This window comes from Accipiter gentilis, unplaced genomic scaffold (genome assembly GCF_929443795.1).
Source record: "Accipiter gentilis unplaced genomic scaffold, bAccGen1.1, whole genome shotgun sequence".
In the NCBI taxonomy this organism is placed as follows: Eukaryota; Metazoa; Chordata; class Aves; order Accipitriformes; family Accipitridae; genus Astur; species Astur gentilis.
This window is the reverse complement of record NW_026060975.1, coordinates 322,834-465,139: the sequence shown is the minus strand read 5'-3', so window position 1 is coordinate 465,139 and position 142,306 is coordinate 322,834. Positions and strand designations below refer to the sequence as shown.

Sequence of the window (142,306 nt, the reverse complement as noted above, 5' to 3'; positions counted from 1 at the left end):
TCTGCTCTTCCCTTAGCTCCATTTCCCCAGGGCTTCTGGCTTGGGCAAAACAGCCTGTGCTTGGAAGGGCTCCAGGCTTGCTGCCCCATCACGAGCTGCCACTTTTTGCCTCTCCCTGCATGCAAATCAAGCACACGGCCGGCACGAGAGCGCCTTTCGTGCATTGTTGGCCAAGAAGCACAGTGGCGCAGCAAGTTGACGAACGCAAAAATACGCTTTGCACCTCTACCTCTCATACTTTGGAAAATACCCCACGGTACCACACACCTCCTCCTCCTCCTCCTTCTTCTTTTGTGCGTGGTCGGTCCTGATCCTCATTCTGCACGTTCTCACTCTTCAGGAAACAGGGACTGCTTGGCCTGTATTCCTCCTGCTACTTTCTGTAGCTCTGTGACTTGCCTTTGCCGGGCTGCAAAGGATGTTTTCTCAAGCTCAACTGAAGAATGCATCAGCCTGCTCCTGGCTACACAGGCACATTGTGTTAAGGCTTGTGAGCATCGGCTCTGAAACAGACTCAGAAAAATAAAAATAATAGCCTGTTTCCACTTGCAACCTTTGTGTTATGTGTCTTTCAAAGTGGTTTTGGAGCTGAAACCCTCCTGGTGTTTCAGGCAAATAACTGGTCTCATTGGTATTTGACTCATGGTGAGCACAGGGAACAGAGCAGAGTAGAACAGAACAGAACAGAACAGAATAGACTGGAATAGTTCAGCTGGAAGGAACCTACAACCATCATCTAGTCCAACTACCCGACCATTTCAGGCCTGACCAAAAGTTCAAGCATGGTATTAAGGGCATTGTCCAAATGTCTCTTCAACACTGACAGGCATGGGGCATCCACCGCCGCTCCAGGAAGCCTGTTTCAGGGTGTGAACACCCTCTTGGGAAAGAAATGTCTCCTCACGTCAAGTCCGAACCTCCCCTGACAGTGTGGTAGCAAACGTCCCTTGGTGCCTTGGTAAGGAACGGTGAGGAAACCGTGCATGCTCTCTACACCTCTGCAGAGTTCCTGCAGAGGGAACCAAACCCCTGTCTTTCACCTCTGGCATCACCACAACCAAAGGAATGTCTGTGCCCTAGATGCCCTTACTTACATAGTCTGAAGGTACAGATCCATTTTGGCACCAACGCACAAAATGGCAAGGAGACTACCTCTCTTCATCTTTCGGTACTCAAAATAATAAATCCTAAGGGAAAAAGGAGACTTGCCAGGGTTTCCGATAACATCTGAACATCTTCCCACAAACTGAGGTAGGCAAAGAACTCTCAGAAAGGTTCAAGTCACAGGTCAGCTGTGGAAGTTTCACCCATGGCTGAAGCGCCTTTGGTATCCCCTAGAAACACGGCCAACAGGTGTGTTTAATAGAAAGGCTGCGCAGCTGGGTTTCAGTGGGACAAGGGGGTGTGATGGCAATAGCAGCAATGGGCTATTTTGACAGTTTGGAAGAGCTGCCTGGCCTTTGCCTGGCTGGGCTTTGGTCACGGATCCAAATGGTCCACGTCTGAATATGACCAACCTTTCCTTCCACCACACCGGGGTCACCTCCGCGCACTTGTTTCTCAAAGCCTGGCTTACTTCCGTGGCGGGCTGTTGGCACCCACCATCCGAACCTATGGCTCTGGTTACACTTTGGCTTGCCTCCAGGCTGCGGCTGCCGAAATCACCCCCTTTACGCCCCATGAAAAGGGGTTGTGTCCAGCCACATCAAGTCCCTGCTCCTCCAGGCTGCGGGGCCGCATAGGCTTTAGCTCTGGCGCAGAGAGGGGACGGCTAATAGGGGCGGTCTCTGCGCTGCACGCTTGGTTCCTGCCATGGCCCGAGAGAAGAGGAACAGCACCAGGCTTCTCCTTGCGAGCCGAGTGGCAGAGGAGGCGCCAGGGACACCCAGCACCTGGGCCCAGGGCATGGCCGCCAAGGGCAGGGAGAAACCCCCGGGCCTCCTGGCCACAGCAACAGCCTGTGGAATGACTGCTGGAGGTGACTTGTCGGTATGACGCATGCCCCCCGCCACCCCTCAAGGGAAGGTGAACCTCCAGGGAGGAACGCAGCGCACACCTAAAGGATCAGTTCCATGGGAGCTCCCTAAGCAACGTGACCTGCAACTTTAGACGTCAGCAACGCCAGAGGAGCTTGGTACGCCGACTCTGAAAAGCAACACGGAGGGCGGAGCGGAGCTGAGACCCCGCGGCCAGGCTCTGTGATCGCAGGGATAGGGAACCGGGACGATAGGAACGAGAGCGGTTGGTCCCTGCATTGAACCCACTGAAGCAAGGAGGTAACACAATGGGGGTTCTGTCGAGCTAACGCCCTACTTCTGGCTTATATATCACACGTGCCCAGTTCTGGGGTACTCACACAAACAGCAGGTCCTTTGGGTGGACTCTGCTCATTATAATGCCAAAACACACCTCCACCCCCAAAGTAACCCACCTCCAAGGTGCGACCACCCCCCCACTGAGCACACGCTCTGAATTTTCTCTAGCGTATACCTTTAAAAGCAAACCGAGAGAACTTTATACCAATCAAAGGAAAGGTATGTATGACTAGAGTCACTCAAGCTCCACCGAAAAACTCAGAAAATATGAAAGGGCTTAAGAGAGGAGAAATGTCAGGGAAGACACCATCACAGACAAGTCAGGAGGACATCGCTGACTTCTGGGATCAGTCGATGAGCTGAGCCTCTCTCCCCCCCCGCCATACGGATGCCTATTGCGTGAGATTCGAACACTCGGCTGTACTGAGTCCTTCCCCGGGAAACTTAGAATTCTTCAGAGCTCTTTTCTTTCATCATTTCATGCGCTTGTAAGCGACTGTATTGCCACCTGCACGTGCTTTGCAGACAGTCTATTTCTCATGGGCAATCCAAAAGCACCTGTACCGTTGCTATAATAAACTGCGCTGCTCATTCATCTAGTTGTGATAGTTTGTTTGCGTGTGACAGAAATGTCAGAGTCAGCAGGTGGCAAGGGACACCCTGGAGTAGCAGGCGACTCTTTGGCAAAATGCTGCCTTAGCCCTACAGAGAAGATCCCTTTGGCTGGTTTGCATTAGCCCTTTCTTCCAAAGGCCTCACTTTGGAACACAGGATTCACATTGGTGTGTGACACTTGGTTTGTTTCTGGCAGCTCAACAAACACAGGGATACCGTGTCTTGGGTAGGAGGGTAGCTCCTACACCACGCTGAGCCTCGACATATTTAACATCGTTGGGATGCAGCCCCAGGAGACGCGGAAGAATGCGGGGATGGACCTGCCACCATCCCCGTCTGCCACGGCAGAGCAGCCGAGGAAGAGGCAGGCGCAGAGCTCCTTGCCAATGCCACCCAGCAAGCGCAGGGCTCTGGCAGACGAAATGGGGGTGTGAGGGGGGATCAGACAGGGGTGAGATGGAGATGGGGGGAGTGGGGGGTGGGAGGGGAGGGGGGTGGATTGGTTGGGGGGGTTTGAGGGGGTGGGTGGGAGGCGGGTGGGGGGTAGGGTGGGTTTAGAGCAGCTGTGGTGGGACCTTTTCTTTTGTCTTTCCCATTAAAAGCTCTTTCTCCAGAACCGCTCCGTGCCTGTGTGGGATGGGGAGGGAGTGCGGGGGGGCACTGGGAAACAGCCCCCAAGAGGTGCAAAAGACCCGCCGAGCCCCAGATCCGAGCCAGCAAGCCCCGAGGGGAACCCAGCCACCCCCAGGCCTGAGTCACCACCAGCGGGGCAGGCGATGGTGGGGGGGGGACGGGAACGGGAACAACTCCCCTGTCCCCTTCCCCAGGGGAAGCAGCCCTTTGGTGGGGAAGCTGGGACAGACAGGTCCCTGCAGGACTCACGGACACAGCCCCACGCAGAAAGCAGCACAGAGCCCCTGCGACAACGACAGAACTTGGGGGCCAGGGGGGACACGGACACGCATGACAGCAAGGCCTGCAAGGCCTTCGTCTTGAACACCACCAGAGTCCCCTCCAGCGGGGACAGGGCTCAGTGCACAGCCCTTCAAAGCCTCAAGACCATCACGGCCTTCCTCGGGTCCCAGCGCACTCAGACCCGGAGAGCCCAGCTTTGCCTCACTGACACAGCAAAATAACCCCAAATCACCCCAAGAATGGCGAGGGAGGGAGCTGCAGGCCAGGCAGGGACCCTCCTCCACTTCTCTGGCTGCACCTTGGGCAGCTGTAAGACCAGCAAGGAGGGAGAAAAAATCAGAAAGAAAAAAAAACAAACAAATCACTGCACCAGTCAGAAAGTGCCTGGAAACTTTATCAAATGGTACATTTCAGCTTGGGGGCTTGAAGATTTACACCCATGTACCAGTAAAGCTCTCCATGCATGCTACAATTTGGTGGGAGCAAGATTTGTGGGTATGTCTGCACCCAAAACGCAGCAGTAAGTGGCATCCTTTAACTGCTGTTCTTCCCAAGCCCATTTACCTTTGCAGAAAAAGGGATTGTCATCCTGCACATGGCACAAAGCAAGACACATGCAGCCTATGGTGGCTGAGAGAGTTATTAGGGAATAAATGCATTGAGCTGGTAAATTCAGCCACCAGCACTTGAAATCAGACAGTGAGTCCCAACTCAAGAAGCGCTCGCTCTCCTCCCTGCCATCACGCCTCACCATCGAGCTATTAAAGCCGTCCCATTGTACCAGCTGTCCCAAGGCTGGCCCACAGCATCTGCCCAGCTTCAGCAGGCACCAAGGCCAACCCTTACGCTTCCCCTGCCTGACCCTCCGACTCAGCTCCAGCCCTTCTGGGGCAGCCCCTGCAATTTGCCATGAGCTGCTGTTAACACTCACGGGCCCAGTGACAGTACTGGATTTACTCCAGTTTATGTCAGGAACAGTGAGCTCAGCCAGGACATTCGGATTCTTCCCATCCTCCCACCAACCTTATTCATAAACAGGGGTTTGTTTGGGGTTTTTTTAAACGCCGTATTTTAGGTAGATGTAATTACTGTGAAATGCAGCAAGAGGTCAGCAGACTACATCATCACACAGACGGTCCAGGAGATGAGACGCCGTGAGCCGGGACGACAGTCAGCCCCTTCCACTGTTCAGCCCCTGGAAACATTTTGAGAAAACCAGAGGGTCGGGCTGCTCCAATACAGCTCTCACACTCCTGGCTCTGGAGCCTTCATCTCACATTCCCCACATCCCTTCGGCCTTTCTAATCACAGGCTTTAAGGTCACGACATACATCGGTGAGCAAATATTGATTTGCCTGCACTGCCTACAGATCATAATCTAACTCCACGCACCTTAAAGAAGCTCAGCACACACTCCACGTTCTTACAGCTGCTTTGACTGCAATTCAGTCTCTAGTGCATTACCCTTATTTATAATGCCAGGGCTTCAGCGTGGTGCCTCAGGCACTCTAAAATTATTACAGGGCCCTTTTGACTTTCAATTCCCTTCTATTCAATTCCATTTTTATTTGTCAGCAGAGACTCCCATTGACCAGCGGTGGAAGCCAACCGTGCGCAGGCAGACGGCACTACTGCATGTTAAGCCAATCCTATAGAAATTACTTGCACGTGGCTCAACATGACGCGTCATCTCAGTTTGAATGAGAAACGCCGCGTCTGGAAGAGCAGGTGGCAGAGCGCTCCTGGGTGCAGCTGCCTTGGAGAGATGAGTCATCCAGGCTTGGAGCAGCACCGGGGGTGCTCAGCTGCAGCCCCTCGACAGTGCCATCTGTCCGGCTGATGCAGCCATCATTTTAAAAAACGGCGAAGGAAAGCGACTTTAAGAATCAGAGCTCCGGTGAAATCAAACTTCAATTATTTACCAAATCTCCCTTTTACAGTCACCTAGCAGCAAACCAGTTTCCACAGCTGGTACAAAATATTAAAACCATCAAAATATTTAGACATACCATACAGAATGTATGGAAATATGCTATCAATTCCCCCCTTCCTGTTTGAGGCTACTAATTCTTTTAGTAGTCTCACCTGAACGTAGCTTGTGTCACAGTTGCGCACAGCATTCTTTATCTCCTTCCGTTCATTTATGCTAACATTAACAGGCTGTATTTAAGAGAAATGCTACTAACTTAGACAAATCTTTAAGTTGACAGCTTGCTTAGCTGTATTTAGGAATACATGAACTAATCTACAACCATGCTCTTTTAGAAGAAGGTACCTTTCATATGCCTGGGTAAAAAAAAACATCACATATGAAGACATTCTATGTACATTTTATGTGATGGATATATCCTTTCAGCAGTTTTTTTTTTTAATATAATTACACCATTTCTTCAGCTAGAGAAAACAGTGAATTGCAGAACTACAAGAAATGGATTCCTGAGGATGACAGGGAGGTAAGTATTTTGTTAGCGAGTTATTGATGGTTTTATTTGCTTCTTTCTTATTTAATCTAGTGATGACTTTCCCCTTTGCCTGTTCTCCGCCAGGATTCACTCTAACAGCTGGTGACCAGGCAATCACACTCAGTAAGTTATCAAATACCAGAGGCCTTCGTTTGCATAGCCATGTTAATCTGGTGTTCACAGCACATCCTTCGGTTCGCTTTTAATAAATAAATCCCATTTATTTAATAAAGAAAGAAAGAAAGAAAATAGCAGAGGGGAAGGAAGGTTGCTGTGCTGCTTTACAAAGCAAGCAGTAGCTCAAGCAGCCTCAGAAGGGACGGTTCTGCCCCCTCTACTGAACAGAACAGCATCCTCCTCCGTGAGCACTACTGCTGCTTTCACGAATAGGCCCTCTGAAATCAGGTGCTCAGTGTAAGGGTGAAGAAATCGAGCCCCACATCAGTTTACTGCTGGGCCAGTTCCTGGCTTTGCATTTCCCACGACAGTCAAAAGGAAAATGCATTCCTGCACTCCAGAGACAACATTTTTGATTTTCAGGCAAACTTTTTTCTCCTGTACCGCCAGACCCTGGAGCCTGATGCATGGTTAGACTTTTTCTAACCTTGACACATCACTGCTATTGCAAAAGTTCCAACAAATTCCTTTTGCTCTCTGTTCAAGGAAAGTTTCACCAATCTCCAGGAGAAAACAGCAGCCCCAGTTTAAATCCAGCCTGCGCTTTCTCTGCGCAGACAGTATGAAAGAAAAAACAAGAGGTGAAATGTAAGCTAAAGTACTGCCGGTTTCCTAACCGACTAAAGGCATGAAGACCCCATCCTTGAAACAACACCGTAAATGACCCTGTGACAACAAGCACAATCCCACAGAGGTCACCAGATGCAGAAACACATCCTTCTTTCTCCAGCACCTTTTCCCTTGGCCCCCTCCAAATGCTGCCCGTGCGGGCTCCAGCTGCCTCCTACCTCTGAAGCACCTCCTGCCACAGCAGCAATGTTCTTCTGCAGAGTTCGACACCTCTGTCACCCCAACCTTAATCACAGGATAAATAAAGGGCCTGACAAAGTCTACAATGGGTCCATCTTTCTCAGCCTTGTCCTCTTTTTTAAGCTGCGGGGCTCTTTTCTGAACAACATTTTTCTAAGTACAGCTGAGAGATGAGCGTTGGAAATCGGTGCCAGGAGCTGGGGCTGGAAGAGAAGACAGGAGTTTTGAGCTGGAAGGCGCGGGAGCCTGGGAGGGGGCAGAAGAGGGGCTCTGCAGCAGGGCGAGGGGCTCTGCAGTGAGGGGCTGCCAAACAGGGCAAGTCTGTATTAGCGACTATAGCCTCCGTTATCACTCCCCTTCCACCTTCTGGAAGGAGCGGGGCGGCAAGATTCTCCCTGTGGGAAGCAGTCTGGGACAGGACGTGGGGGACACGTGGGGTTTGCAGAAGGGCTCTGAGCGAGCAGCAGAGGCTGCCGGGGCAGTGGTGCATCAGGAGCTCGGGGCAACCAGGGCAAGGCCTTTCCCTCTGTGCTGTGCCCCGACACTTACATCTGGACACCTGTGGCCTGGGCTACACTTGGGGCTGGAGTACGCAGGCAGGAGCCCTGCTGCCAGCTCACCCCCTGCTTACACACCTACCCCACGCACAGCACTGCTGCCTCCTTCTCTTACCAAGGAAGCAACAGCCATAAGCTACCTCTCCAGCACGTGCAAGCAGGGCAGTACACTTTGAAACGCGTTTCCTCTAAAAACATCCCAGACAAAACAGATGCCAAGAGCGACAGTGTAGTTCTCTGCCTCCAAAGAAGCGGGGTACTGCTGAGACTGTCCACTGCACACACAGAGAGCGCTTTCCACCAGCCGTACCAACACACGCTCACCCAGGTATTACCTGTTCATTAATTACTTGCACTAGCAGATCTTCCCCACCTCGACTTTCGGAATGTTGGGCCATTATGGGACTTGGATTCCTCCCAGTACGAGGCAACAGCATCTTTTTAAAGAAATAAAAATAGCACTGCTACATGGGTACAACTACCTCTTATATTACTAGAGTTAACACAGAACACATCGTTGGTAGAATTCCACTCAGTCTGGTTGACTTACCCTCTCGATAATTTTTTCAGCCCTTACATCTTACCAGTTTACTGAAAAGGCACTTTTTTTTTTGGACAAAAGCCCAAATAAAATACTTCGCAGTCCATGTAATTCTCGGCCTTCCTATGTTCCTGTATGTCTCCTTCTCTAAAGCGGATAAATAAATCATGCATTTGGTTTTCAAGTAATGCAATCAAATGCCAGACAGACATCATCTAACCCAAGAACCCATTAACTGACCCAAGCTTTGCTCCCCACGAGACCAAATGTTCTAACAGACTCAAGATTTAAATGCATTTTATCAAAACTCTAACATACATACCTATGTATATATCTCATCCCTTCTGCTCTGAACAGGACCAGGGAAAAACTGAAAAAACTTAATTCCAATAATTTACTCCAGAGCTGTCTTGTAGCTCAACAGGCTGATTCACAGGTCAAAGAAACTCGCAACAAAATAGCACCAGAGCTATTTTCATTCTCCGTTTCCCAAGACAGAGTATTGCAGTTATGTTTGCCAATATTCACCGTTTACACCAATTAACCAAACTTCCCTATTATTTATAACTTCTTGGGGTACAATTTCATCGCTTTTACACATATGCCCCTCTGCCTCGCACTAGAACCATGGATCCTACTTGAGGTTGCTCACCGAGTACAGTACGATTTCGCCTTGGTACACTTAGAAATATCTTTGTGAATGGTATTTCACAGCATGCTCTTGCACGTCCCCTTCAGTTAGCAAAACATCATGGATATGCTCTACGTATCTGTACTCCTAAAGTTGTCCTCTTCATGTAAAACTGATTTTAAGTCAAGCTGTTATGCAGCTGTTCCATAATCAAATTGCATACCATAAAAGCTGATGTAGAAAGTATTACCACGTTGCAGAAGGTAAATAGTCATAGATTAAGCTTGTTCTCCTTAGCTTGAAAAACTAGGCAAGTTAGAGATCAGGACTTCTAAAATTAATCAAAACCTTGGCAGATGTATTAACAAAAACAAAGCTCAGTGTTTTAAAGAAAATAAAAGGAGTCTGCTTTCGTTCAAGCTCTGCTAAAATTACCTGATGGATAGGTGCCTAACGTGCATCCTGTGCCAGACGCTTTGTATGCAGAGACCTTTCTTATACACTTTCTTAATTACCTGCACTGCTTATCAGTATTCATTCCTTCATATAGGCATACTCATTTCAAGCAACTTATCTTAGTAGGGCTATTTTCATCACAGCTTGCTTTGAATACCATCTCATTGGCAACATCAGCTGGTCAACCCTTAGGTATACATAGGATTCCCACAGGTACCCGCACCTACAGAATCTGGCATTTGTGAGACAATGCCTGTGCAAAGGCTAACGAGGTGGCTAAAACAGTCTCATTTGGTGCATCCAGGGTGGGTGCTGCATCCTCTATCCACAGCGCAGACAAACACAGGACTAAGATGCACGTGATACAGTGAATTTACTGGGTGAGAAGGGAGAAAGCGGAAGAGGATTTGCCTTCTGAAATGGGACAGTACTCTTCTCAAGAGCAAGAGCTGCTGCTTTTATTAACTGTTTTTCAAAAATCTGCAGCTAAGAGGACTCCTTTGAGCTGAGTACTTAACAGTCCTTCTCCACTTGTACATACTTGACAAATACAAGGGTATTGCCCCTTGGGGTGTGTTTTGGCTTGATGGGGGTTTTGTTTGGTTCTCCAGAAGAAATTGCCAGGAAGTAGTAAATGTCAGCAGCTCTTCAAATATGCTGGTGTGTTTCTGCATGGTTTGTAGCCCTGCCTCCAAAGGAAAAACACATGCACACAGTTTCGCATTGAAAATACTTCACACTGTACTGATGGCTTTTTTTCTTCTGAATCTCAGTTCGTAATTGTTGGAAGCAAGTTTTCTAGTGTCCTGGTTTCAGCTGGGATAGAGCTAACTGTCTTCCTAGTAGCTGGTACAGTGCTATGTTTTGAGTTCAGCATGCGAAGAATGTTGATAACACTGATGTTTTCAGTTGTTGCTCAGCATTGTTTAGACTATAGTCAAGGATTTTTCAGCTTCTCATGGCCAGCCAGGGCACAAGAAGTTGGCACAGGACACAACCAAGGCACCTGACTCAAACTGGCCAATGGTGTATTCCATACCATGTGACGCACCATTTAATTTAGGAACTGGGAAGTAGGGGGAGGCAGGGAATCGCTGCTCGGGGACTGGCGGGGTGTCGGTCGGCAGGTGGTGAGCTATTGCCCTGTGCATCATTTGTACATTCCAATCCTTTTATTACTACTGTTGTCATTTTATTAGTGTTATCATTATAATTATAGTTTTTTGTTTTCTGCTCTATTAAACCGTTCTTATCTCAACCCAGAAGTTTTAACCTTTTTCCCGATTTCCTCCCCCATCCCACTGGATGGGGGAAGTGAGTGAGCGGCTGCGTGGTGCTTAGTTGCTGGCTGGAGTTAAACCACGACATCTAGTCATAAAGTTAACTGAGCTATTGGAAAAACCTGCTGTATATTATCTTTACACTGCTATCCACCAGCATGGAACTTCCTGTCCTGTAAATACATACCTCAGATTATAAAATACATATGCATGTGTTCATTTCAAATGATCAGTTATTCATTTCATAGCTGAAGAAACATATCTCAATGTGAGAAAACAAGTATACACCTACTCACTCAACTGCAAGGTGTAAGCTTCACTGCAACACACCTTATAGTTTTAGTTTCTTTCCAGAGGTGAAGATGACAACAGAAAGGCTAGAGTCCAAGGCTGTTTTCACCTACCCTGAAAGTTATTTCAAGTTATTGCTCTGTGATTAATACAAAGATTACACAGTGATATGGCTTGAAAGGCTGACCATCTTTCACACACTCTGCAGTGTGAGGTTTTGTACATGGATCATAGAGAAATGGGAATCAGCACAGGTAGATCAGTGATTTGTCTGTCACACGTACAACAAAGTGTTAAGAGGTTAACTTGCAATTTGTTTCATTTTTATCCTTACATCTCCACCACTGGTAAGCCAGTTGGGTGAGACCCTTCATTTCTGTAATTCCAACTGGTTTACACTGTACTCAATATTTCTTTCCATCTCTAAACATGGGCCCACTCAAAACAAATAATTGATTTCAGGTTTTAAAAACACTTTTTGAGTTTTAAAACATCTCTAAGTTTTACAGCAGTCCAGTTGTATGTGCAACTCCAAAACATCCCTCGCCTGTAAATCCACCAGTCAGATGCTCATTTACATCATAGGTCTTTCACCGAGCGCAATGTTCCTGAGGTGGGCACAATGCGATATGTGCCAGTGTAGACTCTTTTCCATTACCAGGGAAGGTAAAAGGATGCTTTAATATCACTGAAAATTCAGGCTGGATGGAAAAACACACAAGTAGAAAATGCTGATTTCAAAAATGCCAAGGCATATCCTTTCATTGCCCACACGGAAAAAAACCATAGACCAGGTATGGCTATGGAGATCTCTTCCTCCACCCCACTACTGCCTTAAAGGACAACGGGCAGATTTTTCACACTGCTTGGGACCCACAAAGATCTATAATTTGCTATTATGTTTCTGCATGCAGCCCTCTGCATCATGCGGGAGCAAAGACACGCTCCTGCTGCCTTGCAGCCCTGCCACTCCACAACTCCCAGGACACCTCAGAGCTCTGCACATCCACATCGGTTCTCCTTGGGTGGACATTCCCAGAGGAATTATGCTGCTGTGAGCACGCAAAGCCGCGTAATCCAAGCCACCTGAACGAGACACAAAACAATTGTACATTTTCTCCTTAATAAACAGTCCCTCTGGACACAGAAGTCACAGACTGTCTCTGCTCGGCAGCACGTGGGATAACGGCGCATCAGTCACATCCTACATGTTCTCCGTGTTGTTTCTTTCTTTTGCAGCACTTGCAGGTATCCACTGGGGAATATGGTAATCCCAAAACACTGCTGCCTCCATGCTACACGGTTTCACCATTCATCAACATTAGCTGTGTTCATGCATGATAAAGTACTGGCTTATTTGTACCGGAAGGAAAGACAAATTCGGAAGTTTGTGTACTAACATTTTATCTGCCCTGGCTTTGACACACCACACCCTGCCCTCTTCTAGAACCACGGTACCGGAAAAAAAGCTATGCAAAAATGACACATACTCTCTGCTTCTAGTCTGCTTTCTTTTCCCCACCATCAAATCCCTTCTCAGAGACATGAGAAGACAAGCAATGTCGAGAGCACCTGGAAGGCTACCTTACTGCTTTTCCAGCAAATTATATGGCTGCCCGCCTCTGGAAAACGTTTGGGGAGCTGCATCAACATGCAAGGAACCTCAAAAGGAGGAGGGAATTTTTGACTGCTCTAATTGTCACTCTGTCCTGAAAGTGAGACCTCCAGCACAGCAAAGACCTCTGACACCAAACAGAATCAGCAATGAACAACAACCAAGATGGTTTCCCACACAAACCTCAGTTCTGCCCTTGGCAAACTGCAGGCAATTTGCTTAGAGAAGAAATTTTCTTAAGCTGTCAACTGGGCAACAAAATTGCCATCAAGGAAAAAACAAATGCAACAGTATCTCCATGCAGATGCCAAAAAGAGAGCACTAGGTTCTTCTTCCAGGAGAAGAACCAAGAGAGACGCTATAGACTAGGTTCATTCAGTAAAACCAGGTAACAGCATCTGACTTCTCCTTTATCACTCTGATACGCACCTACTTACTCCTAACTTACAGTGGACAGAGTAAATATGGTTTAAGAATTACTTGTTCTCAAATTTCACTTATATTCTTAAAAGTACAGGACTTCGGGCATAGATCTGCCACACAGGACACGCCTGTTTCCCCTCTGTATTCAATCTAAAAGCAGCCTTTCTTGAAATGATCATAAATTACACATTGACATCTGGCAGCCTTTGTTAAAAACAGAAACCTACCACAGCCTCATCACAGCTCTCTATTGCCATCTCCCCATTTCTGTAGCTAAACACACCCAGTGTGACAAAGCAGCTGCATCATTTACTGTTCATTAAGAGGTAGACATGATGCAGCAGGTGCATGTCAGGCTTTGCCCATTACTTCACAATTACTTGTTCTGAATATTTAATCCACATTTTGGGAGGTGGAATGAGAACCATTTATCTAAATCAGAATGATTCAACTGAGGAATATTTTCCCCTCCTGCACCTCTTTTATACCCCCCTTCCCCCCAACCTCATAAACTATTACATTCTCCTGGATCACCTTATTAGTACTCAGCTATTAATAGCAGACTCCACAAACTCCTCACTCCTCAATTAATGTTGCTCAGCCAAACAGCCCATGCTTGAAAGGGCTCAGGATGACTACAGAAACCTCTCTGTTGCAGGAACTAACAACCTTGAAAGATACCTTAACAAGGCCAAGAAGATCTCCTGAAGCTTATTAAAAAGAAAAACAAAAGTGCTAACTCATCCCAATGCTTGCATGAATTTGGACCAGTTTCTGTCAAACTTCCCCTTGTTCTTGTTTGCCTAGGAGTCACTCTTAGATTTTAACCCAGCCACCTTTGCACACAGGATTTGTCCAGAATTGTAAGCTTCCATTAAAATGCAGAAAAACCTTGAAAGCTAACGTTATTTCCATTTTCTATACAGACTGGTACGCTTGTAGAAAAAGCTCCACTGTCCAGAAGGCTGTTGACCACAGCCTTCGTTTGCAGCTTGAACTACAGCCAATCCAGATCACTGAAGGTGAGGACAAACACTCTGAATTTGACTCACAACATCATAAGAAGTCAGGGTAGCAAGTCAAGCACATGACAAACAATTTACTTATTACATATATGACTTCATTCTCCACAAGGATGAAGCAGCTCAGCAGCAATCTCATACTAGTGGCAAAATACAAGACTAACACATAGCAGTAGGTATCTTGCAAGTGCCACCAAAATGTGAAACACAAATATAGGCAACTTGCTGTATACAACTGATCACAAACTCGGGCATCTGAATAACAGGAAGGTGAGCTGGAAGATCTATGTGTTACACCACCCACACAATTCTCCCACCAACAGGGCTCCTCTCTTGCCTGAGAACAGTAAATGCACACTGGGCTACTGCAAAACTATCGCCAACAATTGAAATGAGAAAAGGTTGAGGTATTTAATTAGGAATTTTTAAAAATGCCATCCGTTAAATATAAACTGTCAGGACTTCATTCTTTCTGCCTCAGTGTTGTTCATTGAGCCCTTCTTTGCTTTCTTGAATAATAGCCATGAATTTTGGGAAGGGTGCAGAGAGGATTACTTGAAGTATAGCGAGGGCTGTGTCCCGTGCCGGAAGCTTTAAAAAGAAAAAGAAAAAGAAAAAGAAAAAAAGAAAAGAGAACTGTGGCAAATGGAAAGAATGACAACTTCAAATCTGCAAGCGCACAAGTGATCAACAAATGCTGGTTGATAGCCTAACGTGGTGAGTAAAGCAATCACAGTACGCCTGCTTCTGCCCTGACAAGGGCCAAATGAGAGAACAACCATCAGCCAGGGGTCATGGGCAAGCCATCACTTCTGCACAAAATTAAAGTACAATGGAAACAGGCTGAAGAAAGAGAAATACACAGAATGACAGTGTGGAAAGATGCCCCTCTGCCTTACTTCAGATGTTCATCTAGAGGAAGCGAAGGAAGAAAACAACAGCTATTCTATTCATCATTTCCTGCTGCTGCAGGAGTGCCTGAACTGGCATGATAACATCTTCTTCCACCCAGGTGTGCGAGAAAGGGAATGCTGCACACATCAGTTACTGAATTCAATGAAATAGATGCAAGTAATAAGTTCATAAACTGATCTCTAAATCACTGCTATTTTGTGGATAGACAAGGTCAGAGTCTCCATCCCTGTATTTCGTTTCATCTACAGGCTTGCAGTCCATTTGACTCTCACTTAAAAGCTATTCCTGATTTCACTCTTGAACTGAACAGCAGGGAAATAAAAACGGACTTCTTGCATCCCTAGCCCCATGGTTACTTGCAACGAATCCTAAAAGGATGGTCACAGTGCACGTTTTTAGGGTTTTATCTGCCATTGGACAACACTTCCAGCTACCCACTGGTCAGATAAACACTAACATTAGACACTGCGTAGAGGTCTGGCTTATCAGAGCTATCGCTCCTCTGTCATTGGGTCTTCTTGTCCACAGCTTTTGTAGAGCCCCAGCAAAACAGCCCTCTTCTCTCCCGTTGCATATACATAATGGGCAGCTACACTCATCAGCTAGTCACAGACCTGTGGCACATGAAAGAGGAGCTGGGCATGACCTTCAGCATCAAAATCACCCGCCTCCACGCTCAGAGCAGTGTGGCAGCCTGTGTGCCCTCAGTGAGGAGCGAGGCTCTGCAAGCCAACACAGAGAGAGGGGAATGCGCTGCCTCCTATCATGGACGCTACCCTCACACCCTCATCAGTGTTAATTGTGATTCTCCTGTAGCAGCATGAACTACTCCTATCAAAGAGGTAATGACAACAACAAAACATTTGAAACCAACTTCCTGTATTCTACATGAGAGTGAAAAATACGTGCTTTCCTCCAAACGATGCTGCTTGGTCTTTTCTTCCTCCTCCTTTTTTCCCCCTTTCTGCTTAGTATTCAGCTGTGGGTTTTGCATCTCCTCAGAGATGAGCACAACATGGCCGGTTCCTCACTGGACCTGTTCATGACAAACTTCACTGCCAGTTTCTAATGCTTCTTCTAGCAGCTAAGTTTTGTCCCTCAGTATGGTTTCAGGCTTCCCTCCTGGCTGAGTTGTTGCAGTGTGTTCATAGGTCTCAACCTACGATATTGCCCTGGAAGGAGCAAAATTCCCACTTGCTGACACTAGAGAGGAAACTTGCAGTCTGTGACAGGCCACAAATCCTCCTCTCCTATCAGGGTAAAAAAAAAAGCAGGTACTTGGTACCACACGCCCTGCTTTTCCAACATATGCCACCTTTTTCAGGCTTCTCACAGACAGAGCACTTGAAGAACAAAGACAATCCGGGGCTGAGTTATCCTGCAGGACCACCAGCATCTCTCAGCAGGATCCTGGACTGACATTCAGGAAATGGTCCAGGGCTCGGCTCTCCCTACCTACCACATGCACACACACAGAAAACCATCCATCTCCTCTCATTCCTCATTTTCCTTTCCATGGCATTCCCATTTTTGCTGTCACAAACTAGGTATCCCAAGGAGAGTGTTGCAAGGAAGGTCCTTGGCAAAGCTGGTTCCTTACACGACTGTTTGGTAAGGACTAGGACAAACCACTAAACAAGCATGTAAAAACCACAAAGCACATGATTCTGAACATCATGCATTGCCATTTTTCTATGCATTTTTTTCATGCTGCTTTGCAGTGTACATTTTCATATTGTGTTTTAACAGTGAGATTGATTTAATTGGCAATTGTTTATCTAATATTGCTAGTCTCCTACGTTATTACTATTTTTACAGGCATCAAAAAATTCTGATGAAAATGTTTTAAAGTTGAAAGAACACCCACAAGAGAAGAAAGTTCCAAAATCACCTGAGAAATTTCCAAGGTTTACTTTCTTCCTCAGAAATACAACAAAATAATAATGATTTTCATTGCAATTTCATTTAACTGAAGTCTGTCTTCTACCTTGTGAAATGGGAAATAAGTACCATTATTCTCTGTGTTAACATACTACTTCCAATTAGCTGTACCTTTACATTAAGTTTAGCTACGAGACATTTACTTGCATGCTTCTAAATATACTGTTGGGTTATTTCATTTTATAATCCATGCTGCCTGGAAACTACAGAGCCAGAAGTTTGTTTTTTTCCCTGTAAAGAAGAGTTTCATTTTAAGAATATATGACCAAGAAGAATAAAGCTGAGAAGAAGAAATTTCAGGAAACAGGTATAAAATGAACTCAGCGATCCTCTCTCAACTCTCCATTGCTTCTATTGAGACGATCTTCTCAAAGCCGCTTTGCAGGCTAAGTTGGCCATATGTCCACACTGCCTAGGCTGCAGCAAGGCACCAGCCTCTGTTCAACAAGCAGTAACGCTTTGAAAAACGCTTCCAGTAACGCTGGAAGGCTTTTGATGCACTTTCCAGTTGGCACTCTCATGTAGTTTGGATGCATCTTCTGGACGCAAGCCACCTGAAGCACCACTAGTCAATGTACACCTGGAGAAGAGGCATAGCCCAAAACACTGTAGTCAACATGGCCAGGTCAGCACGATGCTATAGCCAGTGTGACCCAGAAAACTAGATGCCACGATGCCTCACCGTAACCAGTCATGACGTCATCTCAACACGGGCACCAAGCAAGGAGGTTGCTGGTCAGGTAACTGCCACTGGGCTTCACAAGACTAAACTAACACCTGGGTCTTGACTGCTTACAAGTTCGGGACAGACAAAAGCCCTAAAACACGCAGACTTGATCAGTGACACTAGCATAAATGGAATGCTTATGGCAGTCATCCCAGGAAAATGCTAAGTGCCACACAAATGGACACTATCCTCCAGTAGATGCTACACAACAGGGAACCCGTGGACAAGCCCAGCCCAGCCAAGGATGGCCTTCTGTCAGAAAGCGACTGTTAGTTTCATCGCTGAGTCGAGGACAAGCCAGATGGCTGTAGTTTCACACACCTGCACGCTCCAATGCTGACATTGAACAGGCGCGTGCCGAGCAAGGAAGGCCACAGGGTAATGTGAGTTTGGTGCAGACAGAGGATGATGACCACAACCCTCTCCTCCTGGACTGGGCAGTTCATCCCAGACCTGGCACTACTCCAGACTTTCTGCCAGCTCATTTAGCCCACAGCCCAGTCCTGCAAATCCAGTCCTGCCAAGGGATGCTGGTGTCACTCTGCCAGAAACAGCCTGAGGTGACAGGCCTTGGTTCAGTAAGAATCACAAAAAAACAAAACCCAAAAACAATTTTTAAAAATATCACACAAAATCTCACAATGCAACAACATAAAACTGGCACAGAAGCTAGACCCCTGCATGTGAACCAGCTGGTTATCCAGGAGCACGAGGAGGTCACCGCAGGTCACCTCAGCTCTCTACCTGCAGCTCTGGCTGTCCCTCACAAAACAGCTGAACCCCTCCTGCCTTTCCTGTCCTGCTAGTAACATCCCACTGAAAAATAATCCCTCCGTGGTCACCAGAGAACAGCCAAGGAGGACACGGGGCAGAGCCACTTACAAAGGTAACAGTGAGGTGGCCCTGGGGTCCGCATGGTTACAGAGAAGTCAAGTATGGCACAAATGCTCTCCAAGACTAGGCAGACCGTAGTCAGGTGCTGTGGAATAGCAAGGATCCCTCGCAGCACTCAGCCTTTCTGTACTGGGGATGTCGAACAGCATGAACATGGGTGCAGTTGTCTAGCCAGAGCTACAGCCATGGGGACTGACTTACTCTAAAAATTGCACATACTTGGCCCTCAAAAGCCAGCATTTTGTCTCAGAGTTCAACAAAGCCAGTGTTTAGCTCAATGTGGTCACATAGCAAACCTGTTCCTTTCACCTCCTCTCCAGAAAAGATCTCCTGTTCAGAAACAAAAAAACAAACCACAGATGGTCGCTGTTCATGCTACCCATCTGAAATTTTGAGTCAAGTTAGCTTTTGGTGCTTTGTTTCTATCACCAGAGTCCTTGAAATTCCCACAGAAGTATGAAGGCACTCAGAAGAGAACAGAGAACTGGTTGGTCGATTACCTTGCTCTCCATCTGAATTGCACTCCATTAGCTAATGCCATTCAGCTTGTGACATCTTAGTTGCCTTAGGCATATACTGGTACAGCCCTGCTAAAGGCAGGTACTCTGATAAAACTGCACGGATAAAACTGGCAGAGAATCTGGTCTCACATCTGAGGCCATGCCTGGGCCAACAAAACCAAACCAAACCAGAGAATTTTAGAAGCCACCTACTGAAAGTATTTAACAGCTAGTTCCCAAGAAAGTGTCTGTGGACAGAGGAGTGTCATTAAGATGACTTCACCTTTGACAAGACAAAGGAAAAGTATAATCACATTTTGCACATCAACAGACACAGAAATTCAGCAATTGAAAGATTAATAAGAGAACAGGCTTATTTGCTTTCCTATCGCTTTGTCTTATCTCAGGGCTGGAGGAAATACACTGGAAAATTTCTCATGTAGTATTTTAGGCCAAGTTCTCTGTTGACATCAACATTAGTAGAGAGTACTGGTTAAAAATAGATGCCACCTTAGTCTAGTATCTCTGCAAAGATCAATATTTAAGCAGCATTTTTTAAGACCTAGAGAAAGCTCAGCAGGACCCCCAGAAATGCTTCTGCAGAAGCAACAAGCAGCAACCTCTGCGACCAGGCTTCGATTCAAAACAGATCAAAGCATTTGGCTGACCCTGGAAATGAACTAATGCTTGCTAAGGCTACAGATAATCTCACTAAGACCATTACCCAACTCACAATGAACTGATAAAAAAGTTTTCACTGCTTCTCTATGGAAGTTGTCTCTGTCATTTGCACCTCCCCTCCCTTCTTAGAGGAAACTTGTTCAGACAAAATTAAATTACATTTGCAGACCTGTATTAGTATCTTGTCACATGAGTTTCCTCTTTCCTAGCATCTGAGCTGTGAACTCAGTGCCACTTTTTTTCGAGGACTGGGAGATGAAGCTTGCCTTTTAATAAACTTCTCTATGGAACACTCAACTCACAAAACACTCCGTTTACAGAGGAAAAAAGTTAAAATGTTATCCTGGTTTGTCTCAAACACAGATGGGGAAATGCTCCAGAGAAAAATCCCAGCTGTCAATCTGCACTGCAGACCTCTACTTCATACTGATGTTGGAGGGAGTTCCACCCAGCAGATGCGTGCAGACAACGCAACAAAAATCTGCAATGCAGACAACAGATCCGCAATGCAGATCAGATGCTAGGATTTTACTCACAGGGTGATAATTCAGCTTCGCTGTTCCCACTACAGAATCACAGAAATGCTGAGGCTGGAGGGGGCCTCTCGAGATCATCTCGTCCAACCCCCTTGCTCAAAGCAGCGTCAGCTACAGCAGGTTGCCCAGGACTCCGTCTCATCATGTTCTGAATATCTCCAAGGATGGAGATTCCACAACTTCTCTGGACAACCTCTGCCAGTGTCTGGCTACCCCTCACAGTAAAAAAAAAAACCAAAACAACAACAAAAAAATCCAACCCAATAACCACTTAAGAAAAAAAAAAGAGCTGCTTCTTATGTTTGAATGGTATTTCCTGAATTTCCATTTTTGCCCTCTGCCTCTTGTCCTGTCACTGGGCACTATGGCAAAGAGCCTGTCCCCATCTTGTGTGCTCCCTTCCGTCAGGTATTTACATTGATAAGCTTCCCCCAAGCCTTCTTGCCTCCAGGCTGAGCAGTCCCAGCTCTCCTGGCCTCCTGCTGCATGTCAGATGCTCCAGTCTCTTCATGATCCTTTGCTGGACTCTTTCCAGTATGTTCCTGTCTCTCTCGCACTGCGGAATCCAGAACTGGACCCAGCACTCCACACGTGGCCTCACCAGTGCTGAGCAGAGCAGAAGATGGACCTGCTGGTGACGCTCTTCCTAATGCCACCCAGGATGCTGTTGGCCACCGCCTTTGCTGCAAGGTCACATTGCCGGCTCATGGTCTAAGTTGTTGTCCACCAGGACCCCAAGCTTCTTCTCAGCAAAGCTGCTTTCCAGTCAGTCAGCCCCCAGCACATACTGGGGCATGGGGTTTTTCCCTGCCGCGGAGCAGGACTTTGTGCCTCCCCTTGCTGAACTGCATAAGGTTCCTCTCAGCCCAGTTCTCCAGCCTGTGGAGGTCCCTCTGGATGGCAACACACCCACCAGGTCTACCAAACACACCCCCTCTTTTGCGCTATGCCCCATCATCCAGGTCATTAATGTTAAACAGTACAAACCACAGTTGCACAGGCTATAACACAGCCATGCTGGGGCACGGGCGACCAGGGCGGAAACTGATCTGTGTAAAATAGATTGAATCAATTTCTGCTATTATAAAATTTTCACTCATTATTGTACTGCTGCTTCAAAAAGAATGACATCTAGAAGATGACAAATCTGAGTTTAACCTCAATTCAGAAAAAAATGAAATGAGTTTGGAAAAAAGAGAGTAATACGGTTGATATTCTGCTGCAACACAAAACTAAGGAGCCTGTATTCTGTTGATACCAAACAGCAGTTTTTGTAAGAAATTAAGACAGTTTTGCTAGCAGAAGAGCTGATGTATCAGGATAACACAATTATTTATATTATATAACAAATTATAAAGCAGAAAAGCACTAAGCACTTTTGGGTTTTTTCTGAGAACGAATGCAATGAACAAACACGCAAAGCCCAATTAAAGGCCATACTCATTCCAAGTCTGCGAGCTTCCCGGAGTTTTTGTGAAAGCCAGTGGGCATTCCACAGACGGGAATTTGCTGTATCTAGCCCAGGCCACTTTGACTAACACATCATTCAACAGCATCGCTCATGATTCAGCAAAAACACTCTGACAACTTTAGCAGACTTCCAACATTAATCAACAAAGAGGCACGTTTCAGTGCATGAGCACTGCTTTGAAATACCAAGCCACACACTCACCTGCAGTAAATCAGTATAACTCCACAGAAGTCAACTGAGTTTTATGCCAATTTACACCAATTTTGGCCCACCCCATTTACACTACTACACTCTCTCATTCTTTTACTCAAGTACTGCACACACTGCAGGTAATTATATTAGAAGCAACTTTAAAACTCTTTAGGAAGCGAAGAAACTCTCACAAGGAGGTACAGTGCCAGAAGAGGAATCCAACTTTCTCAACATCTTCAGAATGAATCTGAGTATTACTTTATTATGAGTAATACTGCTTGGAATTAGGGCAGACTTAACTGTAACTGCTACAAGCAGCCGGAAGGATAACAAGCATCTTTTTGATTCAGGAGCAGATACTATTGGTGACAATTACATGACAAAAATCAGTCCTGAGGTTCCAAGTACTGGAAAGAGAAATGTTACCTTCTTCTTAGAAACTCCAACTACAGATGCTCACACGGATCTAAATGCTGCTTGTGCACATCATTTAAGAGGAAGCAAAAGAAGCTTCTGAGAGTTTTCCTTTGCACAGGAAATGCTCTTCAGTAGCTCTCATTTAAAAGAAACACAACTTCAGGTCTAGCCCTTTCTCAGCTGAGCTGAGAGAAAATTTGCTCTGACAAGGAACTGCAAGAGCTCACATGAAAGAAGAGACAGATCAAAGCTACATACGTAACAGAAGGAAGCCCTGGGCACAAATGGGGACCCAAAGCCCACATTCCTGGGTCAATTGCCACACCTCAGAATAAAGGCCTTTCCACCAAAAGAAGATACAAGATTGCTCTTTGCCAGAGTACTGGTGCTGCACTGACAGCAAATTTAAACTACAGGTCTGGTTTCAAAACAACCGGAGTCAATTTATAAAGTTTAGATCCATTTTTAAAGTTCACGTGGAAACCAGCTAACACATGATAGCTTTAGCAGTCTCGCTGTGAACACTTCAGTAGATTCAGATCCAAAAATCATTACAACTACAAAGAATTGTCCCAATCTGCAAACTACAGGCCCAGCGGCTCTGACATCAGCATGTGCTGAGTACTCAGATGGATAGTGTGATAATTTCCAAATTAGACCCTTCTATTACATAAAAGAGTTTCTAGAAATTGCCAGTTGGCAGCCTAGCAGGCAAAAACCAGATAAAGAACAGCCACTAGCAAGTTAGGTGGGTAAGGGGTGTTGACAGTTCACGGCAGCTTACCTACACCTTGCTATCTATCTGCAAAGGCACTGATAGGCTGGGCTTTAGAATTGCTGGCAAAAGAATCTCCAGCAAAATACAGCAGTTACAAAAAATCATTCTGCATGGGGAGGCAAACCAGACAAAACCTTCACCAGAAAGCACAGGGTCAAAAGAGAGATACACAGAGCAGGGAGTGCAAACAGGGGACTCCAAGCAACCCATAGCTGGTAGTCATAGCATTCCCGGGGGAATCAACAATTCAATCCATTGGATGCATGACACCTGCAACAGGTATGGGGATTTCCAATGTGTCCCAGGTAAATGTTTAGAACAGATTCTCTCTTGGGTTTCATCAAAAAAACAAATCTCAATTTGATCTTTCAATGCATAAATGGCTAGTGTTTTCCCAAGATGGAACACAGGTTTCTCTCCAGATCTGATTGTCATACTCAATTAACTGGAGCTAAGTATCCCTTTTTCCTCCTCCTTCAAAGCTCTTCACACAAAGAAGAAACGCAGGACCTTAGCAAAGATTAAGCTCTTATCCATCAGCCTTAAGATTATTTTGGGTCATTGCATGATTGCTACTGTTGTTGTTCCCTTCAAATTATTCCTGAACTCTTACTTGCAGGTTTTGTGGTCTCAAAGCCAAACCAAATCTGTCCTTGATTGGATTGGATCTGGAGAATGTTTTACCACATCCTTTAGGAAAGCATCACAGTACAACGTACCACGTAACTTCATTGCCATCAGCCAGCCATTTAAAAGCAGATGAAACTGTATAGGAATTTCCTTTGGAGTGCCTTCTTAACGCTTCTTGCTTATGCAAATTAAAGAACTCAAAGCTTCAGCAATTCATCAAAGACACTTAGCTCAGCTCATCACACTCTCTCTGACTGCCAAGACTAAGAAAGCCACTATCCCCTTTTCTCATTGGGAATCAAATATACACCATGACAGCCTTAATTCAATAACAGGATGAGCCACAGGACATGCACAGACTGCCAGAACAAGAGCCCGCATTCCCCTCCTCCCAAGTGCCCTTCAAGGGCAAGCAGGCTGGAGGAATAGGCCAGGTGGCCACCAGCCCCTTTCCAGTGCCATTCTGCCTGAAAACCCAGCTGCTCCTCCCCGTTAGGTGACACGCCAGGACAATCAGTTCACATCAGGAAACCCTCGACCTCTGCATGTGCACAGAAAGACCACGCTGGGTGTCACCACATGCCAAGAGGCCAGGGCGTCATGGCATAGAATTCACTTCATCTACCCAAATAAGATATGTGGTCCACTCCACCAGGGTGATTAGACACGATTTATAGCATAACAGTAGTGACAAGAGTACCTTTCATTAGCAGCACTTCGAGTACTCAAAGCTGCAGCACAAGCTGTGACACTTGTGCTTCTTAGGCACTTGTGCTTTACAGCTTTCCTACCTTCCCCACAGCAACACATTCTCTGATCTGCTGTGTCTCCTGCTGCTCTGCTCTCCTTGGGCTTTTCCTCCAAATAGCGCCCTGCCTGCTTGTGTGGTCACATATGGCTCCTCGTTCACAGCTACAGATGTGCTGATTACATAGAGACAATGTTAGCACTGCTCAACCAGACAGCAACTCTGGGAAGGCAGCTTCTCTCTCTCCTATCCATTCCTTCACTGGGACCCTTTCTTATCCTACCAGCAGTTTTCACAAAGCAGAGAGGAACCAAATACCTGTCCTGGTTTCAGCTGGGATAGAGTTAACTGTCTTCCTAGTAGCTGGTACAGTGCTATGTTGCGAGTTCAATATGCAAAGAACCTTGATAACACTGATGTTTGCAGTTGTTGCTAAGTAGTGTTTACACTAAAGTCAAGGATTTTTCAGCTTCTCATGCCCAGCCAGTGAGAAAGCTGGAGGGGCACAAGAACTTGGCACAGGACACAGCCAGGGCACCTGACCCAAACCGGCCAACAGGGTATTCCATACCATGTGACGTCCCATCTAGTATAGGAACTGGGGAGTTGGAGGCGGGGGAACCGCTGCTCGGGGACTAGCTGGCTGTCGATCAGCGAGTGGTGAGCAATTGCACTGCACATCATTTGTACATTCCAATCCTTTTATTATTGCTGTTGTCATTTTATTAGTGTTATCCTTATCATTATTAGTCTCTTCCTTTCTGTTCTATTAAACCGTTCTTATCTCAACCCACGAGTTTCACTACTTTTCCCAGTTTTCTCCCCCATCCCACTGGGTGGAGGGGGAGTGAGTGAGCAGCTGTGTGGTGCTTAGTTGCTGCCTGGGGTTAAACCACAACAATACCTTTGAGATGCCTACCATTTTGTTAAGCTACTGATCAAGTTCAGCTATGCTTAAGAACTTAACGGGAAGGCTGACTGAGAGATATACAGCAATTTCCTTTGGAAAAGGATAGCCAGTTTTCCTTAGGAAACCAGGCTAAAAATTATGTCAACAGGAATTGCAAGGCATCCCAGTTTGATATTAGTATCTAGAGGCTTTTAATCGCTCATGGTGGAGACAACTAAATAGTGCATTATTAAACACTTCCTCATCACAATAAAGGCTATCCTTAAGTTGGTGTCTTTTCCTATATACAACTCCCTGCCCGTATACAGTTTCTTCTGAAAACCTGCAAGGAAGACTGGGCTAGCAACTTCGGTATAAGCCAAGCGACTAAGCACAGACCCGGGAACAGACTTGTATGCCCACAGGAGCGCCGCAAGGACGTTTGAGACTCACGTGGTTGGAGAGGTATACCACCATCTGGATTTAAAAATATGATTGTCCTCTGTGCGTGGTGGAGGTACCGTAGTCCATGTCAAGGACTGGGAGTGATCTGCATGCTTACAAAGACAGACCTGGAAGCCTTGCACAGCTGCAAAACAAACGCTCAGAGTTTATTATGGTACCAGATTCACGTGACGTACGTCAGGCAGAGAAGGGTGGTCAACGACAGGCATTGGGCAGTCCTCAAAGCAGGACTTCTTTACTACCAGGACTTTCTTTAGCCATGGAGCTTCAGCTCAAACTCTCATCCCCATCTTGGAAGTGGATTTCTTCCCTGCCTTTCAAAGGCACAGCTCTGTTAGGACACCCACAGTCCATCTGAATTTCTCAACTTGGGTCTTTTCATGTGTCCGATATTTACAGGGACAGAATCTCTGGCTTTGCTTGTCATCAGTAATACATCTATCCTCTGAAGAACAAGAAGACTGGGACACCAAAAAAAACCCCAACCCAAAAGGCAGAGAAGTCCATTTCTCTTTCAACTGCCTGAAAAAACACCTTCCTCCTGGACCCCTGTGGATATACGCAAAGAGAGAGAGAATGCAGCCTTTGAACAGTAACTGGGATAAATCTCTTTCTCCTCTGATCATTCCCCCTCTGACTCATAAATCTCAATCTACCAGGAAAATAGTGCACAGCTCTCACAAAGCATTACTTGCACCTAGAAGGGAGGCACAATTAAAACAAGAGACAAGAGAGACAAATGATATGGGAGCCATTTCCTTAATGAACAGAACACTTTTCCCTTCTTATTCGTCATAATGACTACCAATAAAGAACAGGAAGAAGCAACAGGTTTGAATACAACACCGATGAATTTAAGTTTAATCCAAGTAAAGTGCCTTATAACAAGTCTGGATTGAAAAAAGATGCTGAGAAGGGCGGTTTTCAGAGAGACTGCTTACATTTTAATGTTTAGCGAGACCTGAATCTGCAGTAGATGGGTACAAAAAACAAGGAGAAAATGTCTTTTTTTTTAATTTTAACAAGTTAGGGCAAGTGAGATTCATCTCTCATTTTTGTGTGTTCTTTAAAAAAATAAGAAGAAAATCCAAATAAAAAAGGCAGTAAACAAATACTGAGACCCGGGAGGGAAGGCGGGCTTTATTCTACCCCACGACTAGCCCTCAACTCCTGTTCTTCTGCGGTCATGGTCACAGCTCTCCCGCATAGCATCACCTCCCTCTCTGATTTTCAGACCTCACATACTAGCTTAGGTAGCTACAGCCAAGCTTCGGTGCTGCCCAGAGAGTGTCAAAACGTGAGAGGTGCTAAAGGAGTCCTGTAGGTCCCTCTCCACCAGGTCACTAGAGATGGGCTCTTGCTAGGACTCAGGCAAAGTAGGGGGAAGGCTGGCTCATACCCCTTATTCCCACTGATGCCACCTTGACCCACATGACTGAGCCTCGTGGGCTGACTCCCAGCACGCGGTGCTGTGACTGAAGTTTTCGCACTTGGAGCACTGCAGCATCCTCTCTATCCTGTCGATCAAATGGCCAGTAGCTGGCATGAGCAACAGTTTACATCACTCACAACTGAACCTGAAAGACAGGAAGATTAGCTGCCAGGGCTATTTAAGACTCCCAAAGCAGAACAGAAGCAGATAAGGAAAGCAAAGCAAACCATCCTTGGAAAGATAAAGAACTTTGCAGCTGACACAGGAAAAGCAGCTATTAAGGTAAGCAGGGGTGTTACCAGTCTCAAGCTAAAAGTATTTTGAAAGGTGACAGCAATTAAGAACCCATGCAAGCCTTGAGCTTAAAAACACTCTGACCTTGAAGGAACTCAATCTGCCTTTCTGGTTCCCAGGACATATGGCCTCAGTGACAGATGATCTATATCACTTCCTAGTTCAGTATAGCTACACAGGTATCCCATAAGGCTTGTCTGGTTCAGGACAGAGGGTCTTTGCCTCACCTGCTGACTGTTCAGCTGCCTGCTACCCTGACTCGTCACTTTGGAATCACTGCTGCCCCAAGCCCCCACGTGCTAGATGGAGCCAGCTGGACTACTCCACGATTCCGGACCAACTTCAGCTGTCACACAGGCCCTGGACCAGGATGGCAGGTTGCACTGAACATTTTGTCTCAGACAAGCATCTCCACTCCTCCCTGGATGTCACTGTCACCTTGTACCATGGGATCTCTCCTGCCACAAGAGCCAGCACAGCCATTACATCCCATAAGCACCACCACAGTCATACACCCCAATCCAGTGCCCCAGGTCTTCGGACTCAAAAGAACAACCCGTCTCTCCCGTACATCAAAACCAAACAAGTCTAGCAGAAATGATGACATCTTGGACACGTCGAGTTTTCCGCTGAAACAGTGCCACCCTGGTGACTTGGTTCACTCCAGGCAGCAGTCTGGGGACAAACGCAGCAGTTTCTCTCCTATCCTCCAATAGAAAGCACTTCCACAAACTTCTAGGTGGTACTGGGAGAACAGCACCCAAACTGTCTCCCGTTTCTCTGCTCCCCCTGCTGGGTGCCAGCCCAGCATTATCAAAATGCCTGCTTGGGTAGCGCTGCCAGGCAGCAGCACACGGAAGCTAAAGCAGCCTGTAAAGTTACTACACAGTCTCCCAAAGAGCTCAGTAATTACCACTGTTAATTCTTACCAAGACCAATAGCACCACTACTCTTTAGAGGGACCAAGCAGATCAAAAAGCAGATCCGGGAAGAGAGTTTCCGAGTTACAGGCTTCAGTGTCAGCAACCGCTGACATCTCCAGCCAACAGCCAGATCACGCAGCCCTCCCAAGGCTGTACGCCCACCACCTAATATTCCACACTGGCATCAGCCCACAGCCACTGCCAACGACTGTACGTACACGGATGCTGATCCACGCACAGCTATTCAAAAACAAAGGAATCACAGCCCCTGTAATTGTGAACTTGCATATTGGTGCAAAGAAAGACAGTGGATATATCGGGTTTGTTGCATAAAGTGTGGGCCAAGAAGCTAATCACTTCTATGTGTCTCATGATACTTTTTCTCCCTTGTCAAAAGGGGATAATCCACCATTCTCCATATTCCACTGTATTTTCAAATGCAATTCAAGTTGGGGCCTCCCCTATCTTTATTAGGCAAACAGACTAAATGCCAGGGAGAATGGATTTTAAATCTACATTTTAAGCACTGGAGTAGTAGAACTAGTCAAGACACAAAATTACTTACAACTGCTTGCTCACTGCAATATAGAGAGAGGTATAGAGAGGGGGTTGGTTTCATTTGGGTTTTGCTTTACATCTTAAAGACGGATTATTACCGCAGGAAAAGTACAACCGAAATGATTGAAGTAGTCACATTCCTCCTTCCATGTTTAAATGCGTTTCAAGCTCAGATCTGGAAGCGGAACAAAAGCACACATAGATCTCCTCCGAATTTTCCAAGCTACAGAACAATAAGTCCCACACAGTAGAAAACAAGATCTAATACAAGAGGTGGCAGCTGGGATTTCATGCTGCTTATATGTATTCACATAAAAAGAGATGCAATCACAAGCAAGCGTCACTCCTTTGACACTGGACAGGCATTCTCTCTCTAGCTGTGCATGGAAGGGATAGTTTTGCCATACACTGCTCCAACAGCAGTCAATCAGAACTAGTAAGGGAGTCGCTGCATTTTACAGTTCGTAGCAGTCACGTTCGAAAGCAAGGCCTGGTTTTTCTCTCTGTAAAATCAGTTCATGCAAGCCCAACGTGGCCCCACGCACCCCCTGAGATTCAGCCAACAGATTCCCAATTAAGACATGCTGAACTGGACAACTTGGAAAGCACATTTCAGTACCCAAAAGGCAACAGGGTAGCAAGATCTTCCACTAGCGTCTAGTAAACAAGAAACAAGGAAAGCCCATGCTTGCCAGGCAATCACTTACCCTCAGACACACCAGGCAAACTCTGTCACGGAAGCACTTGCACCACCCACAGAAGACCTTGAGGAATCAAACATGCAGCCCATCATACAAAAGATGCTACTGCCTCCTAAGCCCCAGTTTGCACCATAATACCAACAAGATCCCAAACTCAGTAAAAACACCACGGTGTTTTTATTTTCTCGTGTCTTTAGACAGTGATTGCAACATACCCTCTTCTCTTCCACTCCCCTGCACAGCTCAAGCGCACACGGGGCTTCCTTTCTTTATGAAACTAGACAATTAAAATCTACTTTGTAACAACAATTTGTTTGGATTCCCATCTATAAAAGCCTCCAAAAATGCCACACTGTACAGTAATTCCTCTACCGGTGAAATACAAAGGTTCGGTAATGTTTATAAAGACATTTAAACGGCATGAGCAAAACTATTTTGCTTCATTACATTTTCCAACCCTTCATGCTATGTACAAGCTCACTGCTTCCAAGAGTCACCCTTACTCACATGATCAAATCATGCCACTTGAAACGCTCCGACATTATTTTGCCATATAAAAAGGTTGAAATTATCGTGACGACAGCAACCTAAGGATTGCAGGTACCCAGAATCTGGTATGAGAAGTGAAAGCTGAAAAAGAGTTAGAGCTCTTGAAATTACACATTTTAAATACCAGAGACACAAAGTGTTTAAAAGCCATTCAATACCACGCCTCACCAGAAAACCATAAAACCATCAAAGGTTCTGAAACACTTGTCCTGAATCATTTCAATGGAAATATTAAAGGATGAAAACGCCCCAGGGAATTACAGGATTCATTTATATAGACTGACAAACTCACTTTGTGGTAACGTGTTTTTAAATGTCAAGCAGTATAAACAAGGTATCTGAAATTACCACCTAATACAACGACTTGAACTTCAGCGCCTTCAAAATCACACTTAGACGAAGACTGAAATCAGTTTGACAGACTGAGGTATAATCAAAATCACTGTAGTCAAGAGAAATTTATCCAAAGCAAAAACCATTTCATGCTTGCACACATGTGTGTTTACTATAAAAGTAGAGCATAGGTTTTCAACAGCGACCAAAAAAAGGCTCGAAAAACACTTGGAAAAAATAAATTCTGCCACTCACTCCGCTTTTGCTGGGCACGCCGATTTTCACATTTTGGTCAAAGATCACTCGGCTTCTCCAGTTTACCTCACTTTGAGAAAATCATTTTCAGAAGACATGCCTCCAAGAAACATCGGACAACTGCACGTCCACATGATTAAATAAGAGGTAGGATCTGTCACGCACTTTACAACAGCAGCGACTGCTTGCTTGCAAGCCCCTGGCCAGAATCCTTCTCCTTGGCAAAACAAATTTTAACGCTAGACAGTTCTCAAGACATCACATCAACAGGAAAAGGATTAGCTCTCCCTCGCATCAATAAAGCGCATCATCTGACCTAAAGTGCAAGTCTTCATCACTAAACCACTTTCAGAAGAAACAGTGCCAACCTTCAAAGACATCTTCCTAGAATGAGCTGTCTTTCCTGACCATTTTGACTACTTACAGACTTTATATCTGTCTAGTTCTTCACCTTTTAGGAAGGCTAAGGAGGTCGGAGAAGTAAAGGACAAGTCCAGCCAGTATTATTCATGGACCTCTTTTTTCACTCTTGTTAAGTACAGATACGCAGCACTGCAGAATCCTTCGGGACTGATTTCGCCCACCAAACCCACGCTGCAGACTTAATCTTAAAAGCATATCCTCTCGAGGATAAACAAAGTAAGCTCATATCCGCCAGACCTGAAAGATGGTTTCACCAATGCCTCAGGACTGTCCACTGCTGGTAGTTCATCCGCTGAGCTTTCTTCAGGAGGTCTAGGGTCACTGATGATGCTCGGCTTTGGCCTTTCCTTGAGGTTGCCGGTCAGCCCACCGATAACGGTGTTCCACAAGCAGTTCTGTCATTTAGACCCTGCAAAACCAGACAGTCAGCAAAACACATTGCTAGGCCTACTGTCCAGCCTCTCAGCAGTCTGCAAAACAAAAATGCTCTCTGAACTTTTCACCTTTGCATCACCACCAGTTTGGGATTAAGCCTGAAAACCCAAAAGAAAGCTCCAAGTGGAAATAAGCACTACCTTTCAGCTCATTCCAAGCCCAAGACCACAATGCTTCCCATAAAAAGATTTGGTTACAGAACAGGGAGTTTTCACATCTCACTAAAAACCATCCTCTCCACGTTTACTTAGAGCTTAGCATGTAGTGGCGTGGCTGTATTTCAAGCCAAAGAACGAACCACAAAACAAAGTACCAAATCCATACAATATTAATCGTTGAGTTTCTCAGTGCTTAAATTACAGACTTGAGAGATCACTGAAGGACTCGCATCCAAAAAACATACTTCTTTTCTGCTGAAATTTCAACTTTTCCCAGCAGACGTTCAAATGCCAAAATATTTCTAGGGATGGTCTTTGTACATTTCTTTCCAAGAGTCGCCAGGCGCCTCTTGCATGTCATTCAGAGAACCCATCCTCATCTGCAAGTCTAGCTCCACTGACAAAGTACAATTAGCACCCTTCAGTCAGATCTCCTCCCCCCCCACCGCTCAAGAACAGAATACCTGCCTTACAGCTCATCAAGTTGAAGGACAGGGAGGGGTCACTCCCCACTTAAGACAGGCTCAACTTGGGGAAGAAACCAAATCCCTGTAATCTGCTACCCATCAAGTCACAACAAGGCTACGAGGAAGCAAAACCCAGCCTGAGAACAGCTTCCCCCCGGGGAGCCCTCCCGCCTTCCCGCCTCAACTCCACTCCCCGTTCTCTCCACCTCCTCCCCCCGCCGGCGCAGGGGAACAGGGGACGGGGACGGGGGCTGGGGTCGGTTCCTCACCCCTTGTCTCTGCCGCTCCTTCCTCCTCAGGGGGAGGAGGACTCCGCGCTCGGCCCCTGCTCCGCCCTGGGCTCCCTCCCTCCCTCCCGCGGGAGACAGCCCTTCCCCAACTTCTCCAGCGTGGGTCCTTCCCGCGGGCTGCAGTTCCTCACAGACTCCTCCAGCGCGGGTCCCTTCCACAGACAGGGTGCAGTCCTTCCGTCACAGACTGCTCCAGCGCGGGAGCCGCGGCCATTTTGGGGGACATCCGCTCCCCCGCTCCCCTCCACGGGCTGGGGGCGGACAGCCTGCCGCCTCCCCGCGGGCTGCGGGGGCATCCCCTCCTCCCCCGCTCCTCCTCCTTCCCTGACCTCGGGATCCGCAGAGGGGTTCCTCTCACGTCCCACTCCCCCGACTCCCTCACGGGGCGTTCCCCTTCGGAAATCTCTTCTCCCAGAGGCGCTACCGCCGTCGCTGAGGGGCTCGGCCTGGGCCAGAGGCGGGGCCGGCTCCGAGCCGGGGGAGCTTCGAGCAGCTTCTCCCAGGAGCCGGCCCTGGCCCTGGCTTTTGATGTAGAATGTCTTTTGTTGTGGAGATATGTAGTCGTGGTAGAGTTAATCCCCTTATCTAGTAAATTATAGCTGTTGTCTTTCTCTTCCTTATCTAGTAAGTTATATTTGTTATTTTTCCTCGTGATTTTTACGCAACATTTAAGCAAGCCCTGCTTTTCTTGTTTGGTTTTTTTTTTTACACAAAGCATTCGTTTAATTACAATGTGTGTCTTCGCCCTTCCCGATTAGTATGTAAGTAAATTATCATATTGTTGTTTTAACATCATTAGCCGAATTGATTCTATTCTGCTTTGAACAAGGGCTACAACTTTTATCTAAAATACACGGACCAAAGGTCAAGATTAGCAGTAAGACTTTTAGGGGTAATTGTGGAGAATGTCTCTACCCCCATGTGCGATTTCATGAACAAAGTTAACCCGTTCATTACAATCAGAAATCACTCTCCAGCCCATTAACAAACTAAACATTGCACAGGCTCATAGAAGTACACAGGTGACCGTCGTTACATCTGCCTCCATATTAGAGGGATCAGCACTGTAAAAATACCTGCAGTCAGGAAATATTCATGTTGCATTTATGAGCATTTTCATTCCAGTACACACAGTATGAAACAATATTATCCTGGTAGGAAGGCTAGGGAGGTATTCCAGCAAGGAAGACTGCTTTGCTGCTATATTAATACCTTATATTATAGTGCAATAATCCTGTGCTCTACCTAGTCTCAGACTGGTTCGTTGGAGGGGGAGGGGGAAGTGTATGGCTTTAAACAGCTTGCAGTATTGGGTCAAAGTAGGCACAGATGTTGCAGCAAATCCTTGAAACAACATAAACTCACCATTTAACCTTTCAAATGATTGGCCCTCAGTCACACCACTTCATCAATATTCTTATACTAAAACATTCATTGGTTGATTTTACTTAATTCCACTAACTGGAATCTTGACCAAAGTGGGGTTTCTAAGCAACAGAACTAAGGTCCATAATGATCTCTCTTAGTTTCTTAAGACAAAACACTGTAATACTAACAAATCGGTCAAAGTTTCTATGGTTAACTAATTTTAGACAATACTTATTCTTTTGTGATTGTATACAGCACATTCTGCATGCTCCCAAGCTTCTATATGTTCTTATTACTTGTGAGAAACTAGAGACTAGAGTATTGTTTATTAAGATTTATGTTAAGCCCAATATAAAGATTAAATAATTAAAGAAAAGATGGCCATAATTGCTTATATAAGTCTAATCAGATACCGCTTGTACAAGTCAAAGCAAAACTATTTTGTGAGATTGCTAAAGATAAGGATGTATGAATATGAGAATCAGTTATTGCCTTGTTTAAAGAAGTGTCAAACCGCAAGATGTAAGAATACGGGAAATAGCTATTGCTTTGCTTAGAAGTGTTTGTTAAAGGAGCTTATAACACAGTTCTGAGAAATACCACACAGCAAGTTGAAGAAAAAGTCATCTAAAGGTAACTGAGGAAGACTTCAAGCCTTCGGCCTCAACGACCACCAGGAGGCAGAAAAAAGACCCCCTAACAACAACTGGGACATGCGCAGAGTAAAGACCTGAATGCGGAACTGGATGACTGATAAAAGGAGACTGTTAGAACTGTTTGGCGCGGCAGTTGGCGGAACATAGACTCCCCTGCCGCCCAGCGCTGTCTTTGCTCATATTCTACTTGCTACAATTAATAAAATTTTCAATTGGATTATGATCCGTTGTAGTCTCAATTTATAACAATTCTTGGTGCCGTGACTTGGATAAGGAACGGTGGGCTTTGGTCCTCCGGGGAGGCGCGCCCCGCAACAATTCGCGGCCCCGCGACCAACAGCCTACCCCAACCTTACTGACGAACCTAAATTCTAGAATAGTGAGCAAAGGAGAAACCGGTAAAATCCCATAAAAATTCTGTGCACGGGAGTCCGGACGAAGACGCAGGACGCGTAAGTATATTGCGATATTTGGTCGCGGGTTTGCCGTTCGGGCGGGATTGGGTTTTCCTGGACTATAACGAATGAGAGGTTCGATATACTGAACCAAGTGAGTGTGGACCCTTTAGTACTGCGGTTCCCACCTCCCGCAAGGGACTGGGCCAGGAATAAGGGGAGTGAGTGAGTGTGTGTGCGGATAGTCCAGAAGATGGGGGCGAAGGGCAGCAAGCCTTCGACTTCCATGGGAAGGGTACCTACTGTACCTAGGAATACCCCTCTGGCATATATCTTAGACAATTGGAGATATTTCCCTGGCACTCTAGGGAAAGATAAACAGAAGATGATAGAATATTGTACTAAGATATGGGGAGGGAAGAAGATTTTTAAAAATGTCTTCTGGCCAGTCTATGGGTCAGACGAAGATTGGGTAAAACAACAATTAAACCTCTGGGTTAATAATAAAAAACCTCTTAACCCAGAGGAGAGTCAATATGCAGAAGTTTGGCTGGAAAGACCAGGAGCTAGACTTTATCCATTGAATGAACTAAAAACTAAACAAAAGAAAAAGAAGGAAGAATTGGACGAAAACCTTCTGACTCCCCCTCCTTACGTTCCTCCTCCTGTTCCCACAGCTCCTCCAGAGGTCCCCAGAGCGCCCACTCCCCCATCAGGGTCGGAACAGGGGTCTCCCCCTCCTCCGAGACGCGTAACTAGAAGTCAAACAGGGGCAACTCAGATGTATCCCCTAAGGGAAATACCCATGGGGGGACCTCAACCTGTGATCAGATACATTTCCGTACCCCTAAATTCGGCTGACCTGCGAGATTTTAAAAGAACCGAGATGGGAAACTTAATTGAGGACCCACTCGGAGTGGCAGAAAGACTAGATCAATTTTTGGGACCAAGCCTTTATACTTGGGATGAGATGCAATCTATCCTTGGTCAATTATTTACTACCGAGGAAAGAGATATGATTAGACGAGCAGGAATGAGACTGTGGGATGCTCAACACGTCCAGGGACCCCAAGCAGATATTAAATGGCCACTTCAAAGACCTAATTGGGATAATCAGGATCCGGTGCATAGAAGTCATATGCAGGACCTGAGAACTATAGTAATTCAGGGAATTAGAGAAGCAGTACCCCGTGGCCAGAATATCAATAAAGCATTTAATGAAATCCAAAAGAAAGACGAAAGCCCTACGGAGTGGCTGGAACGATTGAGGAAAGCCCTTCAGCTGTACTCTGGGGTAAACCCAGACGAGCCTTTAGGGCAAGTGCTCCTCAAGACTCAGTTTGTGGCCAAATCATGGGAAGATATCAGAAAGAAGATTGAAAAGTTAGAAGACTGGCAGAATAAAGGATTGGATGAATTATTGAGGGAAGCTCAGAAAGTCTACGTAAGGCGGGAAGAAGAGAGTAGTAAACGACAAGTAAGAATGATGGTAGCAGCGGTCAGAGAGGATCGCAAAGGGCGGACTAATGAACACGTATCGGCTGGAATGAAACAAGGGAATGTAGTAGTAAAGAAGGAACAGAGATGTTGTTTTTATTGTGGAAAGAAGGGACATATAAAGAAGAATTGCAGAGAAAGGATCAAGGATGAAGAAATATTAAAAACGGAATAGGAGAGTCAGGGGCTCTATATCTTAGGGGACCGGAGTCATCACGAGCCCTTGATAAAATTAAAAATAGGTCCCCATAAACAAGAGTTCACCTTTTTAGTAGACACTGGAGCTGAGAAATCAACTATTAAGCAAATACCTGAGGGATGTAAAGTTTCTCCTGAAAAAGTACAAGTAATCGGGGCAAAAGGAGAACCCTTTAAAGTCAGCAAAATCAAAAATGTGGTATTTGAAACTGAAAATAAATTTGGAATGGGTGAACTCTTGCTCGTCCCTGAAGCAGAATTTAATCTACTGGGACGAGATTTAATTGTCGAATTGCAATTAGAAATTAAAGTAAAAAATCAAGAATTAACAGTGTCTACTTATCCTTTGACCGTGGAAGATCAAAAACAAATTAACCCCGATGTCTGGTATTCTCCGGACACAATTAGTAGACTGGAAATCCCACCAATTAAAATCCAAATTTCTGAACCCCACATACCTGTGAGGGTAAAACAATATCCCATATCTCTAGAAGGACGGAGAGGATTAAAACCAGAAATTGATCGATTGGTAACACAAGGCATCTTAGAGCCGTGTATGTCACCCTTTAATACCCCCATTTTGCCTGTAAAGAAACCAAATGGGAAATATCGGCTCGTACATGATTTAAGGGAAATAAACAAAAGAACTATCACCCGGTTTCCTGTAGTAGCAAATCCATATACACTTCTAAGTAAGTTAGGACCACATAACTCCTGGTATAGTGTAGTTGATCTAAAAGATGCCTTTTGGGCCTGTCCACTGGCAGAAGAATGCCGTGATTATTTTGCCTTTGAATGGGAAGATATAGAGACAGGCCGCAGACAGCAATTGAGATGGACCGTGCTCCCCCAGGGGTTTACTGAGTCCCCTAATTTGTTTGGACAGGCCCTGGAAGAACTCTTAAAGGAATACCAGGTACAAAAGGGAAACGTACTTTTGCAATATGTAGATGATCTGCTTATAGCAGGAAATAATCAGGAGGATGTAAGAAAAGAAACCATTCAACTTCTAAATTTTCTTGCCCAAAAAGGACTACGGGTATCACAAGAAAAGTTACAATTTGTGGAAGAAAAAGTGAAATATTTAGGACATTATTTGTTTAACGGCAAGAAGATATTAGATCCAGAGCGCATTAAAGCAATTCTGGAATTACCTATGCCTGTCACTAAGAGACAAATTCGGCAGGCATTAGGGCTATTTGGGTATTGTAGGCAATGGATAGAGAACTATAGTTTTAAAGTTAAATTTTTATATGAACAACTGCCTAAAGACAAAATACCCAAATGGACCCCGCAAGATCGAGAACAGTTTGTCAGTCTCAAAAAAGAACTAAGCCAAGCACCGGTTTTAAGCTTACCAGATTTAAAGCGGCCATTCCATTTATTTGTTAATATATATGAAGGAACGGCATTTGGAGTTTTAACTCAGGAATGGGCTGGACAAAAGAAACCGGTGGCATATTTATCAAAGCTGTTGGACCCTGTAAGCAGGGGTTGGCCAAGTTGTTTACAAATAATTGTTGCTGCAGCCTTATTACTCGAGGAAACAAATCGCATTACTTTTAATGGAGACGTTACCTTATATGCGCCTCATAATATCAGGGGAGTGTTACAACAAAAAGCAGAAAAATGGCTTACAGATAGCCGATTATTAAAGTATGAAGGAATACTTATAGAATCCCCTAAACTATCTTTAAAAACGATTGGAGCAATTAACCCAGCTGAATTTTTGTATCCAGGAGAAAGTAATGAACTATTACACAATTGTTTTCAAACAATTGAACAACAGACACGCATTAGGCCAGACTTAGAAGAAGAAGAACTACAATGTGGAGAAATATTATTTATAGATGGGTCATCACGAATAGTAGAAGGTAAACGATTGTCTGGATATGCCATCATTAAATTGGAAAAAGGAGAATTTAAGACAATAGAATCAGGTCCCCTGAGTGCCAGCTGGTCAGCTCAAGCTTGTGAGTTGTATGCATTATGGAAAGCGTTAGTGTCACTCAAGGGAAAAGATGGAACTATATATACAGATTCACGCTATGCGTTTGGAGTAGTACACACTTTTGGAAAAATATGGGAGGAAAGGGGATTTGTTAACTCACAGGGAAAAGAACTGATACACCCAGAATTAATTCGACGAGTTCTGGGGGCATTAAAAATGCCGAATAAAATAGCAGTTGTACATATGAAGGGACATCAACGGGGTACAAGTTACCAAATCAGAGGAAATAATGCAGCTGATATGGAAGCAAAACGAGTGGCAGGCAATTATAATACGATTTTAACTATACAACAGACATCTATTAGTAAAAATTTGAGTTTTGAGTCTGTAGAAAAAGAAAAATTAAAACAAATGGGAGCTAAAGAACAAGATGGTAAATACATATTGCCAGATGGGAGAGAAGTTTTGCCGAAGGGCATAGCACTCGAGATATTTTCAAAAATACATAGTAAAACACACTGGGGAACCCAGGCATTAGTTGATCATTTTAATCAACTGTTTGCCTGTATAGGTGTATACAACATCGCAAAAACAGTCACAGCAGCCTGCGAGACCTGTCAAAAGGTCAATCGAAACAACATGAGACAAAAACCTCTTGGAGGACGTTCCCCAGCATACAGACCTTTTTCACACATACAAGTGGATTTTACTGAACTACCCAGGAGCGGGCGTCACAAATATTTATTAGTGATGGTGGATCATTTAACACATTATGTTGAAGCTTTTCCTACCTCCAAGGCAACTGCTAACCAAGTTACTAAAGTGTTGCTTGAAAACATTATACCTCGATATGGAGTACCTGAAGTAATTGACTCGGACAGGGGAACACACTTTGTGTCAAAAATTGTTAGAGATCTAACAGGAAACTTAGGAATTAAGTGGGAATACCATACACCATGGCACCCACAGAGTTCGGGAAAAGTTGAAAGGATGAATGGAGAAATCAAAACTATCCTAACTAAATTAATGATAGAAACTAAATTATCATGGATTAAGTGCCTACCCATGGCACTATTAATCCTTAGAACTAGACCCCGAACGGATGTGGGAATATCAGCATTCGAAATGGTGTATGGAATGCCCTATCGGATTGAAAGCCCACAAACAAACATTTTAATTCGGGACCGTGCGATTAATGACTATGTTTTACAATTAGCAGAACATCGTAACAAGCTTTGGGAACGTGGACTGATTGTACAACGACCGCCGTTGGACTTAAAAATTCATAATCTTAAACCTGGGGATTGGGTACTAATTAAAATGTGGAAAGAAGAAACCCTAAGACCCAACTGGGAGGGACCATATCTTGTTTTACTTACCACAGAAACAGCTGTCCGGACTGCTGAGCGTGGATGGACTCATGCCAGTCGCATTAAAGGCCCGGTAACAAAACCCCACTGGAAGGTGGTCAGTGCACCAGGTGACACCAAGATTATATTAAGAAGATAAAGTAATGATATACACTTGGTTTGATTATTTTGAAGCCTTGCCCTTTGGTGTAAAGTGTGTGATTTGTTTTGCAATTGCTTTAATAGGATCTTTAGTGGTGTATTATTTGTGGAAACATACTAAGTGTGGTCGTAAAAATTGTTAAATATTCATGCAACCTAATATAGAATATAGGGATTTTATGGGAATAAGAAACAACTATATACAAAACTTACAATTAAGGTGTAACGACCAACAGTGTGATTGTTATCCATTTGTATGTTTTAAATGCAAGGTATGCCAGGACAAATGGTGGGTGCATTGCCATGAAGGATACCCTCCAAACGGAGTCTGCGAGCAATGCTATAAATTTGAAAGATCATTAACTGATTGGAAATTGAAACAATTTGAACAAAGACGAGAAATAGTAAAGGGATCCCTCCAATGGTGGGATATCTTTACTAAAGGAATACATCCTCAATATTATTGTTACCACCCAAATCAACCAGTCCCCTTTGTAACTGAGATCGTAACTGTCCAGTGTCGGAGGGAAGTAGTAACCGTACCTTGCCTGACCCCATTAATTAAAGCTGCAAAGTGGGAGGCCTATGTACACAGGCAGAAAACCCGAAACAGCTATTCTCCTGAAGAATTCCCTTGCTGCCGAGAAGATGGTACACCCCGTGGCTCGAAGCAACCGAGTCGACGGGCGAGGCAGAAGAGAAACCAACTGTGGAGAAATGAATCAGAAAAATGGGATGCAAAGGCAATCATGGCTGAACTTCCCCAGGACTGGTAAGAGTTTACTAAAATTAATTAAAAAATTAACGAACACCCTTTTTCCTGGTATACCGTTAATTGTGTTATTGATAATACCCCAGGCAGAAGGGGGAAACCCACATGAACCATTTAAATGGGAACTAATATCTTGGGAAGGAACGAAAACAATAGCCACTTTTAGCAACCCAGGGCCACCTGAATTTGTAGTGAAACTTTGTGATTTAGTACCGATACCTTGTGAAAAAGGACCTCCATTTTATATATGCCCGGCCTCTGGACAGCCTTATTGTAATTATCCCGGACACTATTATTGTGGTTATTGGGGATGTGAGACAATAGCCTCGGGCTGGACAGTAAAGACTCCTGATAAATATATAAGAGCAACCTGGACTCCTAACGGATGTGTACCCGAAGATACAGGTGTAGATCTTGCAGGTCTGCGCGATGTGGATTATGTAGCTCCACGGAAAAAGGTCTGTACCCACATCAAATTTCAAGTATTGCATTTCCTAGAAGATGTGTGGTTAGTAGGACGAACATGGGGAATACGTGTCTATGGAGGGATTCCTAAAGATTGGGGAGGACACTTTCTCATAAGAAAAATTAAAATGCCACATGATTCACTCCCTGTTGGGCCGAATAAAATATTGAATCCACCCACCTTCCCTAAGACAACCACTCGTCCATACTACACGGTGACTGAGTCCTCTTTGGTTAGGAATTCAGGAGTATCAAAATTTAAAGACCCCTTATGGGATTTAATACAAGCCTCTTATCGTACCCTTAATGAAAGCAAACCAAATTTAACTGAGGACTGCTGGTTATGTTACAATGTTAGACCACCATATTTTGAGACAATCGGAATAACAGATAGGATTCAATGGTCTAGTGGTACAAACCCACAAGAATGCCCATGGGATGACCAGAAGAACCATACGCAAGGAATTACTATTCAATTGGTAACAGGTCAAGGAGAATGTATAGGTACAGTGCCCGAAAGATATCAGCCTTTGTGTAATCAAACAATCACTAATGCTAACATAAAGGAACATAAGAACCGAGCTAACAAATGGGCTATCCCAACACCGGGAGCTAAATGGGTTTGCTCAGACATCGGAATAACGCCTTGCATATCCCTAAATGTGTTTAATCAATCTCAGTTTTGTGTACAGGTAATTATTGTTCCTCGTCTAATATATCACACCTCTGAAGAGGTGTTACACCATTTTGAAGGAGATCTGAACAGACAAAAACGAGAACCAATTACAGCGATAACCCTGGCTACGCTGTTGATAGCAGGCGGAGTTGGGGCAAGCACAGGTATAGCCTCTTTGGTAAAAAGTCAAGAATTGCAAGGTCTACAACAGGTCGTAAATGAAGATTTAGAAAGAATAGAACAATCTATTGAACGTTTAGCCACTTCAGTAAAATCTTTATCAGAAGTAGTGCTGCAAAACAGAAGAGGACTAGACTTGTTGTTATTAGAAAAAGGGGGATTGTGTGTAGCCCTCAACGAAGAATGCTGTTCCTTTGCTGATCATACGGGAGTAGTTTTGGACGCAATGGCTGAACTTCGGAAAAGATTGGAACAACGCAGAAAGAATTTTGAAACAGGTAGACCATGGTATGAAAACTGGTTTAATGTTTCACCTTGGCAAACCACTTTGTTGTCTACTTTAGCAGGACCGCTTATTATGTTAATCTTAGGACTTTTATTTGGGCCTTGTATATTACGCTATATTTTGCATTTTATTAAGAAACGGCTTGATATGACCAAACTGCTTATTTTAACCACGAAGTTGGAGAAAGAAAATGAGAAGGTATTTATCAATGAAGATGAAGATTATTGTGAGTGTACTATGCCACGAGAATGTTATGAGTGTAACTGTGAAATATTACCTTGTGAATGTTATGATAAATGTTGGGGTTGTGGGAAAAGGTTGGCTTATAGTGTCGAAAATGAAAGTAGCGTCTAATAAACAATAATAGGATAAAAAGAAAAAGGGGGGATTGTGAGAAACTAGAGACTAGAATATTGTTTATTAAGATTTATGTTAAGCCCAATATAAAGATTAAATAATTAAAGAAAAGATGGCCATAATTGCTTATATAAGTCTAATCAGATACCGCTTGTACAAGTCAAAGCAAAACTATTTTGTGAGATTGCTAAAGATAAGGATGTATGAATATGAGAATCAGTTATTGCCTTGTTTAAAGAAGTGTCAAACCGCAAGATGTAAGAATACGGGAAATAGCTATTGCTTTGCTTAGAAGTGTTTGTTAAAGGAGCTTATAACACAGTTCTGAGAAATACCACACAGCAAGTTGAAGAAAAAGTCATCTAAAGGTAACTGAGGAAGACTTCAAGCCTTCGGCCTCAACGACCACCAGGAGGCAGAAAAAAGACCCCCTAACAACAACTGGGACATGCGCAGAGTAAAGACCTGAATGCGGAACTGGATGACTGATAAAAGGAGACTGTTAGAACTGTTTGGCGCGGCAGTTGGCGGAACATAGACTCCCCTGCCGCCCAGCGCTGTCTTTGCTCATATTCTACTTGCTACAATTAATAAAATTTTCAATTGGATTATGATCCGTTGTAGTCTCAATTTATAACATTACTTATTATCTAAATTCTAAATGTTCCTACTAGATGATTTTGGCCAATTCCTTCGGCCTTGGTACCGGGTTATACAGAGGGTTTCACAGCAGCTGTCAGTTGTTAATTAAATGTGCAAAATACAATAGAGATACTTTTGCTAAACTACTTACCATTTTATATTCTTATTAAACATGAGCTATTCTAACTACTACCAAATCAATAATAAATCAAAGCTACTAACTAGTCAATAACAAATAACATAATCATAATCAATAACCAATCAGTAACAAAGAGGCTTCTCTCAGCAGAGGTGCAGCAAGCCTTCATCTTACTGGATTCCAAAGGAGTCACTGTTATAAATGAATTTAGTCCCAAACAGGATTCCAAACAAAGTTAACAATTTATTAAATGAATAAAGGCAAGCAAACAGCGCTGGGCACGCGGGGAGCTTCTGCTCTACCACAACGCGCGCCGTGAAAAACAAGACAGCTTCTTTTATAGTCTAACGTCCATTACATATTCATACTAGGCGTGTTCTTCTCCATCTCCTGGTTGTGTGGGTGCTTAGAAACTTGTCTCTGACCAGGCAGCAGACATGCTGTGTGACAGCCGACACCTTGCACAGCACCAGCTGCGGTCACCAGAACCCAAACAAGTTCACAACAGACACCTCCCCCTCAGCAGATGCATACCACAAATGGCCCATCGTGATCCCCAGCACTGCAATCCCTGAGGCCCAGCACACATCCAAATGCCTCAGTTCTCCTCCAGGATAGTTAACAACAAAACCGGTTTTGGCTTGGCAAAAAGAGAAGGAACTATGTACATATTGATATAGGGAACGAACTGCTAATTTTGCTCAATGATTGTCTCTCTATAACTTTACATGTGAGACAAAGACTGGTGTTTGTAAGAAGGAACCATGAACAATCACAAAATCTTGTCGAGAAGGCACAAGTAGAGGCCTTGCTTGAATAGATAGGGCTGGCAAAGATACGAACTCCTGCCTTTGTTCTCGTAACCATATGATTCTTGTAACACTGCTTACCAAGGACTGGTGTCTGTCAGGGATTAAGTTTGTCAGGGACCGGTACTTGGTACTCGTCAAGGACGGATGCGTTAACCAAGGAAGCGATAACAAGAACTGAAATATAGGTCTAAGATAAGATGTATGAGAAGCAACCATAAAACTGTTATAATTGCCTAGTAAGAAGAGAGCATGCGTAGATGACTAAAGTTCATCTAAAGGACAGAAGAGGAAGAGGAAGATAGAACCCCTGAAGAAGTAAACGACTACCAAAGAAAAATCTGAGCATGCGCAATGATGACATATACATTTTAGAATTGCTGACATGAGCCTTTTTAATTACTCCACCTCACTTATGCATATGTATGTTTTTGTATTGAATAACCTTATGAATATGTATATTTACATTGTACAAATTTCTGGTAAATTGTGCAACGGTGTGCACAATAGGTGGAGCGATCCCCCGTGCAACCAGCGCTGTCAATAAAGAATACCTACTTAATAGTCAATCAAACTATTGAGTTAATTTCTTTGAATCAATCTCATCTGTCTCCTCCCGGCCTGCGGTTATACAAGGGTCGACAAAATGGTTAAAGATTACATAGACAGTGAGGGTCACATTTTTTATGCGGCCCTAGCATTGTTTGTATTAGCACGAATCAGATGAACATATTTCACAGTAACAAAAGAGGATGGACTTGAGAGAGAAGCCATGGACTTGAGGAGGGATTTTCTTTAGAGGAGGTCTTGTGAAATAAGAGATCCTTTGTCTGTACAAGGCATGCCTTGCTAACGACTGGGCCCCTGAAGGAGAACGAAAAGACTGAGAAGAAGGGAACGTCCTACCCCAGTGTTATATTTGAATTGAGACAAATTGAGTTCAAATTGTATTCACTATATATTTATTAAGGTAGGAAAACAAAGCAGCGCGCTGGGCGGTTGGGGAGTCGCAGCTCCACCAAGGCTCGCAAAATTAGGCAAGCCAAGCAGTCTCTTTTATTTTCACCGAGGTCAGTCTCCATCTTCGGTACACCCCTTGCCTTCTTCCGTAATCGTGACTTCCTCAGGATTTATGCTCGCTTTTCACAAGGTATATCGAAAGCTTACATATTTTACATAAATTTAAACAAGGATAAAGGTTGTCATGATATCACAATACTGCAGCCCAACATCAGCATTTTTTTTAAACAACTGCTAGACTGTAAGGTTCCGTTCTCATGGCAGTAAATAACATTGTAGGTAAGTTTTTCTTGTCAAAACAGGATGTTCTCACATCTGGTGTAACAAGTTCGTTTCCCTTGCTTAACTTCTTTGATCAGCAAATTACCTATAATTATTTATTACATGGCCACGGTGAATACGTTTTTGGATAGGCTCAGATGAGCATGGTGAGTTTATGTTGTTTCAAGGATTTGCTGCAACATCTGTGCCTACTTTGACCCAATACTGCAAGCTGTTTAAAGCCATACACTTCCCCCTCCCCCTCCAACGAACCAGTCTGAGACTAGGTAGAGCACAGGATTATTGCACTATAATATAAGGTATTAATATAGCAGCAAAGCAGTCTTCCTTGCTGGAATACCTCCCTAGCCTTCCTACCAGGATAATATTGTTTCATACTGTGTGTACTGGAATGAAAATGCTCATAAATGCAACATGAATATTTCCTGACTGCAGGTATTTTTACAGTGCTGATCCCTCTAATATGGAGGCAGATGTAACGACGGTCACCTGTGTACTTCTATGAGCCTGTGCAATGTTTAGTTTGTTAATGGGCTGGAGAGTGATTTCTGATTGTAATGAACGGGTTAACTTTGTTCATGAAATCGCACATGGGGGTAGAGACATTCTCCACAATTACCCCTAAAAGTCTTACTGCTAATCTTGACCTTTGGTCCGTGTATTTTAGATAAAAGTTGTAGCCCTTGTTCAAAGCAGAATAGAATCAATTCGGCTAATGATGTTAAAACAACAATATGATAATTTACTTACATACTAATCGGGAAGGGGGAAGACACACATTGTAATTAAACGAATGCTTTGTGTAAAAAAAAAAAACCAAACAAGAAAAGCAGGGCTTGCTTAAATGTTGCGTAAAAATCACGAGGAAAAATAACAAATATAACTTACTAGATAAGGAAGAGAAAGACAACAGCTATAATTTACTAGATAAGGGGATTAACTCTACCACGACTACATATCTCCACAACAAAAGACATTCTACATCAAAAGCCAGGGCCAGGGCCGGCTCCTGGGAGAAGCTGCTCGAAGCTCCCCCGGCTCGGAGCCGGCCCCGCCTCTGGCCCAGGCCGAGCCCCTCAGCGACGGCGGTAGCGCCTCTGGGAGAAGAGATTTCCGAAGGGGAACGCCCCGTGAGGGAGTCGGGGGAGTGGGACGTGAGAGGAACCCCTCTGCGGATCCCGAGGTCAGGGAAGGAGGAGGAGCGGGGGAGGAGGGGATGCCCCCGCAGCCCGCGGGGAGGCGGCAGGCTGTCCGCCCCCAGCCCGTGGAGGGGAGCGGGGGAGCGGATGTCCCCCAAAATGGCCGCGGCTCCCGCGCTGGAGCAGTCTGTGACGGAAGGACTGCACCCTGTCTGTGGAAGGGACCCGCGCTGGAGGAGTCTGTGAGGAACTGCAGCCCGCGGGAAGGACCCACGCTGGAGAAGTTGGGGAAGGGCTGTCTCCCGCGGGAGGGAGGGAGGGAGCCCAGGGCGGAGCAGGGGCCGAGCGCGGAGTCCTCCTCCCCCTGAGGAGGAAGGAGCGGCAGAGACAAGGGGTGAGGAACCGACCCCAGCCCCCGTCCCCGTCCCCTGTTCCCCTGCGCCGGCGGGGGGAGGAGGTGGAGAGAACGGGGAGTGGAGTTGAGGCGGGAAGGCGGGAGGGCTCCCCGGGGGGAAGCTGTTCTCAGGCTGGGTTTTGCTTCCTCGTAGCCTTGTTGTGACTTGATGGGTAGCAGATTACAGGGATTTGGTTTCTTCCCCAAGTTGAGCCTGTCTTAAGTGGGGAGTGACCCCTCCCTGTCCTTCAACTTGATGAGCTGTAAGGCAGGTATTCTGTTCTTGAGCGGTGGGGGGGGAGGAGATCTGACTGAAGGGTGCTAATTGTACTTTGTCAGTGGAGCTAGACTTGCAGATGAGGATGGGTTCTCTGAATGACATGCAAGAGGCGCCTGGCGACTCTTGGAAAGAAATGTACAAAGACCATCCCTAGAAATATTTTGGCATTTGAACGTCTGCTGGGAAAAGTTGACATTTCAGCAGAAAAGAAGTATGTTTTTTGGATGCGAGTCCTTCAGTGATCTCTCAAGTCTGTAATTTAAGCACTGAGAAACTCAACGATTAATATTGTATGGATTTGGTACTTTGTTTTGTGGTTCGTTCTTTGGCTTGAAATACAGCCACGCCACTACATGCTAAGCTCTAAGTAAACGTGGAGAGGATGGTTTTTAGTGAGATGTGAAAACTCCCTGTTCTGTAACCAAATCTTTTTATGGGAAGCATTGTGGTCTTGGGCTTGGAATGAGCTGAAAGGTAGTGCTTATTTCCACTTGGAGCTTTCTTTTGGGTTTTCAGGCTTAATCCCAAACTGGTGGTGATGCAAAGGTGAAAAGTTCAGAGAGCATTTTTGTTTTGCAGACTGCTGAGAGGCTGGACAGTAGGCCTAGCAATGTGTTTTGCTGACTGTCTGGTTTTGCAGGGTCTAAATGACAGAACTGCTTGTGGAACACCGTTATCGGTGGGCTGACCGGCAACCTCAAGGAAAGGCCAAAGCCGAGCATCATCAGTGACCCTAGACCTCCTGAAGAAAGCTCAGCGGATGAACTACCAGCAGTGGACAGTCCTGAGGCATTGGTGAAACCATCTTTCAGGTCTGGCGGATATGAGCTTACTTTGTTTATCCTCGAGAGGATATGCTTTTAAGATTAAGTCTGCAGCGTGGGTTTGGTGGGCGAAATCAGTCCCGAAGGATTCTGCAGTGCTGCGTATCTGTACTTAACAAGAGTGAAAAAAGAGGTCCATGAATAATACTGGCTGGACTTGTCCTTTACTTCTCCGACCTCCTTAGCCTTCCTAAAAGGTGAAGAACTAGACAGATATAAAGTCTGTAAGTAGTCAAAATGGTCAGGAAAGACAGCTCATTCTAGGAAGATGTCTTTGAAGGTTGGCACTGTTTCTTCTGAAAGTGGTTTAGTGATGAAGACTTGCACTTTAGGTCAGATGATGCGCTTTATTGATGCGAGGGAGAGCTAATCCTTTTCCTGTTGATGTGATGTCTTGAGAACTGTCTAGCGTTAAAATTTGTTTTGCCAAGGAGAAGGATTCTGGCCAGGGGCTTGCAAGCAAGCAGTCGCTGCTGTTGTAAAGTGCGTGACAGATCCTACCTCTTATTTAATCATGTGGACGTGCAGTTGTCCGATGTTTCTTGGAGGCATGTCTTCTGAAAATGATTTTCTCAAAGTGAGGTAAACTGGAGAAGCCGAGTGATCTTTGACCAAAATGTGAAAATCGGCGTGCCCAGCAAAAGCGGAGTGAGTGGCAGAATTTATTTTTTCCAAGTGTTTTTCGAGCCTTTTTTTGGTCGCTGTTGAAAACCTATGCTCTACTTTTATAGTAAACACACATGTGTGCAAGCATGAAATGGTTTTTGCTTTGGATAAATTTCTCTTGACTACAGTGATTTTGATTATACCTCAGTCTGTCAAACTGATTTCAGTCTTCGTCTAAGTGTGATTTTGAAGGCGCTGAAGTTCAAGTCGTTGTATTAGGTGGTAATTTCAGATACCTTGTTTATACTGCTTGACATTTAAAAACACGTTACCACAAAGTGAGTTTGTCAGTCTATATAAATGAATCCTGTAATTCCCTGGGGCGTTTTCATCCTTTAATATTTCCATTGAAATGATTCAGGACAAGTGTTTCAGAACCTTTGATGGTTTTATGGTTTTCTGGTGAGGCGTGGTATTGAATGGCTTTTAAACACTTTGTGTCTCTGGTATTTAAAATGTGTAATTTCAAGAGCTCTAACTCTTTTTCAGCTTTCACTTCTCATACCAGATTCTGGGTACCTGCAATCCTTAGGTTGCTGTCGTCACGATAATTTCAACCTTTTTATATGGCAAAATAATGTCGGAGCGTTTCAAGTGGCATGATTTGATCATGTGAGTAAGGGTGACTCTTGGAAGCAGTGAGCTTGTACATAGCATGAAGGGTTGGAAAATGTAATGAAGCAAAATAGTTTTGCTCATGCCGTTTAAATGTCTTTATAAACATTACCGAACCTTTGTATTTCACCGGTAGAGGAATTACTGTACAGTGTGGCATTTTTGGAGGCTTTTATAGATGGGAATCCAAACAAATTGTTGTTACAAAGTAGATTTTAATTGTCTAGTTTCATAAAGAAAGGAAGCCCCGTGTGCGCTTGAGCTGTGCAGGGGAGTGGAAGAGAAGAGGGTATGTTGCAATCACTGTCTAAAGACACGAGAAAATAAAAACACCGTGGTGTTTTTACTGAGTTTGGGATCTTGTTGGTATTATGGTGCAAACTGGGGCTTAGGAGGCAGTAGCATCTTTTGTATGATGGGCTGCATGTTTGATTCCTCAAGGTCTTCTGTGGGTGGTGCAAGTGCTTCCGTGACAGAGTTTGCCTGGTGTGTCTGAGGGTAAGTGATTGCCTGGCAAGCATGGGCTTTCCTTGTTTCTTGTTTACTAGACGCTAGTGGAAGATCTTGCTACCCTGTTGCCTTTTGGGTACTGAAATGTGCTTTCCAAGTTGTCCAGTTCAGCATGTCTTAATTGGGAATCTGTTGGCTGAATCTCAGGGGGTGCGTGGGGCCACGTTGGGCTTGCATGAACTGATTTTACAGAGAGAAAAACCAGGCCTTGCTTTCGAACGTGACTGCTACGAACTGTAAAATGCAGCGACTCCCTTACTAGTTCTGATTGACTGCTGTTGGAGCAGTGTATGGCAAAACTATCCCTTCCATGCACAGCTAGAGAGAGAATGCCTGTCCAGTGTCAAAGGAGTGACGCTTGCTTGTGATTGCATCTCTTTTTATGTGAATACATATAAGCAGCATGAAATCCCAGCTGCCACCTCTTGTATTAGATCTTGTTTTCTACTGTGTGGGACTTATTGTTCTGTAGCTTGGAAAATTCGGAGGAGATCTATGTGTGCTTTTGTTCCGCTTCCAGATCTGAGCTTGAAACGCATTTAAACATGGAAGGAGGAATGTGACTACTTCAATCATTTCGGTTGTACTTTTCCTGCGGTAATAATCCGTCTTTAAGATGTAAAGCAAAACCCAAATGAAACCAACCCCCTCTCTATACCTCTCTCTATATTGCAGTGAGCAAGCAGTTGTAAGTAATTTTGTGTCTTGACTAGTTCTACTACTCCAGTGCTTAAAATGTAGATTTAAAATCCATTCTCCCTGGCATTTAGTCTGTTTGCCTAATAAAGATAGGGGAGGCCCCAACTTGAATTGCATTTGAAAATACAGTGGAATATGGAGAATGGTGGATTATCCCCTTTTGACAAGGGAGAAAAAGTATCATGAGACACATAGAAGTGATTAGCTTCTTGGCCCACACTTTATGCAACAAACCCGATATATCCACTGTCTTTCTTTGCACCAATATGCAAGTTCACAATTACAGGGGCTGTGATTCCTTTGTTTTTGAATAGCTGTGCGTGGATCAGCATCCGTGTACGTACAGTCGTTGGCAGTGGCTGTGGGCTGATGCCAGTGTGGAATATTAGGTGGTGGGCGTACAGCCTTGGGAGGGCTGCGTGATCTGGCTGTTGGCTGGAGATGTCAGCGGTTGCTGACACTGAAGCCTGTAACTCGGAAACTCTCTTCCCGGATCTGCTTTTTGATCTGCTTGGTCCCTCTAAAGAGTAGTGGTGCTATTGGTCTTGGTAAGAATTAACAGTGGTAATTACTGAGCTCTTTGGGAGACTGTGTAGTAACTTTACAGGCTGCTTTAGCTTCCGTGTGCTGCTGCCTGGCAGCGCTACCCAAGCAGGCATTTTGATAATGCTGGGCTGGCACCCAGCAGGGGGAGCAGAGAAACGGGAGACAGTTTGGGTGCTGTTCTCCCAGTACCACCTAGAAGTTTGTGGAAGTGCTTTCTATTGGAGGATAGGAGAGAAACTGCTGCGTTTGTCCCCAGACTGCTGCCTGGAGTGAACCAAGTCACCAGGGTGGCACTGTTTCAGCGGAAAACTCGACGTGTCCAAGATGTCATCATTTCTGCTAGACTTGTTTGGTTTTGATGTACGGGAGAGACGGGTTGTTCTTTTGAGTCCGAAGACCTGGGGCACTGGATTGGGGTGTATGACTGTGGTGGTGCTTATGGGATGTAATGGCTGTGCTGGCTCTTGTGGCAGGAGAGATCCCATGGTACAAGGTGACAGTGACATCCAGGGAGGAGTGGAGATGCTTGTCTGAGACAAAATGTTCAGTGCAACCTGCCATCCTGGTCCAGGGCCTGTGTGACAGCTGAAGTTGGTCCGGAATCGTGGAGTAGTCCAGCTGGCTCCATCTAGCACGTGGGGGCTTGGGGCAGCAGTGATTCCAAAGTGACGAGTCAGGGTAGCAGGCAGCTGAACAGTCAGCAGGTGAGGCAAAGACCCTCTGTCCTGAACCAGACAAGCCTTATGGGATACCTGTGTAGCTATACTGAACTAGGAAGTGATATAGATCATCTGTCACTGAGGCCATATGTCCTGGGAACCAGAAAGGCAGATTGAGTTCCTTCAAGGTCAGAGTGTTTTTAAGCTCAAGGCTTGCATGGGTTCTTAATTGCTGTCACCTTTCAAAATACTTTTAGCTTGAGACTGGTAACACCCCTGCTTACCTTAATAGCTGCTTTTCCTGTGTCAGCTGCAAAGTTCTTTATCTTTCCAAGGATGGTTTGCTTTGCTTTCCTTATCTGCTTCTGTTCTGCTTTGGGAGTCTTAAATAGCCCTGGCAGCTAATCTTCCTGTCTTTCAGGTTCAGTTGTGAGTGATGTAAACTGTTGCTCATGCCAGCTACTGGCCATTTGATCGACAGGATAGAGAGGATGCTGCAGTGCTCCAAGTGCGAAAACTTCAGTCACAGCACCGCGTGCTGGGAGTCAGCCCACGAGGCTCAGTCATGTGGGTCAAGGTGGCATCAGTGGGAATAAGGGGTATGAGCCAGCCTTCCCCCTACTTTGCCTGAGTCCTAGCAAGAGCCCATCTCTAGTGACCTGGTGGAGAGGGACCTACAGGACTCCTTTAGCACCTCTCACGTTTTGACACTCTCTGGGCAGCACCGAAGCTTGGCTGTAGCTACCTAAGCTAGTATGTGAGGTCTGAAAATCAGAGAGGGAGGTGATGCTATGCGGGAGAGCTGTGACCATGACCGCAGAAGAACAGGAGTTGAGGGCTAGTCGTGGGGTAGAATAAAGCCCGCCTTCCCTCCCGGGTCTCAGTATTTGTTTACTGCCTTTTTTATTTGGATTTTCTTCTTATTTTTTTAAAGAACACACAAAAATGAGAGATGAATCTCACTTGCCCTAACTTGTTAAAATTAAAAAAAAAGACATTTTCTCCTTGTTTTTTGTACCCATCTACTGCAGATTCAGGTCTCGCTAAACATTAAAATGTAAGCAGTCTCTCTGAAAACCGCCCTTCTCAGCATCTTTTTTCAATCCAGACTTGTTATAAGGCACTTTACTTGGATTAAACTTAAATTCATCGGTGTTGTATTCAAACCTGTTGCTTCTTCCTGTTCTTTATTGGTAGTCATTATGACGAATAAGAAGGGAAAAGTGTTCTGTTCATTAAGGAAATGGCTCCCATATCATTTGTCTCTCTTGTCTCTTGTTTTAATTGTGCCTCCCTTCTAGGTGCAAGTAATGCTTTGTGAGAGCTGTGCACTATTTTCCTGGTAGATTGAGATTTATGAGTCAGAGGGGGAATGATCAGAGGAGAAAGAGATTTATCCCAGTTACTGTTCAAAGGCTGCATTCTCTCTCTCTTTGCGTATATCCACAGGGGTCCAGGAGGAAGGTGTTTTTTCAGGCAGTTGAAAGAGAAATGGACTTCTCTGCCTTTTGGGTTGGGGTTTTTTTTGGTGTCCCAGTCTTCTTGTTCTTCAGAGGATAGATGTATTACTGATGACAAGCAAAGCCAGAGATTCTGTCCCTGTAAATATCGGACACATGAAAAGACCCAAGTTGAGAAATTCAGATGGACTGTGGGTGTCCTAACAGAGCTGTGCCTTTGAAAGGCAGGGAAGAAATCCACTTCCAAGATGGGGATGAGAGTTTGAGCTGAAGCTCCATGGCTAAAGAAAGTCCTGGTAGTAAAGAAGTCCTGCTTTGAGGACTGCCCAATGCCTGTCGTTGACCACCCTTCTCTGCCTGACGTACGTCACGTGAATCTGGTACCATAATAAACTCTGAGCGTTTGTTTTGCAGCTGTGCAAGGCTTCCAGGTCTGTCTTTGTAAGCATGCAGATCACTCCCAGTCCTTGACATGGACTACGGTACCTCCACCACGCACAGAGGACAATCATATTTTTAAATCCAGATGGTGGTATACCTCTCCAACCACGTGAGTCTCAAACGTCCTTGCGGCGCTCCTGTGGGCATACAAGTCTGTTCCCGGGTCTGTGCTTAGTCGCTTGGCTTATACCGAAGTTGCTAGCCCAGTCTTCCTTGCAGGTTTTCAGAAGAAACTGTATACGGGCAGGGAGTTGTATATAGGAAAAGACACCAACTTAAGGATAGCCTTTATTGTGATGAGGAAGTGTTTAATAATGCACTATTTAGTTGTCTCCACCATGAGCGATTAAAAGCCTCTAGATACTAATATCAAACTGGGATGCCTTGCAATTCCTGTTGACATAATTTTTAGCCTGGTTTCCTAAGGAAAACTGGCTATCCTTTTCCAAAGGAAATTGCTGTATATCTCTCAGTCAGCCTTCCCGTTAAGTTCTTAAGCATAGCTGAACTTGATCAGTAGCTTAACAAAATGGTAGGCATCTCAAAGGTATTGTTGTGGTTTAACCCCAGGCAGCAACTAAGCACCACACAGCTGCTCACTCACTCCCCCTCCACCCAGTGGGATGGGGGAGAAAACTGGGAAAAGTAGTGAAACTCGTGGGTTGAGATAAGAACGGTTTAATAGAACAGAAAGGAAGAGACTAATAATGATAAGGATAACACTAATAAAATGACAACAGCAATAATAAAAGGATTGGAATGTACAAATGATGTGCAGTGCAATTGCTCACCACTCGCTGATCGACAGCCAGCTAGTCCCCGAGCAGCGGTTCCCCCGCCTCCAACTCCCCAGTTCCTATACTAGATGGGACGTCACATGGTATGGAATACCCTGTTGGCCGGTTTGGGTCAGGTGCCCTGGCTGTGTCCTGTGCCAAGTTCTTGTGCCCCTCCAGCTTTCTCACTGGCTGGGCATGAGAAGCTGAAAAATCCTTGACTTTAGTGTAAACACTACTTAGCAACAACTGCAAACATCAGTGTTATCAAGGTTCTTTGCATATTGAACTCGCAACATAGCACTGTACCAGCTACTAGGAAGACAGTTAACTCTATCCCAGCTGAAACCAGGACAGGTATTTGGTTCCTCTCTGCTTTGTGAAAACTGCTGGTAGGATAAGAAAGGGTCCCAGTGAAGGAATGGATAGGAGAGAGAGAAGCTGCCTTCCCAGAGTTGCTGTCTGGTTGAGCAGTGCTAACATTGTCTCTATGTAATCAGCACATCTGTAGCTGTGAACGAGGAGCCATATGTGACCACACAAGCAGGCAGGGCGCTATTTGGAGGAAAAGCCCAAGGAGAGCAGAGCAGCAGGAGACACAGCAGATCAGAGAATGTGTTGCTGTGGGGAAGGTAGGAAAGCTGTAAAGCACAAGTGCCTAAGAAGCACAAGTGTCACAGCTTGTGCTGCAGCTTTGAGTACTCGAAGTGCTGCTAATGAAAGGTACTCTTGTCACTACTGTTATGCTATAAATCGTGTCTAATCACCCTGGTGGAGTGGACCACATATCTTATTTGGGTAGATGAAGTGAATTCTATGCCCATGACGCCCTGGCCTCTTGGCATGTGGTGACACCCAGCGTGGTCTTTCTGTGCACATGCAGAGGTCGAGGGTTTCCTGATGTGAACTGATTGTCCTGGCGTGTCACCTAACGGGGAGGAGCAGCTGGGTTTTCAGGCAGAATGGCACTGGAAAGGGGCTGGTGGCCACCTGGCCTATTCCTCCAGCCTGCTTGCCCTTGAAGGGCACTTGGGAGGAGGGGAATGCGGGCTCTTGTTCTGGCAGTCTGTGCATGTCCTGTGGCTCATCCTGTTTTGAATTAAGGCTGTCATGGTGTATATTTGATTCCCAATGAGAAAAGGGGATAGTGGCTTTCTTAGTCTTGGCAGTCAGAGAGAGTGTGATGAGCTGAGCTAAGTGTCTTTGATGAATTGCTGAAGCTTTGAGTTCTTTAATTTGCATAAGCAAGAAGCGTTAAGAAGGCACTCCAAAGGAAATTCCTATACAGTTTCATCTGCTTTTAAATGGCTGGCTGATGGCAATGAAGTTACGTGGTACGTTGTACTGTGATGCTTTCCTAAAGGATGTGGTAAAACATTCTCCAGATCCAATCCAATCAAGGACAGATTTGGTTTGGCTTTGAGACCACAAAACCTGCAAGTAAGAGTTCAGGAATAATTTGAAGGGAACAACAACAGTAGCAATCATGCAATGACCCAAAATAATCTTAAGGCTGATGGATAAGAGCTTAATCTTTGCTAAGGTCCTGCGTTTCTTCTTTGTGTGAAGAGCTTTGAAGGAGGAGGAAAAAGGGATACTTAGCTCCAGTTAATTGAGTATGACAATCAGATCTGGAGAGAAACCTGTGTTCCATCTTGGGAAAACACTAGCCATTTATGCATTGAAAGATCAAATTGAGATTTGTTTTTTTGATGAAACCCAAGAGAGAATCTGTTCTAAACATTTACCTGGGACACATTGGAAATCCCCATACCTGTTGCAGGTGTCATGCATCCAATGGATTGAATTGTTGATTCCCCCAGGAATGCTATGACTACCAGCTATGGGTTGCTTGGAGTCCCCTGTTTGCACTCCCTGCTCTGTGTATCTCTCTTTTGACCCTGTGCTTTCTGGTGAAGGTTTTGTCTGGTTTGCCTCCCCATGCAGAATGATTTTTTGTAACTGCTGTATTTTGCTGGAGATTCTTTTGCCAGCAATTCTAAAGCCCAGCCTATCAGTGCCTTTGCAGATAGATAGCAAGGTGTAGGTAAGCTGCCGTGAACTGTCAACACCCCTTACCCACCTAACTTGCTAGTGGCTGTTCTTTATCTGGTTTTTGCCTGCTAGGCTGCCAACTGGCAATTTCTAGAAACTCTTTTATGTAATAGAAGGGTCTAATTTGGAAATTATCACACTATCCATCTGAGTACTCAGCACATGCTGATGTCAGAGCCGCTGGGCCTGTAGTTTGCAGATTGGGACAATTCTTTGTAGTTGTAATGATTTTTGGATCTGAATCTACTGAAGTGTTCACAGCGAGACTGCTAAAGCTATCATGTGTTAGCTGGTTTCCACGTGAACTTTAAAAATGGATCTAAACTTTATAAATTGACTCCGGTTGTTTTGAAACCAGACCTGTAGTTTAAATTTGCTGTCAGTGCAGCACCAGTACTCTGGCAAAGAGCAATCTTGTATCTTCTTTTGGTGGAAAGGCCTTTATTCTGAGGTGTGGCAATTGACCCAGGAATGTGGGCTTTGGGTCCCCATTTGTGCCCAGGGCTTCCTTCTGTTACGTATGTAGCTTTGATCTCTCTCTTCTTTCATGTGAGCTCTTGCAGTTCCTTGTCAGAGCAAATTTTCTCTCAGCTCAGCTGAGAAAGGGCTAGACCTGAAGTTGTGTTTCTTTTAAATGAGAGCTACTGAAGAGCATTTCCTGTGCAAAGGAAAACTCTCAGAAGCTTCTTTTGCTTCCTCTTAAATGATGTGCACAAGCAGCATTTAGATCCGTGTGAGCATCTGTAGTTGGAGTTTCTAAGAAGAAGGTAACATTTCTCTTTCCAGTACTTGGAACCTCAGGACTGATTTTTGTCATGTAATTGTCACCAATAGTATCTGCTCCTGAATCAAAAAGATGCTTGTTATCCTTCCGGCTGCTTGTAGCAGTTACAATTAAGTCTGCCCTAATTCCAAGCAGTATTACTCATAATAAAGTAATACTCAGATTCATTCTGAAGATGTTGAGAAAGTTGGATTCCTCTTCTGGCACTGTACCTCCTTGTGAGAGTTTCTTCGCTTCCTAAAGAGTTTTAAAGTTGCTTCTAATATAATTACCTGCAGTGTGTGCAGTACTTGAGTAAAAGAATGAGAGAGTGTAGTAGTGTAAGTGGGGTGGGCCAAAATTGGTGTAAATTGGCATAAAACTCAGTTGACTTCTGTGGAGTTATACTGATTTACTGCAGGTGAGTGTGTGGCTTGGTATTTCAAAGCAGTGCTCATGCACTGAAACGTGCCTCTTTGTTGATTAATGTTGGAAGTCTGCTAAAGTTGTCAGAGTGTTTTTGCTGAATCATGAGCGATGCTGTTGAATGATGTGTTAGTCAAAGTGGCCTGGGCTAGATACAGCAAATTCCCGTCTGTGGAATGCCCACTGGCTTTCACAAAAACTCCGGGAAGCTCGCAGACTTGGAATGAGTATGGCCTTTAATTGGGCTTTGCGTGTTTGTTCATTGCATTCGTTCTCAGAAAAAAACCAAAAGTGCTTAGTGCTTTTCTGCTTTATAATTTGTTATATAATATAAATAATTGTGTTATCCTGATACATCAGCTCTTCTGCTAGCAAAACTGTCTTAATTTCTTACAAAAACTGCTGTTTGGTATCAACAGAATACAGGCTCCTTAGTTTTGTGTTGCAGCAGAATATCAACCGTATTACTCTCTTTTTTCCAAACTCATTTCATTTTTTTCTGAATTGAGGTTAAACTCAGATTTGTCATCTTCTATATGTCATTCTTTTTGAAGCAGCAGTACAATAATGAGTGAAAATTTTATAATAGCAGAAATTGATTCAATCTATTTTACACAGATCAGTTTCCACCCTGGTCGCCCGTGCCCCAGCATGGCTGTGTTATAGCCTATGCAACTGTGGTTTGTACTGTTTAACATTAATGACCTGGATGATGGGGCATAGCGCAAAAGAGGGGGTGTGTTTGGTAGACCTGGTGGGTGTGTTGCCATCCAGAGGGACCTCCACAGGCTGGAGAACTGGGCTGAGAGGAACCTTATGCAGTTCAGCAAGGGGAGGCACAAAGTCCTGCTCCGCGGCAGGGAAAAACCCCATGCCCCAGTATGTGCTGGGGGCTGACTGACTGGAAAGCAGCTTTGCTGAGAAGAAGCTTGGGGTCCTGGTGGACAACAACTTAGACCATGAGCCGGCAATGTGACCTTGCAGCAAAGGCGGTGGCCAACAGCATCCTGGGTGGCATTAGGAAGAGCGTCACCAGCAGGTCCATCTTCTGCTCTGCTCAGCACTGGTGAGGCCACGTGTGGAGTGCTGGGTCCAGTTCTGGATTCCGCAGTGCGAGAGAGACAGGAACATACTGGAAAGAGTCCAGCAAAGGATCATGAAGAGACTGGAGCATCTGACATGCAGCAGGAGGCCAGGAGAGCTGGGACTGCTCAGCCTGGAGGCAAGAAGGCTTGGGGGAAGCTTATCAATGTAAATACCTGACGGAAGGGAGCACACAAGATGGGGACAGGCTCTTTGCCATAGTGCCCAGTGACAGGACAAGAGGCAGAGGGCAAAAATGGAAATTCAGGAAATACCATTCAAACATAAGAAGCAGCTCTTTTTTTTTTCTTAAGTGGTTATTGGGTTGGATTTTTTTGTTGTTGTTTTGGTTTTTTTTTTTACTGTGAGGGGTAGCCAGACACTGGCAGAGGTTGTCCAGAGAAGTTGTGGAATCTCCATCCTTGGAGATATTCAGAACATGATGAGACGGAGTCCTGGGCAACCTGCTGTAGCTGACGCTGCTTTGAGCAAGGGGGTTGGACGAGATGATCTCGAGAGGCCCCCTCCAGCCTCAGCATTTCTGTGATTCTGTAGTGGGAACAGCGAAGCTGAATTATCACCCTGTGAGTAAAATCCTAGCATCTGATCTGCATTGCGGATCTGTTGTCTGCATTGCAGATTTTTGTTGCGTTGTCTGCACGCATCTGCTGGGTGGAACTCCCTCCAACATCAGTATGAAGTAGAGGTCTGCAGTGCAGATTGACAGCTGGGATTTTTCTCTGGAGCATTTCCCCATCTGTGTTTGAGACAAACCAGGATAACATTTTAACTTTTTTCCTCTGTAAACGGAGTGTTTTGTGAGTTGAGTGTTCCATAGAGAAGTTTATTAAAAGGCAAGCTTCATCTCCCAGTCCTCGAAAAAAAGTGGCACTGAGTTCACAGCTCAGATGCTAGGAAAGAGGAAACTCATGTGACAAGATACTAATACAGGTCTGCAAATGTAATTTAATTTTGTCTGAACAAGTTTCCTCTAAGAAGGGAGGGGAGGTGCAAATGACAGAGACAACTTCCATAGAGAAGCAGTGAAAACTTTTTTATCAGTTCATTGTGAGTTGGGTAATGGTCTTAGTGAGATTATCTGTAGCCTTAGCAAGCATTAGTTCATTTCCAGGGTCAGCCAAATGCTTTGATCTGTTTTGAATCGAAGCCTGGTCGCAGAGGTTGCTGCTTGTTGCTTCTGCAGAAGCATTTCTGGGGGTCCTGCTGAGCTTTCTCTAGGTCTTAAAAAATGCTGCTTAAATATTGATCTTTGCAGAGATACTAGACTAAGGTGGCATCTATTTTTAACCAGTACTCTCTACTAATGTTGATGTCAACAGAGAACTTGGCCTAAAATACTACATGAGAAATTTTCCAGTGTATTTCCTCCAGCCCTGAGATAAGACAAAGCGATAGGAAAGCAAATAAGCCTGTTCTCTTATTAATCTTTCAATTGCTGAATTTCTGTGTCTGTTGATGTGCAAAATGTGATTATACTTTTCCTTTGTCTTGTCAAAGGTGAAGTCATCTTAATGACACTCCTCTGTCCACAGACACTTTCTTGGGAACTAGCTGTTAAATACTTTCAGTAGCTGGCTTCTAAAATTCTCTGGTTTTGTTTGGTTTTGTTGGCCCAGGCATGGCCTCAGATGTGAGACCAGATTCTCTGCCAGTTTTATCCGTGCAGTTTTATCAGAGTACCTGCCTTTAGCAGGGCTGTACCAGTATATGCCTAAGGCAACTAAGATGTCACAAGCTGAATGGCATTAGCTAATGGAGTGCAATTCAGATGGAGAGCAAGGTAATCGACCAACCAGTTCTCTGTTCTCTTCTGAGTGCCTTCATACTTCTGTGGGAATTTCAAGGACTCTGGTGATAGAAACAAAGCACCAAAAGCTAACTTGACTCAAAATTTCAGATGGGTAGCATGAACAGCGACCATCTGTGGTTTGTTTTTTTGTTTTTGAACAGGAGATCTTTTCTGGAGAGGAGGTGAAAGAAACAGGTTTGCTATGTGACCACATTGAGCTAAACACTGGCTTTGTTGAACTCTGAGACAAAATGCTGGCTTTTGAGGGCCAAGTATGTGCAATTTTTAGAGTAAGTCAGTCCCCATGGCTGTAGCTCTGGCTAGACAACTGCACCCATGTTCATGCTGTTCGACATCCCCAGTACAGAAAGGCTGAGTGCTGCGAGGGATCCTTGCTATTCCACAGCACCTGACTACGGTCTGCCTAGTCTTGGAGAGCATTTGTGCCATACTTGACTTCTCTGTAACCATGCGGACCCCAGGGCCACCTCACTGTTACCTTTGTAAGTGGCTCTGCCCCGTGTCCTCCTTGGCTGTTCTCTGGTGACCACGGAGGGATTATTTTTCAGTGGGATGTTACTAGCAGGACAGGAAAGGCAGGAGGGGTTCAGCTGTTTTGTGAGGGACAGCCAGAGCTGCAGGTAGAGAGCTGAGGTGACCTGCGGTGACCTCCTCGTGCTCCTGGATAACCAGCTGGTTCACATGCAGGGGTCTAGCTTCTGTGCCAGTTTTATGTTGTTGCATTGTGAGATTTTGTGTGATATTTTTAAAAATTGTTTTTGGGTTTTGTTTTTTTGTGATTCTTACTGAACCAAGGCCTGTCACCTCAGGCTGTTTCTGGCAGAGTGACACCAGCATCCCTTGGCAGGACTGGATTTGCAGGACTGGGCTGTGGGCTAAATGAGCTGGCAGAAAGTCTGGAGTAGTGCCAGGTCTGGGATGAGCTGCCCAGTCCAGGAGGAGAGGGTTGTGGTCATCATCCTCTGTCTGCACCAAACTCACATTACCCTGTGGCCTTCCTTGCTCGGCACGCGCCTGTTCAATGTCAGCATTGGAGCGTGCAGGTGTGTGAAACTACAGCCATCTGGCTTGTCCTCGACTCAGCGATGAAACTAACAGTCGCTTTCTGACAGAAGGCCATCCTTGGCTGGGCTGGGCTTGTCCACGGGTTCCCTGTTGTGTAGCATCTACTGGAGGATAGTGTCCATTTGTGTGGCACTTAGCATTTTCCTGGGATGACTGCCATAAGCATTCCATTTATGCTAGTGTCACTGATCAAGTCTGCGTGTTTTAGGGCTTTTGTCTGTCCCGAACTTGTAAGCAGTCAAGACCCAGGTGTTAGTTTAGTCTTGTGAAGCCCAGTGGCAGTTACCTGACCAGCAACCTCCTTGCTTGGTGCCCGTGTTGAGATGACGTCATGACTGGTTACGGTGAGGCATCGTGGCATCTAGTTTTCTGGGTCACACTGGCTATAGCATCGTGCTGACCTGGCCATGTTGACTACAGTGTTTTGGGCTATGCCTCTTCTCCAGGTGTACATTGACTAGTGGTGCTTCAGGTGGCTTGCGTCCAGAAGATGCATCCAAACTACATGAGAGTGCCAACTGGAAAGTGCATCAAAAGCCTTCCAGCGTTACTGGAAGCGTTTTTCAAAGCGTTACTGCTTGTTGAACAGAGGCTGGTGCCTTGCTGCAGCCTAGGCAGTGTGGACATATGGCCAACTTAGCCTGCAAAGCGGCTTTGAGAAGATCGTCTCAATAGAAGCAATGGAGAGTTGAGAGAGGATCGCTGAGTTCATTTTATACCTGTTTCCTGAAATTTCTTCTTCTCAGCTTTATTCTTCTTGGTCATATATTCTTAAAATGAAACTCTTCTTTACAGGGAAAAAAACAAACTTCTGGCTCTGTAGTTTCCAGGCAGCATGGATTATAAAATGAAATAACCCAACAGTATATTTAGAAGCATGCAAGTAAATGTCTCGTAGCTAAACTTAATGTAAAGGTACAGCTAATTGGAAGTAGTATGTTAACACAGAGAATAATGGTACTTATTTCCCATTTCACAAGGTAGAAGACAGACTTCAGTTAAATGAAATTGCAATGAAAATCATTATTATTTTGTTGTATTTCTGAGGAAGAAAGTAAACCTTGGAAATTTCTCAGGTGATTTTGGAACTTTCTTCTCTTGTGGGTGTTCTTTCAACTTTAAAACATTTTCATCAGAATTTTTTGATGCCTGTAAAAATAGTAATAACGTAGGAGACTAGCAATATTAGATAAACAATTGCCAATTAAATCAATCTCACTGTTAAAACACAATATGAAAATGTACACTGCAAAGCAGCATGAAAAAAATGCATAGAAAAATGGCAATGCATGATTTTCAGAATCATGTGCTTTGTGGTTTTTACATGCTTGTTTAGTGGTTTGTCCTAGTCCTTACCAAACAGTCGTGTAAGGAACCAGCTTTGCCAAGGACCTTCCTTGCAACACTCTCCTTGGGATACCTAGTTTGTGACAGCAAAAATGGGAATGCCATGGAAAGGAAAATGAGGAATGAGAGGAGATGGATGGTTTTCTGTGTGTGTGCATGTGGTAGGTAGGGAGAGCCGAGCCCTGGACCATTTCCTGAATGTCAGGCCAGGATCCTGCTGAGAGATGCTGGTGGTCCTGCAGGATAACTCAGCCCCGGATTGTCTTTGTTCTTCAAGTGCTCTGTCTGTGAGAAGCCTGAAAAAGGTGGCATATGTTGGAAAAGCAGGGCGTGTGGTACCAAGTACCTGCTTTTTTTTTTACCCTGATAGGAGAGGAGGATTTGTGGCCTGTCACAGACTGCAAGTTTCCTCTCTAGTGTCAGCAAGTGGGAATTTTGCTCCTTCCAGGGCAATATCGTAGGTTGAGACCTATGAACACACTGCAACAACTCAGCCAGGAGGGAAGCCTGAAACCATACTGAGGGACAAAACTTAGCTGCTAGAAGAAGCATTAGAAACTGGCAGTGAAGTTTGTCATGAACAGGTCCAGTGAGGAACCGGCCATGTTGTGCTCATCTCTGAGGAGATGCAAAACCCACAGCTGAATATTAAGCAGAAAGGGGGAAAAAAGGAGGAGGAAGAAAAGACCAAGCAGCATCGTTTGGAGGAAAGCACGTATTTTTCACTCTCATGTAGAATACAGGAAGTTGGTTTCAAATGTTTTGTTGTTGTCATTACCTCTTTGATAGGAGTAGTTCATGCTGCTACAGGAGAATCACAATTAACACTGATGAGGGTGTGAGGGTAGCGTCCATGATAGGAGGCAGCGCATTCCCCTCTCTCTGTGTTGGCTTGCAGAGCCTCGCTCCTCACTGAGGGCACACAGGCTGCCACACTGCTCTGAGCGTGGAGGCGGGTGATTTTGATGCTGAAGGTCATGCCCAGCTCCTCTTTCATGTGCCACAGGTCTGTGACTAGCTGATGAGTGTAGCTGCCCATTATGTATATGCAACGGGAGAGAAGAGGGCTGTTTTGCTGGGGCTCTACAAAAGCTGTGGACAAGAAGACCCAATGACAGAGGAGCGATAGCTCTGGTAAGCCAGACCTCTACACAGTGTCTAATGTTAGTGTTTATCTGACCAGTGGGTAGCTGGAAGTGTTGTCCAATGGCAGATAAAACCCTAAAAACGTGCACTGTGACCATCCTTTTAGGATTCGTTGCAAGTAACCATGGGGCTAGGGATGCAAGAAGTCCGTTTTTATTTCCCTGCTGTTCAGTTCAAGAGTGAAATCAGGAATAGCTTTTAAGTGAGAGTCAAATGGAGTGCAAGCCTGTAGATGAAACGAAATACAGGGATGGAGACTCTGACCTTGTCTATCCACAAAATAGCAGTGATTTAGAGATCAGTTTATGAACTTATTACTTGCATCTATTTCATTGAATTCAGTAACTGATGTGTGCAGCATTCCCTTTCTCGCACACCTGGGTGGAAGAAGATGTTATCATGCCAGTTCAGGCACTCCTGCAGCAGCAGGAAATGATGAATAGAATAGCTGTTGTTTTCTTCCTTCGCTTCCTCTAGATGAACATCTGAAGTAAGGCAGAGGGGCATCTTTCCACACTGTCATTCTGTGTATTTCTCTTTCTTCAGCCTGTTTCCATTGTACTTTAATTTTGTGCAGAAGTGATGGCTTGCCCATGACCCCTGGCTGATGGTTGTTCTCTCATTTGGCCCTTGTCAGGGCAGAAGCAGGCGTACTGTGATTGCTTTACTCACCACGTTAGGCTATCAACCAGCATTTGTTGATCACTTGTGCGCTTGCAGATTTGAAGTTGTCATTCTTTCCATTTGCCACAGTTCTCTTTTCTTTTTTTCTTTTTCTTTTTCTTTTTCTTTTTAAAGCTTCCGGCACGGGACACAGCCCTCGCTATACTTCAAGTAATCCTCTCTGCACCCTTCCCAAAATTCATGGCTATTATTCAAGAAAGCAAAGAAGGGCTCAATGAACAACACTGAGGCAGAAAGAATGAAGTCCTGACAGTTTATATTTAACGGATGGCATTTTTAAAAATTCCTAATTAAATACCTCAACCTTTTCTCATTTCAATTGTTGGCGATAGTTTTGCAGTAGCCCAGTGTGCATTTACTGTTCTCAGGCAAGAGAGGAGCCCTGTTGGTGGGAGAATTGTGCGGGTGGTGTAACACATAGATCTTCCAGCTCACCTTCCTGTTATTCAGATGCCCGAGTTTGTGATCAGTTGTATACAGCAAGTTGCCTATATTTGTGTTTCACATTTTGGTGGCACTTGCAAGATACCTACTGCTATGTGTTAGTCTTGTATTTTGCCACTAGTATGAGATTGCTGCTGAGCTGCTTCATCCTTGTGGAGAATGAAGTCATATATGTAATAAGTAAATTGTTTGTCATGTGCTTGACTTGCTACCCTGACTTCTTATGATGTTGTGAGTCAAATTCAGAGTGTTTGTCCTCACCTTCAGTGATCTGGATTGGCTGTAGTTCAAGCTGCAAACGAAGGCTGTGGTCAACAGCCTTCTGGACAGTGGAGCTTTTTCTACAAGCGTACCAGTCTGTATAGAAAATGGAAATAACGTTAGCTTTCAAGGTTTTTCTGCATTTTAATGGAAGCTTACAATTCTGGACAAATCCTGTGTGCAAAGGTGGCTGGGTTAAAAACTAAGAGTGACTCCTAGGCAAACAAGAACAAGGGGAAGTTTGACAGAAACTGGTCCAAATTCATGCAAGCATTGGGATGAGTTAGCACTTTTGTTTTTCTTTTTAATAAGCTTCAGGAGATCTTCTTGGCCTCGTTAAGGTATCTTTCAAGGTTGTTAGCTCCTGCAACAGAGAGGTTTCTGTAGTCATCCTGAGCCCTTTCAAGCATGGGCTGTTTGGCTGAGCAACATTAATTGAGGAGTGAGGAGTTTGTGGAGTCTGCTATTAATAGCTGAGTACTAATAAGGTGATCCAGGAGAATGTAATAGTTTATGAGGTTGGGGGGAAGGGGGGTATAAAAGAGGTGCAGGAGGGGAAAATATTCCTCAGTTGAATCATTCTGATTTAGATAAATGGTTCTCATTCCACCTCCCAAAATGTGGATTAAATATTCAGAACAAGTAATTGTGAAGTAATGGGCAAAGCCTGACATGCACCTGCTGCATCATGTCTACCTCTTAATGAACAGTAAATGATGCAGCTGCTTTGTCACACTGGGTGTGTTTAGCTACAGAAATGGGGAGATGGCAATAGAGAGCTGTGATGAGGCTGTGGTAGGTTTCTGTTTTTAACAAAGGCTGCCAGATGTCAATGTGTAATTTATGATCATTTCAAGAAAGGCTGCTTTTAGATTGAATACAGAGGGGAAACAGGCGTGTCCTGTGTGGCAGATCTATGCCCGAAGTCCTGTACTTTTAAGAATATAAGTGAAATTTGAGAACAAGTAATTCTTAAACCATATTTACTCTGTCCACTGTAAGTTAGGAGTAAGTAGGTGCGTATCAGAGTGATAAAGGAGAAGTCAGATGCTGTTACCTGGTTTTACTGAATGAACCTAGTCTATAGCGTCTCTCTTGGTTCTTCTCCTGGAAGAAGAACCTAGTGCTCTCTTTTTGGCATCTGCATGGAGATACTGTTGCATTTGTTTTTTCCTTGATGGCAATTTTGTTGCCCAGTTGACAGCTTAAGAAAATTTCTTCTCTAAGCAAATTGCCTGCAGTTTGCCAAGGGCAGAACTGAGGTTTGTGTGGGAAACCATCTTGGTTGTTGTTCATTGCTGATTCTGTTTGGTGTCAGAGGTCTTTGCTGTGCTGGAGGTCTCACTTTCAGGACAGAGTGACAATTAGAGCAGTCAAAAATTCCCTCCTCCTTTTGAGGTTCCTTGCATGTTGATGCAGCTCCCCAAACGTTTTCCAGAGGCGGGCAGCCATATAATTTGCTGGAAAAGCAGTAAGGTAGCCTTCCAGGTGCTCTCGACATTGCTTGTCTTCTCATGTCTCTGAGAAGGGATTTGATGGTGGGGAAAAGAAAGCAGACTAGAAGCAGAGAGTATGTGTCATTTTTGCATAGCTTTTTTTCCGGTACCGTGGTTCTAGAAGAGGGCAGGGTGTGGTGTGTCAAAGCCAGGGCAGATAAAATGTTAGTACACAAACTTCCGAATTTGTCTTTCCTTCCGGTACAAATAAGCCAGTACTTTATCATGCATGAACACAGCTAATGTTGATGAATGGTGAAACCGTGTAGCATGGAGGCAGCAGTGTTTTGGGATTACCATATTCCCCAGTGGATACCTGCAAGTGCTGCAAAAGAAAGAAACAACACGGAGAACATGTAGGATGTGACTGATGTGCCGTTATCCCACGTGCTGCCGAGCAGAGACAGCCTGTGACTTCTGTGTCCAGAGGGACTGTTTATTAAGGAGAAAATGTACAATTGTTTTGTGTCTCGTTCAGGTGGCTTGGATTACGCGGCTTTGCGTGCTCACAGCAGCATAATTCCTCTGGGAATGTCCACCCAAGGAGAACCGATGTGGATGTGCAGAGCTCTGAGGTGTCCTGGGAGTTGTGGAGTGGCAGGGCTGCAAGGCAGCAGGAGCGTGTCTTTGCTCCCGCATGATGCAGAGGGCTGCATGCAGAAACATAATAGCAAATTATAGATCTTTGTGGGTCCCAAGCAGTGTGAAAAATCTGCCCGTTGTCCTTTAAGGCAGTAGTGGGGTGGAGGAAGAGATCTCCATAGCCATACCTGGTCTATGGTTTTTTTCCGTGTGGGCAATGAAAGGATATGCCTTGGCATTTTTGAAATCAGCATTTTCTACTTGTGTGTTTTTCCATCCAGCCTGAATTTTCAGTGATATTAAAGCATCCTTTTACCTTCCCTGGTAATGGAAAAGAGTCTACACTGGCACATATCGCATTGTGCCCACCTCAGGAACATTGCGCTCGGTGAAAGACCTATGATGTAAATGAGCATCTGACTGGTGGATTTACAGGCGAGGGATGTTTTGGAGTTGCACATACAACTGGACTGCTGTAAAACTTAGAGATGTTTTAAAACTCAAAAAGTGTTTTTAAAACCTGAAATCAATTATTTGTTTTGAGTGGGCCCATGTTTAGAGATGGAAAGAAATATTGAGTACAGTGTAAACCAGTTGGAATTACAGAAATGAAGGGTCTCACCCAACTGGCTTACCAGTCAGTGGTGGAGATGTAAGGATAAAAATGAAACAAATTGCCAGTTAACCTCTTAACACTTTGTTGTACGTGTGACAGACAAATCACTGATCTACCTGTGCTAATTCCCATTTCTCTATGATTCATGTACAAAACCTTGCACTCTGCAGAGTGCGTGAAAGATGGTCAGCCTTTCAAGCCATATCACTGTGTAATCTTTGTATTAATCACAGAGCAATAACTTGAAATAACTTTCAGGGTAGGTGAAAACAGCCTTGGACTCTAGCCTTTCTGTTGTCATCTTCACCTCTGGAAAGAAACTAAAACTATAAGGTGTGTTGCAGTGAAGCTTACAACTTGCAGTTAAGTGAGTAGGTGTATACTTGTTTTCTCATGTTGAGATATGTTTCTTCAGCTATGAAATGAATAACTGATCATTTGAAATGAACACATGCATATGTATTTTATAATCTGAGGTATGTATTTACAGGACAGGAAGTTCCATGCTGGTGGATAGCAGTGTAAAGATAATATACAGCAGGTTTTTCCAATAGCTCAGTTAACTTTATGACTAGATGTCGTGGTTTAACTCCAGCCAGCAACTAAGCACCACGCAGCCGCTCACTCACTTCCCCCATCCAGTGGGATGGGGGAGGAAATCGGGAAAAAGGTTAAAACTTCTGGGTTGAGATAAGAACGGTTTAATAGAGCAGAAAACAAAAAACTATAATTATAATGATAACACTAATAAAATGACAACAGTAGTAATAAAAGGATTGGAATGTACAAATGATGCACAGGGCAATAGCTCACCACCTGCCGACCGACACCCCGCCAGTCCCCGAGCAGCGATTCCCTGCCTCCCCCCACTTCCCAGTTCCTAAATTAAATGGTGCGTCACATGGTATGGAATACACCATTGGCCAGTTTGAGTCAGGTGCCTTGGTTGTGTCCTGTGCCAACTTCTTGTGCCCTGGCTGGCCATGAGAAGCTGAAAAATCCTTGACTATAGTCTAAACAATGCTGAGCAACAACTGAAAACATCAGTGTTATCAACATTCTTCGCATGCTGAACTCAAAACATAGCACTGTACCAGCTACTAGGAAGACAGTTAGCTCTATCCCAGCTGAAACCAGGACACTAGAAAACTTGCTTCCAACAATTACGAACTGAGATTCAGAAGAAAAAAAGCCATCAGTACAGTGTGAAGTATTTTCAATGCGAAACTGTGTGCATGTGTTTTTCCTTTGGAGGCAGGGCTACAAACCATGCAGAAACACACCAGCATATTTGAAGAGCTGCTGACATTTACTACTTCCTGGCAATTTCTTCTGGAGAACCAAACAAAACCCCCATCAAGCCAAAACACACCCCAAGGGGCAATACCCTTGTATTTGTCAAGTATGTACAAGTGGAGAAGGACTGTTAAGTACTCAGCTCAAAGGAGTCCTCTTAGCTGCAGATTTTTGAAAAACAGTTAATAAAAGCAGCAGCTCTTGCTCTTGAGAAGAGTACTGTCCCGTTTCAGAAGGCAAATCCTCTTCCGCTTTCTCCCTTCTCACCCAGTAAATTCACTGTATCACGTGCATCTTAGTCCTGTGTTTGTCTGCGCTGTGGATAGAGGATGCAGCACCCACCCTGGATGCACCAAATGAGACTGTTTTAGCCACCTCGTTAGCCTTTGCACAGGCATTGTCTCACAAATGCCAGATTCTGTAGGTGCGGGTACCTGTGGGAATCCTATGTATACCTAAGGGTTGACCAGCTGATGTTGCCAATGAGATGGTATTCAAAGCAAGCTGTGATGAAAATAGCCCTACTAAGATAAGTTGCTTGAAATGAGTATGCGTATATGAAGGAATGAATACTGATAAGCAGTGCAGGTAATTAAGAAAGTGTATAAGAAAGGTCTCTGCATACAAAGCGTCTGGCACAGGATGCACGTTAGGCACCTATCCATCAGGTAATTTTAGCAGAGCTTGAACCAAAGCAGACTCCTTTTATTTTCTTTAAAACACTGAGCTTTGTTTTTGTTAATACATCTGCCAAGGTTTTGATTAATTTTAGAAGTCCTGATCTCTAACTTGCCTAGTTTTTCAAGCTAAGGAGAACAAGCTTAATCTATGACTATTTACCTTCTGCAACGTGGTAATACTTTCTACATCAGCTTTTATGGTATGCAATTTGATTATGGAACAGCTGCATAACAGCTTGACTTAAAATCAGTTTTACATGAAGAGGACAACTTTAGGAGTACAGATACGTAGAGCATATCCATGATGTTTTGCTAACTGAAGGGGACGTGCAAGAGCATGCTGTGAAATACCATTCACAAAGATATTTCTAAGTGTACCAAGGCGAAATCGTACTGTACTCGGTGAGCAACCTCAAGTAGGATCCATGGTTCTAGTGCGAGGCAGAGGGGCATATGTGTAAAAGCGATGAAATTGTACCCCAAGAAGTTATAAATAATAGGGAAGTTTGGTTAATTGGTGTAAACGGTGAATATTGGCAAACATAACTGCAATACTCTGTCTTGGGAAACGGAGAATGAAAATAGCTCTGGTGCTATTTTGTTGCGAGTTTCTTTGACCTGTGAATCAGCCTGTTGAGCTACAAGACAGCTCTGGAGTAAATTATTGGAATTAAGTTTTTTCAGTTTTTCCCTGGTCCTGTTCAGAGCAGAAGGGATGAGATATATACATAGGTATGTATGTTAGAGTTTTGATAAAATGCATTTAAATCTTGAGTCTGTTAGAACATTTGGTCTCGTGGGGAGCAAAGCTTGGGTCAGTTAATGGGTTCTTGGGTTAGATGATGTCTGTCTGGCATTTGATTGCATTACTTGAAAACCAAATGCATGATTTATTTATCCGCTTTAGAGAAGGAGACATACAGGAACATAGGAAGGCCGAGAATTACATGGACTGCGAAGTATTTTATTTGGGCTTTTGTCCAAAAAAAAAAGTGCCTTTTCAGTAAACTGGTAAGATGTAAGGGCTGAAAAAATTATCGAGAGGGTAAGTCAACCAGACTGAGTGGAATTCTACCAACGATGTGTTCTGTGTTAACTCTAGTAATATAAGAGGTAGTTGTACCCATGTAGCAGTGCTATTTTTATTTCTTTAAAAAGATGCTGTTGCCTCGTACTGGGAGGAATCCAAGTCCCATAATGGCCCAACATTCCGAAAGTCGAGGTGGGGAAGATCTGCTAGTGCAAGTAATTAATGAACAGGTAATACCTGGGTGAGCGTGTGTTGGTACGGCTGGTGGAAAGCGCTCTCTGTGTGTGCAGTGGACAGTCTCAGCAGTACCCCGCTTCTTTGGAGGCAGAGAACTACACTGTCGCTCTTGGCATCTGTTTTGTCTGGGATGTTTTTAGAGGAAACGCGTTTCAAAGTGTACTGCCCTGCTTGCACGTGCTGGAGAGGTAGCTTATGGCTGTTGCTTCCTTGGTAAGAGAAGGAGGCAGCAGTGCTGTGCGTGGGGTAGGTGTGTAAGCAGGGGGTGAGCTGGCAGCAGGGCTCCTGCCTGCGTACTCCAGCCCCAAGTGTAGCCCAGGCCACAGGTGTCCAGATGTAAGTGTCGGGGCACAGCACAGAGGGAAAGGCCTTGCCCTGGTTGCCCCGAGCTCCTGATGCACCACTGCCCCGGCAGCCTCTGCTGCTCGCTCAGAGCCCTTCTGCAAACCCCACGTGTCCCCCACGTCCTGTCCCAGACTGCTTCCCACAGGGAGAATCTTGCCGCCCCGCTCCTTCCAGAAGGTGGAAGGGGAGTGATAACGGAGGCTATAGTCGCTAATACAGACTTGCCCTGTTTGGCAGCCCCTCACTGCAGAGCCCCTCGCCCTGCTGCAGAGCCCCTCTTCTGCCCCCTCCCAGGCTCCCGCGCCTTCCAGCTCAAAACTCCTGTCTTCTCTTCCAGCCCCAGCTCCTGGCACCGATTTCCAACGCTCATCTCTCAGCTGTACTTAGAAAAATGTTGTTCAGAAAAGAGCCCCGCAGCTTAAAAAAGAGGACAAGGCTGAGAAAGATGGACCCATTGTAGACTTTGTCAGGCCCTTTATTTATCCTGTGATTAAGGTTGGGGTGACAGAGGTGTCGAACTCTGCAGAAGAACATTGCTGCTGTGGCAGGAGGTGCTTCAGAGGTAGGAGGCAGCTGGAGCCCGCACGGGCAGCATTTGGAGGGGGCCAAGGGAAAAGGTGCTGGAGAAAGAAGGATGTGTTTCTGCATCTGGTGACCTCTGTGGGATTGTGCTTGTTGTCACAGGGTCATTTACGGTGTTGTTTCAAGGATGGGGTCTTCATGCCTTTAGTCGGTTAGGAAACCGGCAGTACTTTAGCTTACATTTCACCTCTTGTTTTTTCTTTCATACTGTCTGCGCAGAGAAAGCGCAGGCTGGATTTAAACTGGGGCTGCTGTTTTCTCCTGGAGATTGGTGAAACTTTCCTTGAACAGAGAGCAAAAGGAATTTGTTGGAACTTTTGCAATAGCAGTGATGTGTCAAGGTTAGAAAAAGTCTAACCATGCATCAGGCTCCAGGGTCTGGCGGTACAGGAGAAAAAAGTTTGCCTGAAAATCAAAAATGTTGTCTCTGGAGTGCAGGAATGCATTTTCCTTTTGACTGTCGTGGGAAATGCAAAGCCAGGAACTGGCCCAGCAGTAAACTGATGTGGGGCTCGATTTCTTCACCCTTACACTGAGCACCTGATTTCAGAGGGCCTATTCGTGAAAGCAGCAGTAGTGCTCACGGAGGAGGATGCTGTTCTGTTCAGTAGAGGGGGCAGAACCGTCCCTTCTGAGGCTGCTTGAGCTACTGCTTGCTTTGTAAAGCAGCACAGCAACCTTCCTTCCCCTCTGCTATTTTCTTTCTTTCTTTCTTTATTAAATAAATGGGATTTATTTATTAAAAGCGAACCGAAGGATGTGCTGTGAACACCAGATTAACATGGCTATGCAAACGAAGGCCTCTGGTATTTGATAACTTACTGAGTGTGATTGCCTGGTCACCAGCTGTTAGAGTGAATCCTGGCGGAGAACAGGCAAAGGGGAAAGTCATCACTAGATTAAATAAGAAAGAAGCAAATAAAACCATCAATAACTCGCTAACAAAATACTTACCTCCCTGTCATCCTCAGGAATCCATTTCTTGTAGTTCTGCAATTCACTGTTTTCTCTAGCTGAAGAAATGGTGTAATTATATTAAAAAAAAAAACTGCTGAAAGGATATATCCATCACATAAAATGTACATAGAATGTCTTCATATGTGATGTTTTTTTTTACCCAGGCATATGAAAGGTACCTTCTTCTAAAAGAGCATGGTTGTAGATTAGTTCATGTATTCCTAAATACAGCTAAGCAAGCTGTCAACTTAAAGATTTGTCTAAGTTAGTAGCATTTCTCTTAAATACAGCCTGTTAATGTTAGCATAAATGAACGGAAGGAGATAAAGAATGCTGTGCGCAACTGTGACACAAGCTACGTTCAGGTGAGACTACTAAAAGAATTAGTAGCCTCAAACAGGAAGGGGGGAATTGATAGCATATTTCCATACATTCTGTATGGTATGTCTAAATATTTTGATGGTTTTAATATTTTGTACCAGCTGTGGAAACTGGTTTGCTGCTAGGTGACTGTAAAAGGGAGATTTGGTAAATAATTGAAGTTTGATTTCACCGGAGCTCTGATTCTTAAAGTCGCTTTCCTTTGCCGTTTTTTAAAATGATGGCTGCATCAGCCGGACAGATGGCACTGTCGAGGGGCTGCAGCTGAGCACCCCCGGTGCTGCTCCAAGCCTGGATGACTCATCTCTCCAAGGCAGCTGCACCCAGGAGCGCTCTGCCACCTGCTCTTCCAGACGCGGCGTTTCTCATTCAAACTGAGATGACGCGTCATGTTGAGCCACGTGCAAGTAATTTCTATAGGATTGGCTTAACATGCAGTAGTGCCGTCTGCCTGCGCACGGTTGGCTTCCACCGCTGGTCAATGGGAGTCTCTGCTGACAAATAAAAATGGAATTGAATAGAAGGGAATTGAAAGTCAAAAGGGCCCTGTAATAATTTTAGAGTGCCTGAGGCACCACGCTGAAGCCCTGGCATTATAAATAAGGGTAATGCACTAGAGACTGAATTGCAGTCAAAGCAGCTGTAAGAACGTGGAGTGTGTGCTGAGCTTCTTTAAGGTGCGTGGAGTTAGATTATGATCTGTAGGCAGTGCAGGCAAATCAATATTTGCTCACCGATGTATGTCGTGACCTTAAAGCCTGTGATTAGAAAGGCCGAAGGGATGTGGGGAATGTGAGATGAAGGCTCCAGAGCCAGGAGTGTGAGAGCTGTATTGGAGCAGCCCGACCCTCTGGTTTTCTCAAAATGTTTCCAGGGGCTGAACAGTGGAAGGGGCTGACTGTCGTCCCGGCTCACGGCGTCTCATCTCCTGGACCGTCTGTGTGATGATGTAGTCTGCTGACCTCTTGCTGCATTTCACAGTAATTACATCTACCTAAAATACGGCGTTTAAAAAAACCCCAAACAAACCCCTGTTTATGAATAAGGTTGGTGGGAGGATGGGAAGAATCCGAATGTCCTGGCTGAGCTCACTGTTCCTGACATAAACTGGAGTAAATCCAGTACTGTCACTGGGCCCGTGAGTGTTAACAGCAGCTCATGGCAAATTGCAGGGGCTGCCCCAGAAGGGCTGGAGCTGAGTCGGAGGGTCAGGCAGGGGAAGCGTAAGGGTTGGCCTTGGTGCCTGCTGAAGCTGGGCAGATGCTGTGGGCCAGCCTTGGGACAGCTGGTACAATGGGACGGCTTTAATAGCTCGATGGTGAGGCGTGATGGCAGGGAGGAGAGCGAGCGCTTCTTGAGTTGGGACTCACTGTCTGATTTCAAGTGCTGGTGGCTGAATTTACCAGCTCAATGCATTTATTCCCTAATAACTCTCTCAGCCACCATAGGCTGCATGTGTCTTGCTTTGTGCCATGTGCAGGATGACAATCCCTTTTTCTGCAAAGGTAAATGGGCTTGGGAAGAACAGCAGTTAAAGGATGCCACTTACTGCTGCGTTTTGGGTGCAGACATACCCACAAATCTTGCTCCCACCAAATTGTAGCATGCATGGAGAGCTTTACTGGTACATGGGTGTAAATCTTCAAGCCCCCAAGCTGAAATGTACCATTTGATAAAGTTTCCAGGCACTTTCTGACTGGTGCAGTGATTTGTTTGTTTTTTTTTCTTTCTGATTTTTTCTCGCTCCTTGCTGGTCTTACAGCTGCCCAAGGTGCAGCCAGAGAAGTGGAGGAGGGTCCCTGCCTGGCCTGCAGCTCCCTCCCTCGCCATTCTTGGGGTGATTTGGGGTTATTTTGCTGTGTCAGTGAGGCAAAGCTGGGCTCTCCGGGTCTGAGTGCGCTGGGACCCGAGGAAGGCCGTGATGGTCTTGAGGCTTTGAAGGGCTGTGCACTGAGCCCTGTCCCCGCTGGAGGGGACTCTGGTGGTGTTCAAGACGAAGGCCTTGCAGGCCTTGCTGTCATGCGTGTCCGTGTCCCCCCTGGCCCCCAAGTTCTGTCGTTGTCGCAGGGGCTCTGTGCTGCTTTCTGCGTGGGGCTGTGTCCGTGAGTCCTGCAGGGACCTGTCTGTCCCAGCTTCCCCACCAAAGGGCTGCTTCCCCTGGGGAAGGGGACAGGGGAGTTGTTCCCGTTCCCGTCCCCCCCCCACCATCGCCTGCCGCGCTGGTGGTGACTCAGGCCTGGGGGTGGCTGGGTTCCCCTCGGGGCTTGCTGGCTCGGATCTGGGGCTCGGCGGGTCTTTTGCACCTCTTGGGGGCTGTTTCCCAGTGCCCCCCCGCACTCCCTCCCCATCCCACACAGGCACGGAGCGGTTCTGGAGAAAGAGCTTTTAATGGGAAAGACAAAAGAAAAGGTCCCACCACAGCTGCTCTAAACCCACCCTACCCCCCACCCGCCTCCCACCCACCCCCTCAAACCCCCCCAACCAATCCACCCCCCTCCCCTCCCACCCCCCACTCCCCCCATCTCCATCTCACCCCTGTCTGATCCCCCCTCACACCCCCATTTCGTCTGCCAGAGCCCTGCGCTTGCTGGGTGGCATTGGCAAGGAGCTCTGCGCCTGCCTCTTCCTCGGCTGCTCTGCCGTGGCAGACGGGGATGGTGGCAGGTCCATCCCCGCATTCTTCCGCGTCTCCTGGGGCTGCATCCCAACGATGTTAAATATGTCGAGGCTCAGCGTGGTGTAGGAGCTACCCTCCTACCCAAGACACGGTATCCCTGTGTTTGTTGAGCTGCCAGAAACAAACCAAGTGTCACACACCAATGTGAATCCTGTGTTCCAAAGTGAGGCCTTTGGAAGAAAGGGCTAATGCAAACCAGCCAAAGGGATCTTCTCTGTAGGGCTAAGGCAGCATTTTGCCAAAGAGTCGCCTGCTACTCCAGGGTGTCCCTTGCCACCTGCTGACTCTGACATTTCTGTCACACGCAAACAAACTATCACAACTAGATGAATGAGCAGCGCAGTTTATTATAGCAACGGTACAGGTGCTTTTGGATTGCCCATGAGAAATAGACTGTCTGCAAAGCACGTGCAGGTGGCAATACAGTCGCTTACAAGCGCATGAAATGATGAAAGAAAAGAGCTCTGAAGAATTCTAAGTTTCCCGGGGAAGGACTCAGTACAGCCGAGTGTTCGAATCTCACGCAATAGGCATCCGTATGGCGGGGGGGGAGAGAGGCTCAGCTCATCGACTGATCCCAGAAGTCAGCGATGTCCTCCTGACTTGTCTGTGATGGTGTCTTCCCTGACATTTCTCCTCTCTTAAGCCCTTTTATATTTTCTGAGTTTTTCGGTGGAGCTTGAGTGACTCTAGTCATACATACCTTTCCTTTGATTGGTATAAAGTTCTCTCGGTTTGCTTTTAAAGGTATACGCTAGAGAAAATTCAGAGCGTGTGCTCAGTGGGGGGGTGGTCGCACCTTGGAGGTGGGTTACTTTGGGGGTGGAGGTGTGTTTTGGCATTATAATGAGCAGAGTCCACCCAAAGGACCTGCTGTTTGTGTGAGTACCCCAGAACTGGGCACGTGTGATATATAAGCCAGAAGTAGGGCGTTAGCTCGACAGAACCCCCATTGTGTTACCTCCTTGCTTCAGTGGGTTCAATGCAGGGACCAACCGCTCTCGTTCCTATCGTCCCGGTTCCCTATCCCTGCGATCACAGAGCCTGGCCGCGGGGTCTCAGCTCCGCTCCGCCCTCCGTGTTGCTTTTCAGAGTCGGCGTACCAAGCTCCTCTGGCGTTGCTGACGTCTAAAGTTGCAGGTCACGTTGCTTAGGGATCTCCCATGGAACCGATCCTTTAGGTGTGCGCTGCGTTCCTCCCTGGAGGTTCACCTTCCCTTGAGGGGTGGCGGGGGGCATGCGTCATACCGACAAGTCACCTCCAGCAGTCATTCCACAGGCTGTTGCTGTGGCCAGGAGGCCCGGGGGTTTCTCCCTGCCCTTGGCGGCCATGCCCTGGGCCCAGGTGCTGGGTGTCCCTGGCGCCTCCTCTGCCACTCGGCTCGCAAGGAGAAGCCTGGTGCTGTTCCTCTTCTCTCGGGCCATGGCAGGAACCAAGCGTGCAGCGCAGAGACCGCCCCTATTAGCCGTCCCCTCTCTGCGCCAGAGCTAAAGCCTATGCGGCCCCGCAGCCTGGAGGAGCAGGGACTTGATGTGGCTGGACACAACCCCTTTTCGTGGGGCGTAAAGGGGGTGATTTCGGCAGCCGCAGCCTGGAGGCAAGCCAAAGTGTAACCAGAGCCATAGGTTTGGATGGTGGGTGCCAACAGCCCGCCACGGAAGTAAGCCAGGCTTTGAGAAACAAGTGCGCGGAGGTGACCCCGGTGTGGTGGAAGGAAAGGTTGGTCATATTCAGACGTGGACCATTTGGATCCGTGACCAAAGCCCAGCCAGGCAAAGGCCAGGCAACTCTTCCAAACTGTCAAAATAGCCCATTGCTGCTATTGCCATCACACCCCCTTGTCCCACTGAAACCCAGCTGCGCAGCCTTTCTATTAAACACACCTGTTGGCCGTGTTTCTAGGGGATACCAAAGGCGCTTCAGCCATGGGTGAAACTTCCACAGCTGACCTGTGACTTGAACCTTTCTGAGAGTTCTTTGCCTACCTCAGTTTGTGGGAAGATGTTCAGATGTTATCGGAAACCCTGGCAAGTCTCCTTTTTCCCTTAGGATTTATTATTTTGAGTACCGAAAGATGAAGAGAGGTAGTCTCCTTGCCATTTTGTGCGTTGGTGCCAAAATGGATCTGTACCTTCAGACTATGTAAGTAAGGGCATCTAGGGCACAGACATTCCTTTGGTTGTGGTGATGCCAGAGGTGAAAGACAGGGGTTTGGTTCCCTCTGCAGGAACTCTGCAGAGGTGTAGAGAGCATGCACGGTTTCCTCACCGTTCCTTACCAAGGCACCAAGGGACGTTTGCTACCACACTGTCAGGGGAGGTTCAGACTTGACGTGAGGAGACATTTCTTTCCCAAGAGGGTGTTCACACCCTGAAACAGGCTTCCTGGAGCGGCGGTGGATGCCCCATGCCTGTCAGTGTTGAAGAGACATTTGGACAATGCCCTTAATACCATGCTTGAACTTTTGGTCAGGCCTGAAATGGTCGGGTAGTTGGACTAGATGATGGTTGTAGGTTCCTTCCAGCTGAACTATTCCAGTCTATTCTGTTCTGTTCTGTTCTGTTCTACTCTGCTCTGTTCCCTGTGCTCACCATGAGTCAAATACCAATGAGACCAGTTATTTGCCTGAAACACCAGGAGGGTTTCAGCTCCAAAACCACTTTGAAAGACACATAACACAAAGGTTGCAAGTGGAAACAGGCTATTATTTTTATTTTTCTGAGTCTGTTTCAGAGCCGATGCTCACAAGCCTTAACACAATGTGCCTGTGTAGCCAGGAGCAGGCTGATGCATTCTTCAGTTGAGCTTGAGAAAACATCCTTTGCAGCCCGGCAAAGGCAAGTCACAGAGCTACAGAAAGTAGCAGGAGGAATACAGGCCAAGCAGTCCCTGTTTCCTGAAGAGTGAGAACGTGCAGAATGAGGATCAGGACCGACCACGCACAAAAGAAGAAGGAGGAGGAGGAGGAGGTGTGTGGTACCGTGGGGTATTTTCCAAAGTATGAGAGGTAGAGGTGCAAAGCGTATTTTTGCGTTCGTCAACTTGCTGCGCCACTGTGCTTCTTGGCCAACAATGCACGAAAGGCGCTCTCGTGCCGGCCGTGTGCTTGATTTGCATGCAGGGAGAGGCAAAAAGTGGCAGCTCGTGATGGGGCAGCAAGCCTGGAGCCCTTCCAAGCACAGGCTGTTTTGCCCAAGCCAGAAGCCCTGGGGAAATGGAGCTAAGGGAAGAGCAGAGCTCGCTCCGCTCCCGCTCCAGACTTGCCCTGGGCAAGAGAGCCTGAGAGAGCCAGGGCACGAGCGGTGCCTTGGAGGTGCAAGAGCAGCAGGCAGGGAGCTAGGCGAAAGGGCCCAGAGGAGCCCTGCCAAGGGGCTGTGCTCAGTGCTACAGAGGACAAGAAGCAACCCCCGGGAGCATCCCCTGGAGCCCGGCCTGGGAGTCAGAAAGGTTCCTCCCCTCGGATGCGGGGCACGAGGGCCACCTTCGTGGAGCACGAGCAGCGGGCACCTAGCCACAACGGCCCAAAGGAGCCCTGGCAAGGGGCCGTGCTCAGTGCTGTAGGGGAAGGCAAAAAACCCCTGGGGACACTTGCTAGCCCACAGTGGGGGAAAAAAAGCCTTCCTCTCCCCAGCTGCAGGGCACGAGATGCCATCTTTGTGGTGCACGAGCAGCAGGCAGTAACCTAGCCAGAACGGACCAGAGGAGCCCTGACAAGTGGTGCTGCTCAGTGCTGCAGAGGAAGGCAAAAAACCCCCGGGGCCCAGTGCCAATCTGCCCCGGGGGAAAATTCCTTCCTGACCCCAGAGCTGGCGATCGGCTATTCCCTGAGCACGTGAGCAAGACCTGCCTCCTGGTCCCACAGGCTGGTCACGCCTCCCAGGAGATGCCCAGCCCCAGATTTCGTCAGGGCCGCTACCCAAGATGATTTTGCTCCATTGGAGGAAGCTCTGCTCTTCGGGATCCACCCGAGACTCCTCCCAGGCATCTCCCAGAGTCTTTTAGCCACTGCTTTACCTACCTACCGCCTCAGGTAGCAGCCCCAGACTCCTCCAAGGAAGCTACCGTTGAGGTTTTTTTCTTTCTTGGAGGAACCTCTGCCCTCCGGGATCCCCTGTGATTCCTTCCAGACGTCTCCTAGAGTCTTTTGGCCTTTTCTTATAAGGACCGGAGATCCCAGCTACCTGCCCCAGACTCCTCCAAGTAAGTAGTTCGAGACATTTTTGTTGTCCTGTAGAGAAATCTCTCAACTCCGACAGCCACCTGAGACTCCTCCCAGGCATCTCCCAGAGTCTTCTGTCCTCTGCTTTACCTACCTAAGGTGTCAGTTAGAAGCCCCAGACTCCTCCAAGGAAGCTACTGTTGAGGTTTTTTTCTTTCTTGGAGGAACCTCTGCCCTCCGGGATCCCCTGTGATTCCTTCCAGACGTCTCCTAGAGTCTTTTGGCCTTTTCTTATAAGGACCGGAGATCCCAGGTAGCAGCCCCAGACTTGTCTAATGAGGCTGGGCTGAAACCGCGACGTGAGGCCAAAGAAGGCTAAAGGACGAGGAAGACGAGGAGGAGGAGGAAAGAGGAGGCAGCAGGAGGCAAGAGCAGAAGCGTGAAGCAAGTGGAGGAGGAGGCAATAAAAGGCAAGAGGAGGCCCGAGAAGGACAAAGACACCTTTTCCTTCTGCCTCCTTTTTGCCTTCTCCCTCATCACGTTGCTTCCCATTTCTCCTGTTGCCTCCACCGTTTCCTACATCCTCCTCGTCCTCCTCCAACTCCTCCTCCATGACCTGTTTTATCCTGCATCCTCTTCATGCATCTTATGGCATGCTGTTGCCTCCTCCTCTTTTCCTTCCTTTTGCCTCCTTTTTGCCTCCTCCTAGTTTACGTCTGGGGTCCTCCCGTGTTCCCTGGTGCCTCATCTTTTTCTTACTCCTGTTGCCTCCTGTTGCTTCCTGTGGCACCCTGATGCCTCCTCCTCCTTCTCCTATTGATTCTTGTTGCCTCCTCCTCCTGCTTCTCTACCTCCTGCGTGCTGCTGTGTCCCCCTCTTGCCTCCACTATTTCTCTTCCCGCTGTGTCTTCCTGTTGCCTCCTCCTTCTCCTGTTGCCACCTAGAGCATTCTGTTGCCTACTTCTCTCTTTGTTAGTGTTGCCTCCTGTTGCATCCTATTGTCTCCTCCTTTCTCTCTTTGTCTTGCCTCCCGTTGCATCCTCCTTCTTTTGTCTCTTGTGTCCTGCTACGTCCTCCTCTTGCCTCCTTTTTTTCCTTCTCCTGTGGCTGGCTGTTGCCTCGTCCTCCTGTTGCCTCGTCTGGCATCCTGTGGTCTCCTCCTTTTTCGCTTTCTGTTGCCTCTTGTTGCCTCCTCCTCCTCCTCCTTTTCCTGCTACCTCCTTTTGCCTCCTCCTGCTTTACCTCCTGTGTCCTGCTGTGTCCTCGTGTTGCCTCCGCCTCCTTGTGTTGCCTCCTCCTCCTCGTCCTCCTCTTGCCGAGACAAAGGTGACCTTTGTCTCGTGGTGCCTCTGCAAGGGTCCTCAGCAAAGCATGCATAGTTTATACAAAGTAATCAGGCTTGCCTAGTGAAGCTATGGATTAATGGTCCTCCTTAAAGGACAACGTCTCATGTTTAACCCTAAACTGAGCAGTATCACCATGGCTAGGCCATAACTCACACGTATGACTACATGTGGACTAAGCCCCAGATGAGAGCAGAAATTGTTGTTGCTAAGCCTGGGTGACAGAGCTGAGTGTGAGCCTCCCTGGTGTGAGCTGAGCGCATTAGTGCCCTGCCTGCTCCTGCCTTGGTGCTTTGGGAACTGGGGTGAAAGGGAAAGGCAGACTTGTGTAGTTACGGGACTTCTTGAGGTGTCCTGGGTTTGCTTTGCTCATTGCTCGTGTAACGTTTCCTCGGCTGTTCACTAGATAGGTGCACCGAGAGGCAAACCAGGCCATGACCTGGCTTTCCAATTGAAGGTTTCCTCTTGCAATAAAACGTGCTTCCGTTTTCTCGTGGGTAACAGCCTGAAAGATAGAAGCTGAAGCAGCATGTGCCTGTTGTGCAAATAGGTAACAACAGATGGTTGTATTTGGTTGATCCTTAGTTGCTTCCTGCGTAGGAAAACTGTACGTTAATTTAATCTTTGTGTATAGGCAGGGCTTTGCTACTGTTACTGGGTAGGCAGCAAGTATGTGGATGTCCGGTCTTGTGCATGTTTGTGACTGATCTTTGTTGCTTCTTTTGATGAGGAAAGTCTTGCTGTGTACTCCCAAGGAATGAGAGAAATGCAAGGAACTGATGAAGAAAGAGCTGCCGATCCAGATGGGAGTGTTAGGTTTTACATTTTCTTGACTGTGTTCTAGCCAAAAGCCTTGTCTTAAACAACTGAAGTGAGCTGGACAGCTGGGTATTTGTCATCCCTGCGCAATTCTGTATCGCTACAGCCTTTACCAGCCGTGGTGATGGACTGGGGACCTGTCCTGTAGTGAGGTCAAAGAGGGTATTCAGGAAAAAAAAGGGTACTTTTCCAAAACGCTTACAAGACAGAAGGCAACAGCTGCTGTAGACAGGTGGGAATACACAGGAACAGGCAGACTCGCTCAGAATGAGGAACAGTGATCTGGGTACAGCTGTAGCGTGACAGTGTTCACGGCCTTGAGCAGCACAGCAGGAATTTTGAGGCAGCATGGCCCGGGCAGGGGTGTGTGAAGAGCTCCGCCGGAGCGTGGAGATGGGCAGGGGAGAGCACAGTGCTGTTGGTGTTGGTGCGCAGCAGGGGACAGTCAGTGGAGGCTGCTCTCGGGACGTACAATTAAGAGCTGTCGTCTTGGTACTCAGTGGGAAATAACACGTTCCCAAAATAACGAGACATGACTTGTGGTGCGCATGCATTCATGGTTTCCAAGTAGTCAGGCAACGATAAGAGCTATACCCAATTAGCAGTCAACAGGAAAGGCAAGACTTCCTCTTCAAAAAGGTGTTTATTTATCATAATATAATTTTATTTCTAATACAAAACTGTCACCATTCTAATAATAATTATCCACCTTTACAGTAATACTTACTCACCATTCATCAGCCTTCTCCATTTCTTTTTTCAGTCTTTACTTACACCAAACTGGATATAAAACGTAAACGCTGAAAAGTGCAGAAAATCCTGGACAGCCTTCAGCTTGTCCCAAGGCTCTCTTTCTCTGCAAGCCCAATAAAACAATGTCTAATTAGACTAGTGCATGCTAGGGCAGCAGGAGAGGATTAGTTTGGCCCATCGCTTCTTCACAGGAACATGGTGGGGAGGTTGTTTGTTTTTCTTACACAGGGACTGGAGGGGCTGGAGAATGCAAATACTGGTGTCCTTGATTTTGTGTGGATTGATGAGTTGTACATTGTGGTCACTCTTCCAAATCCAGGTCAAAGACGTACCAACAAGAGGCTGAATTTTGACATGCAGCATTGTCTCGAAAGGCACCTTGCGAGCGCCAGCCGATGCAAACGCTGCAGAAACAGGAGGACCCCTCCGAGAAAACTGCACCTGGGGCGTTTGCTCAGCATTTCATGGTTGATCTTGTTGACTCCGTCTGGAGCAATCTTTGTGGGAGTGGCTGTTCCTCTGACCCACTTTAGAGAGGTTTATAAGGGTTTTTCTTCCTCTGTTTGCATGTGAACGTGGCAATGTAACGGGCCCAATAACTGTGACACACAACTGAACATCTTGTTTCTTGATGTTATGTACTAAAAGCACACCGAATTTATTTATTCCTTTGCGTTTGTGGCTGGGCAGAGTGTTTCTGTTTTCAAACAATGCCAGTTTGAAAGCTAACGCTTCTGGTCATCTGTAGTGGGTTTTGGGTTTGGTTATGGTTGTTGTTTTTTTTTTCCTGAGAAGAGCTGCTTTCATATTCCTGTGAATTAAGTGTCTGATTAGCACAAATAGACCATGTAGGAGGAATCTGTATTGTAATCAATGTATTTGGGCTGGCCAGACAAAGAGGTCACAGTTCTGAGAGTCTTTCTGCATCCTTCTCGAGGATTAGGAGAGCAAGGCAGAAATGAGTAGACATGAGAAACTCAGGGTTACTGTTGCTTAACTCCAAAAAGCGATGTCTGATGTTGAGAGGGCTCTGGCCCAGCTCCAAAAGGTGAGGAAGGTCAGAAAATAGTCAAGAGTTAGAACTAGAAGCTAACCTCTCCTGAGAGATGCCATCTGGTTCTTGCAAAGGGAATCTCTCTTATAGCAAGGACGGGCATCCCTAATGATTGTAACAAAAGGCAAATGACTCCCAAGTTCCTGCCCTTCGTCCTTAGTACAGGAACACGTTTTCGTGCTTTCTTCTGGTCAAATTACTGAAGCTATCGAGACAGACTTCCTTCTGTGGCTGAGGGCAGGAGGAGATGGTGGAGAAGATGGAGATGATGGTTCTGGGGGGCACAGAGCTTGGATGCAAGTTACAAAATCTTGGAATAGAAAAAGTTTGGCGTAACGGTATGTGTGCAACGCTAGCTGCAACAGTATCTTCATCTGCAGTGGTACCTGCCTCTGCAGTGGTATCTGCATGTGCAGTGGCCTTTGCCTCTGCCATGGTATCTTAATCTGTAACGGTACCTGCATCTGAGCTGGTAGTTGCAATGGTGTCTGCATTTGCAGTGGCATCTGCGTGGGTCTGCAGGTTACAAGTTAGAAAATCCTGGAAGATAAGCTGTTCTGCCTAATATTCTTGGCTTCTTTTAATTAATTATTTTTCTTTTTTTATGCTGCCTGGCCAGGACAAAAAAGCCATGGACAGGGTCTTTGTGGATTCAGAGAGGAGGTGTCATTTTGACTAGAACTTCAGATTGCCCGAGGTTTCTTCCTTTCCACTTTTACAGTCCGATACACCCGAGTGCTCTGGCTGCTCTGTTGCCTAGAGCCTGGGGCAGCAGGACCCGCTGACCAGTAACACTGGCTTGCCCCTGCTTTTACTGTTTTATATATTGCCAGGCTCACACTCGTCCCCCCGCTGGTGAGGAAGCGGTGTCTCTGCAGAAAGCAAGTGCCGAGTGCGTTCTCCAGCGAGGTCTGGAGACGCAGAGGCTGCGGTTGCTGGCGGCTCCTTCTCCCCTTCTGCAAGAGGGTCAGGAAAACACGAGTCAGGTCCGTGTTAAAACCGTTTGAGTGTCAGAGGCAATGCATGGATCGTTCTGGTCCCTCTCCACTAAGTGCAGCGTGGGCTGTGAGTGAGCGTGTTGCGGTGATCAGGAGGGTATTTTCTTCATGACAGAGGTGACAGTGCCTCCTTTCCATGGGGGCCTCAACCCGCGAATCACCAGCAGCAGGTTTCTGTAGCAGCGCTGTGCCCACTTTGCCCCAGCTCTGAGCTCCTCAGCCCCTTGGGGAAGCAGGAGGAGGGCAGGGACTGTGAGAACCAGAGGCAGAGGACAGAGGCAAGCAAGAGGGTGGTGCGGTGGCAGGTGACATTGCTGGGGTATGGTGAGGTCACTGGTGTGGGAGGAAGCTGATGGGTCAGAAGCAGCAGGCGGCACTGAGGTGCTCCCTGCACCGCTGCAGAACGTCCTGCGCCGCCCATCACCTCCCGGGAGGCACTGGGAGGGTGTCGCAGAGGGTGACGCGCAGCAGAAACGAGGGCAGGGGAGACTGAGGAGGGGACAGAGAGGTGTCTGGGCTGAAGCAAGGGGAGGAGAGGGGCTTTGTGCATCCTTCGTTTGTCCTCTGTGTTTCTCAAGACTCAAATCGGGAAGGAGATGTTGAGGGCAGTGGGCCAAAAATGTAATTCGGTGCAATTCCCCAAGTTGAGGCTGCTTTGCCCGTGAGAGGGAAATGGTCTAAAAATGGTCTACCAAATCCAGTGCAGCAGCAGCCGCCCGCGGGCGGCCCAGCTCCAGCCCTGCCATCTGAAGGCCAAAGCTGGGAAAAAGAGGTAGAAGGAGGAAGAAGGGGCAGCAGGTCAGCACCGAGTGGAGGCCCCCTGCTCAAAGCAGGGTCAGCGAGAGCGGGTGGCCCTCATGCGTGTCCAGACGGGCCTGCAGGTGGGCCCTGGGGCGGCTGGGCAGTGGCGTGGCAAGACGATGATGCAACAATGCGGTGGTGCAGCAACGTGATGATGCAGCAATGCAGTGATGCAACAATGTGCAACTGCTCTATATAAGCGCTTGCTGGAAGACCGGCTGTGGTGGCCACAGCTGGGTGCCTCTGGAGCGAGAGGTGCCAGCGCAGGGTCGCAGCTCCAGGAGAGCTCTTGGAAGGAGCCATGGAGCACCGTCTCACTGCTGGCGTCCGAAACGTGGACGCACTGCTGAGCGTAGTGGGGAAGGGGGGAAAGGTGAGCAGTGTGCCGATGGAGAGTGCTCAGGCCGGGAGCCTGGGACATGGCTGGGGAGCTGGGAGGGATCCCAAGGTGGTCGGGCTGGGGAGAGTTTGCAGGGAGTCCTGCCTTTCTGCCCAGCCTGGCTTACGGCTAAGCAGGTGGCAGGGCTTGCTGCGAAAGGACGCAGACGTGGGTTGAGGGAGGGTCGGGAGTTGCGGGGACGGGGGCGAGGAAGGAGAGAGCAGCTCTTGCCTGGGCCGCTCTGGGCGCTCCCCTTGGTTGGAGTCTTCCGAGAGCCTTTCTTGCAGCTGCCGTGCAGGAGGCTTATATGGAGATAGTGCCTGAGTGCCCATGAGTGTCTCCCTCTTTCTAGCTCGGGAACAGGAGACAGCCACTGGCAGAAGGAGGTCCTGGGCTGCTGGACCTCCCCCTTGGGGTCAAGATCCCTGTGCACGCGGGCTCCAAGCCTGTCTTCTGCAGGACAAAGCTGGGGGAAAAGGTAAAGGAAGTAGAAAGGGGTAGAAGAGCTCTCCTCTTTTACGGGGTCCCCGTCATTCAGAGAAGTCCTTGTGGCTGCCTGTTCTACAGTGGGCGCCACAGCCCTTCAATCTGGCAGCGCTGGGGAGTAGAGGGAAGCTCCTGGCTCCCTGGTGCAGAGACAAAGAGGAGGACTGGCAAGGTCTGCAGTTCTTTCTGCTGGCCTAAGATGCCTACTTTGCTGGTGGGCTTTGTCTTCTCTCCCCCAGCCCAGCCCAGCCTAGCTCAGCCCAGCCTGACCCCGCAGCCCGGCTGTGGTGTCCTCTGTGGCTTCAGAAGGACGGAGGAGAGTGTTGGTCCTCAAAGGACCTTTACTTTTTCACAAGTACCGCCTGGCACCCCTTTGCTGCTCTCTCCTTCCTCCTTCATAGTGTGCAAAATCTCTCTCACAGCTTCACCAGCCCTCTGGCTATTTCAATCTGGGAGATCCATACTGCCGCCTGCTGAGCACCGACTACAACAGCCTGCATGACCCGCATCTGCGGGCCTACCATAAACGCAAGGACAACCTGCAGAGGCTGAAGAGAGAGGGTTACGTCACCAGTGACGGCAGAGTAGGTTTGGGTATCGGGCTGATAAAAACAGTCCTCATCAAGCGGGGTTCCCAGAGCGCTTGCTGCAGCCGCCTGTTGCTGGCGGAGGGCACAGGGCTGTGGGGCTGCTTTCCCTGGGAGCAGAAGTAGCGCCAGCGTCCCTCTGGCAATTCCCACTGCTGCTCTTCTCCGGCTGCCCCGCGCTGCCTGAGCGTCAAGGAGGCAGCCGGTGCGAGGCCCGGTGCTGAGGCGAGGAGCACCGCTCGGCCCTGGCTGGGGGGGAGTCAGGGGCCCCGCCACTGGGTAGGGGAGCGGAGGGGAGGGGAGGGGAGGGTGTGCAGAGGAGCATCTCCCCTCCCGCCGCTGGGTTTGGGCTGTTTTGGGGAAGGCAGCCTACGGAGCTGGCTTGAGAGTTCTCGGGGGATTTCTCCCCTCGTCTCTCCATAGGTGGTTTGCACTCTGAAGGAGTTCAATGAGTACAGGCAATATCTGACCACGCTCAAGCTGGAGGCAGAGAAAACATTCATGCGAGAGGAGGTAGGCAAAGCGGAGTGTTCGTGGGCACCGGTCAGCGGCACGGTGCCGAGGGCTGGGGCTTTACTTGCAGCATGTTGGGGAGGGGAGGCGGTCAGTGCAGAAGAGGTGAGGGCTGTGCTGCTGGGCCGGGTCTTGTGGCAGGGAAAGGAGTACCGGGCTGCGAGCTGAGCTAGCGCAGGGTGCAGGGGTGGGCATGGGCGGGACAGCCACGTGCAAGCACGCGGAGTCCCGAGGGAAGCATTTCTTTTCTGCCCTCGTCGCGTGGCTGAAGCGGATCGCTGTCCTGGGTCCGCGGGGTGCCTCAGCGTGCAGGGGCGTGAGCGCTTGTCCAGGCAACAGCAAGCCACAACCCAATGTCACCTTTCAGAAAAAGCTTCAGCAAGACCTGGCCCAATCAGAGGATGCCTCCAAACTGCCGGGAGGGACTGACGTTTCTCACCCGCAAGAGTGGCTGCCGCAGGAGCAAAGACAGAGTTTGCCAGGTGGAGAGAGGAAGAGGAGGCAGAGGTAAGAAAAGGCCAAGTAACGCTTGCTCTTCAAGGGGGCCTCTGGTCCCTGAGAGAAGTGCTGGAGCCTCCTGTTGGAGTAAACAAAGGCCAGTGGTGGAAGGAGCTGGTGCGGGCTGCAGTCACGTTGGCGCAGTCTGTGTTTGGAGCCTTGCACAGGCAGGAGGACTACTGGAGCAAAGTAACCAGGAGCAGGGTGATGGGAGTGGCCGAGCAGAAAATGGCCTGGGCAAGACGGTCAGAGGTGCTCCTTCTCAGCTGCCTTCCTTTCTTTTGACAGGCATCTGACTGTGACCAAGAAGCCGATGGAAAGACTGGAGGCTCTTGAAAAAGAGCAACGCCTCCTCCAGCAGGCCAAGTGCCAGCAGCAGCAGCAGCTGGGAAAGAGGAGGCAGCCAGGCATGCAGAGCAGCTCCGACAAGTCCGCTCTCAAAGGAAGGCCGGTGAGTAGGAGCCGGGTGGATGCTGGGGGCTGCCTCTGCTGTGCAGCAGCACGTTGGTACCTGGTACTCGGGAGAGGACGCTGCCACACACACAGAGCTGCTCAGGACTTGCGAAGGGTGCTTGGTCACTGAGGAGGTGGTGCCTGGCCAGTGTGCGACGTGTCCTTGTTTGAGGGTGGCTGTCGGAGACTAAGAAGCGGTTGCTTGCCTTCCTGTGTCTCAGACACGAGGCACTAGCCCTTTCTGACACAGAAGTGTGCCTGGGCGCTCTCAGTGGCCACTTCTGAGCAGGGTCTCACACATTTAGCACAAACCTGCTGCACTAGTGGCCGCACGGTCCATGGTGCTGGTTTCGCGCCTGGTTGAAAAAGTCTTGGTTTCGTCCAAAGACTTCTGCATCCAAAGATGCAGTGTCCCTGAACCTGACAGTGCCGGTGCTTGGCCATTCGTGGGTTGGTTTTCTCTTCCAGGAGGTCTTTGATGAGCTTAGCGGAGAGCCTGCTGTTGCCCAGTCCTCGTTAGCGGGGGTCCCGTTAAACATTGCCCGGCTCCATCCCTTGCAACAGCCACTTGGGAAGCATTTCTGGATAGTGTGGGGTGCTATCCATGCTGGGGTGAAGGGTTAAACTCCTTCTGCCGTGGCAGTCAGGCTGTCAAGCTGCAAAAGAGCAAATGACAATTTCCGGCTGCTGCCTGGCTCTGTGCTTGACTCGCAATTTCTTCCCCACTTTGCACGAGGCTGGCAGCCCGCGGTGGACCTTCAGGCTGCCTCCTGTCCCAAGGACATTTCCTTGGGCTGGCAGACAACAGCCATGTGCCTCAAGAAGAAGGATCGTTTTCTTTTCTGCTCTCAGAACAGCCGTTCCTGGCATTCGGCCCTGAAAAGGGGCAAACAGGGCACCCTGATAGAGGGCAGCTGGGACCCGTGGCAGAAGAGCCTGGTCCAGTACCTTCGACAGCTTTCCCTCTGCTATTGGTTCTGAGGTCCAGGGGGGCTACAGTGCCCTTTGCTCTAAGCAAAATGGCACCTGCTTGATTCTGAGAGGTGCCCCTAACACTTGGCTCCTGGCCGCAGGAGACCAGAAACCTCGGTGTGCCAGGTGGCCTACAGAGAAACCAGAGTTTTTCCAGCTTGACTGCTAGGGACTCGTCTGGGCAGGGGTCCTGTGAGGAGGAAGAGGAAAGCAAAGGGAGGTGAAGGAACCCATTCACTCATTAACTGCTCCTCCTTTTAGTCTGCAGCGTGTGCCGGAGAAGAAGTGCCTAACAGCATACAGCCTACGGTGCTGCGGGCTACGCTGGCAGAAGACCAGGAGCTTAAAGAGGTGGCTGAGACCGTGGTCCAGGAGGTGCTGGAGCGGGTGAAGGCGCTGGATCAGTCCGTCCGCGTCTTAAGGAAGGCTCCCCATGAGGTCCGTGGAAGGCTGTTTGCCAGTGCCAGAAGGCCAAAGCCTTTGGACACTTCTGCGGATCGCCGGGACAAGATCAGACTGGTGGCTCAAGAGATTGTGGCGAACGTGTTGGAGAGCTTTGGGGAGCACTTGGTGCCCAGCACGTCTGAGGCAGCCGAGCCTGGGCCAGCAGGCAGGCAGAAGCTGTCAGAGCTTGTTGCGGGAAGAACCAGCCGAGCAGGCAAATCTGGAGAAGAGAGATGGAGGGAGGCGGAACTAGCATCTTCCGACAGAGCATCTTCACAGTCTTCTATCGACAAAAGGACGAAAGAGGCTGTTGAAAGTGTTAGCTCCACCTTGTCATCCTTTGTAGCTTCTCAGTTTGAACAGGACTTCCGCTGTCAGTTTTCTGAGATCCTGAAGATTCAAGGAGTGACAGAAGGACAAGGACCAGCCAGAGCATCGGAACGGCAGATCCCAGAAGCAAGCAAGAGAGCAAAGGTGCCTGTGTTGCAACCACTGCAAAAGGCTGCTGATGTCTCACGAGTGAGTTGTGAGATTGCCAAGGAGAGCATCCAAAACGCCATCTCCAGAGTTCAGCAGCTGGATGCTGAATTGATCGGGTATGCCAAAACCATTGTCCTTGAAATTCTGGAAACGGTGAGGAAGAAGTTAGAGGAAGAAAGGAAGTCCAAGCAAAAATCGGAGAAGCTTCAACCAAGGGAAGTCTTGCCACCTCTCAGCCTCCCTGCAATAGTCACGCCTTCGGAGGAAGCGGGACAACTCAAAGAGGAGAGCTCACGTACTCTCCTCCCACCTCTCCGCCGAGGTGCTGCGCAAGGTGCTCGCCAGACAGCAGAAGGCCTTCAGGAGTCCAGGGATTCCACCTCCGGAGCCACAGCAAGGTCTTCAGTGCCTGCACTGGAAACTCTGCGTATACTCCAGCCAGGGAGCACCGCAGACACCCTTCCCCCCACGGGCCCCCAGTTTCCAAGAGAGCCCATGCCTCCAGCGGGTCCCAAGCGCCCTACCCAGGCAGGAGCACGGCACAGACCAGTGCGTTTAAAGCTTCTCCCGGAGGAGCCTGTGCAGCCTGAGTCATTGAAGAGGGCGGTAGCTGGGAGCCTTGTGGAGGATGTCCTGAGGAGGTGTGTGGCTCCAGGGCCACAGAGCCCCCAGGCAGCTCCCCCAGGCAGAGAATAAAGAGTTTGCTCCCAAGGGCTTGCTTGTGCCTACATTTATTGATGCCAGGCCATACTGTGTCTGGGTGTTTTCCCTGCAAAGTTTTCCCTCGTCTTCCTCCCTCCTACAGCCTCGGTCAGGCCAAGACCCAGTTCTACAGGGAATCTTAAGTAGGGACGAGAAAAGGAGTCAATGTTTCTGCCTTGTTTAGAAAGCTTTGTGGCTGGGCTATTGGAGGGGCTGGTCCAGCTCTGTAAAGCTGTACTCATGCCTTCTGTGAGTCCCATAGGTGGGCGCTGTTGAAGGCTGCGCCTTGTTCTGTGCATTTATTCTCTCGTCCCCTCACGACCTCCTGATGGGCCTTGGGGTTCCTACCCAGGCCCGTTGGTGGTCCTGTGTCGCGGTAGAGATGGACACGACAAGTAACAGATCATGCAAAATGGCTCCTTTATTGTTCTAACACACCTTTTTATCCCCTACTTCAGAGTATGTGTTAGTATATGATTGGTTTAGTTAGTAACGGTTCTTCTTATCGCTATCTTGTTTTTGTACCACTCTTCTCGGATCTTCCCAGACTTTCAAGGATACACTACAAGCTGCTCAAGGTCGCGCTGTTCTCGAACTGTCAGGCATTTCGTAGACCCGTTGCATCCCCCGACAGTCCTGTCTGTGTCGCAACAAGGGACTGGCCTTCAAAGTGAGGCTTTGGGCCCTAAGAGAAGGGTTTGGAGCATAAAAATGAGGGTTTGGAAACTCAGGATGTGGCTTGGACCCTGAAAACGACTGGCTGGATCCTAAAAATGAGGCTTTGGAGACTGAAAATGGGAGTTCGGCAACTAAAAAAGTGGCCTTGGGCTCTAAAAAGGAGACTTTGCCAACTGCAGGGGAGCCTGTGGACCCTCAAAATGAGGGTTTGGAGCCTGAAATGGGGCTCTGGAAGCCAAAACTAAGACTTTGGGAAGGGAAAACGAGGCTTTCTGCCCTGTAAGTGTAACTTTGGAGCCTAAAAGCGTGGCTTTGTGCCTTAAAGCTGAGGGTTTAAACCCTCCAAGTGAAACTGTGGGCCCTAAAGAACAGCTATGGGTCATAAAAGGCCAAAAGGTTTGGACCAGAACAATGAGGACTTTGGCCCTCCAGATGAGGCTTTGGGCACCAAAAATGGTGGGGGAGATGCTACATGTGACCCTTTGGGCTCTGCAAAGGAGGGGAACCTATTGGTGTCGATAGGGCCCCAAGACATGAGGCTTTGGTCCCAAAGAGAGGGCTTGGGTCACTCCAGGGGAGGCCCTCAGCTGTTAAAAGAGGCCTTTGGACTCTCCAATGGAGGGTTTGGGCCCTAAGAGTGGGGCTTTGGAAATGAAACTGAGGCTTTGAACCCTGCATTAGGTTTTGTGCCTTCAAGGGATGCTTCAGTACCAAAAACGAGGGCTTTGCGCCCTAGAAATGGGTCTTTGGAAGCTCCAAATGAGGGGTTGTGTGTTAAACAAGTGAGGCTTTATACCCCAGATGAGGAGCTTGGCCTCTAAAATGAGGCTTTGGGCCCTCCAATTGAATATTTGGACCCTCAAAATGAGGCCTTGGGCTCTCCCTAGTTGCAGACTGGATCCTAAAACTGAGCCTATGGTCCCTGGAAAGGAGGCTCTGTTCCCTGAAAAGGAGGCTTTGGAAGGTAAAGAATGAGGCTTGGGGCTCTAACGGTGGGGTTTGTGCTGTAAAAGGAAGGTTTGGACTTTGAAAATGGGTATTTGGGCCCTTGCAATGAGGCTTCAGGACCCTAAAAATGAAGGGGTGGATTGTGGAAACAATTCTTTGGACCCCGAAAATGAGGCATTGGGCCCTAAAACTGAGGTTCGGAGCCTCAAAATTTGAGTTTAGAAACAAGGTTGTGGAGCCTGAAATGGGGCTCTGGAGTTTATAAATAAAGCTTTGGACCATCAAAATGAAGATTTGTTCACAAAAAAGAAGGGTTGGGACGCGAAAAGGAGTATTTGGACAGTCAAAACAAGGCTTCGGGACAGAAAAATGTGTACTTGGGCCTTATAAACGAAGCTGTGTACTCTAAAAAGTGGCCTTCAGTCCTAAAGCGTTCAGTCTTCTATTGGGATGCTCCCTGTGGGACAGGAGGACAATTGCTTTGAGCTGCCTCTATTTCAGGAAGGATTACCTACATTTGCCTTCCATCTGAAATACTGCTTAGTGCAACTTGTTGGGTTGTTTGTTTTTTTTTAAATTGGGGAAGTGTGTGTGAACAGCTGAGTGCTAGTATACAGTGAATTACCTTCCCCTGCTGAGAGTCAATGGGTTTAGGAATAAAAATACCCGTTTTGTATTACAAAAATTGGTTCCCTTGAAGATGCAAGTGCTAACTGATGGACTCCTGGCTGACAAAATCTCTTCCCAGCCTGCTTAAACATTAAACAGCCTTCACAGTGGCGTTCAGATGATCTCGTGTGATTTCTTGCAATTAATCATGGTTGACTGAAGCGTACCACTAAAGCATAGTAATGTGTTTTGGTGGTTAAAAAGTAGTAGGAGGAGTTCATGGAGACATCTTCTGTGTCGGGTTTCAATGAGTTCAAGCTATTGTTGTGTCCGGTTGAGAGTTTCTGATGTTATTTTTCCCTCTTTCGGAGGGGGGTGAACATGCCCATCTCGCCCTCCAGGAGCAAGGATGCCATGTCCGAGTTCAAGCCCATGCCACCCTCAAAGCTTGCGTCCTGGAGTTGAGCGTGGAGGGGCATCACCCCGCGAAGGTTTGGTGTGTTGTAGCAGTCGGTGCTGTGAGGTCTGGCAGGTGGGTGGCAGTGGGGTGGAAGCAGCTGTTGGGGGTTCCGTCATTTGCATAGCCCAGCCCCTCCCCCCCCCGCATGCTTCAGAATGTTGGGGTCCCTGTGGCAGTTTTTGAATGGTCCCTCCCAGTTGGGTCAACGGACCCAGCGCAGCCAGAAGATCCCGTTGGAGCTCCTCTCTCTGGCATAAATCCCTCGGCGTTTGGGCTTGAGAAGAGGTAAAGTTGGAATCTGCAGATCTCCTTAGGTGACCTTCAGGAGCTGTGGGCTGTGGGTGGGGACTGGCTCTCTGTCTCTGGTCCAGCGACTGGTGTCATTGCTCATAGGAGGAGCTTTACCAGGCGAATCTGCCGTTTCCCTTCTTCTGGGGGTTACGGGAGCCGTTTTGGAGGTGAGGGAGATGTGAATTCCCGGTCTTGAGCCAACCTGGATGGAGCAGAGGTGGACTGTGATTTGTCTGACCTCAACAGTGTATCTGTAACGCAGTTGCAATCGTCTCTGCCTGCACAACTGGCATGAGGTCCTGTTTTATTTTAAAGGAGACGTAGTGAATAAAATCAGTGAATCTAATGGGCGGTCTTTCTGACCAAATATATAAATGTTTATTTAGGATAAGATAAACGGTCCCTTGAAGCACTGGTTACACGGACTTAACTCTGTGTTGCCTAAAAATGGGACCAAGTTTGGCTCGGCCGTGGGCGTCTACATTAGAGACATCCACGTTTAGTCAGATGAATCACACCCCAGTCTCCTGTGTTCCTCATCAGGTCTCTGGCAACTCTGCTGTTAGCCCTTACTGAAGCCAAGTACAGTCTCTCATTGATTGATAGATTGATTTTAACAGAAAGGAAAGTCAGTCTTAGACATTTGGTTGCGGAAGAAAGTTTGTGTTTGAAGATCGTGCTTGGATCTTTGAGTAGGTCTAATTAGATGCCTTTTCCTCTTTGCTTCATCCCTGATAAGCTTAGGCACTCTCTGTTTGTCCTGTTTCGGAGGACCACTGCCCAAGGCGCGTAGCATTGCACAGGGAGATGCTGCATCTCATTTTGCACTGTGAGTCTTGTTAAGTCATCAGGAATGAAGTACTTTTAGGAGATAAGCTAACTAAATTGCACTCAAGTGAAAAAAGTGCTCTATAACTCCTGAGAAATAATACTGGATTATAATGAAAATAGAAGTATTTTGAGCAAAAGATGCTTAAAAAGTTAGGTAAAAATGAAGAGCACAGTGCAATTTTTTTAGTTTGGATTTTTATATATTTTTGATTTAAAGTTTGAATGTAAACAAATCTGGTTGAATTGATGTGGAAAAGATGCTCAAATTGACAAGTATTTCTTTCAAACAAGAATAAGCAAAGTAGCAGCTAGAGAGAGTGTTTTGGCTTTAAAGTGTTTTGTATTTGTGAATCCAAATCTCCAAGCTGCTGGGCAGGGTGAGACCTGTGCTAGCCAATTCATCTTTTAGCTCCAAGTGCCTTTTGATAGAGATGCAGGTCTCCTGGGGATTGTGGGGACGTGCTCCTGCATCTGGAAAAGATGGCTGAGTTCCTGGTGTCAGAAGGGCACTGGGGTTTAGAGGTCAGAGTTGAGGCAGGTATGGAAGATGGCAATAGCTGTGATCTTTAGTGCAAAAAATTTATTTTTGTATATTCAAGCAGGTTTTTTTCTCTCCTCTGCTAATCCAGTGTGGAATATGAGCCAATAAAGAGAAACCGACGCTGTACACACTGGACACACTTAAGTATTTGTTTTAAAATAGGTGTGAGGTCAAGCTAGAACGTGCTTTGCAATTGGTGTATTTACTGCAGCAAATTTTCTGCTCTTCCTGGCCGTCTTCTGTGGTTTTCAGCCTGCTTCACCTCCACAGAAAGAGATACCGTGCGTATGAAAGAGGCCGTTATGCGTCTTCCCTTAGGAGATGTTTTTTTGTGCTCTGCTCTTGAGTTACGATCTGAAGTATTTATGCCAACATTTCAAATAGCTTTTGGATTCCCTGGCTAAAGTATTCTGAACCTACCCCAGCTACATGTTACAATGCACAAGTCCCACCAACCATCAGTTTTTATTTCATGTCATTTGTCATGAAGTAACACACATTGCAGCCAGAATGCTGTGTTGCTGTTCCATGTTTTTTTTTACAGTAGTTTTCCAGCTGTATTCCTCGTCCCCATGATAAAGAGTGTTGCCAGTATTTCTTTTTATCTTAGAATACACATGGTAAGGATGGTTGCTGGATGTCTCATCCTTTTTAAGGCTGTGAAGGCATGCTCTGACAAGGCCTTTTCCCAGACCCAGGTATTCCGGGATGCAAGGTGTGCCTATCCCCATCAGCTCTGTGAAGGATGTAAGAGAGATTGTGCGCCTGAAGGTTGAATGATGCTTCTGTGTTAGAAGCTGAATTTCCACAAGCAAAAAACAGCTTCCCCGACTCTTTAAGCTGTGTGTCCTTTTAATGCTGCAAAAATGTAAATAATGATCCTTGCGTACATCTTTCTCAATTAAATGTACAGTGGATGTCTTCTCGTTCAGCTAGTCTGGAGCTTAAAAAGCAGCTTAAAAATACTGGACAGGGTAATTTTTGGTGGACATGGCCAGAGCCTGCTTGGAAGAAAATTGGATTGGTTACACCAGTCTTTATGTGAGGCCCAAAGAGAGCCTAAGGTTTTGAGTGCCCTAGAATGCTCTTTTCAAGTAGGTTAACAGGCACATATACACCCTGTAATGACGTAAGGACTCCCCAGAACATCTTCAGGACAGCTATATTTTATGCAAGCCCCTGTTTTCATGCAACCTCAGCTAGCGTTGTGCTGCTCTTTGCAGGATCGGGTGAGCGGTGTTGTCTTTGGCTGTGTGGGCTTAAATGTGTTTCTAATGTGCGTGTCAAATAATTGCCTGTTAAACAGACTGCCAGTGTGGCTGAAGCCAGTGCTTCCGAAGAAGGTGAAATAAAAGCTTTGAAGATAGGGTCCTGCTGCGAATACGATCCAGTCAAGTAAGTGTTGATTGTGTCCCATCTGATCTTTGCAGATCGTGGAAAAATTGCAGAGATGTTTGTTTTAACGAGAGAGACACATGCCTACCTCTTTGGTTTTCTCCCCCAAACCATTTAGTTACCTGAAGAAACCCTTGGGTCCGCTCCGCCATCATCTACTTGCTTTCACTGCGGAAAACGTGGCCACTACATAAAGAACTGCCCGACAAATGGGGTAAGATTGTGGGGGACTTGGTGTTACTTAGTTTTTAATTGTTTTACCTTGGCAGTTACGTAACAAATACATGAATCCTCATATTAAGAATTGTTTCTGTTGGGGTGAAATGCAGAGGCTGTATGGCAATGTTGCAAAGGCCTTCAAAATTCCAGGGGAAGCTGGAATTAGAAGTGTGAAATTTTCTTTTTCCTAGGTCGTAGACATTCAATATATCCATAGGTCTTTCTGGGTGAACACTCGTGCATGTTTTTATATCTTTCAGTATTAGTGGAAATGTTTCTGTTTTCCACTCTTTTTAATGGCAGTTCACAGTTTTTATTATTTTGTACAAAACCAAGACATTTCTCTCTGCCCCATCTATTGAATATTTGCGTGTTTTAATTGCACTAAGTCCCTGGTTGAGTATTGATGCCATTTAACCGTAGTCACTGAAAGCTCATTTTGCTTCTGTTTTATGTTTCAAAGGCTTCTTGCCAAGTCTAACAGATGGCTGTTGGACTGAGATTTCCTCCCCCTCTGACTTTTCTGAAATCCCATGTGTGAAACAGGCTGAAGTTTTCCTGTTGCTATACAGTGAGAAAATACTGCCGTGTGCTGACAGGAGTGGCTCTTTTAAAATGACCGTGGTAGCACTTCTGGTTTTCCGTCCTGGATCTCCTTTTGTAGAAGCTGTAACATGGACTTCTTGCTTTTATAAAATGTAATTGCTCGGAGACTAACGTTATGCTGAGCCTGCAATTTACATGTATCCTCTGGCAAAGGAGAGGTGGGATTCATTTCACCTGCTTTCTAGCTGTGAAAAGATTAATTTTCTAGTCTGAGCTTCTTTCTTAGTTGCTCCAATGAATGGGAGAGTTCTGCAGAAGGAAGATTGTTCCTCCCTCCCTCTTCTAGTGTTGTGGCTATAGAAAAGTAGTTTAAACTAAGCGCCTACCTTTTAGGAGGCTCATGTGGAGCGAGAAGAATTCCATCTCTTCTCTTGCTTTGAGAAAATGCAAAGCTTGGAAAAGTTTTTCTCTACCCATCTTTAACTCGTTTCTTTTTCCTTCCCCACCCCTCCTCCAGGGAAGCTTATGCTAGAGGAAGGATGGAGAAGCCTCCCTTTTTACCAGAGGAGCCGTCCTCTTCTTCCTCCTCCTCCTCCTCCTCCTCCTCTTCCTCCACCTCAGATGCTCCCGTTCCAGATGAGTTGTCATGTCTCATCTGTAAGGACATAATGACTGATGCAGCTGTTATTCCCTGCTGTGGCAACAGTTATTGTGACAAATGTAAGTGTTACGCCCGTGTTTGTTAATTCTAAACATCACATCTGATTTTCTGAAAGCAGAAAGAGGAGGGAACAAAATTACTTTGCTACCAGTTCTATTTTATGCTGAAGTATACCCTGGACAGGAAAGGGCCAGGAAGCCTTTTCCCCTTTTTAGGTATCTAGTTAAGTCTTCTTTACAAGCGGAAGGACGAGTATGAGGAGAGTGGCTAATTGTGCAGGGGATTACAGTATTAGATGCTGAATGCTTTTAGTTGGTCCACAGCCCTTTGTCTCCTACAATATTATATAGCCGACTCTGGTGACTTACAGTGGTCTGCAACAAACAGATAGTTAGGCATTTAATCCACATTCTTCTCCACGGGAGAGTTGGTTAAAACCTTCAGCACTCGAACCTCCTAATGGTTTTTTGAACCTATTAATGAGGTTTTTTTGAAACATGTTTTGTTCATTAACCTTGAGGTTGGGGACTTCTCGCTGTGCTAGATAGTGGGGAAAAAGACTAGCTGCAACATCAAGACACAGCCTATGCTACATCTGCAGATGTTCCAATGGTGAAATACAAAACTGTATAGTTATTTGCTGCATACTAGAAATTTTTTACACTATTGAACATTTATAGCTTCATGCTCTCAGTTCAAGACTATATTCACCTATTAATCATAGACATGTCTTTATGATTGGTGAGAACCCCCAAAACTTCCTTAGTTTGGCTAAATACTGTTTTGATTATTCTAATTCTTTGCAGGTATTAGAACAGCATTACTGGAATCTGAGGAACATATATGCCCAACGTGTCAGGAGGCAGATGTTTCACCTGATGCTTTAATTCCCAACAAGTGCATACGCCAGGTAACATGACGACTTTTACATAAAGTGCTTGTAAGAAAAGGCTCTTTGTAAAAAGCGGAAAGGGAAGAAAATATTAGTTTATATCTCCTTAAGCAAGGCGTAATTGAATAAGGCTAAATTGACTTTTCAAATGCACTGTTTGCTGCTGTCACAGAAGCTTACGAGTCTTTAGAGATGATCTGGCAAATTCGGGTCCCGCTCTTACTGAACACGATTGCCTCGCTTTCACATTTGGCGTTAACGCTGAAGTACTTGAAAAACAGGTCCTCTGAGCTACCAGTCATTAGTATCAGTGTTCAGTGCGACGTGTTCATACATCTGTATGTTGGTTTCTTTGAGGATTGATGGCATTTACAGGAATACACGAGTAATTTTCCTCTGTGAAGGCTTCTGTTCGTATATCTGCTGAAGTTTCATCGTAGCTTCTTGTAAATGCTTTTCTGCCTCTAGGCTGTGAACAACTTCAAAAATGGAACTGGCTACACAAAAAAGCTCCATCAGCAGATTCAGCAGCAGCAGCAGCAGCAGCCGCCACCGCCTCCACCACCACCCAAGACTGTCAGACCTCCCGCTGTTCTGGTGAGTGCCGCTGAACCATCTACATCTTCTTCTCTGTCAGTCAGCAGTTTGTTGGAAGAGAAGGTAAGCTTTATTTCAGCATATGCAGTGATTCTTATATTGTAGTAGAGCTTCTTTTCCAACTGTCTGCGTTTATTCACAAGGGCTGTCGGCTTCCTGTGCGAAGACAAGCAGCATTAGCAAGTCGTCTGGGCCCCCAAGGACAGTCAATACCCACCACTGGTAAGGAACTGTAACTTTAGAATTCCTTTCAAAACATTATCTTCAGATAAACTGCATGGGATTTTTTGCTTTTTCCTCTCTCCACTCCAAAAGGTCATCTGGGGAGAGGTAGTACAATTGGCTCAGCAGGTGGCAGACCAGGCTGGGAACTGTAAGTATTGTATAGAAATTCAACGTATTACTACTTGTAAGCTGTTAAACGAGGCTGTAGCACTTGACTTCTGCAACGGCTGATTCATAGTGAAGTACGTATGCACAGATAGTTGTGGAGAATACAAGTGGTCGTTAATTTTTCAATGGCCTAATTTGAACTGGCTTTAACAAAGGGGATCTGTGCTTGCAGTGAAATTATTTAAAATAAACCTCCAGTACCTGATTGAGAAGAGGACTCTGACAAAGGAAGTCTTTTTGAGGAAACCAGAATTACCTATCAAAATTAAATACAGTTAAAGGATCAAGTGGAAAGGCACCCTTTTGCTTCCTGGCTGAACAGGACTGTAGAAATTGATTTCCCAGTAGGAGTCAGCCTCCACATTCTTTTTTTCTAACAACTTAGTTGATGCTGATTGAGCAAATTCTTGGAAAAGTCAACACTGTTCTGTTATGACCATTTTGAATGTCTTCAATGTAGTCAGCCCCAATAGCCAAGCTGCTTTCTCTCAGTTGGCGAGAGAGGAGTCTGTTTTATCTGTGACTGCAGGGTCAGGTCAGTCCTTCCTTTTAGTATATATGTGTTCTAGATAGGTAGATTGTAAGGGTGCCCTGTGTTTATAAAATCTTAAGATAAATCAAAACAAACCCCAGGATCCATCCCACAGATTGTCTAAAATCTCCAATCGAGTAAGCAGGAGAATAACAAGTCAGGGACAAGAGCAGGCCAAATACATCATGGTGAGGCAACGACGTAGGAAGCGTACGTGGAAGAAGATGAAAGAAGTTTGGGAGAAGATGAGTTACTATCTGTGCAGTACTTTGCAGATCAGAAGTGTGAAGAAGTGTGGGCACATGCGAGATGGGAGTCTCTTTTAAGCCTGGGCAGCCTCCATCCACAGTCGCAAAGCTGAGTCTGAGGAGAGCAGACTGAGGGAGGTGTTGGGGGTGAGGATGTGGAAGGCAAGTAGGAGGGTCAAGAAATGAGTGTAGTCTCAAATGAACAGAGAGCAGGGAGAAAAAGGCTTCAGTTGAGAACAAGAAGTGCTTGCCACCACACTCCCGCTTCATTGGCTTTCCTTCTGTATTTGTTATGAAAATGGTATCATAAGAAGGAAAATACTCATTAGGAATATTTTGACTTATGAAGTGGAAGTTGACATACCCGTAAAGAAGACAAGGCAAATTAGGTCAGGGCCTAGTTACACTTGAAAGTAAACAGCCGTTCTGACTGGGGAGAGTATTTCATAGGACTACAGTCCTAATACCACCCCCCCACCCCCGCCAGCTTTTTGGAAAACGCCTAGAAAAAAAAGTTTGAAAAATGAGCTCATAGAGAAGGGGGGTGGGGGAGCCCACTAGGTGACTAAAAGCTACGTCTGTAGTTGGACAAAGCTACTCTGCGAGAGAGAAATCCATCTTCCCTCAGTGGCAGAGTAAAGGCAACAATTAGAAATAAGGAGTTGTAATAAGCTATCTTTTTAAAATCAAGTGTTGAGGCTGTCCTTTGAACATTTTCTCATCCCATTCCAGCCAAAGTGGGTCAGATACCTTAAATAGTTCTAAGCGTCTCTTGACTAACCCAGCTAAGATTTGAAGCCGTCCATTTGTGAAGTAGGAAAATAGCCGGTTTGAATAATGCCATCATTAATCCCTGTAGCCTTAGGGTCTGGATATGGACTCTTTGACAAGCATGATGAGTTGTAGAGACCTTTTTAATGGGTGTCCCCCTTTTGCTACTAGTGTTTCTGTAGAGACCCTTGATCCATTAAGTACAGTTCTTACCTCCGGTGCCCCTCCTTTCTCTCTCCTGGTTTCAGCTGGTAATGCTCTGCCTGACTGGGCAGTGAGCTAGCGAAAGCAGATTTGAGCACCTTCTACAAGCAGAGCTTAACTTGTGCTGCTCTGCGTGCTGATGTACATCTCTTGGATTTAGATTAAACCAGATGTATGTAGAGTTAAGCCTCTGAGCTATAAAAATGGAACGCTGTGTTAAGAGCACAAGGCTCTGCTAGCAACGTTAGCTGCAGATTGGTTGATGTTTTCCTTCATCCTCTTCCATAGACAAAACCAAGGTAATGCTGAATTTACTGCAACAACTCTGTTTAACAGACCACTTTGTCCCTGCTCTGCAATCAACTCTAATGTCCTTTCAGAATCAGTAGAAGCACAGCCAATACATTGAACTAAAAGAAGCCAGTGTTAAATTGTCTTGTTTAATGTGATCGGGAAGCTGATGGGAATAACCTTAAGTCAAAAGTGCTGTGAAACTGAAATGGGTCCAAAAAATCTTGTGCTGTACATAGTGTCGCCCTTAGTGGATTTCAAACCTTTTCATTTCCTGGCGATCAGTTCCAACTGTCTAGCGCAATGCAAATAAGCTGTCTTCAGATAGTAGCAACTTGGATCTTTTCTTATATCCACAAGTGTTTTTTAAAGAAGTTGCTTCTAAGTTAGGTCAAGTTATCTAAAAACCATAAGCAGGATCTTTCTTCCCTCATTTATATTAATGCTGGGCAAAAGGGCAGAAGCTGATTTGGAAACCTGTAAGTGGAAGGGTGTTTTGCAGTAAGGTGGTGGTTGTTGTTTTGTTGGGTTTTGTTTTTCTCTTTTGTGGAGTCTTCAGTATTTTATTTTCTCCCCCAGTACTCCTAGGCTGCAGAACCAGCCTCCAAGGCACTATGGAATGACTTCTGCAATTAGCTTGGCTCCTCCTACGGATAGAGATTCCATTCATACTCAGAAGCTGCTTGAAGCGATGAAAGCATTGGGGGTATTTGAAGAGGAGGAAGAACTGCATCACAGGTATAACAAGACTGTAAAATTTGTTAATGTCCTGGGTTTTTTTTGGGGCAAACTTAACATGAGTTTTCTTTACAGGCTGGTCATTCTTGGCAGACTGAATAACTTGGTCAAAGAATGGATTTCAGAACTTGGTGAGAGCCAGGTAACGTTTTTTGATAGGTTCTTATCAAAACAGCTGAAGCCTTTTTGTTTCTTTCAAAGGCGATACTACTAGGATTTATGCTAAAGTTCAACATTTAACTTCCTTCTTAAGTATCAAGGAGATCTGTAGTAAAAGCCATTGAAATAATGTATAAAAGATCCTTTAGATGAAGACCTTCAAGTCCTTGGGGCACTGAATAAGTTTGTGAAGTGGCTCTGTCAGTTGACTTGTAGCGGTTAACAAAGCTGAAACAAGACATTGTGGGGGGAGACAGATGGTAACAGGGCAGTCAACTTGCCCCAGACAGCCTACAGCACTCAATCTAGTTTGAAATTATTACTCTAGACTTGCCTTTGGTATGGCTCTTAGATGGTGTTCATTTATGTGGGTCTGCTGCAGGGAAGACTGATAATAGGTCTTTGTTTAAACTGATGAAGCGACTGCTACATTACCTACCTTTTTTGTTGTTGTTGTTGTTTGTGAGTTGCCAGCACTCCCTTCAGAAAAACAGAGTCAGTCTATTAGACTAACAGCTCGGTATGGGAGGGAGAAGACATTGTTTATGGAGGCTGCTGTAGTCTTTCTAAGTAACTTCTATGCTAGTTAAACTTGCACGTAGGTCAACGTGTATCTTCTGTTCTCCAGAAAACTCTTTCTCTTCTACCCACAGAATCTTCCCCCTTCAGTAGTAGCAAATGTTGGTGGCAAAATATTTACGTTTGGTTCTTACAGGCTTGGAGTACACACTAAAGGTAAACTTTTGGTGTCTGGTCATAGTTGTAATGTTTGAAAGTGTCTTCCAACAGTAACAGAACAAATGGCATCTCTTTGCAGGTGCTGACATAGACGTGGCTTGTGTTGCTCCTAGACATGTAGAAAGATCGGATTTCTTTCAGTCGTTCTTTGAAAAACTGAAACGTCAGGAGGAAATAAAAAACCTAAGAGTAAGCAAGCTCTCTCCTTGATAGATTGTGCAACTCCGACAATAAGAATATTCCTGTTAAAGACTCCTATTGGTAGTGATTGTCTTACAAACCAAAATTAAAAAGGGCCTTGTTTCTGAGCCCCTTCTAAAATACTGTCTACGCAGCATGAAAGTGTGGAAGTCAAGCTTTTGGTTCCCTTCCCCAGTGACTGTATGTCCGATCCGAATCTCTGTGGTTCACTTCTCCCCTACCCATGGTTTGGGAATGAGTGGGCTATAGTATCAAAAAGCAAGGTTGTGCCTAGGAGCCTTGCTTTCATCCTAGCTGTAGTAAGGGGCTTGTCAAGAAAGTAACTGCATGCAGGTAGAGGAAGGGGCAGCCTGAGAGCTAAGGGAGTTGAATGTGATGTGGAAAGGTTTCTGTCAGTACCTTTGCCATGGTGTTCCTTGGGTGTACTTTAGGACCTCTAATTCATTCTTCTCTGGTCCTGTTCTTCTCTGGCTACTCAGCCCGAGACTTTGTAGAAGAGATGCACAGTCAGCTTTGCATAAAGTCAGTAGGAGCTGTGCTGTGAATGTACAAAACTGCCTTGTAAAATGACCCTCCGGTGCATATGCTGTGTACTTTGCATATAGAACCGAACTCCTGAGAAGTGTTTCTCTCAGGCTGGTCTTCCTTGTGCAGACATTTTGAAAGACTTCACGTGCATAGCTAATGAGCCTTTGTTTAGGTGACCGAAGACAGGGTCAGTGGGCTGTGGCACAGTTCTGACGAGTGGTCTACAAAATTGAAAACTGTCCCATAAGGTAGCTGATAGCATCTCAGGCATGGTAGAAAATAAAAATACAGGAGGCTAGTGCGCGCTGTCAAACGCGGACAGAATGTTCTCGATTTCTCTGGATGTTAACCAGGAGTAAGATAGCTACAGAAATCTCTTGCTTTTCTTCCTCACCACCAAGGTAAGTACCTTACAACCTCTGATACTGATGGCTCATTGTGCACTGTTTGTTCATTACAATACGTGATCAGCCTCCGGATCTCTTGGCTAAATAACTTGTTAAAGCTAGTATTATACCGTCTTAGTGCTATACCGCTTGCAGCTTATGAACAATTCTTCTGGTTTGGAAGCAACTCAGTCTTTATACTGAGTAGTTAGCAGTGTAAATTCTGCATTTGATCGTAGTTCAGGAGAAACATTAAAGTAGCAAACCATGTTTTCTTACACAGTTATCCTCTCCTTTCCAGGCAGTTGAAGACGCATATGTACCAGTTGTCAAGTTTGAGTTTGATGGCGTTGAGGTAAGCATTTTTTGGTTTTTTTTAAGTGAGTAAATTTTTTCTTGCTTTGGAATAGGATAACTTTTCCAGGGAGCTGTGACTGTGCTATTTTGGACCACAAAGTATCCCAGGAGAAGACATTGCAGTAGAATGGGAGCTTATAGGAAAATAAGCCCCTAGGGAGCCTAGCAGGCATGGGAGCATCAGGGACATCTTTTTCTAGGCCTGTGCTGTAGACCAGGGTAGCCTGCTTGAATAGCATTTATCCCTAGGATCATGCAGAGTGGGAGCAGAGGCGGTGTCCTTGCTCAGTCTTCTTAGCTCTGCCAAGCTAGGTATCTACAGAGGGATGTGTACAGTGTAGTTCACTGTACGAATCGTGTGAGCAGACTAAATGTTTTGCTGCACATCCAAAATGAAGTGGTCATGGGACAAACAATCTGGAAAATGGAAAATGAAAGTACTCATTTGACTCCCGCCTGGGTCTGTCAGCTGCAGGAATCCAGCTATCTTGAATACATCCTATACAATGAATCAAGACCTGCCTGCTGTAGTCCCTAAGCAAGTTACTGCTTGGTATCACTATCACAAAGAGATTTATTCAGTGACCTTTTTGTGGCCTTCATCTGGTACAGACTTTCACAGGATAATCTTCTTGCCTCAGACTGTACTAAAAAGCAGATACTTCAGGATCAAAAGGGCTTACTGCATAAAGGAAATGCTCTCTCCTTTGCTGAAGTATAGTTGAGGTGACTGAACTTAAGTCTTAATTCTGTGAATAATTTTAAGTTCCCTTTTAATTGAAACTGTAAGTCTAGAGTAATCTTTCCCAACTTAAAATGCCCTCTTCCTTTCCCTAGCTTAAAAAGAAAGGGGTGATGCAGTGAAGGCTTTGTAAATAAAATTGGGAACTTCTAGAAATTGTATTGAATCTTCTGGCAAGTAAATCTCTTGGGAGATGTATCTATAGTCACATAATTCTAAATACAGATGTTAACCACTCTTTTTAGACTTGAGTAACTGTCCCCCACCAGTGTGCTGTTTGCAAACTGCGGGGCATTCTAACGGTTGGCACTTTTTTCCTCTTAAGATTGATCTCGTGTTTGCAAGACTGTCTGTGCCAATTGTTGCTGATAATCTTGATCTCAGAGACAACTCGTGTCTCAGAAGCCTGGATATAAGATGTATACGGAGCTTAAATGGTAAGCATATTTGCACATCTTTAACAAGAAAATGTTACTAAAGTTGGTATGGAATGCATGTTACACACCCCAAGTTTCTGTACAGGATGCAGAAACTGATCCCCTGTATACTTGAGATCTGAGGAGGTGGCGAGTGGGCTTAAATTCAGCTGTTTCAAGTTGTGGGTTTAGACAGACCTGTGTTTCATGTTTCTTTGATTGGGGGGGGTGTGGTGTTCCAGTTTGCCACAGAAACTGCTTCAGGTGAATATGTAGAGCACTTGATAGAGAAGATTGTGTGGTAGTTCATTAAAAAAAAAGGATATTTAAAATACCTGAAGCCGAAGTTGCTCACTGTTTAACGCTGACTGGTTTAATTGTTCCTGGCTGTCGAAAGAAACCTAGCTTTCGGAATCCTGTCGAAGGGCCTTATTGACAATTGTTGGCTGTAGTCTAAAGTATGAAAAAGCTGTTGAGGGTACCAGTTACCTGAGGTGATACGGAATGTGTAACCTCTAATTTGTTATGTTATGTGCCTGTAAGGTTATGTGTAACCTCTGATTTTTAAGGTAATACAAAGCAAGTAATGCAAACTTGTTTTCATAGACTTGCAGGAGAAACTGTAAGCTATTGATCCAGTACAGCACAGAACTGACTCGTACCTGTTACCAGGAAGTGCTGTACTTCAACTGTTTTTTCTTACAGGCTGCAGAGTTACTGACGAAATCCTGCACCTAGTGCCAAATAAAGAGAACTTCCGGCTCACGCTCCGTGCAATTAAACTGTGGGCAAAACGTGAGTAATGTGATTGTTTGTGATCTTTAAACTTTCCAGAGGCACCTCGTGCTGAAAAAACAATGGCATTAGAAGTCCTTCATCTTTGGATAGCTGTTTAAATATCAGGTTTTAGTTCAAAACCTGTGTTTTAGTTTAGATTCAAGGACTGTCTGTGGGGTAGATTCTGTGGTTTTTTTTAATAGGGGTGGAGTGGGGAGATGAGGGGAGTGCCTACAAGACAAGGTGCTGCATTGCTTACCAGGAACCTGACTAGAAAGGATAAAAAATGCCCAGTGAAGTATAAAAGCTTGATAGATAAGGAATAAGAAAATACCGTTTGCGCATGTGACTAGAGCAAGTGCTAGAAGAATGGCAGAACCTTCTTCTGAAGGGAAGTTGGAGCGAAGCAGTAGCTGTAGCAGTGCAGGCAAATTTCAGAGTAGCGGTATTTTGGGAAGTGGTGTGGTAACGATTCTTTTTCGCATCGCTGTAAGGACCAACAGTTTTGGCCTCGTTGCACTGCAAAAATAACTGACTTGGAGGCTGAAGGGTGCTAGGTATTCTATAGATTGTGAAGGTGGTGCTGTAAATTTGAAGGACTGTGCTTGGGCATGGGAAGACTACAGGGCAACGACAATGTCTGCATTGTAGGACGTGGCATTTACTCCAACGTGCTGGGATTTCTTGGTGGGGTTTCCTGTGCTGTGCTAGTAGCGAGAACGTGTCAACTCTATCCAAACGCTTTGGCTTCTACTCTGGTGAACAAGTTCTTCTTGGTTTTTTCAGAATGGTAAGAGCTATTGATGACTATTTTGATTTGCGTAAAGCAGTAACACTTTCTGAGGTGGTTCTTTATATAAGATTTAGACCAACACCATTCAGTCCTACCCTGAATTACATGGCAGAGTCAGTTCCTGGCTTTTCTTGTTTAGGGAGTGGCCAAGACCTGTATTGCTGAAACAACAGGAAGAGAGCAATCTTAATTTACCAGTATGGGACCCCAGGGTATGTAGACATGGAATTTGGAAGCCTTGAACCTTTCTTCTAAGCTAAGCTGCTGGTGCTGAGCACAATTGTTTTAACATCACAGGTGAACCCATCAGACCGATACCACGTAATGCCTATCATCACCCCAGCCTATCCGCAGCAGAACTCTACATACAACGTATCTACATCAACGCGAGCGGTAATGGTGGAGGAGTTCAGACATGGTAAAGTTCTTTCCATGCTTATTAACTGCTTAAAAGGTGTCATTCTTGCAATATGAAACCACATTACCTGACTTGGTTATATTCCGTGCGGTGTTGTGCCCTTTTAGGCAGAAGAGTTCTCTGGGAAGTCTACCTGTTGCAGGCAACAAGGGAGCAGTTTTACAATGAACTGTTGTAGTAGGCGTGTATTGTGTCAAGGGAATTCCTGCTTTTTGATCTGTCAACTACTGTTCAAAACCTTTCTCTTGTAAAGTTTCTATCACGCTCTGCTAGTCTTAAAAACAAAATGGTAGTAAGGTTTTCAACCTTAATTGTAGGTCTTGCAGTTACGAATGAGATTCTCCAAGGAAAATCAGACTGGTCAAAGCTCTTTGAACCACTGGACTTTTTTCAGAAATACAAGTATGTATGAAATCTGTTACCTGAACTTGAAATGATTGCCATACTGGTTAGCATAGTGACTTTTAGCTTGCAGTCGAAATACAAGATGGCATTGATATGTTTGTTTTTCAGAAGCTGGAGGTAGTCATAGGAATTTTGGTAAGGATAAGTATAGGGAAGATAGAAAAACTGTTTGTGTTTTGCCACTGACACTGTTTTTATTAACAAAAGAATCAGCTCTAATACTTAGAATGCAGCAGAACACGATTCTGAAGGATGTAATCAGTTTTTCTTCAGTTAATACTGTGCTGCCTGCAGGATATAATGTGTCTTGTCTGGAAGTCATTTTCTATACATTTAAGGCAGTTTTGGTTTCATTTGAAGGAATATCAAGTCCTGAGCTAGAATGTTACTTTTTCTTTTCTTCTAGACATTATATTGTGCTGACTGCTAGTGCCTCTACTAAAGAGCATCACTTAGAGTGGTAAGTCTTGCTTTGAGTGTGGGTTCAATACATCATTGACGCTCAATTCAGTGTTGCGCTTCATTTGGTTAATACAGTTCACAAAACTAAAGTATTTGACTGTGCAGCTCGGCATGGAATACAGTAGGGAGGTAAGTAGACAGTTCCTCAGCAAAACTAAAAGCTTTCTTGTGAAGGGCAGTTAGCGTAAGTTATCTTGCTGTTTAAGAAGTTAAGCTAAAGACCTAAGTCATGATGAGAAGGAACAAAGAGGGTTAGCGTGCGTATGCTCTGTGCCATCTGGAGAAGCAGACTCCTTAGGAGTCTAAGGAGACTACTTACCCAAGGCTACTTCAGTTAGGAAGATGTTCCTTGTTGCAGAGACTGAAGTAAATGGGGATTACTTGATGTCATCAGATGTGTAGTGGACACTGGAGAGCTTGATCTTTTACTGACTTATAGAGCAGTGGTCTCCAAACTTTTGTGCACTCCTGTGAGCAAAACAAAAAAAAAAAAAAGTAATTTTTGAACACATAGTTGCGGTCTATGTCTACTTCTTTACAAGTTACGTACACATTACTGAAGTTCTAATCTTTTCTTCCCGGACCCAGTGGATTGTCTTGTGCACCCCCTGGGGTACATCCCCCTCCGACACTTTGAAGACGACTGTTGTAGAGCCTTAGAAGGCTTGGTTTCATAGCTTTTTTACTGGATGCAATATTTAATTTAGGACTAGATTGCACTCAATGCTAAGTTGCTCTGGTAATGTAGTCCGCCTGTTCCAGAGCCTACTTTTCTCCAGTGAAGTGAAACAAGGCTGTTTAATCGGGGTGAAACCTGACCATCTGCACAGAGTACCTGAATGCTGATAAATAGTGTTTACTAAGTTTTAATCTAGTAGTGTGCTCAGGCATCTTGTGTTTAGTGCTGGAAATGATCATCTCGGCATGCTTGGTAGTGGATAGGTAAATTGCAGGAGTGCTGATCTACTTTGTGAAAGGTAATGTGAGAACCACTTCAACTGTGGTTAGAGAAAATGACTGCTGCTGACGTGGTATTTGTCACTGTCTCAAGGGAGACATGCCAGTAATAACTTGTTGAACCTGTGTGAATGGGGTGACTAACTGTGAGTCTTGAAATAAGGGGAAACGGTGAGGAATTAAGGTACTGTAATGTGTGTGGTGTTCTTTTTCTGAAGAAACGAGTGCTTTGCCTGCCTTGCTCAAGTAAGCAAGGAAAATAGCTGTGTGTACCAGACCCCTGTTCTGAGGGCACCTTGGTTATACTTCAGGGTTCGGCTTGCGGTCTAAGGCAAATGATTGAATTCTTGAGCTACCTCTGAAAGACACCTTATTTCCTGTTTAAAAACAGCTCTAGTAGGTAATACCTCTTACCTGAACTTGTTAATTTGTTCACTTAAAAATCATGTCAGCTACAGCTTGATGTCAGTCGCAGTTAGGTATACAACAAGGAGTTCTGGGCAGAGGGCTTAGAGCCAAATAGTTTTTAATGTGAGATGTTTTAAGTGGAGAAGGCTTATTGTATCTCACAATAAAGATGAGGAAAGTTCTGGCTGCAGTAAAAGCTGACGTTTTTGCAGTGACAGAAATGGCAGCAAACGGGGCTTAGTTTTGCATCTGGGAAAATGAAAAGCAGAAGACAAACTTGCTTCCGTTTGCTATAAGAACAAGTTTAGTTCACCAACTCTTGAATGGATTTGGGAATAGATGGCACATCTCTGTTGTTCATCAGCATAAGATACTTGTGAAGAACGTACAGAGTTCTGACTGCTTTCAAGGGTAGCAGTGTTTTAGGTAGAAGGGTAAAATGCCAGTACTTCATTTAAAAGAATAGCCTTTGTGGTCATGATACATTTCTTGGGTAAGTCTCTGATGAGACCGTGTTGACTGGATCGTTTGTTTATTAAAGGAACGATATTTTTCAGTTTGGCTGGAAGAGGGTAAACTCTTTTCACAGATCAGTCTGCAAGAAGAATAGCATCTTTACTCAGGTGTAATGGAAGAGTTGTGCTTGAGCCTTTTCTAAACGGTTGTTCTCCTTGATCTTTGGGGTTAAAAGGAGCTTTGCTGCACTTCAAAATGCAGCCAGAGGTGCTGGGAATCTGCTTCTTGTTGACATTTTCATCATAGGTTATATGTTGAAGTGTTGTGTCTGACCTGTTAAGAGTACAAGTTAAACTTACTTACTGCCTCTGTCTTTGGAAACTTTGAAGCTCCAATGTCCCTGAAAACATCTCCAACTCCAGTGTGTGTGATATAAATATCTAGTATCTGCTGAGCTGAATGAGTCTTACTACTTACTGACTGGTTAGCATTTTTTGTATTAGCATTGTATTATAAGAAGGCAGATAACTACTGTGCTGGATACAGTCAAAAACGAGTAAATGTCTCTTGTTCTTATCAGGATTGGCCTTGTGGAATCTAAAATCCGTGTGCTGGTTGGAAACTTGGAGAGGAATGAATTTATATCTATTGCACATGTAAAGCCACAGTCTTTCCCTGGCAGCCGAGAACTTTGTGAACAGTGAGTTTCATTACTTTTCTGAACTAGAGTTTGGCCGATGTATTGTACCTCGTTTATATTCCTTCACCTCAGCTTACCTGTGAGAGATGTTCAGTTACGTACCTACTGTTTTGTAGGTACGAGGTCTGGCAGGCAAGGTTCTGAGCATGTAGAATCTTTTTAAAGAAGGGAGAACTTGAGGGAGGAGTTCTCGGAGAACTTGAGTATGGGCTGACTCCAATCTTTAGCTGCTGCGTACAGCTAAACTGTTTTGCTTAATCCCTTCTTGAGAGTAGATACTAGCGCCCAAATAACTGGCATCTGTGCATAAATGATAGATTTGTGACTCTGTCTTTTTAGGAGTGGATATGTGTCAATGTGGTTTCTTGGAATCATGTTTAGGAAAGTGGAGAATGCAGAACGTGTTAACGTTGATTTAACGTGCGTTATACAGTCATTCAAGGATACAGGTAAGCCTCTATTTTGCTCTAGTCTCGTAGGGTTTCAATTTTTAATTCTAGTGCAAGTTGCTTCACAAAGTGAATTGTGCTTCCTTCTGGTATTAGCTATTAGCTATTTCTGTAGAGCGTGACACGTAGAAGATTAGCCTTAGAAACATACTATTTTGACACTTTGGCAATGTAAGTCCACCTTGAAACAGAAGTGTGTACTACAGCCCTATGTACCATATCCCATATGTGAAATAACAGTTCTGCAGATCATAGTGAACGATCAGAAAGGAACTGCGATTCCTGAAGTGGACAGTCAGGTGTGAAGCCAGGAGACAGATGCCCGTTTACTGGGTGTAGCTACACTTGTCAAAAGCAGTTGTCAGTTACTGAACTTTGGAAGTGGGAATTAACTGTATCAGGCTCTAAAAGAAGTTGTGAATGCCTGCTGACAGTATTGTTTCCAAAATAACAGTTTCTGTACGATACCATCCCAGAACTTTGAAAGGCAGTGAGTGGTCACATTGTAATGACATGCAGTCTTGCACGTCAAGCTCCTTGTTCATCTTCCTTTATTCCTTTTGATAGATGCAGAAATAAAGTCATATCGCAAGCGTTGTTAGATAATGCTAGAATAAAGGGGCTTGGGGGTGAGCAGTCATTTGAAAGTACAGGTCTTTGGTTCCAAAGTCTGTTTACTTCTTCCCAAGCTGACTGCTCTTGTGCCTTTCAGAAGTGCATGTGTGCTGTGAGGCTTATGCCTTGCTATCATAACGACAAACTAAGGAAATCGGGTTACTCTTCGGGAGTGACGAGTGTGTTTGGACAAAAAGTTCTAAGCAGTGGACTCCTTTAAACTCTTCATCAGTGCAAACAAACATTTCTCCATGGTACCAGCATGAGCTGTGTGTTGTGTTGCTCAGACAACATGAGTAAATGCAGTAAAAGCGGACCTTCTTTTTAGCTCATGCTTTGGGATATGAGACAAGCACAGAAAAAAGGCATCAAAACGCTTGTCTGAGTTTCAGGCCAGGTGGGGTGACTTCCTCAGACTTGCACTGTTACCCGAACCGATGCTTGTCTTGTACGTTACATCCAGTGGCACTGTGTTTGAATGTTGTGGCAAATGTAAATCATGTCAACAACTTTGACAAATACCCAATGCAAACATTCCCACTAAGCTACAACACTAAATTTCCTGTTAGTTTACAGCCAGGCTAACCACCTCAATGTGCTAAAGGAAGGTGTGAAGATTGAGGCAGCTCATGTGAAGAGAAAGCACCTCCACCATTTTTTGCCTGCAGAAACCTTACAGAAAAGAAAGAAGGTATAATAAAAATTGGGCTCTTCTGGCAATGTTTTTTTTTTCCTTTAATAATTACTTGAAGACTTCATTATTTTGATGTTGTTGTTTCAGCAAAGCGTGCCAGGTACTAGTCAAAATGCTGGTGGGCTTCAGCGCAAAAGGACTTCTTCAGATGGAAGCTGTTTGGACAGTTCCAGAGACACGGGCTCCAGAACACCGGATAATTCCTCTTCATCACATAAGATTGCTAAAGCGGACACCTCTCCAGCCGAGAGAGAAAGGTTAGCACCATAACCTTCAAGCTGTGAAGAAGCTGCTTTTTAACTGACTCGCGATGGGAATGAGGTCTGGGATTTCTTGTTTGAATCTGTGTTGTTCATAAGCACGTGGAGGGCTCTAATGGCTTCAGGAACAAAGCTGTCATCTCCTTTGGGCACGTGGGGGGAGGCAGGTTAAAGAAATCCTTGAAAAAATGAATTTAATATCCATGAAGACATGTCGGAAGAAAGGAGAAGTGGATACCGGAGGAATTATTTGGTCTTGAATGTAGATCTCCTTGGGTTAGTGTGTAACTTGAAGCCGGAGTGTTTTCCATGTAGGTAATTTTGTTCTTTCTAACAAAAAGTATGGTTAATGCCAAGCAGTATGATGTTCTAACGAAGTGCTGATCTTGATCACAGCAACACTAGAGCTGCTGCTGCCTTGGTGCAGCAGTATGAGAACTCGGGCAGTAAAAGTGTGTGTCACTTCCTGGGAGGTCTGCTTGTTCATAAGCTACTTCAGCCCAGGAGGAATATGTAATCTTGAGAGTAATAGCCCAAGAGTACCAAATGTGTAATGCCTGCTGTGTTCAGACCATTTGGTACTGGAGGAGTGGCATTAAAACTAAAATAAAATGGGATGCCCGTATGGGTAGAGCAGATCCATTCATGGAAAGCAGTACAGAGTGCTGGAGGTACTAAGCTGGAAGACAGTGCAAGTACATAGAGACTGACTAAAGAAAACGCTGAAGTTTAAATTTGCGGTCTGAAGTTCAGCGGTCAAAATGAAGATCTCGTGCTAGATTGCCTGGGAGTTTGTTGTTTGGTAGAGCTGTGACAATGAGCTAAGAAGACAGACATTTGTCTTGCATGGGCTTTCTGGAAAGGAAATGTATAGTATTTTACAAACGAGCTTTTTATAACTCTAGCATCTGACTCTTACAGAAATGCTGCGCACCAGAAATCTAACGGTGCTAACAAGAGAGAGAAGCTACCTCGTGTAGCTGAGCCATCAGTGTCTAAGGGACTCTCCATTCCTGTTACTGATTCAAGTATGTATTGACGTGGTGGGTGGAATGCAGTCTTTAATTTCATGGCTGAACTCTAGAAGCGCGGTGTCTCTTACAGAAGTGGAGGCTACAGTTGCAATAAGAACATTGGGACCTCCAGTTGGTAGCACCATTCCAGGACGTAACACAGTTTCTCAACCAGGAGGGCGTTTTGTCCAAGGACAGCATGAATTAAGTGGGACTGGAATTACAGATCCTAAGAACAGTGCACCTAAACGACCTTATTCAGTGACCACTGAAGGACCTCATTCACCTCCATCAGAAGAACGCCCCAAAACACTAGCAGACGGAGAAAAGGTAAGGAAGGGGGACTAGGCCAGGGAGGGTTTGAAGTAGAATTAATTCTTGATGTACAATGCACGACATAACTGAGAAGAAATGCATATATACATCCCCAATGGATTCAGGAATCTAAATTTAAGCATAACGCTAGTTTTACTAGGATGTAGGTGTGAGAAATTGTCTTGAACGTACTGTATAGCTATTAAACAATTTTTTTTTCCCCGAGATCTGGCACTAGTGACTGGTTTTGGTCTGGTGGCAGGCTCTCTAAATACTACTGTACTTGTATATTACTGCACTGACCCATTGCTCAATGAACTGGAAGCAGTTCTTCATTCAGAAAAAACCCAAATCTCAAAAGGAAGAGGACATGAATGTTATAAATGTAGACGTATGAGCTAATCTTGTTCTGGCAGATGATTTTCGAATGCCTCTTGATAGTTTTGCTGCTTTAGAAATCAGCAGCCTACTCAACAGGTTGTCCACTGCTGAAACGACCGTGTGGAGTTGCTTGTTAAATCTGGGTTTTGTGGGAGCTTTTGATTAATGCTTGATTTGTTTTCTTGCTATACATAACTCTCCTTAAACAGCTGTTTGTGTGGCTTGACCTCTGATTTGAGGCAAAGCACAACTAGAAAAAACTCCATTTTGACACTTGTAAAGAATCAGCTTGCAGAACTGTTACCTACTATTGAATACTTCAGGTACAGATTTCAAGGTTTGGGTAGTACGACTTCTTGCGAGGCTTGAGATTCCTGTGCGGTAAGGGGAGTGTTGTCTAAATGTTGTTTTAAGAATGGCCACTAACACAGTTAATGTGTTGACTGGAAGCTGTACTCAAATATGAAGGTAACTTCAGTATAGCAATTATTTTGAGTCTGTGTATTCTGTTCTTCTAGTTAACTGGCCAGGATTCAGCATTCAAAGGTGGCGGCAGTCCAGAAGATGTCAGCAGCAGATCTACAGACAATGTAATTAGGAAGGGGTTTTACTCAGTGGGCTAACTGAAAAGCTGAATGGACTCTGCTAGTGCCTAGACTACCTCACATCAGTACTCTACGCGTTTATTGATGTAAACAAAAATATGCTTTTTAGTTTAACTTCTTTCAGCCTTCATTTCCCAAATATGTTCTTGTAAGAGTTATCCCTATTAGTCTTTTTAAAAGTCTTGACTGTCACTAGCTGAAACAGCTTTGGAAAAAGCCACAAAAACCAAGCTGCCCTGTGACTTGGATTCAGAATGTAGGTAAACAGGTTAACTAGTTACTGCAACCACGTTGTGGTGTCAAGTGTGTCTGAACGTGCTTGTATTCATTTGTGCTTTCCTAGTGCATGTGCATATATTGTTCTTCTCCTAAACTATTTTCCCGGTTGGCACATACACTCCTGGGCATCTATCACAATGATGCTCAGCTTCCTCAGCTAGCAGCTGTCCCCTGCCTAACACGGCCACGCGCTACACAAGTATTGCCTCCCATGGAGGCCCATAAATAATTGTGGTATTGAAGACAACGCAGCAGAGGATGCTACCAAGGTATGGAGATGATAGACGTGTCCCATGCCGTTGTATCTGATTTTTGTCTTGAGACTGCTCCAGCATGAGACTTGAGGGCTTTTTTTGTTGTCGCTGGGTAGGAAAGCTAAACTCAGAACACACAGCTGAAGATGTACTTAAACATTGCAATAGCCAAGGCTGTTGTGGCACTGCTACCCACCTGCAAGGGAGAGTCTTGAAAGGAATTGGCATGCAGAGAGTGTTTTCAGATAAACCCTGAAAGCTGTTCTACGTGGTTACGTGAAAACTTGTAGTAGTCTGAAGTTCCGGTTCTGTAAACTGGTAACACTGCTTACCCAGTTAAGTGCATGAGGGTTTTTTGAGGGGTGGGGAGAAATTCTGATCCCGTGAAACAAATGTTGTGCTATCTCTCTATTGTAACTTCTTTATAACTTGGTGTTTTTGTAAACGAAGTTGTATGTTTTTCCAGAGAATTTTCGTATGTACTGTAAAATACTGTCTTCCAAAAAGATTTTTTTTAAATTATTATTAATTTTTAATGCACGTGGGATCTGCTTAAAAACCCCAAACAAGTAAACCAAATGTAAGGTGGGCAGGGCAGTGCCAGAAAAAGTATGTTCTACAAAATGATGATGTCATGGTAGAGTAGATTTGAGGAGACTAGGAACACTGCTTTCCTGCTTCTAGTATTTCCAGGTTTTGAATTAACACCCTCTGAATAGTGCAGCTTGCAAACTGCGCTGACAGCTGAAGTCCCATTTTGCTGTGCGGACAACAGATACCCCTGACTTCTTTTAAAATTAGTTGCTTGGCTTAAACCGCAATTCTGAGCTCTGATCATTTTAAGCATCCACCTCAAACCCTAGTGACAAGACCGAAGGGGCATGTAGCTACCTTGCACGGTCTTCATTCTCCAGCATTCCCCCTACTGCTGGTGTTCCAAACTTGTGGAGAAAGCATGACCATGACCGTATACTTACCTTTTTTCCTTATTACCTCTGGTTTCCAGCTTGCTTCAAGTGCAATTCATCTCTTAGAAAATGTGCCTTAGTGGGTTTGAGAGGTCTTACTCCTCCTTCTCCCCTCGAAAAAACCCCCAAAACTTAAGAGTGCAAGGCTTACGTTTACTCACAGGTTAAAATTAAGAGAGAGAACCTATGTTACTTAAGTGGCTTTTAGCAGAGCTACACCCTGAGTTTATAAAATGGTTACCTTGGTTTTGTGACCTGGGTTAAAACCATGGTCTTTCAATACTGTCAAGTCTGTGTACTAGTTACAGTAGGTATACAACTTCAGCACTTGTGTAAATAAAACTCCATCGTTAATTTGAAGGAATTAAAGCTGAAGTAGGTGATAAGATAAACGGCAAAGCAACTATGAAAAGTGTTTTGTAATGGTCTACAAGCCTGTAATATTACCATGCTTTTAAACAAATTCTTCCACTTGACCTGTTAAAGGCTGTTGTGCCCTTAACCTCTAGTCAGCACATGCATTTCTGCAGCTGGTCTCAAACTAACCTAGCTAATTGATATCAAAGTATATGCCTGTACATGGATTTATTTTTTTTAACTCTTGCTTTGCAGAATTACCTTCTAATTGTGCTTTGTTGTTGTTGTTGTTGTTTTCCCCCCCCTCACTCTTAGGGTGTTAAGAAGAAGTTTAGGAAGAAGTCAGGTTACTAGTTTCCTGGACTTGATCCAGCATGGGTCAGATTACACGCTTTATTTTAATGTACCCTGACTCAGCGCTTGGCCGCGTGCAGAGAGATGTTGCTGTTCTGGAGTTTCCCTGGCTATTGCAGAGGTTGGATGCTGCCCCAGCACTATGCAGATTAGATTACAGCTGTTTTAAATAAAGTTCAAACTGCACCAGTTCAACTGAAGTGTTTTCCTTTGTTTATGGAGCAAGTCTTCTGTCAAAGTGATTGAAAGGCAAGTTCCTCATGCATAAAGACTCCTCTCCCTACAATACTCAGAAGGAAACAACCCAAGCTAGAGACAGTATTGCCAAGCGTGGTTCCTGTCCTTTAGGGTGAATCCCTCCAGCAGGCTTTTCTATGCTCTGGGAAACATCTGCGGTTATAACTTTGCAGCTGCTGTTGGCTCTAGCAGTCCTGTCTGAATCTGGTCCAGCGCAGGTCACCAAGAGTCAGTGCTAGAAGCAGCGCTTCTTAGCTGTTAGCAATTGCATCATCACATCGCTTCCTGGCATAGTGTCTTATCACTGATCATCTGGGGACAGAGGTTTTTATTCATTTGCCAGATGGAGCTGGTAGTAGGGCAAGTTCTTTCTGGAATACCTGAAGGAGAGAAAAGCTGCATGTGGCCTTCTTTCTCATTTTTGTTTTTACTGAAAAGCAAAGCAATCGGTGCTAGCTTTGCAAGATCCTCAGGGTTATCGACAAACCCCAGGTAAGTAAATGCCTAAACTAAAACAAACCCCAGTAACAAATGCATTGTTTTCTCTTGCTTCTGCCACAATACATCCCCCTAAGACCCTAAACCCAATACTGAATGTATTTAATTGTGATTGTGCTGAACACAAGATGACCAGAGCCAGAAAATACCTTGGACTTGAAGGTGAGGGAGGCTCCTTGATGCCAGACTTCCTGCAAACTTTGCTGTTTTCTGTCTGCTTTCTTAGCTGGTTGCTGTGTGTGTGGCTTGGAGGTCCAGCTGGAGGGGGTGAGGGATGCATGATCAGTCTCCTTAAAGAGGAGCAGCTCTGCGTTGAAATTGTGTACGGTTAGTAACTTTGAGCAAGACGTTCCATTGCAGGAATTAACGTCTCCTGTGGTTTTACTTGTTAGGTCTAAGCAAAGAAGTGGTTCATGTGAAGTCGCCTCCGCTTCTGCTACTGCAGTGGGTTGGTGTAACTTCTTGCTACTGCTTCTGCAACTGCAGAAACTAGAGAGAGCAAGTAGTAGAGGGGTTGGGGGGTCCAGCCGCAGCCCCCTGCTTCCTGGCCAGCTCTGCTGTTGCTCTGCCTTTCGTCGAGTGCTGCGGGGCCAGGTTGGACTAAGCAGAGTCCAGTGGGGTGTTTTCCGAGACGGAGGCGAGGGGTGGGCTGTTGAGCACTGCCTGCTGCCTCCTAGCATGCTGGTCGGCATGGACTGCCTCCCCTTCCCTGTGCCTGAGGGTTTCTTCAGCCACCATCTACCCCTGGGGTGCCCAGCTCCGAGCGTGGCCCGAGTATGACTACCTGTGGTTGGTAGTCGGTTTGTTTTGTGTTTTCAGGTTTTCTTCCTTGGAATCATGTTGTCCACAAAGAAATGTCATTATCCATCCCATTTCTAATTCAGTATCTACCGATCTAGTGTGACCCAGAGCCTGTGTGAAGGAGGAGCCGCCCCAAAGGATCCTGCAGCGACCTGTTTGTCCACAATCCTTTCTCCGAGTCCACTTCTGGAACTGCAGGGGCAGTGCTTGTGTGCAGAGTCCCGGAACAGCAGCACTGCCAGGGAGCCCCAGCGCCTGCTGTGTCCAGAGCTGCTCTTTCCACCGCCATACTCTCCTCCTGAGCCCTTCTGGTGTTGTAAGGCCGGAGTGCTCCAGCAGCTTGGCCACAGTTCTCCCGTGTGGCCATCCTGTGACAGCAGGCAGGGAAAGGCACTGGGCACTGCTGGGACAGAGCTCGCCATGCTCCAGAGCAGCATTTGCGTCATGGAAGGAGACCCCCTCAGGGCAGTGCCTTAAGGCTTAGGTCTTCTTCCAAAGTTTCTCTCAAGAACATGCAGGCTCTGGCCATGTCCACCAAAAATTACCCTGTCCAGTATTTTTAAGCTGCTTTTTAAGCTCCAGACTAGCTGAACGAGAAGACATCCACTGTACATTTAATTGAGAAAGATGTACGCAAGACGCACCAGCTGGGGACTGATGCTGCCAGCAGGTTCAGCACCCCAGGGGAAGAGGAGGGCAGCCACCGTCTCTGGCTGGAAGCCTGTCGGGGCTTCAGCGTTTCAGCTTTGGTGGCCCCAGGCTGCTGCGGAGCCGTAGTCCAGTCTCTGGGGCTGCAGGGACCCATGCCAGGGGCTGTGTGGAGGGAGCTGGGCAGGGGCAGGGCTGCAGGAGGTGATTGCAGGGCTCTGACCCCAAGCAGAGTGGCTGCAGCACTCGCGTTTGACCCCCAAACCTTGCCTCATCAGTGCCTTTACGGTAGCTGGGGATCCTCATACTTACACATGAGGAGTTGCAGGCGTGATCTGTACCAGCAGTGGCTTAGGAACCCGGACCGGGGCTAAGCCCCAGCAAGAGCCTTTGCACAGAGCTGTTGCTCTGCAGCTCCCGGGCTTGCCTCCCAAAACTCCTCATCCAGCAAAACCTCCCACACTTATGCAGAGCTTTGATTCTCGGGGCTCCGCTGTTCCTCTTGCTGATGCTAATGCCCTTGGTGGCATCAGTTCCCATAATCACGGATTGCTATGTAAAATATTTATTGCAGGACTGATCCTTCTGAGATTGTTATCCTGGATGAAATGTCACAAACGACCGTATGGAAGGCTCTCACTTTGAAGACAGAAACCCTTTGAATCCAGGGAGGAAAAAGGTAAAGGATTGCATGTGAACGTGACCGTGCTCCTCTGCAAGCGACGGCGCACGCCTACGCTTTTCCCACGCTTTGGCCGGCAAAGCTGAGCAAACGGCCTGTCCCTGGGAACAGGCAGGGAGGACCGTGGCATGCAAACCAGCTCCTCTCTGCTGGGGTGGTCCCCCAAACAGGGCAACATCATCAGCAGCTGGCAGGTCTTCCACTGATGATGCTCTCCCTCTTTTTCTCTTCCCTTCGCCTTTCCCCACTCCCGCTTTTCACGTTTAGGAATCTTGACTTTGAAGGAGAGGAGTGAGAGCGTGACTCGGGGATGTGCCAACGCAGACAGAGGGAGAAGGCGCTTTGTTTCAGTTGGAGGATTCCCATTAAAGCCATGCAGATGTTTTCAGTTATCCTTGGTGTGCTTCAGGCATTCAGTATCTCTAGACCAGCAAGCTGAGGTGAATGTCACAGTCAAGGGGAGTTTGGTGGTGTTCAGTCTGTGTGCGTACGTGCGTGTGGGGGTGTGGGTTTGTAGTGGTAGAGGGACTGCTACTGCTTTATCATTCAGTGCTCTTCTTTTAATACCTAATTCCTCCTCTTTTTTTTCCCCTCTTTTTTTCAAATTTAAACTGGGAATGTCCAAAATAAATTTTCTGTTATATTTGATGCATTCTCCACTTTCTTCTTCATCACGACCAGGTTTTTGGTGTGGTTCAGGGTCCTGATTTTAATTCACTCTTATGTCTCTTACTGGTACGAGAGGGATGCCCTCTGTGGCAGGGCAGCATAGAGAGCGTCCGAGCAGTTGGCCTAAGGTGAAAGAAAAGCATTTGCTCCCTGCGCTCCAGTTTTACCTCTCTTGTTTGGTTTGGTTTTGGGTTTGTTTTTTTTGCTTTGGCTCTGCCATCAGCCTGGGAGCTGCAAAATGCAGAACTGCCACCTTTTTGTCCCCTGGCTGTAAACTGCATCTAAGGGAGCACTTCAGGTATTTGATTTTGGATACACCATATGGTCACAGGAGCGGCCAGATGAGACCTGGGGCTCTGTGTCCCTGGGCTGCTCCCTCTGTTGTTCCTCCACTTTCCTTCTGTATTGGATCTGGCTGAGTTGGAGTTCCTTTACCCCACAGCAGCCCTCGTAGTGCTGTGCTCTGTACTGGTAGCTAGAAAGCTGTTGATAACACAGCAGTGTTTTGGCCATGGCAGACAGCCAGAGCACACCCAGACACCCAGGCGTCTTCCACGTGGAGGCCACTTCCCACCCCGGCTGGCCAACGCAACGCGCTGCCTACCTTCTTGAAGGACGGCAGCAGTTTGATGCTGACGAAGCCCATCTTGTTCTTCTGGACATGTTTCAGGACGAAAGCATCCTTGGCCAGGTTCTCGTCAGAGAGGTGGAATTCCACCTGGGACACAACCCTCCTGGCCAGCTACCAGTCAGGGACGGGGTAGCTGCAGTCCAAGAGATCAGCCCCCAGAACATCGCTCGCATCGCAGAAGCTCCCGGCAAAGCAGCAGGGACACGGGTGTGACTTGTGGCCTTTGGGATGTGCAGCACTGCCCGGTCCCAGCCACAGCGGTCGGTGCAGATGGCAGAGTCTTGAGGAGCGGGGTGGCTCAGCTGCGCTCTGAAATGAAACGGAGTTTTATGCTTTTAGAAGCACGCTTGCCTTCACGCCCCCAGCATCGGTCCCTGCCACAAGTTACGCGGCAGATGGCCTTGCACAATCTTGCAGCCAGAGGTGCCTCACGAACAGAGCGCAATCTCTTTGATTACCAGGATACAGGCCAGGAGAGATCTTTGGCCTCCGGTTGACGGCAGTTGTCCCGACTCCCCCAGGCCACCCACTGTTCACACAGCGGGAGCGAGAGGCCTGTGTCCTTGGTACCCTTGGGGTGTCCTTGCTAGCGCCGAATCCTCCAAGCACGAGGAGGGGATGTACTAACCCCATCCCTGGGATCCCGTAGAGCGCAAACAGCCCCAGCGCCCCGACACCGGACGTTGGGCAGAATCCAGTCCTTTTCTGGGAGCACGCGGCGGCGGGTACCGTCTCCTCCGGGGTGTCACGCACCCAGGGAAAGCGCCGCCCCCTCCCAGGGGGATCCAGAGCTGCTGCTTTTCCCAGCAGGAGACTGAAAGACCTGACAGCACTACTGGAGTGAGGACTGGGGGAAAGCGTGCCACCGAGCGACACCGCGTGACCTTCCTTCGCGCCCTCGAGGTCCTTTTTCCTATTTCTGCCTCGCTCCGGTCAACGCAGCGAACAGAAGCGTGGGCAACGGTCACAAACGCATTTGCCATCTGGCGCAAGGAGGCTGCGGCTGCAGCTTGGTCCCCGCTTGGCTCGGCTGAATCAACTTGTTCTTCTTCCCCCACCGGAAAAATACTGTTGAAAGCCAAGAGCATTTGCACCTGCAGACCCCGAGAGCTGCCGCCTGTAGGCCCCGGGGGGCACCCCAGCCTCCCTTAACCCTTTCCCTCCCCAGGAGGAGCTGGGGAGGCTCTTGGGGGTGGGGCGGAACACAGGGAGCCCCCGCATTCCTTCCGGGGAGACGCCAAAGAGTCCTTGGCAGCCAACAGCCAGAAGGGACCATGGCGCGGCCACCAACGCAGCTCCCACTGCCTGGGCACTGGGGCCCCCCGGCGCCCCAGCTTTTCCAGCCATTCGTGCTCTGCAAAACCTTCTACCCTCGAGGCAGGGACTGACCCCAACCCCTGCAGCCCAGGGACGCTCTTGGGGGGCAAGAGCAGAGGTGACCGCCGGCCATCGCTCCTGTCTCATTCTCTTAGGCTCAGCCAACCTATGCCGCCTGCCCGCATGGGAGCAGCCCTTCCCTGCAGCCCAGGCCCCCCAGGCACCACCAGCAGGTATGGCACCCCAGTCTGCTCTGGCACCTTCGCCATCCCCATCACACCCGTTCCCCCGGCACTTTTTGCATGGGGGTTCAGCAAGCCCCGGTGAGCATCCTTGCCCTCGCCTGGGCGGCGCGTTCCCAGTAAAGCCCATCTGCAGAGAATTCCCCAAATATTTGGGGCCACCTCTCCCCTTTCACCTCCTAGATGCGAGTCTCCTCCCCGATTTGCAACCCCATCCCACCGGCACAGCGGCTCAGCCTGTGGGGATTGCCCTGGCCACAAGCTCCCCACGCCCCTGGCCCAGAGCTGGGGGATGTCGGCCATCGGGGCCGGCTCGGTGGGTGCCCCTGGACAGTCCCCCCAGCCCAGCACAGCTCCCCCTCACCCACACAGGTCTGCAGAGGGCTCCATGTGGCTGCCTCTTCGACCCCTGGGTCTTCCGCATCCAGTCGACAACCACCGACCTGCCTCCACCGGCCACCGCCACGCTTGGCCAAGGCGCCACTTCTCTGCCGGGTGCTGCCCTGTGGGGTCCCGCGGGCTGCGGGGTCCCCCTGGCCTGGGCAGCCCCAGGGACCCCCCAGGGCCAACCACGATACCTCGCACCCTACAAAAATCAGAGGAGTGGGGTGGCCCCAGACCCTCTGGAGCTGCCAGTGTCCATCCCTGGCTACCAGCACAGCGAGGGGCAGCTGGCACAGATCAACATCCCCAGCACGGCCACCCCTGTGGGGGCACCCCCGGGCGGCGATGTCCACACCAGCCCCTGCGCTGCCACCAACAACCAAGCCCTTGGGGACACTGCAGGCGACCTTGCAGTGTCCGAGGAGATGCTCCTGGAAGAGGCCCTAAGGCTCTTCGGTTGCTCCCTGGATGGAGTGGGGGTCAGCCAGGATGCTCCCAGCAGGAGCTCCGTGCCCGAGGACGCTGGTGGCACCGGCGCAGACACCCCCGACCGCGACTTCAGCTCGCTCTCGCTGCCTGAGGAGATGCTCACCCCCGACTACTGCATCCCCGAGCTCAGCGACGCCATGCTGAGCCTCAAAATAGTCAACAGCGGCGGGATTGAGCCCCAGGAGCCGTGGCAGGATGCGGGGATGGACCTGCCACCATCCCCACCTGCCACGGCAGGCAAGCGGAGGAAGAGGCAGGCGCAGAGCTCCTTGCCAATGCCACCCAGCAAGCGCAGGGCTCTGGCAGACGACATGAGGGTGTGTATGTGGGGGGGGGATTAGACAGGGGTGAGAGGGATGGAGATGGGGGGAGTGGGGGGGGTGGGAGAGGAGGGGTGGGGTATATGGCAGGGGGGGTAGGCAGGGGGGGCTAGGGAGGGGTCAGACCAGCTTTGATGGGACATTTTCTCTTGTCTTTTCAATTAAAAGCTGTTTCTCCAGAACCGCTCGGTGCCTATGTGGGAGGGGGAGGGAGCACAGGGGGCACCAAGAAACAGCCCCCAAGAGGTGCAAAAGCCCCACTGAGCCCCAAATCCGAGCCAGCAAGCCACGAGGGGAACCGAGCCACCCCCATGGCCCAGTCACCACCAGCGGGGCAGGCGATGGTGGGGGGGGACGGGAACGGGAACAACTCCCCTGTCCCCTTCCCCAGGGGCAGCAGCCCTTTGGTGGGGAAGCCAGGACAGACAGGTCCCTGCAGGACTCACGGACACGGCCCCACGCAGAAAGCAGCACAGAGCCCCTGCGACAACGACAGACCTTGGGGGCCGGGGGGGACACGGGCACACACGACAACAAGGGCTGCAAGGCATTCGTCTTGAACACCACCAGCGTCCCCTCCAGCGGGGACAGGGCTCGGTGCACAGCCCTTCAAAGCCTCAAGACCATCACGGCCTTCCTCGGGTCCCACTGACCTCAGCCCCCAAGAGCCCAGCTTTGCCTCACTGACACAGCAAAATAACCCCAAATCACCCTAAGAATGGCGAGGGAGGGAGCTGCAGGCCAGGCAGGGGCCCTCCTCCCCTTCTCTGGCTGCACCTTGGGCAGCCGCAAGACCAGGAAGGGAGAAGAAAAAATCAGAAGGAAAAAAAAAAAAAAAAATCACTGCACCGGCCAGAAAGTGCCTGAAAAATTCATCCCTCTTCTTTGCCCATTTCCCATGCGAGCTCCATAACCTGGGAGCAACGCAGCCAATAGAACCTTCGAGAAGCAGACTCACAGCCTGCTGCAGCTGGCCCTGCTCGAGCAGCTGAGGTGGGCTGGATGATCTCTAGAGGTCTCTTTCAGCATCCATTCTGTGCTGCTGTGACTCTGTCTCTATCATGGTTTAAGCTATAAAAATGAGAGCTATAAAAATGGAACGCTGTGTTAAGAGCACAAGGCTCTGCTAGCAACGACCTTGCCGTGGCTCCTTGCTGTGCTGAGCCCAACCGAGTTTTTAAGAGTAGATTTTTAGTGTGAGCAAAAGTGTGATTATTTTATTTTGTAATTTATGTAAATAAAGTGGGTTTGGTTTGTTTTTTTTTTTTTTTTAAATAAGACTCTTCCAGAGCTCAGGTCAGACTGAACCTGAGGGAAAGGGGCAGACCCTCGCAGAGGGCAGAGCCACATCATGATAGGGGGGCCAGCAGGATCAGGGGGCCATGCGACACCCCCTGCTCACGTCCTGCCGGCTCCAGGAAGATGGTTGCACAAAGGACTCGGGGCGCAGCTCCAGGGACAGGGGTTTGGTGACCTGGCTCCAGCGCCTCTGGGGCCAGGGGCTAGGAGCTGTCGGGGGCTTCAGGGCTGTCGGGGGCTTCGGGACTGGGGGCTGCAGCCCTCCGCTTCAGAGGGACGATGCAGACGCTGTTCTTGGCCTCTTTGACTCTCCACCACCGGCCAAGCCTGCAGATGAGAGAGATGGGGGCTACCCTCCGCCGAGCCCTTGGAGGAGCAGGGGGGGGCTGTGCCCCTGGGCAGCACCAGGGAGGGGGGACAGTACCGGTGCTCCTGTCCAAGGCCAGCCACCAGGAAGTCACCGGCTGCAGAGAACTTGAGGCTGTTCACAAAACCCACCTGGAGGGGACAGGGCAGGGTGAGGGGCTCTGGCAGCCTCCTCCTGCCGCCCAGGGAGGGGAGCCCCTGCCCAGAGATGCCCCAAGCCCAGCTCCAATCCCCCACCTCCCCATCCATACCAACGGGATGTCCCAGAGGGGCTCCAGCTTCCGAAATCCCTCACCGCACTTCCAGAGCTTCACGCTGGCGCTGTGGGAGCCTGGGGCAGAGAGAGAAGACTGCCATGCACTCCCACCCAGGTAAGGGAGCAGGACGCCCCCCTCTCCACACCCCCACTCCAAAGCAGCTGCCACACACCTGTAGCCAGGAGGTCCCTGTTGCGCAGGGCGGCCACTGCTGAGATCCAGTATGGCTGCTGCAGGCCCTGGGCATCCTGCATGCCATGTGCCTGCCGGGCCAGTGCCAGCGGCTTCTTTTTCGTTAGCCCCCACAGGGCTAGGGACCTGCCAGGGAGGGAAGGGGCGAGGGGGCCGAGGGGGGCACCGCCTGCGCACCCCAGGCACCACCCCGGCCCTGTGCTCACCCGTCATCGGCGCCTGACACCATGTGCTCCTCACTGATGAGCTGGATACAATCGATGGAGCCCCTGTGAAGAGAAGGGGCAACTGCCATCAGTTATGAGCATGCTTTGGGATCCTATTTAGGAGACAAGGGCTCACCGGGGCATCAGCATCCCCACAGTGCCGGCAGGCTCCTAGTGATGCTTGGCACCTGCACGCCGCTGCCCCAGCCTGACCCCCCTGCCTGCAGCCCCCTCTCCCGCCCCAGACCTACTGGTGCCCGTAAAACACAAGCTGCGACTCCTCCGGGATCTTCCAGAGCCGCACGGTACCGTCCCGGCCCCCTGCCGTCACACAGCACTCCCGGCTCAGGCTGTCCAGCCCCGTGATGACATCCTGGTGCCCGAACCTGGAGAAGGAGATGGCAAAGTGCTGTGGCAAGCAGGGCCCTCTGCTACCACAACTCCCCCGGGCCTGCTGGCTCTTGTGACTTCTGACATCCCCAGGCAGGAGTGGCTGCGCAGCTTGCGGTGCGGGCAGGAGGCAGAGCTGCCCTTCCTGCTGGGGACGTGGAGGGGAGGATGCTGCTGGAGTCAGAGCATTGGTGGCTTTGTAGCTCCCGAGCTCGGCCACGTCAGCCCAAAGCAGCACAGGATCCTTGGACGGTGGGAGGCAGAAAAAGGGATTCGCCCCGGCGTGGCCCCGCAGAGGGGAGGGAAGGCTTCAGTTTCAACTTTGGCTTCGGCTTTGGCGTGGCCTTCTCCTTCCCTCTGTTTCAACAGCCCAGCAGAGCAGCTGGTGCTTTGTGGCAAAGATGAAGCGCGTGGACAGGCGTTGTCCTAGAGCACTGGAAAGAGTGGCTGTCCTGCCACTCTCCGGAGGCTGCCAGGTCCTCCTCCAGCTGAGGTGTCTCCTTTCCTGTTAGACCTCAGGAAGAGGAGATACCCCAGCCTGCAGAGCATCCTAGGGCTGGGGCTCCAGCGTTGTCTCTGCCTGAGCAGAGTCCTCGCTGGGGACTGAGCGTGACCTCATCCGTGCCCTCGTCATCTGTAAACTCAGCCGTGGTAGGTTAAACCTCGACTTCAGCCTTCCTCGTCCCAGGATGAGGAGTGTCTGAGTTGCCAGGGAGGAGACCAAGGGGCTGGTGTCTTTGCTTGGGCCTTGAAGGACTGTGGGGACAAAGCAGCAGAGGTGAGGTGACAGCCCCATATCCCTTCCAGGCAGGGCACATTGCACCTCATGATTCCCAGGGCCAGGAGGGAACCAGGGGGCAGATGGCTCAGCTGGAAGCTGCTGGTTAGGAATACGCCCCTCCCGAAACACCCCTCTTCCCACAGATGTGCTGGGAGCAGAGCCCCCCTTGCCCAGGCTGGGGGGGGGAGCTCCATGCCAAGGTCCTTCCTCCTCCCCGCTGCCCTCACTCACTCTCTCTGATGTACTTGTGCTCGTTCTCATGCTCATCCACATCCCGTCCAAGGAGTCCTGGGGGGACACAGCATGTCAGGAACCCACTGGCCATCAGGGACCCACCAGCCAGCCTGTCTGGCCACGCAGTTCCCTGGGGAGGGCTGACCCCAGGGTGCAGCATCGGGGAGGGGATGGATGAGCCTCCTGCCAGCCCTACCTGTGCAGGCAGGAGTGGGAGAGAGTGAAGGGGTGCCCCACAGGTCCTGCACTGGGACACAGGGACCCTGGGAGAGAAAGAGACCCTGGGGCTAGGGGCTCACCGATGAACCTGACAGCCTCCAGCCGCAGGGACTCCTGCGGGCTCCGCAGGTAGGTCTGGCTCTTCCACAGGTAGTACGTGGCCCTGCTCCTCTTCCTGGCCAGCTGGAGAGAAGGGTGCAGAGTTGGCACAGAGATGGCCCCCCCGTTGGGCCATCCCTCCACCAAGGACCACCCTTCTTCTCCCCAGCAGGACATTCCCAGCTCTCCGCTCTCCGCATTGGGGTTCGGAGGGAGCAGAGGGCTCCCAGGCAATGCTAGGGTGCCATCCTGGTGGCGGGGTCCCCTTTGGGACCCCGGAGGTGAGGACAGCCTGGAGCAGAGCCTGTTCCAGGAGGGTGCATGCAGCTGTGGGGACACTGCCCTTGGTCCCCTCTGCTGGGCACGGGCAGGGCTTACCCAGGGCAGATCCCAGGGGTGCTCGGGCTATGCTTACCAAGCACTCGCAGATCCTCCATGCCTGCGCCGTCTCGGCCAGTCGCACCAGCTGCCTCCACTTCAGGAACTGGCCAGCGCTGCGGAGGGCTTCCTGGGAGGCCTGGTGAGCAGCACAGATGCTACCACCACCATGGGGGGCACAGGACCCTGTGTCCTCCCTCCTGGTGGGGCTCAGAGCCTGTCCTGGCCCATGCAGGGAAGACGCACCAGCTGGGGACTGATGCTGCCAGCAGGTTCAGCACCCCAGGGGAAGAGGAGGGCAGCCACCCTCTCTGGCTGGAAGCCTGTCGGGGCTTCAGCGTTTCAGCTTTGGTGGCCCCAGGCTGCTGCGGAGCCGTAGTCCAGTCTCTGGGGCTGCAGGGACCCATGCCAGGGGCTGTGTGGAGGGAGCTGGGTGGGAAAGGGACCCACCTCCCCATCCACCAGGCAGCAGGAGGAAAAAGGCAGCAGTGGGCAGGGAGGGGGGCTCTGCCTGTTCCTAGGGACTCAACAAGCTAGACCTCACAGTGCAGTGTCAGCATTGCCCTCCCCAAAGGACCAGTCAGGTTGGGAATCCCACCTTGGCCACACTCTCGTCCTGGTCATGCAGGTGAAAGAGCAGCGGCAGCAGGCTGTCCCACACCACCTTCTTCATCTTCTTCTTTTCAGCACCCACCACGAGCCCCGTTGCAATTTGGAAGAGATGGATGGAGAGCTCCCGCACCGTGTCCAGCTCCTGGGGGAAGAGGGGAGGAGGACCTCAGCCACAAGCCCATGGCAAGCAAGGGGCTGACATGGAGACAGACATCCCCAAAATGGCTGCAGGCAGCCCTGCTGCAAAAGGCAGCGAGCTGCGGCATGCAGATGGTCTGCCCAGGGAGACTGGCGTCTCCGGGGCTGAGGGCCAGAGAGGGAGGCCCTGCAGAAGGCTGGAGGATGCTGCCAGAGCAGGGTGTGCATTGGTGGGGCTCAGCACGCCTGCTGCCATCCTGCCACCACTGTCCCCCGCTGCGGCAGGGAGGCCGAGCCGGAGTGAGTCCTTGGTGGGGGGTTTGTGACACAGCACGGAGCCACCAAGGGCAGCAATGGGGTCTGGGGACTGCAGGGCAAAGCATCCCCCTGCAGAGCACAGGGGCTGCAGTGGGAGGCGTGAATGGAGGTGCCCAGGAAGGGGGACATGGGGCTCTCCCCCAGCCTTACGCTGTTGAAAAGCAGCAGGAGCTTTTCAGCCAGTGCCAGGGCAGTGAGGCTGAGTCTCTTCCCCTCCAGCAGCCAGAGCATGTTGCCAAGCACGGGCAGGGCCGCGGCGCTGGCATCACTGTCATCATCCAGCAGCTGGTCCAGAACGTACGGCAGCAGGATAAGGGCTTTCCTTTCCTGTGTGAGACATGCCACCTCCTTTTTGTAAAGGAGCCACCGATCACAGGGGTGAAAACCCTCTCCACGAACACCGGCCTCCCCACTGGGTTCTCTGCAGGCAGTGCAGGTTACGAGGGCAAGGTCCCGGCAGACAGGGCTCACCAGCATGCCCATGGGAAGAGCAGGGCACAGAGGGGGAGGACAGACAGCACTGGCTCCTTGCCAGCCCTTCGGCTGCCCCCTTCTCCACCAGACCCCCCTGGATAGGCTGGTGGCTGACTGGCGCTGCCTGGAAAGCTGCCCAAGCTGCCAGCAGCCCCTGCCATGGCTGCTGTGTTTCACCCTGGGGCTCAACACCTCACGGCCAGGCCCTGCAGACCCCACGCTCAGGCCGGTTGCTCTGCCGCCAGCATCCCTGCTGGGACGTGCTGGCAGTGGGAGCCCGTTCCCGTCAGCACTGCTGCTTCTCTCCTTGGCATGGCACAGCCATGGGGCAGAGGGCCGGGGAGGCAGGAGAGCTGGCAGCAGCCAGCACAGCCCACAATGCCCAGGAAAGCCTGAGCTGCCACGTTACCCACTGTTCCACCCTGGGCTGCTGTCCCGGCTGCCCCCTACTCACTGTGTCAGGCCTCTCGGTGAGCCTGAGGATGGCCCTGAGCACCAGGCTGGGCATCCCCAGGCACTGGCTCTGCAGATAAATGGGGAAGATTTCCAGGGCACGGAACAGCTCTTCACTGATGTTGGTAAAGTCCAGCATCTGAAACACAGGCAGTGGGAGCTGCTGAGGTGTGGTGCTGGCTCCAACCATCAGCTCAGGACAAGGACGCAGGGCAAGACCAAGCCCAGACGGAGAGAGGCAGCAGGGATTGCAGAGAGTCCCCGTGCCCCACACCACAGCACATTGCTTGCTCATCTGCTCCTCCATGGTACCAACCAGAGCCCACCCACTGCCCCAGCTTTCCCCACAGTGGTGGGCATGGGAGAACCGAGCATCGGGGGGAGCTTGGAGTGGTGCCATCAGGCTCACCTCAATGAAGAAGACCATAGCGACCATCTGCCAGGTGGGGTCCTCTGTCCGGAGGAGCTCTACCAGATGGCAGAAGATGGCGGAGCGCAGGCGCCTTGGCATCTTCATCATCTCCCTGACGGGGAAGGAGGCACTGTCAGGCCTGAGCCAGGCAGGCACATCTTTTGGGGGTTTGCACCAGCCTGGACATCGCCAGTCTGTACCACTTTCTCCAAGTAATGGGGACCCCACTGCCATCAGCCCCAAGGGAGGGGGTGGCATGGGGTACCCTGTCCCCAAGGAGCAGGGAGAAGGGGCTCTCACCTGGCGATTATGCGCACTCCCATGAGGTGGGTCTGGGAGCTGAGCAGGGTGTCCCAGCCACCCTGCGCCTCGATGGCCAGTACCTGGCTCTCAAAGCCCATGCTGCAGAGCAGCACTTTCAGGGACTGCACCGCAGACCTGCACAAGGAGAAATGCTTAGCTCCCACCCTGGCTTGGCTCCGGGTGGTTGGCAGGGATGAGAGGAAAGGGATGGAGCACCTGATGGGAGTGAGCTGATCCTGTCGGTGCTCCGTCCAGAAGATGTGCACTTCCTGCAGCGTCAGCTCCGTGGTGAATGACGCTTGGAAAAGCAGCGCCAGGAAAAGCTGGGGGAAAATTGCCTCCACCTGCCACAGGCAGACAGGCTGCAGGAGGATCTCGCTTATCGCCCTGGCTGCCTGCAGAAGACACCCGGACGCTGAGATGTCCCCTCACCCCTGGGGAGGTCAAGCCTTGGGGCGGGCAGGGAAGGGGAGCAGGGGCCCCGGACAGCTGAGATCAGCCCCGGAGGTCAGCAAGGCTTCGTCCAGCAACTCACAGCCAGGGAGAGGATGCGCGGGTTGTCCTTGGTGGAGGTGGAGGTCTTGCGCAGTGACTGGTTCACCAGCAAGCTGAGCAGCTCCCTCAGCACCTTGTCCGCAGCCCGGAGGTCAGACATCATCGCCCTCCACATGGCCCTGGCGACACTGCAGGGACACGGGGCTCTGTCAGCAGGGACACCCCAGAGGATGGCCGGGCTGAAATCCCTCGGGAGGGTCTTGGGGCCCCTCTCCTAGTGTGAGAGGAGCCTCCAAAGGCTGGTGGTCCCCTTACCGGGTGCACGTCGGGGAGCACTGCAGCAGGCTGGCCACCAACTCCCTGGGGTGTTTGCGCACAAGCACCACCAGGGCCCTGTCCAGGCTTTTGCGGGCTACCACCGCCCTGACGGAGGGCCGGCTTCTGTAGATGGCCCACACGACGTTCAGCACCTGGAGGGGAGACACGGGTGGGAGTGGGGATGTCAGCATGGTGAGCGCGGCCATTTCCCCAGCTCCTACTGGGAGCTGCTGCCGTTCCTAGTGCGGTATGCCAGCTCGAGACGGCGTCAGTGCTAGCCAGGCACAGAGCCAGGGGAGGAACAGTCCCCCAGTGGGCTGGAGCATCAGCTGTGCCACCCATGGGCTATTCACCTGCCCCGGCTGGAAGGCACGGTCCGCCACAAGGACATCCACCATGTGGGCAGCCAGCCTGATGCTGTAGGCGCTTGGGTGTCTCAAGCTCTTGATAGCCATGAGGATGATGTCTGCCTGGTCGGAGGACTGGAGGTATTTTGTGAACATCTGCAGGATGAAGGAGAGGAGGGGAGATTTGTTGCCTCACCCAGAGCATCACCCAGAGCATCTTGACTGTGCAGTGAGAGCGGGGCACGGAGCCAGGCTGCGCTGGGGAGGAGACTGATGGTGGGCATCAGGGTCCCGCAGGGGACTGAAGCTCCCTGAGGGCCTTTGCCTAGCCCCTGCTCAGGAACAGCGTGAGCCCCTGTCATCCCCACGCATCGGGTGTCCCTTCACTCACACTGAGCCAAAGGCACTTCTTACCGAGAAGATTTTGCGGGTGTGGCTGATTTTCAAAAGCTGCCAGGGCTTCATTGCTTGCCAGTCCTCCTGGAGCTGCAGCTGCTCTGTGCCATGCAGCCAGGGCCACCTGCCTGGGGGGGAGCAAAAACGGGGTGCTTAGAGAGAGGGTGCAGAAGTGGAAGTGCAGTCTGAGAGCATTGGGCAGAAAAGTTGCTGGCAAAGAAAAAGGGCACCAGACAGGTCCAGGGAGCAGATACCCAGGGAGGGTCCAGGGCTATTGTGAGCGGGGGCAAGGCAAAATGACTTTTCAGACTGCAGGCAGGCAGGCAGGTTGGATAAGGCTTTCTCTCGTCAAGGAGAGTGGCCCCTGACTGCCCATGCCTGGGGGATCCAGCCCGACACAGCTTGTCTTACTTCTCTGCTGCAGGACAAACGTGTGCAGGTGATAGAGAGCTTCTGCAGCCTCAGGACGCATCCCCTTGTCCTTGCAGGTGCAACAGAGGGTGAGGTGCCCCACCAGCTTCCCCAGCATTACAAACTGATGTGTCTTGGAGCACTGATGCCTGCGGACCGTGGCTTGGGCAAAGCAGGGGCAGACCTGGGGGAGGAGAGGCAGTGTGAGCACAACGGGAGCCCCAGCTGCTCCCAGAGCAGCTAGGCAGCAGCCAAGAGCAGGGCAGGGCTGCCGGACCCAGGTTCCTGCCTGTGCCCGGGGCAGCCCTGCCCTGCCCTGCCCTGCCCTGGGAGAGAGCATCGACAGGACAGGGGCAGGGCAAAGACCCCTGCTCCCGACCTGCTGGCTGGGTGCCCAGCTTCCCTGGGAGGTGCCAGGGCTCAGGGGCACAGGGACAGGGCACTGGGGCTGCCCAGACCAGGAGCTCGGTACCTGCGGCAGGGAGTAGGTGGTGATGAAGTTCACCAGCCTGGCGATCCGTGCCATGGCCCTCTCCTGCACCCCTGCCAGCTGGGAATCGGTGAAGGGCAGCAGCAGCTGGGAGGAGAAAAGCTGCTGGTGTGCCAGGGAGGTGGCATGGCACAGCATGGCACAGCCAGGCTTGCTCTGGGGCAGTGCCTGGGATGGGGCATGTGTCCTTCTTGCCCCTCACAGCAACCTGCTGCGGGCAGGCAGGTCACTGCATCCCGCTTCTGCTGCTGCCTCTGCTGCCTTCCATTCACTCCCCGCCAAAAAACATCCCTCTGCCTCCCACCCAAGGACTCCAAGGCTTTGGGGTGACCACCTCACTGGGGACCTGTGGTGGGGGCTCTGGGATACGGCCCATGGTGAAGCTGGAGGGGGAAAGCCCCAGGGCTGGGCTCCCCTTGCCAGACAGGCAGGTCCATCTGGGAGGCAGTGTTGGGGAGGACGGGCAGCGGGCAAGGCTGCAGAGGTGGCGTGGGCTGGGGCAGGAGAAGGGGCTCTGGCGGGAGCCAGGAGGCAGGGGGGTGGGTGGGGGGCATGGCTGGTAAGGAGAGACATTCCCTGCCCCCCTCCTTGCACCAGGTGCTGGGGGTGGGCACCGCTCAAGCCAGGGGTCACTGCCCATGGGGACCCTGTGCCAAGGTCAGACCTCCAAGATGTTCTGCAGCTCCACGATGCCAAGGGTGCCGGCACTGCGTACCAGCACCTGCAGCATGCTGTCCATCGTGGCCAGGGTCTGTGAGGGGGACAGAGTCTTGGGGGCAGCCCTGGAAGCCTGGCAGGGGACGGCCATGGCCCTGCGGTGCCCAGGAAGGGGCCTCGCAGCCAGGGAACTCCCCATGGTTCACCCCCTGGCACACCTTGGAGTAGAGTGAAGCATCAGGGCCCTGAGTGTCCTCCTGAGGAGGCAGGTGGAAGATGTTGCAGAAGCAGGCATACAGGAGGCTGTTCTTCTTCTCCTGCAGAAGCAGCCCCGCTCTGCTGCGGGGACAGAGGAGGAGGCAGACCCTGGGCTTAGAGACCTGAGCTGAGCCCCATGCCATGGGGGACCCCTCAACCCTCCATCACACTGGCACTTGCCTTTGCGGGGAAAACCCTGTGGCACCCCCTGCCCCGTTCTCTGCCTCCCTCTCAGACCCAGGACTGGGGATGCCCCCCACCTGGGACCGGTGCCATCGGGGCCACCAAGCTGGGGGCTGGGGCAGGTACCTCATGGAGATGATGGCCAGCATGGCTTGCTGCTGCACCATAATGCCCTGGGGGCCAGCGGGCTCCTCTTGCAGCAGCACCTGGGGAGCACAGCAGCGTGGGACAGCTCAGGATGGGGCAGTTTCCTTCGCCCAGCAAGAGCCTGTGGGGCTGGCAGAGCCCAGGTGCCCCCATCCTGGCACCTCCTCCCCACCCAGCACCCAGTGGTCCCAAGCCCCGTGGCTGGAAGGGCTGTGCCCGTCACAGAGCCACAGGCTGGCCAAGGGACCTGCAAACATCCAGCCAGGCCGCCCAGGTGGCTTTGGAGCATCTCCAAGGATGGAGACCTGGAGCAGTGCTCATCCGCAACCCCCCTGCCTGGCCAAGCTCTCATCTGCCCCCGGGGCTGTGTCGCTGCCTGCTGCCCCTGCCCCTGCCCCTGCCTCAGCCTGACTGGCCGTCCCCTCACCTCGATGGTCTCCACCACCTCCGGCTGGCAGAAGTAAAGCATGTCCCACACAGCGGAGTCCACGCTGGTGGTGCTGCAGACGGTGCAGATGGAGGCCAGAAACCTCAGCTTCTGGGCCTCTTGCTGCCAGCCAGGGAGGAGACAGACAGACAGACAGACAGTGTCAGGGGGGAGAGACAGCCAGGTGGGGGGCCCAGCACAGCCCCCAGCACCTTCTGAGCACGGGACAGGGGCCGAAAGACAGGCTGGGAGACACGGGCACAGCCTCATAGAAGTGGCCACGGATACCTTTGGTCTGCTCCTGAGGAAGGCTCGAATGATGTCCAGGGTATTGTCTTCCTCCCTGGGCAAAGCCAAGGCAGAGCAGCACAGATCTGGCCAAGAGAGAGCAGGAAGGGCTGGGGGGCAAGCAGCAGGGAAAACCCGAGCCCTCTGCCCAGCTCCCAGGGATGCCACAAGCCCTTGCTCAAGGCTGGGACACCGGTGTCCCCTGTGTGCCCCAGGAGAGAGGGTGTGATGCTGGAGGGCAGCACAGGGAGGGGGCCCTGCTGTGGTCTGGTAAGGGATGCGCTGGCACCAGGGCACAGGGAGAGTCCCTGTCCCAGGAACGCCAGAACAGAGCTCCCTTCCTGGCCACTGCGCCGTGGGAGCTCTGATGCCAGCCTGGCTGGGGGATGTGAGCCTGGCCCAGGACAAGGCAGGGCAGGCTGGGGAGCCCCCTGCTCCACAGCACCCGCACACTCACCTGCCCGCAGCAGCTGGACCTCGGACATCTCATGGGGCTTTGGCCTGGATCTGGGAGCCGGGGCAGCTCCAGCCTTCTCCACCCAGGCCTGCCTAACGTGGCCAGGGGGTCTCTCCGCCATCCTGCAGGAGGGAGGGAGGAAAGGGGTGAGGAGGACCCCCTGCCACCCCAGGGGTGGTGGGGGCAGAGGTGGCTGTGCTCAGGGGCTCCTCGCTCCCATCCTGTCCCAACACTGTCCTCCCAGACACTGCGGGAGCAGGGCTGGCTGCCACAGGGTGTCGCAAAGTACCCCAATGTCACTCCCCTAAGCCCCCTGATCCCCCCTCCCCAGAAGCCCTCTGGCTGCCCCGGAGCACGTGGACCCCTCCTCGCCCTGGGGGGGACGGGACTGGCTCCCTCTTCCTCCTCCTCCCGCTATGGGGCTGGGGTTTGTCTGTATGGGGGCATCCCCCTTGTCGCAGACACCCCTCTGTCCTCTGTCCCTTCCCTCCCAGGGCCTGGTGCCACCCCCACCTATGGCCAGGCCGAGCCGGGGAGCAGCCCCCAGCCCCTCAGGCACGCCGAGGCTCTTCCCTCGTCCTCAGGAGGCGCAGGACAAGGCCCGCCGGGCTCCCCTCGCTCGAAGGCAGGTGGGCACACCGGGACACCAGAGGCCTTCCTGTGCGCTCAGCCACAGCGATCTGCGACCGTTGGGGTCTGCTGGCTTGCCCTGGTTACGGCTGCCGCGGCAGGCGGCAGGGTTCCATCGGCCGTTCGCTGGCACGAGGGAGGGGGGGAGTCCCCCCTCCCCCCCTCCCCGGGGCCTACGCCCCCGCTGGGCTCAGCCCGGGCCTGCTGGGTCGTCTGAGCGGGCGCGGGGGCCCGGGCCGGGGTGCTGGGGGACGCGCTACGCCCGGGGTGGTGGGGCCGGGAGCGAGGTGGCGTGGGCACAGAGGGGTCGGTGCGTGGGGACGGGCGGGAGGGGAGGCGAGAGGCCGGTGGGCAGCGGGAGGCTGCGGGTCGGGCCGTTGCGGCGAGCTCGATGGGATGGGGTCGATGATGGGGTCAGGGGTGGGTTCGATGATGGGGTCAGGGATGGGTCCAGGGATGGAGTCAGTGCTGGGGTCAATGATGAGTCCAGGGATGGGTCCAGGGATGGGGTCAATGATGGGCTCAGTGCTGGGGTCAATGATGGGGTCAGTGACGGGTCAGGGATGGTCAGTGAGGGGCTGGGGGCCACTTGTCTGGGACGTCCAGCCGTGGGGTGGGCGCAGTGATCAGCTGGGTGGTGCCGTTCAGGTTTGTGCACCCTGTGCGGGTGTAGCGTGGTTTGGAGTGATGGGGGGGTGCAGGCAGGGTGGGCTGCGCTGTGCAGGGGTGCAGTCTGTTTTGGGTGCTGGGGGAGGTGCCCTGGACAGACGTGTCATTCATGCTGGGGAAGCAGAACCAGGCGCTGGTGAGCCGGTGCAGCGGTTCCTCCTGCGCAACATTCTTAGGAAAACTCTCCTTTTTCTTTCCTTTTCCTTGCTGCTTCGCTTCCAGATCTCCGTGGTCGCAGTTTGTGCTGCCTCACCTCCAGCACAGCGTGCAGAATGAAACGACGGTCACAGAATTCGTCCTCCTGGGGTTCTGCAGCACCCCAGCCCTGCAGCGCTGCCTCTTTGGCCTTTTCTCTGCCCTCTGCTCTGCCACTCTGATGGGAAACGCACTTGTCTTTCTGCTTATCTGCCTGGACTACTGCCTCCCCATGTACTTCTTCCTCTGCCACCTCTCCATCGCGGACATCTGCTACGCCTCCAGCAATGTCCCCCGTATGCTAAGGAGCCTCCTTGGACAAGGCAGAACCCCCTCCTTTGCTGGGTGTGGGGCACAGAGCCATCTTTATTTAATCTTTGCACTTACAGCGTGCGTGCTGCTGGCCGTCATGTCTCATGTTCGCTACGTGGCAATCTGCCGTCCCCCGCGCTATGCCCTCATCGTGATCTGGAGGCTGCGCCTCACCCTTGCCATGGTTTTGTGGGCTTTGGCGTTCGTATTTGGTACACTGCAAGCCTCTCTGGCTTTACACCTGCCTTCCTGTGGCCCCTGCGAGGTTGTCCACTTCTCCCGTGAAATTCTTGCTGTCTCAAAGCTGGCCTGCCCTGCCGCTCTGCCAATAAAGTCCTGATCTTTGCTGTTTGTGTGTGCTTCTTCCTCTTCCCTTTAAGCCTTAATCCCGATTTGCTCCCTGGACAGCCTAGCCACCGATCTGTGCATCCGCTCTGTGCCAGGATGGCACGAAACCACCTCCACCTGTGGCTCCCACCCGACCGTGGTGGGTGTCTTTTATGGAAACGCCATCTTCGTGTACGCGGGGCCCGGGAGCGGTAACTCCTCTGGGAGGGAGAAAGTTCTTTCCCTTTTCTACAGTCTCGTCAGCCCCAGTTTGAACGCCGTCATTGACAGTCGGAGGAACAAGCAGGTGAAGGAAGCCTTGCTGAAGCTTCAGAGAAGGAAGAGGGTCTTTCATTCCATCTAGCTGGCGCTCTAGGCTTTCACCTGTCTCCTGTCTTTCTGCTCTTTCTCCTTGAGCTATTGCAGTATTTCTCACGGGATGTTAAGTGGTTAAAAGTGTCCTCGTTTCAGCTTGGATAGAGTTAACTGTCTTCCTAGTAGCTGGTACAGTGCTATGTTTTGAGTTCAGTATGCAAAGAACCTTGATAACACTGATGTTTGCAGTTGTTGCCGAGGAGTGTTTAGACTAAAGTCAAGGATTTTTCAGCTTCTCATGCCCAGCCAGCGAGAAAGCTGGAGGGGCACAAGAAGTTGGCACAGGGCACAGCCAGGGCACCTGACCCAAACTGGCCAACAGGGTATTCCATACCATGCGACATCCCATCTAGTATAGGAATTGGGGAGTGTGTGGGGGGGGAATCGCTGCTCGGGGACTAGCTGGGTGTGAATGGTGGGTGGTGAGCGATTGCACTGCGCATCATTTGTACATTCCGATCCTTTTATTATTGCTGTTGTCATTTTATTAGTATTATCATTATTAGTTTCTTCCTTTCTGTTGTATTAAACCGTGCTTATCTCAACCCACGAGTTTTACTTCTTTTTCCGGATTTTCTCCCCCATCCCACTGGGTGGGGGGGGAGTGAGTGAGCGGCTGGGTGGTGCTTAGTTGCTGGCTGGGGTTAAACCACGACAGAGACAGAGTCACAGCAGCACAGAATAGATGCTGAAAGAGACCTCTAGAGGTCATCCAGCCCACCTCGGCTGCTCGATTAGGGCCAGCTGCAGCAGGCTGTGATTCTGCTTCTCGAAGGTTCTATTGGCTGCGTTGCTCCCAGGTTGTGGAGCTCGCATGGGAAATGGGCAATGAAGAGGGATGAAGTTTCCTGGCACTTTCTGGCCAGTGCAGTGATTTTTATTTTTATTTTCCTTCTGATTTTTTCTCCCCCCTTGCTGGTCTTGCAGCTGCCCAAGGTGCAGCCAGAGAAGGGGAGGAGGGCCCCTGCCTAGCCTGCAGCTCCCTCCCTCGCCATTCTTGGGGTGATTTGGGGTTATTTTGCTGTGTCAGTGAGGCAAAGCTGGGCTCTTGGGGGCTGAGGTCAGTGGGACCCGAGGAAGGCCGTGATGGTCTTGAGGCTTTGAAGGGCTGTGCACCAAGCCCTGTCCCCGCTGGAGGGGGCGCTGGTGGTGTTCAAGACGAAGGCCTTGCAGCCCTTGTTGTCGTGTGTGCCCGTGTCCCCCCTGGCCCCCAAGGTCTGTTGTTGTCGCAG

The 142,306-nt window shown here is 48.1% G+C and overlaps 2 protein-coding genes and 2 long non-coding RNA genes across 4 annotated transcripts; 3 read left to right on the top strand and 1 right to left on the bottom strand.

The window, feature by feature from the left end:
• The first annotated feature begins 38,417 nt into the window (after positions 1 to 38,417).
• Positions 38,418 to 78,063, top strand: LOC126037243 (uncharacterized). The gene is made up of 3 exons (XM_049797509.1): positions 38,418 to 38,700; positions 39,997 to 41,822; positions 78,002 to 78,063. Exons 2-3 carry the CDS (start codon positions 40,874 to 40,876, stop codon positions 78,061 to 78,063), a joined length of 1,011 nt encoding a protein of 336 aa, XP_049653466.1. The 5' UTR covers positions 38,418 to 38,700; positions 39,997 to 40,873.
• Positions 78,064 to 86,708: 8,645 nt separating this feature from the next.
• Positions 86,709 to 93,233, top strand: LOC126037241 (trichohyalin-like). The gene is made up of 9 exons (XM_049797508.1): positions 86,709 to 87,210; positions 87,569 to 87,694; positions 88,125 to 88,286; positions 88,713 to 88,802; positions 89,170 to 89,309; positions 89,589 to 89,751; positions 90,987 to 91,574; positions 91,671 to 91,944; positions 93,190 to 93,233. The coding sequence occupies exons 1-9, from the start codon at positions 87,139 to 87,141 to the stop codon at positions 93,231 to 93,233; spliced, it is 1,659 nt and encodes a 552-aa protein (XP_049653465.1). The 5' UTR covers positions 86,709 to 87,138.
• A 15,924-nt stretch (positions 93,234 to 109,157) lies between these two features.
• On the top strand, positions 109,158 to 110,070 carry LOC126037236 (uncharacterized). Its single transcript, XR_007505554.1, has 4 exons — positions 109,158 to 109,290; positions 109,433 to 109,505; positions 109,591 to 109,711; positions 110,029 to 110,070. It is a non-coding gene; the product is annotated as an uncharacterized LOC126037236 (long non-coding RNA).
• A 17,853-nt stretch (positions 110,071 to 127,923) lies between these two features.
• Positions 127,924 to 128,556, bottom strand: LOC126037239 (uncharacterized). Its single transcript, XR_007505557.1, has 3 exons — positions 128,478 to 128,556; positions 128,285 to 128,358; positions 127,924 to 128,187 (listed from the first exon to the last, which is right to left on the bottom strand). It is a non-coding gene; the product is annotated as an uncharacterized LOC126037239 (long non-coding RNA).
• Between the last annotated feature and the right edge of the window lie 13,750 nt (positions 128,557 to 142,306).

Bases quoted from the DNA above. Each gene is read 5' to 3' on its own strand.
- LOC126037243 (XM_049797509.1), top strand. From the start codon at position 40,874: ATGTACACAGGCAGAAAACCCGAAACAGCTATTCTCCTGAAGAATTCC. The intron at 41,823-78,001 runs GTACCCTTAATG...GTTGCTTTTCAG, and splicing joins TTTAATACAAGCCTCTTATC to AGTCGGCGTACCAAGCTCCT.
- LOC126037241 (XM_049797508.1), top strand. From the start codon at position 87,139: ATGGAGCACCGTCTCACTGCTGGCGTCCGAAACGTGGACGCACTGCTG. The intron at 87,211-87,568 runs GTGAGCAGTGTG...CCCTCTTTCTAG, and splicing joins TAGTGGGGAAGGGGGGAAAG to CTCGGGAACAGGAGACAGCC. The intron at 87,695-88,124 runs GTAAAGGAAGTA...TCTCTCTCACAG, and splicing joins GGACAAAGCTGGGGGAAAAG to CTTCACCAGCCCTCTGGCTA.